Source organism: Lagenorhynchus albirostris, chromosome 14, assembly GCF_949774975.1.
Source record: "Lagenorhynchus albirostris chromosome 14, mLagAlb1.1, whole genome shotgun sequence".
NCBI classification, from domain to species: domain Eukaryota; kingdom Metazoa; phylum Chordata; class Mammalia; order Artiodactyla; family Delphinidae; genus Lagenorhynchus; species Lagenorhynchus albirostris.
Genome location: NC_083108.1, coordinates 29,469,994 through 29,614,172, shown reverse-complemented (window position 1 = coordinate 29,614,172; position 144,179 = coordinate 29,469,994).

Genomic DNA, 144,179 nt, shown 5'->3' with positions numbered 1-144,179 from the left:
ACAGCTGATCTTTCAGCTGAAACGTGGCGAGTCAGAAGGACATAATTTAAAGTGATGAAGGAGAAAAACCTACAGCCAAGATTACTGTAAACAGCAAGGATCTCATTCAGATTTGACAGAGAAATTGAAACTTTACAGACAAGCAAAAGCAAAGAGAATACAGCACCACCAAACCAGCTTTACAACAAATGCTAAAGGAACTTCTTTAGGCAGGAATCACAAGAGAAGGAAAAGACCTACAATAACAAACATAAAACAATTAAGAAAATGGGAATAGGAACATACATATCGATAATTACCTTGAATGTAAATGGATTAAATGCTCCAACCAAAAGACATAGACAGGCTGAATGGATACAAAAACAAGACCCATATATATGCCTTCTACAAGGGACACACTTCAGACCTAGGGATACATACAGACTGAAAGTGAGGGGATGCAAAAAGATATTCCATGCATGGTCTTCCCTGGTGGCACAGTGGTTGAGAGTCTGCCTGCCAATGAAGGGGACATGGGTTCGTGCCCCGGTCCAGGAAGATCCCGCATGCCGTGGAGCGGCTGGGCCCGTGATCCATGGCTGCTGAGCCTGTGCGTCCAGAGCCTGGGCTCCACAACGGGAGAGGCCACAGCAGTGAGAGGCCCGCGTACCGCAAAAAAAAAAAAAAGTTATTCCATGCAAATGGAAATCAATAGAAAGCTGGAGTAGCAATTCTCATATCAGAGAAAATAGACTTTAAAACAAAGACAGTTACAAGAGACAAAGAAGGACACTACATAATGATCAAGGGATCAATCTGAGAAGAAGATATAACAATTGCAAATATTTATACACCCAACATAGGAGCACCTCAATACATAAGGCAAATACTAAAAGCAATAGAAGGGGAAAACGAAAGTAACACAATTATAGTAGGGGACTTTAACACCTCACTTGCACCAATGAACAGATCATCGAAAATGAAAATAAATAAGGAAACACAACCTCTAAATGATACATTAAACAAGATGGACTTAATTGATATTTATAGGACATTCCAACCATAAACAACAAAATACACTTTCTTCTCAAGTGATCATGGAACATTCTCCATTATAGATCATATCTTGTGTCACAAATCAAACCCTGGTAAATTTAAGAAAATTGAAACTGTATCAAGTATCATTTCTGACCACAATGCTATGAGACTAGATATCAATTACAGGAAAAAATCTTTATAAAATACAAACACATGGAGGCTAAACAATATATAACTTAATAACCAAGAGATCATTGAAGGAATCAAAGAGGAAATTAAAAAAAAACCTGGAAACAAATGTCAATGAAAACACAACCGAAAACTGTGGGATGCAGCAAAAGCAGTTCTAAGAGGGAAGTTTAGAGCAATAAAATCCTACCTTAAAAAGGAAGAAACATCTCAAATAAACAACCAAACCTTACACCTAAAGCAATGAGAGAAAGAACAAAAAAACCCAAAGTTAGCAGAAGGAAAGAAATCATACAGATCAGATCAGAAATAAATGAAAAAGAAATGAAGGAAATCATAGCAAAGATCAATAAAACTAAAAGCCGGTTCTTTGAGAAGATAAACAAAATTGATAAACCATTAGCCAGACTCATCAAGAAAAGAAGGGAGAAGAATCAAATCAATAGAATTAGAATTGAAAAAGAAGAAGTAACAAGTGACACTTCAGAAATACAAAGGATCATGAGAGATCACTACAAGCAAGTATATGCCAATAAAATGGACAACCTGGAAGACATGGACAAATTTGTAGAAATTCACAACCTTCTGAGTCTGAACCAGGAAGAAAGAGAAAATATGAACAGACCAATCACAAGCACTGAAATGGAAACTGTGATTAAAAATTTCCAACAAACAAAAGCCCAGGACCAGATGGCTTTACAGGTGAATTCTATCAAACATTTAGAGAAGAGTTTACACCTATCCTTCTCAAACTCTTCCAAAATATAGCAGAGGGAGGAACACTCCCAAACTCATTCTCTGAGATCACCATCACCCTGATACCAAAATCAGACAAAGATGTCACAAAGAAATAAAACTACAGGCCAATATCACTGATGAACATAGATGGAAAAATCCTAAACAAAATACTAGCAAACAGAATCCAGCAGCACATTTGAAGGATCATACACCATGATCAAATGGGTTTTATCCCAGGAATGCAAGCATTCTTCAATATATGCAAATCAATCAATGTGATACACCATATTAATAAGTTGAAGGCGGAAAACCATATGATCATCTCAATTGATGCAGAGAAAGCTTTTGACAAAATTTAACACCCATTTATGATAAAAACCTTCCAGAAAGAAAGCATAGAGGGAAATTTCCTAAACATAATACAGGTTATATATGACAAATCACAGCCAACATTGTCCTCAATGGGGAAAAACTGAAACCATTTCTACTAAGATCAGGAAGAAGACAAGGTTGCTCACTCTCACCACTATTATATAACTGGAAAAGAAGAAATAAAGCTGTCACTGTTTGCAGATGATATGATACTATAAATAGAGAATCCTAAAGATGTCACCAGAAAACTACTAGAGCTAATGAATGAATTTGGTAAAGTAATAGGATACAAAATTAATGCACAGAAATCTCTGGCATTCCTATATACTAATGATGAAAAATCTGAGAATGAAATTTCAAAAACACTCCCAATTATCATTGCAACAAAAAGAATAAAATATCTAGGAATAAACCTACCTAAGGAGAGATAAAACCTTTAGACAGAAAATTATAAGAAACTAATTAAAGAAACTAAAAATGATACAAATCGATGGAGAGATATACCATGTTCTTGGATTGGAAGAATCAACATTGTGAAAATGACAATATTACCCAAAGCAATCTACAGATTCAATGCAATCCCTATCAAACTACTACTGGCATTTTTCACAGAAACTAGAGCAAAAAAATTCATAATTTGTATGGAAACACAAAAGACCCCGAATAGCCAAAGCAGTCTTGAGAAAGGAAAATGGAGATGGAGGAATCAGGTTCCCTGTCTGCAGACTATACTACAAAGCTACAGGAATCAAGACAGAATGGTACTGGCACAAAAACAGAAATATACATCAATGGAACAGGATAGAAAGCCCAGAGATAAACCCACACACATATGGTCACCTTATCTTTGATAAACAAGGCAAGGATATACAGTGGAGAAAAGACAGCATCTTCTATAAGTGGTGCTGGAAAACTGGACAGGTACATGTAAAATAATGAAATTAGAACACTCCCTAAGTCCATACACAAAAATAAACTCAAAGTGGATTAAAGACCTAAATGTAAGGTCAGACACTATCAAACTCTTAGAGCAAAACATAGGCAGAACACTCTATGACATAAATCACAGCAAGATCCTTTTTGACCCACCTCCTACAGAAATGGAAATAAAAATAAACTAATGGGACCTAATGAAACTTAAAAGCTTTTTCACAGCAAATGAAACCATAAACAAGGCGAAAAGACAGCCCTCAGAATGTGAGAAAATATTTGCAAATGAAGCAACAAACAAAGGATTAATCTCCAAAATTTACAAGTAGCTCATGCAGCTTAATATCAAAAAAACAAACAACCTATTCCAAAAATGGACAGAAGACCTAAATAGTCATTTTTCCAAAGAAGATATACAGATTGCCAACAAACACATGAAAGGATGCTCACCATCTTTAATCATTAGAGAAATGCAAATCAAAACTACAGTGAGATATCATCTCACACTGGTCAGAATGGCCATCATCAAAAAATATACAAACAGTAAATGTTGGAGAGGGTGTGGAGAAAAGGAAACACTCTTGCACTGTTGGTGGGAATGTAAATTGATACAGCCACTATGGAGAACAGTATGGAGGTTCCTTAAGAAAGTAAAAATAGAACTATCATATGACCCAGCAATCCCACTACTAGGCATATACCCTGAGAAAATCATAATTCAAAATTATCTTGTACCAAAATGTTCATTGCAGCTCTATTTACAATAACCAGGACATGGAAGTAACCTAAGTGTCCGTCAATAGACGAATGGATTAAGAAGATGTGGCCCATATACATAATGGAATATAACTTAGCCATAAAAAGGAATGAAATTGAGTTATTTGTAGTGAGGTGGATGGACCTATAGACTGTCATAGAGAGTGAAGTAAGCCAGAAAGAGATAAAAAAATACTGTACGCTAACACATGTATATGGAATCTAAAAAAAAAAAAAAATTCTCATGAATAACCTTGGGGCAAGACGGGAATAAATACCCACACCTACTGGAGAATGGACTTGAGGATATGGGGAGGGGGAAGCATAAGCTGGGACAAAGTGAGAGAGTGGCATGTACATATATACAGTACCAAATGTAAAATAGATAGCTATTGGGAAGCAGCTGCATAGCACAGGGAGGTCAGCTCAGTGCTTTGTGACCAGCTAGATGGGTGGGATAGGGAGGGTGAGAGGGAGGGAGATACAAGAGGGAAGAGATATGGGGACATATTTATATGTATAACTGATTCACTTTGTTTTAAAGCAGAAACTGACACACCATTGTAAAGCAATTAAACTCCAATAAAGATGTTTAAGAAAAACAAATAAAAATAGCAACTTAGATAAAATGAGTCTGCAGAGAGACAGATTCCAGATGAAGGAAAAAGATAAAACCCCAGAAGAAGAACTAACTGAAATGGAGATAGGCAAGCTACCTGAGAAAAAGTTCAAAGTAATGATCATAAAGATTATCAAAGATCTTGGGAGAAGAATGGATGCACAGAATATGTTAGAGGTTTTTAACAAAAGTTAGAAAACATAAGGAACAACCAAACAGAGATGAACAATATAATAACTGAAATTAAAAATACTCTAGAAGGAATCAACAGGAGACTAAGTCATATAGAGGAATGGATCAGTGAGCTGGAAAACTGAGTACTGGAAATCACTGTCACTAAAAATAAATAGGAAAAAAGAATGAGAAGAAAAGAGGACAGATTAAGAGACCTCTGGCACACATCAAACACAATAATAATCACATTATAGGGGTCCAAGAAGGAGAAGAGAGAGAGATAGAGTCTGAGAAAATATTTGAAGACATAATAGCTGAAAACTTCCCTAACCTGCGTAAGGAAAAGTGATCCAAGTCCTGGAAGGGGAGAGAGTTCCATACAGGATTAACCCAAAGAGGAACACACCAAGAAGTATTATAATAAAAATGACAAAATGTAAAGATAAAGAGAGAATACTAAAAGCAGCATGGGATAATTAACAAATAACATACAAGGAAACTCCCATAAATCTATCACTTGATTTTTCAGCAGAAACTCTGCAGGCCAGAAGTGTGTGGCATGATATATTTAAAGTGAAGAGAAAGGGAAAACCCTACAAACAAGAGTACTTTACCCAGCAAGGTTCTCCTTCAGATTTGATGGAGAAATCAAAAGATTTAATGACAAGCAAAAGCTAAAAGAGTTCGGTACCACCAAACCAGCTTTACAAAAATTGTTCAAGGAACTTCTCTAGGCAAAAAAAGAAAAGGCCACAAGTAGGAACAAGAAAAGTATAACATAATAAATCTCACTGGTAAAGACAAACATACAGTAAAGGTATGAAATCATTCACACACAGAGTTACTAGCGAAGTAATAGACAAAATTACTAAAATCATCAATATGCATAATAAGCAGTTAAGGGTTACACAAAACAATTATTTGTAAAATATCATATCAAAAAGAATAATCCTGAGAGGAGGAGAGTACAAATGCAGGGTTTTTAAAATGTATTTCAAAAGGCAAGCATACAGTAAAGGTAGGAAATCATCCACACACAAATTTGATATCAAAACCAGCAATCATGAGAAGAGGACAGAACAAATGTAGAAATGTATTTGACACTAAGAGAACAGCAATTTAAAACAGTCTTGCATATATATACACTGCTATATATAAATCTCATGATAACCACAAATCAAAAATCTGCAATAGATACACACACAAAAAATAAGAAGTAATCCAAACACAACACTAATGATAGTCATGAAATCACAAGAGAGAGAGAAAAAAAAAGTCAAGAAAAAAAAACCTACAAAAACAAAATAGCAATAAGAACATACATATCAATAATTACCTTAAATGTAAATGGATTAAATAATCCAATCAAAAGATATAGACTGGCTGAGTGGATATAAAAACAAGACACATGTATATGCTGTCTACAAAAGGCCCACTTCAGATCTAGGTACATATATCAACTGAAAGTGAGGAGATGGAAAAAGATATTCCAAGCAAATGAAAATTTAACAAAAAGTTGTAGTAGAAATACTTATATCAGACAAAATAGACTTTAAAATACTGTTACAAGAAATGAAGAAGGACACTACATAATGATCAAGGGATCAATCCAAGAAGAAGATATAACAATTAGAAATATATATGCACCCAACATAGGTGCACCTCAATACTAGCAGACATAAAAGGAGAAATCCACAGTAACACAATAATAGTAGGGGATTTTAACACCCCACTTTCATCAATGGACAGATCACCCAGACAGGAAATCAATAAGAAAGCAAAGGCCTTAAATGACACATTAGACCAAATGAACTTAATTGGTATATATAGAGTATTCCATCTAAAAGCAGTAGAATACACACTTTTTTCTCCAGGAACATTCTCCAGGATAGATCACATGCTAGACCAAAATACATGCCTCAGTAAATTTAAGAAAATTGAAATCATATCAAGCATTTTTTATGACAACCATTCTATGAGACTAGAAATGAACAACAAGAAAAAAAGCTGTAAAAAGTACAAACACACTAAATGTAAAATAGATAGCTAGTGGGAAGCAGCCACATAGCACAGGGAGATCAGCTCCGTGCTTTGTGACCACTTAGAGGGGTGGAATAGGGAGGGGGAGAGGGAGACACAAGAGAGAGGAGATATGGGGATATATGTATATGTATAGCTGATTCATTTTGTTATAAAGCAGAAACTAACACACCATTGTGAAACAATTATACTCCAATAAAGATGTTTAAAAAAAATGTACAAACACGTGGAGACTAAACAATATGCTACTAAACAGCCAATGGATCAATGAAGAAATTAAAGAGGAAATAAGAAGGTACCTATAGACAAATGAAAATGAAAACACAACATTCCAAAACTTATGGGATGTAACAAAAGCAGTTCTAAGAGGGTGGTTTATAGCAATACAAGCTTATCTCAAGAAACAAGAAAAATCTCAAACAACCTAACCTTGAAGGAACTAAAAAATGAAAAACAAACAAAACCCAAAGTTAGTAGAAGGAAAGAAATCATAAAGATAAGAGCAGAAATAAATGAAATAGAGACTAAAATAATAGAAAAAAATCAATGAAAATAAAATCTGGTTCTTTGAAAAGATAAACAAAATTGATAAAACTGTAGTCAGACTCAAAGAAAGAAAGGAAGAGGGCTCAAATAAATGAAATCAGAAATAAAGGTAAAGTGACATCCAACACCATAGAAATACAAAGAATCATAAGACACTACCTCAATTAACAATACACCAATAAAATGGACAACTAGAATAAATAGACAACTTCAAAGAAGGGTACAATCTCCCAAGAAGGAACAAGGAAGAAATATAAAATATAAACAGAAAAATTACCAGTAATGAAAATAAATCAGTAGTATAAAATCTCCCAACAAAGAAAAGTCAAGGATCAGGTGGCTTCACAGGTGAAGTCTACCAAATATTTAGAGAAGAGTTAATATCTATCCTTGTGAAACTATTCCAGAAGACTGCAGAGGAAGGAACACTTCCAAACTCATTCTATGAAACAAGAAGCACTCTAATACCAAAACCAGACAAAGATATAAAAAAGAAAAGTACTGGCCAATGTCATGATGAGCATAGATACAAAAATTCTCAACAAAATACTTGAACACTGAATCCAACAATACATTAAAAGGATCATACACCATGATCAAGTGGCATTTATCCCAGGGAGGCAAGGTTTTTTCAGTATCCATGAATCAATCAGTGTGATACACCACATTAACAAACTGAAGAATAAAAACCATATGATCATCTCAATAGATGCAGAAAAAGCTTTTGGTAAAATTTAACATCCATCTGATAAAAACTCTTCAGAAAGTGAGTATAGAGGAAACATACCTCAACATAATAAAGGGCATATATGACAAACCCACAGCTAACATCATATTCAATGATGAAAAGATGAAAGCATTCCCTAGGAGATCAGGAAGAAGACAAGGCTGTCCACTCTTGCCACTTTCATTCAACATAGTTTTGGAAGTCTTAGCCACAGCAATCAGAGAAGAAAAAGGAATAAAAGGAATCCAAATTGGAGAGGCAGAATTAAAAATGTCACTGTTTGCAGATGACATAATATTTTACATAGAAAATCCTTAAGAAGCCAACAGAAAACTACTAGAGTTCATCAATAAACTGGTAAATTGGCAGGATACAAAATTAATACATAGAAATCTCTTGCAGTTCTATACACTAACAATGAGATATCATAAAGAGAAATTAGAAAACAATCCCATTTATGATTCCATCAAAAAGAATAAAAAACCTAGGAATAAACCCATCTAAGGAGGCAAAAACCTGTACTACAAAAACTATAAGACACTGATGAAAGAAATGGAAGACAACACAAACAGATGGAAAGATATACCATGTTCTTGTATTGGAAGAATCAATGTTGTTAAAATGACCATACTACCCCAGGCATCTACAGATTCACTGCAATACCTATCAAAATACCAAAGGCTTTTTTATTCTCAGAACCAGAGCAAATAATTTTAAATGGGAACAAAAAAGTGACCCCACATATCCAAAACAATCTTGATAAAGAACAGATCTGGAGGGACTCATGCCCCCCTGACTTCAGACTATACTACAAAGCTACAGTAATCAAAACATTATGATGCTTGCACAAAAAGAGACACATAGATCAATGGAACAGGGTAGAAAGCCCAGAAATAAACACATGCACTTATGCTCCATTAATCTATGACAACGGAGGCAAGAATATACAATGGAGAAAATATAGTCTCTTCAATACTTTGTGCTGTGAAAACAAGACAGCTACATGTAAAAGAATGGAATTAGAATATTCTCTAACAGCATACACAAAAATAAACTCAAAATGGATTAAAGACTTAAATGTAAGACTGGATAGTATACAACTCCTAGTGGAAAACATAGGGAGAACACTCTTTGAAATAAATCATAGCAATATTTTTTTTGGGTCTGTCTCCTAAAATGAAGGAAATAAAAGCAAAAATAAACAAATGGAACCTAATTAAACTTAAAAGTTTTTGCACAGCAAAGGAAACCATTGACAAATTGAAAAGACAACCCTCTGAATGGGAGGAAATATTTGCAAGTAATATGACAAATAAGGGATAAATGTCCAACATATATAAACAGCTCATACAACTCAACATAAAAAAAAAAAAAAACTGGGCTTCCCTGGTGGCGCAGTGGTTGAGAGTCTGCCTGCCGATGTAGGGGACACGGTTTCATGCCCTGGTCTGGGAGGATCCCACGTGCCACAGAGTGGCTGGGCCTGTGGGCCATGGCCACTGGGCCTGCATGTCTGGCTGGAGCCTGTGCTTCACGGTGGGGGAGGCCACAGCACTGAGAGGCCCATGTACCACAAAAAAAAAAACACAAAAAAACAAAACAAAAAAAAACCCCAAAACCCAATTACAATATGGTCAGAAAAACCGTATAGACATTTTTCCAAAGAGGAAAGGCAGATGGCCAACAGGCACATGAAAATATGTTTCAGCATCAATAATCATCAGAGAATTGCAAGTCAAAACCACAATGAGATTGTGGTTTTATCACCTCACTCCTGCCAGAATGGCTATCATCAAAAAAGAACACAAATAACAAATATTGGTGAGGTTATGGAGAAAAGGGAACCCTTGTACACTGTTTTTGGGTATGTAGGTTAGTGCAGCCACTTTGGAAAATACTATAGAGGTTTCTCAAAATACTAAAAATAGAACTACTGTATGACCCAGCAATTCAATTCCCGGGTACCTATGTGAAAAAATACAAACACTAATTCAAAAAGATACATGCACCCAATGTTCATAGCAGCATTATTTACAATTGCCAAGATGTGCAACCTACGTGTCCATCAACAGATGAATGGATAAAGTAGATGCAGTACATATATACGATGGAATGCTACTTAACCATAGAAAAGAATGAGATTTTGCCATATTCAGTGACATGGATGGACTTGGAGGCTATTATGCTAAAGAAATAAGCAAACAGAAAAAGACAAATACTGTATGATATCACTTATACGTGGAGTCTAAAAAAAATACAACAAACTAGTGAATATAACAAAAAAAGAAATAGACACAGATATAGAGAACACACTAGTGGTTACCAGTGTTGTCGGGCAATATAGGAGTGGGGAAGTGGGAGACACAAACTATTACTGGATGTAAGATAGGCTCAAGTATGTATTGTACAACACAGGGAATATAGCCATTATTTTGTAATAACTGTAAAGGAAAAGTAAATTTTAAAAATTGCATAAAAAACTTAAAAATTAAAAATCTAATGGAGAGTGATCTGACTGACTTTTAGATGTCTCTGTAAGCAGTTTAAACAGATAACATCTCCAAGTAGTCACTTAGACAACTTGAAGTAACTCAAGTTCTGATTCTTCATTTTTATTATCACTGTGGTACCACTGTGGGTCACAGTCGTGAATTGTAGGTGAAGGGAGTTGGAACAATTTTGAACTCCTAAAAACATATTTAGAAACAAATGAATGTAACCAAATCTACTTGTTTTGAAGGCCACTGTTAAAGAGAGAATTAAAAAAAAATAAATTCCCCTTAATATTCAATATTAATTAAAGATAAGAAATAACAAATGGGCTAAATTAAAAGCTCATATATATTATTATAACTCAGTAACCACTGCACAAAGTTTAAACCTCAGAATAACAAATTATTTGGGGAGAAGAAGAGAATTTTGTTACTGAAAATGTTCTAATTTCTGGCTTATGATGATCAAAAAATGTAAAGTAATTACAGTCTTTTTCTTATTTCTAAAAGCAAAGCACCCCTATTTCCTGCACTGTTGGGGAATCTTCTCCCACCACCTTGACCTTTTTTTCTTTTCCTGACTGGATGTTATCCATTGGTGACAAAGTCATTTACTATTAAGACAAATGTGTCTCTTGGGATGTCCATTCCCAAGTGAAAGAATAGTTAAAAGAAAAATCCTGATCTGGGTAGGTGCATCACAGTAGTTGATAGTTTACATTCAGGAATAATGTACTAGACTTTCTATGTGTAAGGGATTTCTCTATGGTTCAAGTCTTCTGTCTTTGTGTTTAATTAACTCTTTGTGATTTTTTCCAAAATAAACATATACATCTTTTGTTGAATTTATACTTAGTTACCTTATATTGTTAATTGGAGTTTTTATCTGTAAAAAAGAAGATAATTTCTACACTCTAATAAGTCCATTCATGTCTCTGTGTTGGCTTTCAGTCCACAAATATGCTGACCTATTTTATTGTTTTTTATACTTCCTCTCGGATCATTAATATTGAATATATTAATATTGAATATATTAATGATCTCTCGGATCATTAATATTGAATATAAATTCAATGCATATTTCTTATTGAATTGATTAGAACAGCCAGTAGAGTGTGACTTAGAGGCAAAACTAATGGGCCTCCCTTTATTGTCCCAATTTAATGGAAATATTTAAAGAGTGTCACCATAAGTATAATGAATGCTATTGGTAAAGATTTTTAAAAATATTACAATATTTTCTCTCTATTCCCTGTTACTTGAGATGTTTTTAATCATAAATGGGTTATGAATTTTTCAAATGTTTTAAAATATCTCTTACAATGACCATGTTTCTTTCCTTCTTTTAATCTATGGAAAGTAAGATAAAAAATTTTTCTGTCAATGAATTCCTAAGATATATTACTTAACTATGATGTATTTTCCATTATACAAAAGCACATTCCTAGAATTTCCTTTAGGAATGTTACATCTATGTTAATAGGTAATATTTACCTATAGTTTTCTTTTATTACACAAACATTTTGTTTGTTTTACAATCAAGTTATACACTCGTGATAAATTATTTGGATGTATGTCCCTCCTTGTTTAACTCTCTGAGAGAGGGATTGTCTTTGCCTTGAAGTTGGGTTCAAACTCATTGACAAAACTATCTTTTCCAGTTGTAGTTTGCCTTCTTTTTAAAGGAAAATATCTTATTTTTACAGGTCCAACTACATAAATATCCATGGTTGTATTAAGAGTTTCTATTTCTACTCAAATCAATATTGGTAATTATTATTATTTTGTTAGACAATAAATTATCTCATGTAAGTTTTCAAATTCATCATAAAGATTTTATTTTACTATCATACTTTAAAAATATTCTATTCTTTTTGTTTTATATCTATTTATTAATTCTTAATACTGTTTATTTATACTTTTGACAAAAAGTACAAATGATTCATCCTGGTAGAAGTATATACATTTATTTTTTTTAATTTACAAAGAAACTGCTTGTAATTTTGGTGCTTCTTTGTATTATTTCTGGCTTTAAATTTCATGAATTCCTACATATCTTTAGTATTATATTTTTCATACCCAGTTTAATTATATCATGTCATTTTTCCAGCTTCTTGAAGTCAATGCATAGCTCATTTAAAGCTATGCATTTACTTTTAAATGACTTTAGCTGCATCCCAAGTACTTTCATTTTCATTTGTTTCTATTTATTTGGAATTTCCATTTTGATATGCTTTTTAACCCATAAGTTACTTAGTAATGTTTTTGTAAGTTTGTAAACCTCAATTGTCAGTTTCAATTTAATTGATTTACAGTAATGTGCTATATATGAGCTATCAATTATTTGATATAGCTTGAGACTTCCTTTGAAATCTATTATGTAATCAATTTATGTAAAGTGGCCACATGTAAACATATATTAAGTTGTTAATTGTGATAATCAATTCTTCTATTTCCTTGCTAAATTTTTGTATAAGCAAGAATTCATAGCTTACAATAAAAATGAATTTAAAAATATTTGAAGTTGATAATGGATTTACTAAACTATTGTAAAATAATCCTGAGAATTTTGCCTTATGTATTTGAAGGTTTCTTGTCAGCTTACATTATTTTCTTTGTACATTTTCTCATTCATTAATGTAATGATGATATATTTATTATAAGGAATTCTAATTTAAGTTATCTTTTGTATGTTATTAAAATTTTTGCATCAACATTCTTAGGTCAATGTTTCATAGATTAGTTTTCTGTCTCCCTTGATTTTCATCATTTTTATGTAGTTTTTTTCAAACTAAATCATTTGGGAGGGTTAAATAATTTCTTTACATTTACTGTTATTATTGATATATATTTAATTTATTTTTACTGGAGTATGATTTGTTTTTTATTTGTTTTCCTTTGCTTCAACTTTAAAAAATTTTTTTCTACTGTCCTATGTCTGCATGAAATTTTCATCATATTCTACTCTCTTAAGTCTCTTTTGGTTTAAGAATTATAGGTTATATTTCTAGTTAGTTAGGCAGGTCTCTTAATTATTTAGCACAAAATGTTTAACATATATTTTTAAATAATATACTTCTAAAAATTTAAATTCCTTGTCCTTGACCAGCACAAGGAGCTTAAACATGTTTCACCTAACCATCAAAAACCTCCCTCCTTACCTTTTTATTGCTAGCTGTAGCTTTAGTTTTACATTTCTTATGCATAGTTAATTATTATTAATTTTTAGAGTCACAGTTAAATGTCTACATAATTGATTTACTAATTCTTTGCTTTTGTTTTTTGTTTTGTCCCATAACATTCCAAAATTATTATTTTTTTTTTATTGAAGTGAATACTTCAGTAATTGTTTATGCAAAGGATGTGAGAATGGTAAGCTTTGTTTTCCCAATGTATCTGATTATGTCTTTATTTTCCCTCATTCTTTTTTTTTTTTTTTTTGCATCTTTACTGGACTATAATTGTTTTACAATGGTGTGTTAGTTTCTGATTTATAACAAAGTGAATCAGTTATACATATACATATGTTCCCATATCTCTTCTCTCTTGTGTCTCCCTCCCTCCGACCCTCCCTATCCCACCCATCTAGCTGGTCATCAAACACTGAGCTGATCTCCCTGTGTTATGCGGCTGCTTCCCACTAGCTATTTATTTTACATTTGGTAGTGTATGTATGTCCATGCCACTCTCTCATTTTGTCACAGCTTACCCTTCCCCCTCCCCATATCCTCAAGTCCATTGTCTAGCAGGTCTGTGTCTTTATTCCCGTCTTACCCCTAGGTTCTTCGTGACATTATTTTTTTTCTTAGATTCCATATATATGTGTTAGCATATGGTATTTGTCTTTCTCTGACTTACTTTACCCTGTATGACAGACTCTAGGTCCATCCAACTCACTACAGATAACTCAATTTCGTTTCTTTTTATGGCTGAGTAATATTCCATTGTATATATGTGCCACATCTTCTTTATCCATTCATCCGATGATGGACACTTAGGTTGTTTCCATCTCCTGGATATTGTAAATATGGCTGAAATGAACATTTTGGTACATGACTCTTTTTGAATTATGGTTTTCTCAGGGTATATGCCCAGTAGTGGGACTGCTGGGTCATATGGTAGTTATATTTGTAGTTTTTAAAGAACCTCCATACTGTTCTCCATAGTGGCTGTACCAATTTACATTCCCACCAGCAGTGCAAGAGTGTACCCTTTTCTCCACACCCTCTCCAGCATATATTGTTTCTAGACTTTTTGATGATGGCCACTCTGACCGGTGTGAGATGATATCTCAATGTAGTTTTGATTTGCATTCCTCTAATGATTAATGATGTTGAGCATTTTTTCATGTGTTTGTTGGCAATCTGTATATCTTCTTTGGAGAAATGTCTATTTAGGTCTTCTGCCCATTTTTGGATTGGGTTTTTTGGGTTTTTCTTATTGAGATGCATGAGCTAATTGTAAACTTTGGAGATTAATCCTTTGTCAGTTGCTTCATTTGCAAATATTTTCTGCCATTCTGAAGGTTGTCTTTTGGTCTTCTCTATGGTTTCCTTTGCTGTGAAAAAGCATTGAAGTTTCATTAGGTCCCATTTGTTTATTTTTGTTTTTATTTTCATTTCTCTAGGAGGTGGGTCAAAACGGATCTTGCTGTGATTTATGTCATAGAATGTTCTGCCTATGTTTTCCTCTAAGAGTTTGAAAGTTTCCAGCCTTACATTTAGGTCTTTAATCCATTTTGAGCTTATTTTTGTTTATGGTGTTAGGGAGTGTTATAATCTCATACTTTTACATATACCAGCCCTGTTTTCTCAGCACCACTTATTGAAGAGGCTGTCTTTTCTCCACTGTATATTCTTGCCTCCTTTATTAAATATAAGGTGACCCTATGTGCGTGGGTTTATCTCTGGGCTTTCTATCCTGTTCCATTGATATATATTCCAGTTTTTGTGCCAGTACAATACTCTCTTGATTACTGTAGCTTTGTAGTATAGTCTGAAGTCAGGGAGCCTGATTCCTCCAGCTCCGTTTTTCATTCTCAAGATTGCTTTGGCTATTCTGAGTCTTTTGTATTTCCATACAAATTGTGAAGTTTTTTGTTCTAGTTCTGTGAAAAATGCCAGTGGTAGTTTGGTAGGGATTGCATTGAATCTGTAGATTGCTTTGGGTGGTAGAGTCATTTTCACAATGTTGATTCTTCCAATCCAAGAACATGGTGTATCTCTCCATCTATATGTATCATTTTTAATTTCTTGCATCAGTGTCTTATAATTTTCTGCATACAGGTCTTTTGTCTCCTTAGGTAGGTTTATTCCTAGATATTTTATTCTTTTGTTGCAATCATATCATTATTCTGAATGCTTCTTCAGGTAGACTGCCTATTTACTCTTCATTTGTTAGGTCTGCTGGGTTTTTGTCTTGCTCCTTCATCTGCTGTGTATTTTTCTGTCTTCTCATTTTGCTTATCTTACTGTGTTTGGGGTCTCCTTTTTGCTGGCTGCAGGTTTGTAGTTACCATTGTTTTTAGTGTCTGTCCCCACTGGCTAAAGTTGGTTCAGTTGGTTGTGTAGGCTTGCTGGGGGAGGGGACTAGTGCCTGTGTTCTGGTGGGTGAGGCTGGATCTTGTCTTTCTGGTGGGCAGGTCCACGTCTCGTGGTGTGTTTTGGGGTGTCTGTGGACTTATTATGATTTTAGGCAGCCTCTCTGCTGATGGGTGTGGTTGTGTTCCTGTTTTGCTAGTTGTTTGGCATAAGGTGTCCAGAACTGTAGCTTGCTTGTCATTGAGTGAAGCTGGGTACTGGTGTTGAGATGGAGATCTCTGGGAAGTTTTCACCATTTGATATTACGTGGAGCTGGGAGGCGTCTTGTGGACCAGTGTCCTGGAGTTGGCTCTCTCACCTCAGAAGCACAGCACTGACTCCTAACTGCAGCACCAAGAGCCTTTCATCCACATAGCTCAGAATAAAAGGGAGAAAAAGTAGAAAGAAGAAAGAAAGGAAGAAAGAGGATAAAATAAAATAAAGTTATTAAAATAAAAAATAAGTATTAAAAAAATTTTTTTGTAAGTAAAAAAACACACAAACAAACAAATAAAACCGGATGGATAGAACCGAAGGCCAAATGGCAAAAGCAAAGCTATATAGACAAAATCTCACACAGAAGCATGCACATACACACTTACAAAAAGAGGAAAAGGGGAAAAAATAATCTTGCTCTCAAAATCCACCTTCTCAATTTGGGATGATTCGTTGTCTATTCATGTATTCCACAGATGCAGGGTACATCAAGTTGTTTGTGGAGATTTAATCCGCTGCTCCTGGGAAAGATTTCTCTTTCTCTTCTTTGTTCTCAGATCATCCGGGGCTCAGCTTTGGATTTCGCCCCACCTCCGTGTAGTACGCTATAGGGCGTCTGTTCTTTGCTCAGACAGGACGGGGTTAAAGGCACAGCTGACTCGGGGGCTCTGGCTCACTCAGGCCGGGGGTTGGGAGGGATGGGGTGCAGATGCGGGATAAGCCTGAGGTGGCAGTGGCTGGTGGGACGTTGCACCAGCCTGAGTTGCGCCATGCATTCTCCTGGTGAAATTTTCCCTGGATCCCAGGACCATGGCAGTGGCGGGCTGCACAGCCTCCCCGGAAGGGAGGTGTGGATAGTGACCTGTGCTCACACACATGCTTCTTGTTGGCTGCAGCAGCAGCCTTAGTGTCTCATGCCCGTCTCTGCAGTCCACGCTGTTAACCGTGGCTTGCACCCATCTCTGGAGCTCCTTTAAGCAGCGCTCTTAATCCCCTCTCCTCACACAAGAGAAGAAAATGTCTCTTGCCTCTTCGGCAGCTCCAGACTTTCCCCCGGACTCCCTCCCAGCTAGCCGTGGTGCACCAAACCCCTGCAGGCTGTGTTTACGCCGCCAATCCCAGTACTCTCCCTGAGCTCCTACCGAAGCCCAAGCCTCAGCTCCCAGCCCTGCCCTCCCCGGCGGGTGAGCAGACAAGCCTCTCAGGCTGGTGAGTGCAGGTTGGCACCTATCATCTGTGCGGGAATCTCTCCACTTTGACCTCCACACCCCTGTTGCTGTGCTCTCTTCTGCAGTTCCGAAGCTTCCCCCTCCGCCATCCACAGTCTCCGCCCACAAAGGGTCTTCCTAGTGTGTGGATACCTTTCCTCCTTCACAGCTCCGTCCCAGTGGTGCAGGTCCCATCCCTATTCTTTTGTTTCTGTTTTTTCTTTTTTCTTTTGCCCTACCCAGGTACGTGGGGAATTTCTTGCCTTTTGGGAGGTCTGAGGTCTTCTGCCAGCAGTCAGTAGGTGTTCTGTAGGATTTGTTCCCCGTGTCGATGTATTTCTGGTGTATCTGTGGGGAGCAAGGTGATCTCCGTGTCTTACTCTTCCACCATGTTTCCCCTCTCTTTCCCTCATTCTTAACTATGCACTCTAAAGAACATTCCTTCAGGTTATCTGATTCTGATTCTAGGGGTGGATTTGAGGCTTTTAAGCTTTTGAACTTTAAGTGAATTTAAAACTTCGTAAGTTGTGTATAAATGATAACCTTGCAAAATAACACTTGTCTGTGGACATAAAAACTCTGTCCAGTAGCGATTCAGTTGACTTTCTTTTCCTGCTGGAAGAAGATAGTTATGCCTCAATTTGCACATTACTTTCAATATTCCTGATGCATACATGTGTCTACTCTTTGTATTATCCTTTGAACTGCTTGTAACATCCTACTGGTTACCTGATTAACAATGAGTTAAATACACTGTTTAACAGGTGGTCATTTTGTATCTCTATGAAAGTCATTATTTTACTATATTTTGAAAATTATCCTTTAACACACATATTATTTGGAAGGAATAATCATGAAATTAGTTTGGGCATGCTAAGTTTTAAGTGTCTATCAGACTGAGAGAAGATGTTGAGTGGGCAATTGGATTTTTACTTAAGAAAGTTCTGGTTTGCAGCTATGTATTTGGGAACTATAAGCATATAGATGATATGTAAACTTGTGTGGATGAACTCACCACAGGATGATTGTAAGTAGATATGAGAACTAAGGCCTAAATTCTGACATCATTTCTGTGTCAATAGAATAATATCTTAAATATGTTTCAATTTAAACTGTTTAAAAACACCAAATGAAGTATGTTTATCTCATCAATTTGCCTTTAAAACTGTGTATTATGTGCAGCTATATGTCAACTACAAATTGGCACTTACCATTGGCACTTGGCATCTAACTCTATAAGGATTAAGTCATGAGCTGCTGCAGCCACTGACTTTCAACAACCCCTGAAAGGAGTTCAGGGTGGAGAGCAGAAATGAGGCACTCTGTACTCTGGGAAAAACTGTCAGAACAGGTCTTCAGATAGTTAAATATTTTCAGGAGATGATCTTATGAGGCCAATTCTTACATCTCATCGTGTCTAAAAAGGCATGAAAATCCTTCATGGTGACGTCTGCTCCTTGTGACTAGCAGTAACCTTCATGAGACTAGCAGAAACCTTCTGCAAAAAAAATATGTGTTTGATTGCATGTACTCCCCCTTCACCAAAATCACATATATACTGACCTTCTACCCTGCCTCTTTGGAGCAGTTTCTCAGAGCTATCTGAGATGCTGTCTCCTGGGTTATAGTCCTCATTTTGCCCAAAGTAAAACTTAACTCACAACTCTCATGTTGTTCATTTTTTTAAGTCAGAACATAGAAGACAATAAATATGCGTTGAGTGCATCTATTCATTCATTTCATGAACCATTTATTTTCTTATTCTATCAATATTTATTGAATTAAATACCATCTATCTCTGGTCCAAGTCTAATCATGGTCAACTCAAAAATTTATAATTGGTTAAGCTTACTGACACATATCAGTGTTCATTTCCTTCTAGGCTTTACTCTGGTATTTTTCAGATGATTGTAGGTTCACATGTTAGAAGTTTCACTCTTTCTCTTAGAAAACTGGTTCATATTACATTATCTTCTTCTGGCATGTGATTATCTCTAACACTCTGTATCAGGCTAATTCAACTCTATATCAATAAGTTATTATTCCAAGTGTCATCTTCTTTGATAATTGTATATATAGACTGTGCATACCTTATCAAGCTGGCTTTTTATCATCTTAGCCTTCTTGATCTGTTTTGTAGGGGCAAAATGATAGACAATTTACAAACATTCTTTTCTTTGCTAGGCTGACAACAAGGAGAAAAATTAAAAGGTCAAATTCATTTATGACTATAACTTTCTAAAATGGTGAAGAAAGTAATTTTCCTAGGCAATTTAATTTCATAAGTCACCAGACAAACAGCACTCCCCAAAAGCTCCAATCAGTCTTAGTGTTCTTTCACTGAAAACACTATTTGACTTTAAAGTACAGAGCCATTAAGAGTCTCCAGTGAAAAAGGCAATATCACAGATATTTTTTACATAAATTTGCAAAAATCAGATAATCAGTTTACACATTAGCATCTTGCATGCTTGAGTTGATAACATCTAACAGATCCAAAATTTAAGAACATTCTTGGTCACACTAGAAGAACCCAATAAAATTCCAAGTCAGGAGCCCATAAAAGAATCCACAAAAGACTCCTAATTGAAGAATATATCCAGAATACTAGGTAAGAATCTATTTGGCATTCAGGGATAGGAAACATTTTAGGTATAGAAATACATGTTTAAATATAAGATATGATTATTTATAATAGCAAAAAAGAGTATGTTGAGAAAATATAATTACAGATATGAAGTTCAAGAAACAGAGAATCCTTATTAATATTTAAATTAATTAAATTAATTAAATTAATATTTATTGTGGGTTTCATGCTGTCTTGTGTTGACAAAATAAACTTCTTGAAAGCAAAAATCCAATCTTTTTGATCAATTTCAGTTTCACATAGCTCTTTTATATAGGTCCTACAACATGTGAATTTTCAACTGCATTTCAATGACAGTTTTTACCATAATACCAAATGTCCTTCAGGGTGCATTTTAAGATTCAATTGCTTCTTGTCCTTAATAGATATAATCAAGTAAGTCATGCAACCCATTAAAAGAATAATGTAAATTTGGACACTTCTCCACCTATTGCTTCAGGCCACTGAGTCTTTTCTTGTGCTATGTCCTCTTCTTGAAATGTCCTTTCTTAAGTTATTTATCTAGGTGATACTCTTAATAATTCTTATTTGCTTTACCTGTTCCATACTACAGGTATTATTTCTTTACTACTTCAGTCTGATTCAATCATTCTTTTTTCTAACAGCAGTTTCTACACTGTTACAACTTTACCCAGGCCTTTGATTTTTTGTCCACCCAAGTGTAAACTGTAAACTCCCTGTAAACATGCACCATTCATTTTGACCGTTAGAAATCTGACAACATTCCCTGTTTGGGGAATTTCCTACCTTGTGAGGCTTCATGGGAGAAAATATATCCCCCTATGAAAGATAAAAATACTGGATTATCTGCTTTTCAAGTTCTCTCACATCTGTGGTCTGGGAAAGTGGACTGGATCCCATAAATCAGACACACAGTCAAGACTTTGACTGAAGAGCTCAAGAGGAACCTGATGGTAGCTCTTTTTCTATCTCTGGAAGTAAGAGAATCAGAGACTTAAACGTGGAACTCCTAGCTCATAAACACAGGGGGACATATTTCAGCATCTGGTTGTGGTCCTGGCTGTTTGAGCCTGGTTCTCCAGCCTTCCTAACAATTCTATGGGCTATCTAAAAAAAATTTCTAATAAACTCCTTTTCATCATAATCAGCTAAATCCTTTGGCTTCCCAGGAGTAAAGATTATGTTTTTGTTTTCCTCAGTGTTTCTATCAACTTTAATGATCTCTGACTAAGAATAATTTTCTTATTCTTAGAATATTTCTTAGAATATTTCTTATTCTTAGAATTCTAAGAATATTTCTTAGAATATTTCTTATTCTTAGAATATTTGGCATTCTAAACCACCTTCATTGGGCCCCTGTCTTTTAGGTAGTAGTAGACTTATATTGTGTACTTGCAAGACAATGATAGAGCTGTATTGGGAGGGAGAAGAGGAAAATAGAAGAGAGGAAGGGATACAGTACCAACTGGCAATTTGCCTTTCATAAGGTAATCCATAAGGTCCTTAGTACACCAATTCTTTTGTTGACAATTGCCACATTCACACTGACCTATAAATATGCAAATTTTACTTTATGGACCTCACTGTTCTCTGGCTGGAAAAATCAAAATGCCACAAACAGCACTTGTTCTCTGGAAATTGAGTACAAGAGATTCTTCTGTCTTCATCAAGGTGTTAATGAGCTAGGTCAGATGTTTTTAGATTTTCATCATATTAATCAGAAAAAAACCTTATAGTTAACTTGACTTCCTTTTTCCAAAGTATTAAAATATAACCTTTGGCAATAAACTGAAGCATTGCTTATCTGTTGTTGGGATACTATTTTCCTCCTCTAGTCAATAAAATACTTATGATAGAAAGAGAGAAAAATAATGTTTGGCCAAATGCCCATCTGGAAGGTATTCACTGTTACCAGAATATTAGCTTTCATAAGCTACTGCAGCATAGCAAAACTAAAAGGAAATATAGTCTGAAGAATTTCTTTTGCAATTGTGGAAAATTTTACCTAATGTCAAGAACTCAAACATTTAAGTTCATATAGAAAATTAATGGTAAAATATGGGCAGGTGTATTGTATCATATTTTCATTAATTTTGTTTATTTCCCTAAATAAAGGTTCCATTGTGGCTATTTGATTCACATTGTCCTTAGCAAAATATGTTTAATTTCTCACTCTACACCCTTGTGTGTAATTGTTCTTTCATGCTTGAAAATTATCTTTCTCTCTCTCTCTCTCTCTCTCTCTCTCTCTCTCTCTCTCTCTCTCTCTCTCTCTCTTTCAAAGCCATCAGTAACGAGAGTTCTAGAATGAGCCTAAAGAGGAGTTTAGGGCTATTATATTATGTCTGGAAAACTTGGTAGATCAGGATACTAGAAGCCTATGGAGAACAAACTCATATATCCCCATAAACAGATGGGCACTAAGGACTGAAAGAACCTACTCTCTCCCACCACCAGCTTACTGACTATAAAACATGACATTACTATTCTGTTTTCCTCATTAGCATAACAATATTATTCCAGGAAATTCTCCCTCATGTAAATTACCTGATTATTCATTACAAGAACTCCTCAAAAGACTCATCAACTTTTCAATAGAATTTTGCCTTTTTATTTTCATCAGTTCTCCCATGCTACCATAATCCTTATCTAATCTTTTTTGAAATAATTTTTTATTGGAATATACTTGATTTACAATGTTTTGTTATTTTCTGCTGTACAGCAAAGTGAATTTGTTATATATATACATATATCCACTCTTCTTTAGATTATTTTCCCATATAGGTCATTACACAGTATTGAGTAGAGTTCCCTGTTGTATACATTAGGTCCTTATTAGTTATCTATTTTATATATAATAGTGTGTATATGTCAATCTCAATCTCCCAACTTATCCTATCCCCTTTCCTACTTGGTAACCATAAGTGTTTTCTTTTTTTCTATATCTGTGACTCTATTTCTGTTTTGTAAATAAGTTCATTTGTACCAGTTTTTTTTTTTTTAGATTCCACATGTAAGTGATATCATATGATATTTGTCTTTCTCTGTCTGAGTAACTTCACTCAGAATGACAATCTCTAGATCCATCCATGTTGCTGCATGTGGCATTATTTCATTCTTTTATATGGCTGAGCAATAGGCCATTGTATATACGTATCACATCTTCGTTATCCATTCAACCATCAATGAACATTTAGGTTGCATCCATGTCCTGGTTATTGTTAAAAGTGTTATGATGAACATTGGGGTGCATGTATCTTTTCTACTATGGTTTTCTGCAGATATATGCCCAGGAGTGGGACTGTTGCCTGATATTGTAGCTCTATTTTTAGTTTTTTAAGGAACCTCCATACTGTTTTCCATAGCGTCTATACCAATTTACACTCCCACCAGCAGTGTAGGAGAGTTCCTTTTTCTCCATACCCTCTCCAGCATTTATTGTTTGTAGCCTTAGAGAAAGAAGAAGAAAAAAAAAACACTTAAAGTTAGTAGAAGAAAAGAAATCATTAAGACCAGAGCAGAAATAAATGAAATAGAGAGAAAGAAAACAATAGCAAAGCTCAATGAACTAAAAGCTGGTTCTTTGAGAAGATAAACTAAATGGATAAAACTTTAGCCAGACTCATCAAGAAAAAAAAGGAGAGGACTAAAATCAATAAAATTAGAAATGAAAAATTACAACTGACACTACAGAAATACAAAAGATAATCAGAGACTACTACAAGCAAACGTATGTCTATAAAACGGGCAACCTAGAAGAAATGGACAAATTCTTAGAAGTTACAACCTTTCAAGATTGAACCAGGAAAAAATAGAAAATATGAACAGACCAATCACAAGTACTGAAATTGAAGCTATGATTAAAAAACTGCCAAGAAACAAAAGTCCAGGACCAGATGGCTTCACAGGTTAATTCTATCAAACATTTAAAGAAGAGTTAACACCTATCTTTCTGAAACTCCTCCAAAAATTACAGAGGAGGGAACACTCCCAAGCTCATTGTATGAAGCCACAATCACCCTGATACCAAAACCAGAAAAATATATTACAAAAAAAGAAAATTACAGGCCAATATCACTGATGAACATAGATTCAAAAATCCTCAAGAAATTAGCAAACAGAATCCAACAACACATTAAAAGGATCAGACACTATGATCAAGTGGCTTTTATCCCAGGGATGCAAGGCTTCTTCAATATTTGCAAATCAATCAGTGTGATACACCACATTAACAAACTGAAGAACAAAAAACATATCATCATCTCAATGATGCAGAAAAAGTTTTCAACAAAATTCAACACTGATTTATGATAAAAACTTTCCAGAAAGTGGGCATAGAGGGAAGCTACATCAACATAATAAAGGCAATATATGACAAACCCACAGCTAACATCATTCTCGATGGTGAAAAACCGAAAGAACTTCTCTAAAATTAGGAACAAAACAAGGATGTCCACTCTTGTCACTATTATTCAAAATAGTTTTGGAAGTCCTAGCGACAGCAATCACAGAAGAAAAAGAAATAAAAGGAATACAAATTGGAAAAGAAGGAGTAAAACTGTCAGTTTGCAGATGACATGATACTATACATAGAAAATCCTAAAGATGCTACCAGAAAACTACTAGAGCTCATCAATGAATTTGGTAAAGTTGCAGGATACAACATTGATGTGCAGAAATCTCTTGCATTCCTACACATTAACAGCAAAATATCAGAAAGAGAAATTAAGGAAACAATCCCATTTACTATCAGATCAAAAAATAGAATACCTAGGAATAAACCCACCTAAGGAGGTAAAAGACCTGTACTCAGAAAACTATAAGATACTGATGAACAAAACAAAAGATGACACAAACAGATGGAGAGATACACCATGTTCTTGGATTAGAACAATCAATATTATCAAAATGACAATACTACCCAAAGTAATCTATAGATTCAATTAAATTCCTATCAAATTACCAATAGTTTTTTTCACAGAATTAAAACAAAATAGTTTTACAATTTGTATGGAAACATGAAAGACCCCAAATATCAAAAGCAATCTTGAGAAAGAAAAACAGAGCTGGCTGAATCAGGTTCCCTGACTTCAGACTGTACTACAAAGTGACAGTCATTAAAACAGTATGTTACTGGCACAAAAATAGAAATATAGATCAATGGAACAGGATACAAAATCCAGAGATAAACCCACACACCTAAGGTCAATCTGACAAAGGAGGCAATAATATAAAATGGTGAAAAGACAGTCTCTTCAATAAGTGGTTTTGGGAAAACTACATGTAAAAGAATAAAATTAGAATATTCTCTCTATCACAGTACACAAAAATAAACTCAAAATGCATTAAAGACCTAAATGTAAGACTGGTTACTGTAAAACTCTTAGAGGAAAACATAGAACACTCTCTGACAGAAATCACAGCAATATCTTTTTGGATCCATCTTCTAGAGTAATGAAAATAAAAACTTTTGCACAGCAAAGAAAACCATAAACAAAATGAAAAGACAACCCACAGAGTGGGAGAAATATTTGCAAATGAAGTGATTAACAAGGGATTAACAAGGGATTAATCTCCAAAATATACAGTTTATGTAGCTAAATATCAAAAAGCAAACAACCCAATCAAAATATGGGTAGAAGACCTAAATAGACATTTTCCCAAGGAAGACATACAGATGACCAAAAAGCACAAGAAAATATGCTCAAAATCACTAATTATTAGAGAATGTGAAGTAAAACTATAGTGTGGTATCACCTCATACCAGTCAGAATGGCCATCATCAAAAGGCCTTCTCGAATCCTAATCAAATTCCCACTTTGAAATATTTGTCTTAAACCAAACTTCACATTTTTAATAAATCCCTTCCTTGCTTTTTCCCTTTGGTGACATTCCAAAGGTCTGCCCAGGTAGGATTCTCATTTACTGTTGTAAGAGATAAATACCTATTTTATCAACGGGTTGTGTTGATGATATTGAGGGAGAGGGCATTTGATACTGCACAAAGACTGAAGAGTTTTCTGGGAGAAAATGTGTCCTCATGGAGGAAGGAGCCCAGAATCATGAACTTTAAGAAATCAAATGTGAGTCATTGAGATTGCAAATCTCCATATAGCAAAGTGCTTTTAACATATTTTGTCTTCTGGATTGGGCCAACATTAGAAGAATAACCAAAACTTAATTAGAAACCCTATAGCATATTGAGGTAAAAACAATGTTATTCTTGTTAGTCAAGGTTATCAGGAGACAAATGATTGAGTAACATATAGTGGGGAAAAGTAAAGATTGCTGGAAATTTCACCCAATTAAAAAAAATAATAATCTTAGCAAGTACAAAGAGCTGAGTGGTCCCTTGGTGACAGCAGCAGTCTGTAAGTATTCTATGGAGAACACAGTTATTGGTTGCAGCTCAGATCAAATCACTCTTAGATTCTGTCTCTTACATAACTTCTAGGCTTCCTGACTTCTGACAAATTCCCAGTATAAGTTAAACATCCACCTGTGAATGCTCTGAACCCAAGGGTAGTTGCATGTTATAGAGATATGGCTGCTGGAAGCTCATCTTGAGGAAAAAACTTTTTTTTCATGTGGGTTTCTCTGATTAATATTATTAATGAAGAAGTTGATTATTTTTAATATTTACCAAAAATTTGTGGTTCTGCTTTTATAATTTTCTCTTTTTTGTGTTTTACTTATTTTCTATGGATATGCCCTTTTTTAATCTTATTGCCTAGAGTAAGTTTTCTTCTATTAAAGGTATAAATTTTTGGTCAGGCATATGTGGAGAAAATATTTTTTCTTATTGAGTTTTTGTCTTTTAATGTAATTTATAGCGTTTTTGTCCTGTAGAAAAACATTTAATGTTTTGATGTCAAATCAGTAATTCTTTAATTTTTACAGTTTCTACCTTTGAAAATAAATAATAGGTCCTTCCTAATCCCAAGAAAATATTATTACTGATTTATATTTTGTTCTGGTAATTTTATAATTACCTTTACTCTTAAAATTTGAAATCTACTTTTAGATTGTTTTGGTGTGAGGTATAGATCTTCATTTATTACCTTCCTAAACAATGTTATTTGAACAGTTTTTTATGAATGATTCTCATTCATCCACTAATTACTCTCTGTATAATGAAACGTTTTTAGAATCTAAAATCAGACTAGGATTGACTGTTTACTCCTCAGATATATTTTGTTTCTCTGCTTATTTTACTGTTTGAATTACTGGTGCACTGCAAATATTTTAATGTTTAGTAGAGAATTGCTTCCTTACTATCCCTTTGTTCAAAATTATGGCCAATGGAAGGCCTTAATTATCTCAATAAACTATGGAATCATGCGTCAACCTCCAAAAATCACTCACTAGAAGTTTTAATTGGAATTACACTGATTTATAAATTGAATTGATGAAAAATTTTAAATGTGTGTGTAATACAAAAGCTTGTGTAACTGAATTACAATCTTCAGTTGGAACTTTGTTAGTAGAAAATATTTAAAACAGATAAAATTATACCATTTCAAAGTTGTATAAGAGAGGGTATTTTGGTTATTAGCAACTGAAACTGATTCTGATAAATAAACAACAGATGGCTTTACTGGAAAAATCAGTGTAGCTCCCAGAATCAAAGGAAGACCTGAGAATCTAAGGCTTAGGAAGGAAGAGCATCCAGAGATCTCTGGAAACCAAGAAAGAGGGACTTCTGACCCACGATCAGATGAGTCGTTTCCATTACCTTCTGATCTTTCCTCTATGGGTAATGTGTTTTGCTACAAAAGTTTTTGTTTGTTTTGCTTTATTTAAATCATAACATACATACCGACAATGTACAAAACACAAACGCAAAAGTTGAACACACAAAAACAAACAAAAAAACATACACACAAAAAAAATCCCTTAAATACATTGCTTAATTATTCATCACAAAGTGAACACTTGGATAATCACCACTGAAGTCAAGACAGTATTATCAGCACCTTCCAATCTCTAATTATAGCCTTTTCAATCTCTACTCCCCTTTTCCTCCAAAAGGTAATTATACTGACTTTTAACATAGGATCATTTTGCCTGTTTTATAGTTTAATATCAATCAAATTATATGTCACATATTATTTTCATCTAGCTTCTTGGACTCACTATTATGTTTCCTAACCATGTAGCTGTAGTTTTTTTCTTTTTCTCTACAGTGTAGGAGAATATTCCATTGTATGTAATTTATTTAACTTTCCCCTCCCACTCTTCATGAACATTCATCTCTTATGAGTAATTCTGCTAAGGACATTCTTGTGCATTTCTCTTGGTGCATATCCTCTAGAGAGCATATATCTGAAGAGTGGAGTCAGTAGGGTGTGGCACATGTTTTCTTCTCTGATTGCTGTGGCTACAACTTCCATAACTATGTTAAATAATAGTGACGAGAGTGGGCAACCTTGTCTTGGTCCTGATCTTAGAGGAAATGCTTTCAGTTTTTCACCATTGAGAACAATGTTGGCTGTAGGTTTGTCATACACGTCTCTTATTATGTTGAGGTAAGTTCCTTCTATGCCCACCTTATGGAGAGCTTTTATCATAAATGGGTGTTGAATTTTGTCCAAAGCTTTTTCTGCAACTATTGAGATGATCATATTGTTTTTATTCTTTACTTGTTAATATGTTGTATCACATTGATTTGGGTATATTGAAGAATCCTTGCATTACTGGGATAAACCCCACTTGATCATGGTGTATGATTCTTTAATATGCTGTTGGATTCTGTTTGCTAGTATATTGTTGAGGATTTTTGCATCTAAGTTCATCAGAGATATTGGACTGTAATTTTCTTCTTTTGTGATATCTTTGTCTGGTTTTAGTATCAGGGTGATGGTGGCCTTATAGAATGAGTTTGGGAGTGTTCCTACCTCTGCTCTATTTTAGAAGAGTTTGAGAAGGATAGGTGTTAACTCTTCTCTAAATGTTTGAGAGAATTTGTCTGTGAAACCAACTGTCCTTTGGCTTTTGTTTGTTGGAAGAATTTTAATCACAGTTTCAATTTCAGTGCTCATGATTGGCCTGTTTATATTCTCTATTTCTTCCTGGTTCAGTCTCAGAAAGTTGTGCTTTTCTAAGAATTTGTCTATTTCTGCCATGTTGTCCATTTTATTGGCATGTAGTTGCTTGTAGTAGTCTCTAATGATCCTTTGTATTTCTGCAAGGTCAATTTTTACTTCTCCTTTTTCATATCTAATTCTGTTGATTTGAGTCTTCTCCTTTTTTTCCCTGATGAGTCTGGCTAATGGTTTATATATATTGTTTATCTCCTCAGGGAACCAACCTTTAGGTTTATTAATCTTTGCTATTGTTCCCTTCATTTCTGTTTCATTTATTTCTGATCTGATCTTTATGATTCCTTTCCTTCTGCTAACTTTGGGTTTTTCTATTGTTGTTATTGTTCTTCTTCTGTTTCTAATTGCTTTATTTGTAAAGTTAGGTTGTTTATTTGAGATTTTTCTTGTTTCTTGAGGTAAGGTTGTATAGGTATATACTTCCCTCTTAGATCTGCTCTTGCTGCATCCCATAGGTTTTGGGTCATTGCGTTTTCATTGTCATTTGTTTCTAGGTATTCTTTTATTACCTCTTTGATTTCTTCAGTGACCTCTTGGTTGTTTAGTAGCATAACATTTAGCTTCCATGTGTTTGGGGTTTTTTACAGTTTTTATTTCCTGTAATTGATATCTAGTCTCATAGTGTTGTGTTCAGAAAAGATGTTTGATACGATTTCAATTTTCTTAAATTTATTGAGGTTTCATTTGTGACCCAAGGTGTGATCTATCCTGGAGAATGTTCCATGAGTACTTCAGAAGAAAGTGTACTCTGTTGTTTTTGGATGGAGTGCTCTATAAATATCAATTAAGTCCATCTGGCATAATGTGTCATTTAAAGCTTGTGTTTCCTTATTTATTTTCTGTTTGGATAATCTTTCCATTGGTGTAAGTTGGGTGTTAAAGTCAGCTAGTATTGTTGTGTTACTGTCAATTTTCCCTTTTATGGCTGTTAGCATTTGTCATATATTGAGGTGCTTCTATGTTGGGTGCAGAGATATTTAGAATTGTTATATCTTCTTCTAGGATTGATCACTTTATCATTAGGTAGTGTCATTCCTTGTCTCTTGTAAGAGTCTTTATTTTAAAATCTATTTTTTCTGATATGAGTATTGCTACTCTGCTTTCTTTTAATTTCCATTTGCATGGAATATTTTTTTCCCATCCCCTCATTTTCAGTCTGTATGCGTCCCTACATCTGTAGTGGGTCTCTTGTCGACAACATATACATAGGTCTTGTTTTTGTGTTGTCCATTCAGCCAGTCTGTGTGTTTTGGTTGGGGCATTTAATCCATTTACATTTAAGGTGATTATTGATATATATGTTCCTACTACCATTTTCTTAATTATCTTGGGTTTGTTTTTGTAGGTCTTTTTCTTCTCTTGTGTTTCCTGCCTAGAGAAGTTCCTTTAGCATTTGTTATAAAATGGTTTGGTGGTGCTAAATTCCCTTAACTTTTGCTTGTCTGTAAAACTTTTGATTTCTCCTTTGAACCTGAATGAGATCCTTGCTGGCTAGAGTAATCTTGGTTGTAGTTTTTTCCCTTTCATCACTTTAAATATATCTTGCCACTCTCTTCTGACCTGTAGAGTTTCTGCCAAAAGATCAGTTGTTAACCTTATGGGGATTCCCTTGTATGTTATTTCTTGCTTTTCCCTTGCTGCTTTTAATACTTTTTCTTTGTGTTTAATTTTTGTTAGTTTGATTAATATGTCTTTGTGTATTTCTCTTTGGATTTATACTGTATGAGACTCCCTATGCTTCCTGGACTTGATTGACTATTTTCTTTCCCATGTTGGGGAAGTTGTTGACTGTAATCTCTTCAAATATTTTCTCAGACCCTTTCTTTTTTTCTTCTTCTTCTGGACCACATACAATTCGAATGTTGGTGCACTTAATGTTGTCCCAGAGGTCTCTGAGACTCTCCTCCATTCTTTTCATTCTTTTTTCTTTATTCTGCTCTGTAGCAGTTATTTCCACCATTCTATCTTCCAGCTCACTTATCTGTTCTTCTGTCTCAGTTATTCTGCTATTGATTACTTCTAGTGTATTTTTAGTTTCAGTTATTGGTTTGTTAATTATTGTTTGTTTGGTCTTTACTTCTTCTAGGTCCTTGTTAAATGTTTCTTGTATTTTCTTTATTCTATTTCTGAGATTTTGGATAATCTTTAACTGTCATTATTCTGAATTCTTTTTCAGGTAAGTCTGTGAGCTTAGTATGATTTCAAGTACTTTGTTTGCTGATGGGTGGGTTTTGTGTTCCTGTGTTTGTTGTTTTGTGTGAGTCATACAATGCTGGGGGCTGCTGGAAATTGGTTGGGGCCAGGTCTTGAATTCAGATAGAGGTCTCTGTGAGAGCTCTTGGTGATTAATCTCCCATGGGGCCAGGAAATCTCTAGTGGTCTAGAATCATGGACTCGGTGCTCTCACCCAAGAGCCTCAGGCCCAGCTTCTGGTCGAGGGACCAATACACCACAAGTCACTCATTCTGGGTTTAAAGGGGATAAAAAAAAAAAAGACTAACAAAACCCCAGACAAATGGTTAAAAAGTAAAATCAAACAAACAGAAACAGAAACAAGGAAACACGCACACACACAAAAGAAACAACAGAAGCAAATAAATCAAAAAGTGTGAGAACAACCAGATAAACAAAAGAACCCAAGAACTAAATCAAACAATTAAAAAAAAAACTGACAAAACCACAAAACCAAAAAACAAACCAAAGCAGAGTGACAACTGAAGAATGAAGCAGGAGGTGGAATTTGGGAGCAGGATAGATTATTTTTTCCTCTTTTTGTGAGTGTGTGTGTGTATATGCTTCTGTGTGAGAATTTGTCTGTATTGATTTGCTTCCACCATTTGTCCTAGGGTTCTGTCCATCTTTTTTTTTTTTTTTTACTTTTTAAAATTTACTTCTTAATAATTATTTTTATTTTAATAAATTTATTTTATTTTATCTTATTTATTTTATTTTATCCCCATTCTTTCTTTCTTCTTTTTTCTCCCTTTTATTCTGAGCCAGGTGGAGGACAGTCTCTTGGTGTTCCAGCCAGGCATCAGGGCTGTTCCACTGGGATAGGAGAGCCAAATTCAGGACACTCATCAACAAGAGAACTCCCAGCTCCACATAATATCAAATGGCAAAAATCTCACAGAGATCTCCATCTCAACACCAACACCCAGCTTCACTCAATGACAAGCAAGAAACAGTGCTGAACACCCTATGCCAAACAACTAGCAGGAGAGGAACACAGCCCAAACCATTAGAAGAGAGGCTGCCTAAAATCATAATAAGGCCACAGACACCCCAAAACACACCTCCAGACGTGGACCTGCTCACCAGAAAGACAAGATCCAGACTCATCCACCAGAACACAGGCACTACTCCTCTCCACCAGGAAACCTACACAAGCCACTAAACCAAGCTCAGACAATGGGAACAGACACCAAAAACAATGGGACCTACAAACTTGCCACCTGCAGAAAGGAGACCACAAACACAGTAAGATGAGCGAAATGAAAAGACAGAAAGACACACAGCAGATGAAGGAACAAGGTAAAAACCCACCAGACCTAACGAAGATGAAATAGGCAGTCTACCTGAAAAGGAATTCAGAATAATGATAGTAAAGATGATCCAAATTTTGGAAATAGAATGGACAAAATGCAAGAAACATTTAACAAGGACCTAGAAGAACTAAAGAGAAAACAAGCAATGATGAACAACACAATAAATGAAATTAAAAATACTCTAGAAGGGATCAATAGCAGAATAACTGAGGCAGAAGAATGGATAAGTGACCTGGAAGATAAAATAGTGGAAATAACTACTGCAGAGAAGAATAAAGAAAAAAGAATGAAAAGAACTGAGGACAGTCTCAGAGACCTCTGGGACAACATCAAATGTGCCAACATTTGAATTATAGGCATCCCAGAAGAAGAAGAGAAAAAGAAACGGACTGAGAAAATAGTTGAAGAGATTATAGTTGAAAACTTCCCCAATATGGGAAAGGAAATAGTTAATCAAGTTCAGGAAGCACAGATAGTCCCATACCAGATAAATCCAAGGAGAAACATGCCAAGACACATATTAATCAAACTATCAAAAATTAAATACAAAAAAAAACATATTAAAAGCAACAAGGGCAAAACAACAAATAACACACAAGAGAATCCCCATAAGGTTAACAGCTGATCTCTCAGCAGAAACCCTACAAGCCAGAAGGGAGTGGCAGGACATACTGAAACTGATGAAGGAGAAAAACCTACAAGCAAGATTACTCTACCAAGCAAGGATCTCATTTGATGAGAGAAATTAAAATTTGATGATTTGATTTGATTTGATGGAGAAATTAAAAACTTTACAGACAAGCAAAGCCTGAGAGAGCTCAGCACCACCAAACCAGCTTTACAACAAATGCTAAAGGAACTTCTCTAGGCAAGAAACACAAGAGAAGGAAAGGACCTACAATATCAAACCCAAAGCAATTAAGAAAATGGGAATAGGAACATACATATTGATAATTACCTTAAATGTAAATGGATTAAATGCTCCTACCAAAAGACAAAGACTGACTGAATGGATACAAAAACAAGACCCATATATATGCTGTCTACAAGAGACCTACTTCAGACCTAGGGACACATACAGACTGAAAGTGAGGAGATGGAAAAAGGTATTCCATGCAAATGGAAATCAGAAGAAATCTGGTTTAAGCAATACTCATATCAGACAAAATAGATGTTAAAATAAAGACTACTACAAGAGACAAAGTAGGACATTACATAATGATCAAGGGATCCATCCAAGAAGAATATATAAAAATTTTAAATATTTATAGACCCAACATAAGAGCACCTCAATACATAAGGCAAGTATTGACAGCCATAAAAGGGGAAATCAACAGTAACTCAATCATAGTAGGGGACTTGAACACCCCACTTTCAACAATGGACAGATCATCCAAAATGAAAATAACGAAGGAAACACAAGCTTTACGTGATACATTCAACAACATGGTCTGAATTGATATTTATAGGACATTCCATCCAAAAACAACAGAATACACATTTTTCTCAACTGCTTATGGAACATTCCACACGATAGATCATATCTTGGGTCACAAATCAAGCCATAAATTTAAGAAAATTGAAATCGTATCAAGTATGTTTTCCAACCACAACACTATGAGACTAGATATCAATTACAGGAAAAGATCTGTAAAAAATACAAACACAGGGAGGCTAAACAATACACTGGTTAATAACGAAGTGATCACTGAAGAAATCAAAGAGCAAATCAAAAAATACTTAGAAACAAATGGCAATGGAGATACGACAACCCAAAACCTATGGGATACAGCAAAAGCACTTCTAAGAGGGAAGTTTATAGCAAAATAATCCTACCTTAAGAAACAGGAAACAACTCAAATAAACAACCTAACCTTGCAATTAGTGAAAGAAGAACAACCCCCCACAACTTAGCAAAAGGAAAGAAATCATAAAGATCAGATCAGAAATAAATGAAAAAGAAATGAAGGAAACATTAGCAAAGATCAATAAAACTAAAATCCAGTTCTTTGAGAAGGTAAACAAAATTGATAAACCATTAGCCAGACTCACCAAGAAAAAAAGGGAGAAAACTCAAATCAATATAATTAGAAATGAAAAGAGAGAAGTAACAACTGACACTGCAATAATACAAAGGATCGTGAGAGATTACTAAAAGCAACTCTATGCCCATAAAATGGACAACCTGGAAGAAATGGACAAATAGTTAGAAATGCACAACCTGCCGAGACTGAATCAGAAGAAATAGAAAATTTGAACAGACAACCACAAGCACTGAAATTGAAACTGTGATTAAAAATCTTCCAACAAAAAAAAGCCCATGACCAGATGACTTCACAGGCGAATTCTATCAAGCATTTAGAGAAGAGCTAACACCTATCCTTCTCAAACTCTTCCAAAATATAGCAGAGGGAGGAACACTCCTAAGCTCATTCTACAAGGCAGCCATCACCCAAATAGCAAAAACAGACAAAGATGTCACAAAGAATGAAAACTACAGTCCAATATCACTGTTGAACATAGATGCAAAAATCATCAACAAAATACTAGCAAACAGAATCCAACAGACATTAAAAGCGTCATGCACCATGACCAAAAGGAGTTTAATCCAGGAATGAAAGGATTCTTCAATATACACAAATCAATCAATGTGATAAAACATATTAACAAATTGAAGGAGAAAAACCGAATGATCATCTCAATAGATGCAGAGAAATCTTTCAACACCCATTTATGATAAAAACTCTGCAGAAAGTAGGCATAGAGGGAACTTCCCTCAAAAAAATAAAGGCCATATATGACAAACCCACAGCCAACATTGTCCTCAATGGTGGAAAACTGAAAGCATTTCCACTAAGATCAGGAGCACGACATGGTTGTCCACTCTCACCACTATTACTCAACACTGTTCTGGAACTTTTAGCCACAGCAATCAGAGAAGAAAAAGAAATAAAAGGAATCCAAATCAGAAAAGAAGTAATGCTGTCACTGTTTGTAGATGACACACTATACATAGAGAATCCTAAAGATGCTACCAGAAAACTACTAGAGCTAATCAATGAACTTGGTAAAGTTGCAGGATACAAAATTAATGCACAGAAATCTCTGGCATTCTTATACACTAGTGATGAAAAATCTGAAAATGAAATACAGAAAACCCTCCCATTTATCATTGCATCAAAAAGAATAAAATATCTAGGAATAAACCTACCTAAGGAGACAAAAGACCTGTATGCAGAAAGTTATAAGATACTGGTGAAAGAAATTAAAGATGATACAAATAGATGGAGAGATATACCATGTTCTTGGATTGTAAGAATCAACATTGTGAAAATGACTCTACTACCCAAGGCATTCTGCAGATCCAATGCAATCCCTATCAAAGTACCACTGGCATTTTCCACAGAACTAGAACAAAAAATTTCACAATTTGTAAGAAACACAAAAGATCTGGAATAGCCAAAGCAATATTGAGCACAAAAAATGGAGCTGGAGGGGCTTCCCTGGTGGCGCAGTGGTTGGGAGTCTGCCTGCCAATTCAGGGGACACGGGTTCGTGCCCCGGTCCGGGAGGATCCCACATGCCGCAGAGTGGCTGGGCCCGTGAGCCATGGCCGCTGGGCCTGCATGTCCGGAGTCTGTGCTCCGCAGCAGGAGAAGCCACAGCAGTGAGAGGCCCGCATACCACACACACAAAATAAAAATGGAGCTGGAGGATTCAGGCTCCCTGGCTTCAGACTATACTACAAAGCTACAGTAATCAAGACAGTATGGTACTGGCATAAAAACAGAAATATAGATCAATGGAACAGGATATAAAGCCCAGAGATAAACCCACCCACATATGGTCACCTTATCTTTGATAAAGGAGGCAAGAATATACAGTGGAGAAAAGACAGCCTCTTTAATAAGTGGTGCTGGGAAAACTGGACAGGTACATGCAAAAGTATGAAATTATAACACTCCCTAACACCATACACAAAAATAAACTCAGCATGGATTAAAGACCTAAATGTTAAGGTCAGACACTATCAAACTCTTAGAGGAAAACATAGGCAGAACACTCTATGACATAAATCACAGCAAGATCCTTTTTGACTCACCTCCTAGAGAAATGAAAATAAAAACAAAAATAAACAAACGGGACCAAATGAAATTTAAAAGCTTTTGCACAGCAAAGGAAACCATAAACAAGACCAAAAGACAGCCCTCAGAATGGCAGAAAATATTTGCAAATGAAGTAACTGAGAAAGGATTAATCTCCAAAATTTACATGCAGCTCAATAACAAAAAAGCAAACAACCCAATCCAAAAATGGGCAGAAGACCTAAATAGACATTACTCCAAGGAAGATATACAGATTGCCAACAAACACATGAAAGAATGCTCAACGTCATTAACCACTAGAGAAATGCAAATCAAAACTACATTGAGATATCATCTCACACTAGTCAGAATGGCCATCATCAAAAAATCTAGAAATAATAAATGTTGGAGAGGGTGTGGAGAAAAGGGAACACTCTTGCACTGTTGGTGGGAATGTAAATTGATACAGCCACTGTGGAGAACAGTATGGATTTTCCTTAAAATCTACAAATAGAATTATCATACGACCCAGGAATCCCACTCCTGGGCATATACCCTGAGAAAACCATAATTCAAAAAGAGTCATGTACCAAAATGTTCATTGCAGTTCTATTTACAATAGCCAGGACATGGAAGCAATCTAAGTGTCCATCAGAAGATGAATGGATAAAGAAGATGTGGCACAAATATATACAATGGAATATTACTTAGTCATAAAAATAAACGAAGTTGAGTTATTTGTAGTGAGGTGGATGGACCTAGAGTCTGTCATACAGAGTGAAGTAACTCAGAAAGAGAAAAACAAATACCATATGCTAACACATATATATGGAAACTAAGAAAAAGAAAAAAAAGAAAAGATCATGAAGAACCTAGGGGTAAGACAGGAATAAAGACAGAGACCTACTAGAGTATGGACTTGAGGATATGGGGAGGGGGAAGGGTAAGCTGTGACAAAGTGAGAGAATGTCATGGGCATATATACAATACCAAACGTAAAATAGATAGCTATTGAGAAGTAGCTGCATAGCACAGGAAGATCAGCTAGGTGGTTTGTGACCACCTAGAGGGGTGGGATAGGGTGGGTGGGAGGGAGGGAGACACAAGAGATATGGGAACATATGTATATGTATAACTGATCCACTTTGTTATAAAGCAGAAACTAACAGACCCTTGTAAAGCAATTATACTCCAATAAAGACATTAAAAAGAAAAAGAATGAAGCAAAGAAACAAATCAAACAGACAAAAACAATTAAAAAAGAAAAGAAAAAAAAGTGTGAGTCTTTTTGAATTTTCTATTTTCAAGAATGTCATGACCTCATGGTTTTAACTGCATTTTCTTATTATTAATATAGGTGAACCTATTTCATACGTTAACTGTCCATTTGTAAATTCTCATTTGGTTACCCCCTTTTAACGTTCCTTATTAGTGTCTTGCCTATCTTAACATTTTTTTGTTTGTAATTTTTCTTCCTAACTTGTATGGATATTTTATATCTTTCAGGTATAGGCTCTATGCCTGTTCTCTGTGTTGCAAATAATTCCTTTTTATAAGTTATTTGGCACTCTCTTAATAGTATCTTTTAGAGAAAAAAATTAATTTTAATATATTCAAATTTGCCAATACTTAGTAGTGGATTGTTTCCTTTGTCCTGTTTAAGAAACAGCTCACACCCCAAAATAATGAAGATATTATCTTATAGAAAATTTAATGTTTTGCCTGTCATGTATCAATTTTCAATACTCTTGGACTGGCTTTTTGTTAATTGTATGAGAAAAGTAATCAAGCATTTGTTTTTAACTCAGGTGTCTAATTAATAGGATAATCATTTGTCCTAACTCCTCATTACTTTGGTGGAATTATCAAATAATGTTCTTTCACTGAAAATTGTCATAATATGGAAAATAAAATATATGATCACCCTCCAACTGATCATCCTTTAAGTCATTGATCAACAGTTAGCTTTGTCTTAAATTCAGTTTCCACATATATATGGTTCTGTTCTTGGACTCTCTATTCTATTTAGAGGCATAATTGCCTATTTTTGTACAAATATTAAACTGTTTTAAATTGGCTGTATAGGAAGTCCTATCATGTAATATAATAAATCATTTTTTCCTCTCATTTTTTTCATCTTCAATACAGAGCTCTTCTTTTTCCTTTTCCTTTTCACATACAATTTGTTAATTTGTGTTAATTTTTTAAAAGTTCTGGTTTTAGTTGTTATTCATTGAATCTATAAATGAATTCACATATTCTAATTTGTAAGTAATGTTTATCCACTTATTTAAGTATCCGTCAATCTTTCTAAATAGTACTTTACAGCAAAAGCTTATACATGGTCGCTCCAGTTCCACTGAGACCAAGTCCCATTGTGTAATGCAACCAGCCTAGATGTTGGCTATAACCAGTGAGTTGTGCTGTAGCTGAGGAAACCAAGGTCAAATGCTCAGCATCATTTGTAGCAAACAACGAATAAGCCAGTTTTGTTTCTCCAAGGATTAACCAGTTGCATGATAATCATGTTGTGGTCATCTCAACATATTTCATTGTCTACGTGGCTATTAAGAGGACTCAGAGTCAGAGGATGGTTAGGGCTTGCACCAAAGATATGTAGGAGAGCTGGGCTCATGGAGGACTGCTTCTCTCAACCACTGAATTTTGTAAAAGGTCAATCTGACAATCTATCTCTTTTAGTAGAATATAGTTAGGTACATCTAATGTTACCAAAGATATAATTGAGTTTATATCTGCTATCTTAATTTGACACAACTTTTCACATTTACTACTTATTTCCTTCTCTCTTGTCTTTTTACAAATTAACCAAATTTGAATCTCCCTTTTCTCTATTGATCTTTTAATTATACATTTTAGAACTATTTACAGAAGTTATCCTGGAGATAAATCTTTGATTCATTTCAGTCAATTAAAAATTATTATTTTTGCCACTTCCTTGATGCTTCTAGATATTTAGAAATTCTTCTCTATTTGCCTCCTCCAAATAATCTTGTTATTGTTGCCATGCATTTTATTTTTTACTTTTTTTACTGAATTATAGTTGGTTTACAATATGATAATAGTTTCAGGTGGACAACATAGTGATTCAATATTTTTATAGATTATACTCCATTTAAAGTATTATAAAGCAATGCCTGTATTTCCCTGTGCTGTACAATATATTCTTTTTGCTTATTTATTCTATACATAGTAAATTGTGACCCTTAATCCCATACCCCTATCTCATGCCTCCGTCCTTCCCTCTTCCCATGGGTAATCAGTATTTTGTTCTCTGTATCTGTGAGTCTGTTTCTGTTTTGCAATACACATCTGTTTATTTTATTTTTTAGATTCCACATATAAGTGAGGCCATAAAAGATTTGTCTTTCTCTGAGTTATTTCACTGAGCAAAATACTCTCTAGGTGCATCCACATTGCTGCAAATGGTAGAATTTTATTCTTTTTATGGCTGAGTAATATTTCACTGCATAAATATACCACATCTTCTTTACCCATTCATCTGTTGATAGACACTTAGATTGCTTCCATATCTTGCCTATTGTAAATTTGTAAATAATGGTACTATGAACTTTGTGGTACATATATGTTTTCAAACTAGTATTTTCACTTTCTTTGAATATATAACCGGCAGTGGAATTGCTGGATCACATGGTCGTTCTATTTTTAGTTTTTTGAGGAACCTCCCTACTGTTTTCCATAGTGGCTGCACCAATTTACAATACCATCAATAGTGCACTAGTGTTCCTTTTTCTCCAGATCTTTGCCAACGTTTGTTATTTGTAGACATTTTGATGATAGCCATTTGACAGGTATAAGGTGATATCTCATTGTGGTTTTGTTTTGTATCTCTCTGATGATTAGCGATGTTGAGCATTTTTTCCTTGTCTGTTAGCCATCTGTATATTTTATTTATTTTGCATTCCATGCATTAGTTTGTATAATGAACAGTGCTATGTATTCGTTTATGTTTTAACACCCCTAACAAATTGTAGTTTTGTACTGTTAATGGTCATGTAATTTAAATTTTTTATTTAGGTGAAAGTCACATGACATAAAATAATCCTCTTTAAAGTAATCAACTCAGTAACAGTTACTGCATTCTAGTTCCCAAATATTTTCATCACCCCAAAGAAACCCTGTACCCATTGAACAATCACTTCTCCTTCTGCCCTCCTCCTTCCTGTGGCAAACACTACTAGGAAATTCTGCCTCTATGAATTTACATATTTTGAATATTTTATATGAGAAATAATATAATTTGTGGGGCATTATATCTGGCTTCTCCACTTAGCATAATGTTTTCAAGGTTCATCCACATTTTATCATGTGTCAGTACTTCATTCATTTTTATGGCTGAATAATATTCCATTGTATAGATATACCACATTTTATTTATTTATTCATCTGTTGATGGACATTTGGGTTGTTTTCATCTTTTGGCTGTTTGTTGCCACTATGGACATTTTTGTAATGTATTTGTTTTAGTATCTTCCTCAATTCTTTTGGGAATATATCTAGAACTGGACTTGCTGGGTCATATGACAATTCTCTTTTTAACCTTTTGAGAAGCTGCAAATTTTTTCCATACTGACTGAATCATTTTACAATCTCACAAGTATGGTTCCAATTTCTGTACGTCTTTGCCAACAAAGATGTGCATTTTCCATTTTTTTTAAATTATAGCCATTTTAGAGAGTGTGAAATAGGTCCTCACTCTAGTTTTGATTTGCATTTCCCTAATGACAATAATGTTCAGCATCTTTCCATATGCTTGTTGGCTATTTGCATATCTTCTTTGGAAAAATATCTATTCAAGAACTTTGCCTATTTTAAAATTATATTGTTTGTATTTTCATGTTTGAATTGATATTCACTTTAATTTACTCATTAATCTTTCTCTTATCCTTTATTTTTCGTTACATTTGCATATTTTTATCTGGAATTGCCTTACTCTTCGTCTGAGGAAGTTTCTTTAATATTTCTTTTTTTTTCTTTTTGTTCAACCAAGAGGCTTTTATTACCAGGCACCACTGGCTGGCCTGGGACACCTGGAGACAAATGAGCCTTGTTCCCTTCTCTCTGTTCATCAGAGCAAGGTATCTGTGATCCACTTTAAAGGTGAGAGAAGCAGTAGGAGAGATGAGAATGGACTTGTAGGAACAGAAGTGGGATCCATTTCTTTTTTTTTTTAATTCAGGATTTCTGATGGAAAATTTCCTCAATCATTTTATGAAAGAATCTTCTTGTTTTATTGAAATACAATCAATATACATTATTATGTTAGTTTTAGATTACTACATAGTGATTTACACACTTTACAAAATGATCACTATGATAAAGCTAGTAATCATCTGTCTTTGTATAATATACCAAGTTATCATAATATTATTGACCACATTTTTAGGCAGTGTGTTACATCCCCATGGCTTACTTATTTTATAACTGGAAGTTTGTACTTCTTAATCATCTTCATCTATTTCATCCAACATTCCACGCCCTCCCCTCTGGTAAGAACCCATTTGTTCTCTGTATCTATGAGACTCTTTTTTGATTTGCTTTGTTTGTTTTGTTTTTTTGAGTCCACGTATAAGCGAGGTCATACAGTTTTTGTCATTCTCTGACTTATTTCATTTAGCATGATACTCTCTAGATCCATCCATGTTGTCACAAATAGCAAATTTCATTTTTTTTATGGCTGAGTAATATTACATTATGGATATATACATACATGAAAAACAACTTCTTTATTTTTATTTTTTTAACATGTTTATTGGGGTATAATTGCTTTACAATGGTGTGTTAGTTTCTGCTTTATAACAAAGTGAATCAGTTATACATATACATATGTTCCCATATCTCTTCCGTCTTGTGTCTCCCTCCCTCCCACCCTCCCTATCAGACCCCTCCAGGTGGTCAAAAAGCACCGAGCCGATATCCCTGTGCCATGCGGCTGCTTCCCACTAGCTATTTACCTTACGTTTGTTAGTGTGTACATGTCCGTGACTCTCTCTCACCCTGTCACAGCTCACCCTTCCTCCTCCCCATATCCTCAAGTCCGTTCTCCAGTAGGTCTGTATCTTTATTCCTGTCTTACCCCTAGGTTCCTCATGACATTTTTTTTCTTCTTAAATTCCATATATATGTGTTGGCATATGGTATTTGTCTTTTTCTTTCTGACTTACTTCACTCTGTATGACAGACACTAGGGCTATCCACCTCATTACAAATAGCTCAATTTCGTTTCTTTTTATGGCTGAGTAATATTCCATTGTATATATGTGCCACATCTTCTTTATCCATTCATCCGATGATGGGCACTTAGGTTGTTTCCATCTCCGGGCTATTGTAAATAGAGCTGCAATGAACATTTTTGTACATGACTCTTTGAATTTTGGTTTTCTCAGTGTATATGCCCAGTAGTGGGATTCCTGGGTCATATGGTAGTTCTGTTTGTAGTTTTTAAGGAACCTCCATACTGTTCTCCATAGTGGCTGAAGCAGTTCACATTCCCACCAACAGTGCAAGAGTGTTCCATTTTCTCCACACCCTCTCCAGCATTTATTGTTTCCAGATTTTTTGATGATGGCCATTCCGACTGGTGTGAGATGATATCTCATTGTAGTTTTGATTTGCATTTCTCTAATGATTAATGATGTTGAGCATTCTTTCATGTGTTTGTTGGCACTCTGTATATCTTCTTTGGAGAAATGTCTATTTAGGTCTTCTGCCCATTTTTGGATTGGGTTCTTTGTTATTTTGTTATTGAGCTGCATGAGCTGCTTGTAAATTTTGGAGATTAATCTTTTGTCAGTTGCTTCATTTGAAAATATTTTCTCCCATTCTGAGGGTTGTCTTTTGATCTTGTTTATGGTTTCCTTTGCTGTGCAAAAGCTTTGAAGTTTCATTAGGTCCCATTTGTTTATTTTTGTTTTTATTTCCATTACTCTAGGAGGTGGGTCAGAAAGGACCTTGCTGTGATTTATGTCATAGAGTGTTCTGCCTATGTTTTCCTCTAAGAGTTAGATAGTTTCTGGCCTTACATTTAGGTCTTTAATCCATTTTGAGCTTATTTTTGTGTATGGTGTTAGGGAGTGATCTAATCTCACACTTTTACATGTATCTGTCCATTTTTTCCAGCACCACTTATTGAAGAGGCTGTCCTTTCTCCACTGTACATTCCAACCACCTTTATCAAAGATAAGGTGTCCATATGTGCGTGGGTTTATCTCTGGGCTTTCTATCCTGTTCCATTGACCTATCTTTCTGTTTTTGTGCCAGTACCATACTGTCTTGATTACTGTAGCTTTATAGTATAGTCTGAAGTCAGGGAGCCTGATTCCTCCAGCTCCGTTTTTCGTTCTCAAGATTGCTTTGGCTATTCGGGGTCTTTTGTGTTTCCATACAAGTTTTGAAATTTTTTGTTCTAGTTCTGTGAAAAATGGCAGTGGTAGTTTGATAGGGATTGCATTGAATATATAGATTGCTTTGGGTAGTAGAGTCATTTTCACGATGTTGATTCTTCCAATCCAAGAACACAGTATATCTCTCCATCTGTTTGTATCATCTTTGATTTCTTTCATCAGTGTCTTATAATTTTCTGCATACAGGTCTTTTGTCTCCTTAGGTAGGTTTATTCCTAGATATTTTATTCTTTTTTTGCAATGGTAAATGGGAGTGTTTTCTTGATTTCACTTTCAGATTTTTCATCATTAGTATATAGGAATACCAGAGATTTCTGTGCATTAATTTTGTATCCTGCTATTTTACCAAATTCATTGTTTAGGTCTAGTAGTTTTCTGGTAGCATCTTTAGGATTCTCTATGTATAGTATCATGTCATCTGCAAACAATGACAGCTTTATTTCTTCTTTTCTGATTTGGATTCCTTTTATTTCCTTTTCTTCTCTGATTGCTGTGGCTAAAACTTCCAAAACTATGTTGAATAAGAGTGGTGAGAGTGGGCAACCTTGTCTTGTTCCTGATCTTAGTGGAAATGCTTTCAGTTTTTCACCATTGAGGATGATGTTGGCTGTGGGCTTGTCATATATGGGCTTTATTATGTTGAGGAAATTTCCCTCTATGCCTACTTTCTGCAGGGTTTTTATCATAAATCGGTGTTGAATTTTGTCAAAAGCTTTCTCTGCATCTATTGAGATGATCATATGGTTTTTCTCCTTCAATTTGTTAATATGGTTTATCACATTGATAGATTTGCTTATATTGAAAAACCCTTGCATTCCTGGAATAAACCTCACTTGATCATGGTGTATGATCCTTTTAATGTGCTGTTGGATTCTGTTTGCTAGTATTTTGTTAAGGATTTTTGCATCTATGTTCATCAGTGATATTGGCCTGTAGTTTTCTTTCTTTGTGACATCCTTGTCTGGTTTTGGTATCAAGGTGATGGTGGCCTCGTAGAATGAATTTGGGAGTGTTCCTCCCTCTGCTATATTTTGGAAGAGTTTGAGAAGGATAGGTGTTAGCTATTCTCTAAATGTTTGATAGAATTTGCCTGTGAAGCCATCTGGTCCTGGGCTTTTGTTTGTTGGAAGATTTTTAATCACAGTTTCAATTTCAGTGCTTGTGATTGGTCTGTTCATATTTTCTATTTCTTCTTGATTTGGTCATGGCAGGTTGTGCCTTTCTAAGAATTTGTCCAATTATTCCAGGTTGTCCATTTTATTGGCATAGAGTTTCTTGTAGTAATCTCTCATGATTTTTATATTTCTGCAGTGTCAGTTTTTACTTCTCCTCTTTCATTACTAATTCTATTGATTTGAGTCTTTGCCCTTTTTTTCTTGATGCATCTGGCTACTTGTTTATCAATTTTGTTTGTCTTCTCAAAGAACCAGCTTCTAGTTTTATTGATCTTTGTTATTGTTTGCTTCATTTCTTTTTCATTTATTTCTGATCTGATTTTTATGATTTCTTTCCTTCTGCTAGCTTTGGGGTATTTTTGTTCTTCTTTCTCCAATTGCTTGAGGTGCAATGTTAGGTTGTTTATTTGAGATGTTTCCTGCTTCTTAAGGTGGGCTTGTATTGCTATAAACTTCCCCCTTAGAACTGCTTTTTCTGCATCCCATAGGCTTTGGGTCATTTTGTCTCCATTGTCATTTGGTTCTAGGTATTTTTTGATTTCCTCTTTGATTTCTTCAGTGATCACTTCATTATTAAGTAGTGTATTGTTGAGCCTCCATGTGTTTGTAGTTTTTACAGATCTTTTCCTTTAATTGATATCTAGTCTCATGGCATTGTGGTTGGAAAAGATACTTGATACAATTTCAATTTTCTTAAATTTACCAAGGCTTGATTTGTGACCCAAGATATGATCTATCCTGGAGAATGTTCCATGAGCACTTGAGAAAAATGTGTATTCTGTTGATTTTGGATGGAGTGTCCTATAAATATCAATTAAGTCCATCTTGTTTAATGTATCATTTAAAGGTTGGGTTTCCTTATTTATTTTCATTTTGAATGATCTGTCCATGGGTGAATGTGGTGTTTTAAAGTCCCCTACTATGAATGTGTTACTGTCAATTTCCCCTTTTATGGCTGTTAGTATTTGCCTTATGTATTGAGGTGCTCCTATGTTGGGTGCATAAATATTTACAATTGTTATATCTTCTTCTTGGATGAATCCCTTGATCATTATGTAGTGTCCTTCTTTGTCTCTTCTAATAGTCCTTATTTTAAAGTTATTTTGTCTGATATGAGAATTGCTACTTCAGCTTTCTTTTGGTTTCCATTTGCATGGAATATCTTTTTCCATCCCCTTACTTTCAGTCTGTATGTGTCTCTAGGTCTGAAGTGGGTCTCTTGTAGACAGTATGTATAAAGGTCTTGTTTTTGTATCCATTCAGCCAATCTGTGTCTTTTGGTGGGAGCATTTAGTCCATTTACATTTAAGGTAATTATTGATATGTATGTTCCTATTCCCATTTTCTAAATTGTTTTGCGTTCATTATTATAGGTCTTTTCCTTCTCTTGTGTTTCTTGTCTAGAGAAGTTCCTTTAGCATTTGTTGTAAAGCTGGTTTGGTGGTGCTGAGCTCTCTCAGGTTTTGCTTGTCTGTAAAGGTTTTAATTTCTCCATCAAATCTGAATGAGATCCTTGCTGGGTAGAGTAGTCTTGGTTGCAGGTTTTTCTCCTTCATCACTTTCTGTATGCCCTGCCACTCCCTTCTGGCTTGTAGGGTTTATGCTGAGAGATCAGCTGTTAACCTTATGGGGATTCTCTTGTGTATTATTTGTTGGTTTTCCCTTGCTGCTTTTAATATGCTTTCTTTGTATTTAATTTTTGACAGTTTGATTAATATGTGTCTTGGTGTATTTCTCCTTGGATTTATCCTGTATGGGACTTTCTGTGCTTCCTGGACTTGATTAACTATTTCCTTTCCCATATTAGGGAAGTTTTCAACTATAATCTCTTCAAATATTTTCTCAGTCCCTTTTTTTTTTCTCTTCTTCTTCTGGAACCCCTATAATTCGAATGTTGGGGCATTTAATGTTGTCCCAGAGGTGTCTGAGACTGTCCTCAGTTCTTTTCATTCTTTTTTCTTTATTCTGCTCTGCAGTAGTTATTTCCACTATTTTATCTTCCAGGTCTCTTATCCGTTCTTCTGCCTCAGTTATTCTCCTATTGATCCCATCTAGAGTACTTTTAATTTCATTTATTGTGTTGTTCATCATTGCTTGTTTCATCTTTATTTCTTCTAGGTCCTTGTTAACTGTTTCTTGCATTTTGTCCATTTTATTTCCAAGATTTTGGATCATCCTTACTATCATTATTCTGAATTCTTTTTCAGGTAGACTGCCAATTTCTTCTTCATTTTTGAGGTCTGGGGCATTTTTATATTGCTCCTTTTTCTGCTGTGTGTTTTTCTGTCTTCTCATTTTGCTTATCTTACTGTGTTTGGGGTCTCCTTTTTGCAGGCTGCAGGTTCATAGTTCCCGCTGATTTTGATGTCTGTCTCCAGTGGCTAAGGTTGGTTCAGTGGGTTGTGTAGGCTTCCTGGTGGAGGGGACTACTGTCTGTGTTGTGGTGGATGAGTCTGGATCTTGTCTCTCTAGTGGGCAGGTTCACGTCTGGTGGTGTGTTTTGGGGTGTCTGTGGCCTTATTATGATTTTAGGCAGCCTCTCGGCTAATGAGTGGGGTTGTGTTCCTGTTTTGCTAGTTGTTTGGCATAGGTTGTCCAGCACTGTAGCTTGCTGTTCGTTGAGTGAAGCTGGGTGCTGGTGTTAAGTTGGAGGTCTCTGGGAGATTTTCGCTGTTTGATATTATGTGGAGCTGGGAGATCTCTTGTTGACCAGTGTCCTGAAGTTGGCTCTCCTACCTCAGAGGCAGAGCCCTGACTCCTGGCTGGAGCACCAAGAGCCTTTCATCCCCACGGCTCAGAATAAAAGGGAGAAAAATTAGAGACCATTAGTAGAAGTATGAAGAAAGAAAGGAAGGAAGGAAGGAAGGAAGGAAGGAAGAAAGAAAGAAAGAAAGAAGCAAAGAAGGAAAGAAGGCAAGAAGGAAACAAATGAGGGAGGGAGGAAGGAAGGAAGGAGGGAAGGAAGGAAAAAAGACAGAAATAAAGAAGATACAGTGAAATAAAATAAAGTATAATAAAGTTATTGAATTAAAAAATTATTTAGAAAAAAAAAGGGACAGATAGAACCTTAGGACAAATGTTGGAAGCAAAGTTATACAGAGAAAATCTTACACAGAAGCATACACATACACCCTCACAAAAAGAGGTAAAGGGGAAAAAATCATAAATCTTGCTCTCAGAGACCACCTCCTCAATTTGGGATGATTCGTTGTCTAAAGGAGGGAAGGAAGGGAGGGAGGAAAGAAAGAAAGAAAGAAAGAAAGAAAGAAAGAAAGAAAGAAAGAAAGAAAGAAAGAAAGAAAGAAAGAAAGAAAGAAAGAAAGAAAGAAAGAAAGAAAGAAAGAAAAGTATAATAAAGTTATTAAAATTAATTATTAAGAAAAAAACCATGGACGGATAGAACCCTAGGACAAATGGTGGAAGGAAAACTATACAGACAAGATCTCACACAGAAGCATACACATACACATTCACAAAAAGAGGAAAAGGGGGAAAAATCATAGATATTGCTCTCGAAGCCCACCTCCTCAATTTGGGATGACTCATTGTCTATTCATGTATTCCACAGATGCAGGGTACATCAAGTTGATTGTGGAGCTTTAATCCGCTGTTTCTGAGGCTGCTGGGAGAGATTTCCCTTTCTCTTCTTTGTTCTCACAGCTCACAGGGGCTCAACTTTGGATCTGGCACTGCCTCTGTGTGTAGGTCGCTGGAGGGCGTCTGTTTTTTGCTCAGACAGGACGGGGTTAAAGGAGCCGTTGATTTGGGGACTCTGGCGCACTCAGTTGCGGGGGGAGGGAGGGACACTGCGTGTGGGGCGGGCCTGCAGCGGTAGAGGCCAGCGTGATGTTGCACCAGCCTGAGGTCCGCCATGCGTTCTCCCGGGGAAGTTGTCCTTGGATCCCGGGAACCTGGCAGTGGCGAGCTGCACAGTCTCCGCGGAAGAGGGGTGTGGATAGTGACCTGTGCTCGCAGACAGGCCCCTTGGTGGCGGCAGCAGCAGCCTTAGCATCTCCCGCCCGTCCCTGGGGTCCGTGCTTTTAGCCGTGGCTCGCGCCCGTCTCTGGGGTCCGCGCTTTTAGCCGCAGCTTGTGCCTGTCTCTGGGTTTCATGCTTTTAGCCGTGGCTCGCGCCCATCTCTGGAGTTCCTTTAAGCAGCGCTTTTAAACCCCTCTCCTCACGCACCAGGAAACAAAGAGGGAAGAAAAAGTCTCTTGCCTCTTCGGCAGGTGCAGACTTTTCTCCGGAATCCCTCCCGGCTAGCCCTGGTGCACTAACCCCTTCAGGCTATGTTCAAGCCGCCAGCAGTCCTCTCCCTGTGCTCCAACCGAAACCAAAACCCGAACCTCAGCTCACAGCCCCGCCCGCCCCGGCGGGTGAGCAGACAAGCCTGTCTGGCTGGTGAGTGCTGGTCGGCACCGATCCTCTGTGCGGGAATCTCCCCGCTTTGCCCACCACACCCCTGTTGCTGTGCACTCCTCCACGGCTCCGAAACTCCCCGCTCAGCCTCCCGCAGTCTCCGCCCACAAAGGGTCTTCCTAGTGTGTGGAAACTTTTCCTCCATCACAGCTCCCTCCCACTGGTGCAGGTGCCGTCCCTATTCTTTTGTCTCTGTTTTTTCTTTTTTTTTTTGCCCTACCCAGGTACGTGGGGAGTTTCTTGCCTTTTGGGAGGTCTGAGGTCTTCTGCCAGCCTTCAGTAAGTGTTCTGTAGTAGTTGTTCCACGTGTAGATGTATTTCTGGTGTATCTGTGGGAAGGAAGATGATCTCCGTGTCTTACTCTTCTGCCATCTTCTAGGTCCCCCCCTCCAACTTCTTTATTGATGGACAATTAGGTTGCTTCTCTGTCTTAGCTATTGTAAATAATACTGCAATAAACATTGGGGCACATATATCTTTCAAATTAGTGTTTTCATTTTTTTGGGTAAATACCCAGTAGTAAAATTGCTAGATTGTATAGTAGTTCATTTTTAGTTTTTCGAGGAAACTCCCTACTGTTTTCCATAGTGGCTACACCAATTTACAATTCCACTAACAATGCATGAGTTCTCTTTTCTCCACAACCTCTCCAACACTTGTTATTTGTTGTCTTTTTGATTATAGTCATTCTGAAAAGTGGGAGGTGATATCTCATTGTAGCATTTCACTTAAGATTAGTGATGTTGAACATCTTTGTATGTCCCTGTTGGCTATCTGTATGTGTTCTTTGGGAAAATATCTACTGAGGTTATGTGAACATGATTTTATTTCACCTTTGCTTTTTTTTTAACCAGGATATTTTTACTGGGATAGAAATCCAAGTTAGCTTTTTTTTTTCTTTCAAGCTTTTAAGGACTCTTTCATTCATTCTTTCTTTTTCTTTCCTTTTTGTCTCTTACAAAGTCAGTTGTCAGTCTTATTGTTGTCTTTTTATGCTAATGTGTTCTTTTCTCCCTAAGAAAACTTTTAAGATCGTCTCTTTGTCTTTTAGCCCTTTATGGCCTACTTAGGCGGTTTTCCCATGTAATTATCTTGCTTGGTTTTCATTGAGATTCTTAATTAAATCCATGGTTTGGTATTTTTAATCATTTTTGAAAAAAAATATTGGCCAATATCTTTTCAAATATTCTGCTCATTCTCTTTCTCCTCTCCTCCTGAGAAGCCAATTCTCATGTTAGAACATTTGAGTGCATTCCACAACGTTTCTGAATTTGTGTTATTTTCTTCCTCTCTTTGGATTGATTCACCTTTAGTATTTTCTATTTATCTGTCTAATTTTGTCTTCTGCTGTGTCAAAGTTTCTGTAAATCCATGTACTAAACTCATTAATATCTTATGATAGATTCCCATTTGCTGCTGAAATCTACCATCTTTTCATTTATTCTGACCATTTTATCCTCTACATATGAATAAATTAGTCATAGTAACTTTAATGCTAACTCTTATATCTGGATTATCTGTAAGTCTATATTTATTGCATATTTTTCCTGATTATTGGTAGTGTGGTTTTTGTATAACTAGTAATTTTTATTATATTCTGAATTATATATATGTGATATATATATATATATATATATCTCACCCTTTCTTCTGTTAGGTATATAGGGTGGGATACTGATCACCTAAATCCATTAGAATCTAAGCTTCTCAAGGACAGATTGCAATTTATTAATCCTTAATAAACCTTAATAAAGGTTATTTATCCTTAATAATCCTTAATAAACCTTTTATTTGCCCTCGTTCTAACTGCATTATTCTCAAGGCTTTCACTTGAATATCTGACACATCTTTTCTTCCTCAGTACTGAAAAAAATATGAGGGATTAAGACCTAAAGAGTTTTCTCCTAGCAACATTGAGCCTTTGACGAAAACAACTTGAAGGTTTGGCACAAATTTTGAGACTGACAATTATTTTGTATGTGTTTTCTTACATTCCAGTTTGTCCTGCCAGCCTTGATTAAATATCAAAACCTTTCCTGCTATCTCTGCCCCTAGCAACAGTCTTCTTCAAGGGCTAAAGCCCACATCCTTGACCTCTATAAGTGCCTAGAGTCAATTAATTTTCCCAGGTGAGAGGTGATTGTATATCCTCAATTTTAATTTATATCTTGCTCTACAAATTCATCTCTTTCATGTGTTGATTTCTGTGCTTCTCTACCTCGTTGATATTTTTGCTCAAAGCACTGTGAAACTGCATATCTCACTCTGCCTTTGAGATATTTTTAGACTGTTTTTTTAAATTGGGGTTTTTAATTGATATATATGTATACATGTACATATATCAACAGATATACATGGATGAGATATATATATATATATATATATATAATGTGTATATATACACACACACACTCCATAAGTGCACACCTCAGTGAAGTTTTACATATGTATATGCTTTTAAAATCACAAAATGGATCAATACTTAGAACATGTCCAAGACTCCAGAACTTATGTATTTTCTGATTTAATATTCTTAGAACACACATGAACTTAGATGTTTATGTCCCTTCCCATTAAATTCCCTCAGAACCCAAGATCCTAATTCACCTTTCCATTTTTTTTTAAATTTTTATTTATTTATTTTTATTTTTGGCTGTGTTGGGTCTTCATTTCTGTGCAAGGGCTTTCTCTCGTTGCGGCGAGCGGGGGCCACTCTTCATCGCAGTGCACGGGCCTTTCACTGTCGCGGCCTCTCTTGTTGCAGGGCACAGGCTCCAGACACGCAGGCTCAGTAGTTGTGGCTCATGGGCCTAGTTGCTCTGCGGCATGTAGGATCTTCCCAGACCAGGGTTCGAACCCTTGTCCCCTGCATTGGCAGGCAGACTCTCAACCACTGCGCCACCAGGGAAGCCCTCACCTTTCCATTTTATAAACCCATAGGCAATCACTATTTTGATATATATTTGTTTTGACTATTCTTAAAGTTAACATCAATAAAATAATATGTACACATTAATTTTTCATTTTATCAAGCTAATGTACATTTTATAAAATATAATGTATACAGTATAATATACTATATATCATATTGTATGAGTAGACATTAATTTATACTCCTTTTGACAGACATTAGGTTGTTTCTAATTTTATACTGTTATGAATAAAGTTTCTCTGACCATCCTTATATATGACATTAGTGGACATACGTTCTCGTTTCTCATGAGGATATACTTATGAGGGGAGTTTCTAGATCATAAGATAAGCATGTTTGGGTTTAGTATATACTGCAAAACAGTTTTTCAAAGTGGTTGCCCCAGTTTATATTCCCACCAGCAATTCCATGTATTTATATCCTCACCAATACTTGAGAGTTTTAATCTTTAAAAACGTTGGTCATTCCAACAGGTGTGTTGTCATATATCATGATGTCTAATGATGTTGAGTACCTTTTCAAATGCTTATTAGTCATTTTGGTTTTCTGTTTCTTCAGTGCTTAAGAATTGTGCCTATTTTAAAAAATTGGGTTGTATTTTACTGGCCAGGAGAAACTTTTAAAAATTTATTGTGGTAATAAATCCTTGGATATCTTCTCCCAGTAAGTGACTTGTCTTTTTAAAGTCATAATGGCATCATTTGATGGACATAGACGTTCTTAATTTCATAAAATTTTAATTTATCAATGTTTTCCTCTTATGGTTAATGTATTTATTTTTGTCCAATTTTAAAAAAAACACTTAAACATTCTTATAAATTCTTTGTTGTGTTTGTTTTGCCTTTCACATTCTTTTTTATAACCCATGTCATATAAGTATAATTATTTTGCCTACCGTCCAGCCTAATTATTCAGCTTTTTTTTTTTTTTTTTTTAGAAATCAGCTTATTTAAGGACTCATAAGTATCCAGTTTTGTCACTCTGAGCCTTTACAATCTCCCTTCCTCACTTTGATAATTTCCTCATTCTCCACCTGGACCAAGCCCTGACCCTTAGATCATGTCCAGAATTGGCAAATTCACAGAGGGAGGGGGAAAATTGCTTCTAATCATTAGGAAACATCTGGGTTGTTTTCCCTTCTCTGGAATTTCTACTGAACTTCAAAAAAAATAAAGATTACTATAAAATGGAGAAAATAAATATCATGTCTTCTGTTTCTAGCAAACCTTTAGACTAAGTATCATTAAAAAGTTTTTTTCTGAATTAATCACCAAGAAAACTGTTAATATTAGATAGATTATAAATAGACGAATAACTGAATAAATACATATATATTGAATTAAATTTGTGGTTGAGGTAGAAGGTAGAATGTAGGTGAAATCCTTTGGAACCAAAATTGCTTGAAGACATTAGATAGCAAACACCCCCCCCACACACACACACACACACATAAGGAGTAGGATAAAGTAAATAATTACATAACCATCCAAATTAATAATAAATTATGTATATTTTCTTAATGATACCAGATCACTAAGAGAGTTAAAAAGCAAACTGCCAAATTAGAGAAGATATAAGACAAAGGCTTCATATCCAGACTATATTAAAATATATAATAGAGTGAACCATTAATCCAAAGTTATTCTTTGAAAACAATAATCAATTTAATAACCTCCTGGGAAGATTGATCAATAAAAATAGAAAAGGCACATTACAACTATGCTAGAAGAAAATGAAATATATAGATATATCCTACTGACTATGAAAAAAGGTATGCACTGAATTTATAGCCAATACATTATAAAATTCAGGTGAAATATATAATTCTTGCAAAATTACAATTTCTGAACCCCAGACGACCTCTTAGACTTTCACCTGCTCCCAAATACCACAAAGCCCTTTGAAGACCTTAATCCTGATGATTCTACTTCCTCTCTTGTGAGTTATTAATATCCAGTTTTTTTAAAATTCTAACAGTTTCAAACTTTTCATTTTGGAATGATTTTACAAGAAAGTCTCCTGAGTGACTCAAAGAGCTTCTCAATCACAATTGTTAGAATTTTCATGTATTTACCCATTCTCCATTTTTGAAGCATTTGTGAGTGTGTTGCAGACATAATGCCTAATTATACCTTAGACATTCAGTGTGAATTCAATAAAAAAATAATCACAGTACAACCATCAAAATCCTAAAATTGAAATTAATGCAATAATGCCATATATACACACACTTTATTCATATTTATTATTGTTGCACTAATGCCCTTTATAGGTTCAATATTCAATGCTGAATCGCTTGCTTCATTCAGTAGTATTGTTTCTCCAGTCCCCCCAGTACAGAGAAATTGCTTGGTCTTTTTTTATCTTCATGACTGGAACATTTTTTAAAAGAACAGGCCAACTGCCTTGTCAAATGTCTCTCAGTTTGAATCTGATTTTTCCCTAAGTTTATGTAACATTGGAAAGTTGTGCAACTATGACAGGAGTACTACAGTGTATCCTATAAATAGGTACATGATGTCAATCCATACCATTAGTGGAGATGATAAATTTTACCACTAGATTAATTAGCGTCTGCCAGTTTTCTCCAATATAAATTTAATGAATAAGTATTTCAAATTTATTAATTAATATTATGCTATATCTTACTCTTTATTTATCCTCTGTTTAGCTGTATCTAATCTATGTAACCACTCTTTGAGATTTTATTTCAATTATATCTATCATCCCTAGAAGTCATATTTTTATTTATTCATTTATTTATTTGGCTGCAATGGGTCTTAGTTGAGGCATGTGGGATCTTTTGTTGTGGTACGCAGGCTTCTCTTTAGTTGTGGTGTGTGAGCTCCAGAGCATGCAGACTCAGTAGTTGTGGCATGTGGGCTCAAGAGCATGCGGGCTCAGGAGTTGTAACACACAGGCTCTCTAGTTGTGGTGTGTGGGCTCTAGGGCATGTGGGCTTAGGTGTCCCATGGCATGTGATATCTTAGTTTCCCGCCCAGGGATCAAATCCACTTCCCCTGCATTGGAAGGTTGTTTCTTAAACACTGGACCACCAGAGAAGTCCCAAGAAGTCATATTTTTAATGTCTTTTTAAGGATGTTTATTTTTTTCTTTATATTCTCTTGTCCTTTTTATGAATTCAAGACTTAATGTGGTTTAAAAATATTCAATGTAGGCACTTTATATACTGATATGATATTTCAATATTGAAGCATTTATCATTCTATTGTCTTTTTAGTGGTGTTCATTAATGATGACTTATTTTTGTGTGTTTTTATAATTTTGAAAGTAAATATTTTCTCTGGAAATTTGTCTTGGGAATGCTTTGTGTCCTGGGGTAAAGCTGCATTTTTCTAGAGAAAAAAGAGGGGATTTTTGTTTGTTTCTGTCAGTCCTCTCTTGGGCACTATCTTAAATCTTATAAATGAAATTCCCCTTTTTACATTTTAAAGATCCTCACAAGAAATAATATTACAGATTTAAACTTGTATAAATTCTATCTTATCATTAGAAATTCTCAGGGAAGATTATTTTTCTATCAACTCAGGATGAGTAATGAGACAAGCAAATTTATTCTTTATCCCATTCTTTGCAGTATATTTGTAATTCAACCCTTTGGGATTTCTGTTTCATGTTTGGGCTGCTATTGTATGTGCTGATCTGGTAGTACTCAAGGTTATATATACTTTTAGCCTTCTGAGAACACTAAAGCAAGGTGACAAGTTCTCCAGGGCTTGGCATAAACCTTCAAGTAAAGCCAGTATAGTGATTAATTATTTCTCAGGCTTGAAGCTTTATTTTGACCACTGAAGATGTCTTCCTTTCAAGGAATTCTGGAAATTCATTTAAACAGAAATACAGGTATTAGCATTTTGGTTGCTTTGAATGGGAGAGTTGTTTGTTATATTTAGTCTACCAATAGCTAATAAACAAAGACCATATTCAACTCAATGTTCTTTCTACTAATTTCATACAAACAGTTGACTAAAACATTTCTCCCCATGTTCTGTTTGTTCATATTCTTTTGTCTTGGAATTCAAGCTTATCTCTATTTTGTTCAGAAACTGTCTTCATAGTCTTATTCCCCTTTCATCCATCTTATATAACCTGCACCCCAGCAAGACAGCTATTGTGAGTTCCTACAAACCATTTCATGTCACACACCACAAAGTATATGGGCTGGAAAAGGGTTGAAGATGGTGGAGCAGGAAAACCCTTAGCTCAACTCCTCCCCAAAACACACCAAAACTCCAACTACATGTAGAACAACTCTCTCTGAGAATGACCTGAAGGCTGTCAGAACAACTCTTCTACAACTAAGATATAAAAATATACACACCAAGATGAATAGAAGGGGAAGAAAAGTGATATAATCAGGAACTACATATCAGCAGGCAAACCTAAATAGAAAGGGGATATCACAAGGAGTGAGGGTTTTGAGCCCCATATTTGGGACCCCAGCCCTGGAGTTAAGCACTGAGAAAACAAACCCACTTAATTGGTTTTGAAAACCAGTGGAGTTTACAACCAGAAGAACTGGAGGGCTGTAGAAAACCATGATTCCACTGTTAAGGGATAAGCACATAAATTTACTTGCTCCCAGTCCCAGCACAGAAACAGCAGGTTGAAAATCTCCTGGTGCTCTAGCCAGCTTATCCAGACCACCCAGAACAACCCTTAGCCCACACAGGGCTCAGCTCTGAACTGTCACCCACCTCACCAAGGCAGCAGAACTGGAGCAGCCCCAGCTAAAAACATCCCAGAAAAATCCCCAATCCATGCTCACTTCAACTTTAGCCCTCACTTCAAAGCCATTGGTCACATATAGACTGCATAGATATGCTCCTGAACAAGAACAAACTGTCAGGACTGGGATTAGTACCTGTTTTACCTAATTTCATAGAGACAAATAGAGAAAATCAAACAAAATTAGAATATAGAGGAATATGTTCCAAATGAAAGAATAAGATAAAACCCTAATGAAATGGAGATAAATAATTTAACTGATAAAGAGTTCAAAAAAACAGTCATAAAAAAGCTCATTGATCTCAGGAAAAGAATAGAGGAACACATTGAGAAATTCAACAAAGAATTAGAAAATATAAAAAAGAACCAGCCAATAAAGATGTTAAAAAATAAAAATAAAAAAATAAAATAAAATAGAAACCAAAAAGTAAACTACAGTTGGATTGGAGGGAACACACTGAACCTCTCACAGCATTTTTTGAACATCACTTTGTACAAAGTGCCAAATATTTAACTTTTTTAGGTCAGCAAAGATAGGCAGATAATATTGGCACCTAGTAATACAACAAAGAGAAAAACTCAGTGTACCTTGAGAGCAAATACCTCTATAATCCACTGTATCAAGAGCAGTAGTTGCCGCGTTTAAAGCATAAATCTCAGGTAGTCTTTTCCAAATTTAAAAGCAATAATGGCAAAAAAAAAAAAAAAGAACCAGCCAGAACTGGAAAATACAATAACTGAAATGAAAAATACACTGGAGAAAATCAACAGCAGATTAGGTGACACAGAAGAACACATAAACAACCTGGAAGAGAGAATAGTGGAAGTCACTCAATCAGAACAACAATTTGTGTGGTTTTTTTTAATTAAAAAAATGAAGATCGTTTAAGGGACCTCTTGGACAACATAAAGCATACTTAACAGTCACACTTATAAGAGTCTCAGAAAGAGAAGGGAGAGGAAAAGGGACAGAAAATACATTTGATGGAATAATTGCTAAAAACTTCCCTAACCTAGGAATGGAAACACATCCAGTTTGGGAAGCACAGAGAGTCCCAGAAAAGATGAACACAAAAAGATCCACACCAAGATATGTCTTAACTAAAATGGCAAAAGTTAAAGAGAGAATTTTAAAGGCAGCAAGAGAAAAAAATGTGTCATATATAAGGGAAACCCCCTAAGGCTATCAACTGATTTTTCAGCAGAAACTTTGCATATGAGAAGAGAGTGACATAATATAGTTAAAGCCCTGAAAGTAAAAAAAAAAAAAAAAAAAAAACCTACAACAAAGGATACTTTACCCAGCAAGGTTATCATTTAGAATTGGAGAGATAAAGAGTTTCTCAGACAAGAAAAATTAAGAGTTCATCACCACTAAGCCAGGCTTATAAGAAATGTTAAATGGTCTTCTTTAAGTGAGAAAGAAAAGACCATAACAAGAACTCATGGCAGACAAAGTAGACTTTAAAACAGTGTCTATAACAAAATGCAATAAAGAGATCAATCCAAGAAGAAGACGTAAGATTAATAAACACATATATGTCTACCATAGGAGCACATAAATATGTAAAGAAAATATTGACAGAGATAAAGGGAGAAATTGGCAATATTATAATAATGGTAAGGGAATTTAATACCCTACTTAGGATAATGAATAGACTGTCCATAAATAAAATCAATAAGGAAGCAGTCACTTTTAAATGACACATTAGGCCAGGTTCACTTAATAGATATTGGCAGAACATTCCACCTCAAATCAGCAGAATACACATTCTTTTCAAGTGCATATGGAACATCCTCAAGAATAGATCACATGATAGGCCACAGAAGAAGTCTCAATAAATTTAAGAAATTTGAAAATGTATCAAGCAACTTTTCCAATCATAACCATTGAAATTACAATCAATTACAGGAAGAAAACTGCAAGAATAAACAACACATGGAGACTAAACAACATATTACTTAAAAAGCAATGTGTCAATGGAAAAATTTAAAAATACCTTCAAACAAATAAAAATAAGAAAAACAACTTTTCTAAATGTATGGGACACAGCAAAACCTTTTTTTTTTTTTTTTTTTTTTGTACGTGGGCCTCTCCCGTTGTGGAGCACAGGCTACGGACGCGCAGGCTCAGCAGCCATGGCCCACGGGCCCAGCCGCTCCATGGCTTGTGGGATTCTCCCAGACCAGGGCACGAACCCACATCCCCTGCATCAGCAGGCGGACTCTCAACCACTGCGCCACCAGGGAAGCCCAGCAAAACCAATTTTAAGAGGAAAGTTTATAGTGATACAGGTCAATCACAAGAAACAAGAAAAATCCCAAATATACAACCTAACTTTCAACATAAAGGAATTAGAAAAAGAAGAAAAAACAACACCCAAAGTTAATAGAAGGAAGAAAATAGTAAATATCAGAGTAGAAATAAAAGAAGCAAAGACCAAAAAAAAAAAAAGTAAAGATCAATAAAACTAAGAGCTGGTCCTTTGAAAAGATAAACAAAATTGATAAACCTGCAGTCAGACTCATCAAGAAAAAAAAGAAAGAGGGCCCAAATAAAATTAGAAATGAAAGAGGAGACATTACAACAAATATCACAAAAATATAAACAATCATAACAGAATACTATGAACAATTACATGACAAAAAATTGGGCAACCTAGAAGAAATGGATAAGTTCCTATAAACATTACAGTATACAAATACTGAATAAGAAAGAAATAGAAAATCTGAACAAACTGATTAATAGTAATGAAACTAAATAATAATAATAATAACCTCTCAACAAACAAAAGTCCAGGACTAGATAGCTTTTGGGGGGAATTATACCAAACACTTAAAGAAGAGTTAATACCTCCCCTTCTAAGACTATTTCTTCAAAAAAATTGAAGAGGAGGGAACAGTTCCAAATTCATTCTATGAGGAGAGCATTACCTTGATGTCAAAACCAGACAAAAACACTACAAAAAAAAATTACTAGCCAAAACCCTGATGAACATAGATGCAAAAATTCTCAATAAAATATTAGCAAATTGAATTCAAAAATACATTTAAAAACTCATACATTATGATTGGACAGAGACTTATTCCAAGGATGCAAAGATGATTCAATATCCACAAATCAATCAATGTGATGTACAAAATTAACAAAGGATAAAATTAATACAATCATCTCAATAGATGAAAGAAATAATTTGGCAAAATTCAACACCATTCATGATAAAAATTCTCAAAAAATTTGGTAGGAGGGAATGTACCTCATATAATAGAGGACATTTAGGACAAACCCTCAGCTAATGTCATACTCAATGATAGAAAGCTAAGAGCTTTACTCTAAGATGAGGACCAAGACAAGGATGCCCACTCTTGCCACTTCTATTTAACATAGTAATGGAAGTCTTAATCACAGCAATCATATAAAAGGCATCCAAACTGGAAGGGAAAATGTTAAACTGTCACTATTTGCAAGCAACATGATAATATATGTAAAATACCTTAAAGTCTCAACCAAAAAACTATTAGAACTAATAAATGGATTCAGTAAAGTTGCAGAATACAAAATTAATACACAAATCTGTGTATTTCTAAATACTAATAATGAACTATCAGAAAGAAAAATAAAAAAACAGCCTCATTTACAATTAAAGGAAAAGGAATAAAATGCTTAGGAATAAATTTAACCAAGGAGATGAAAGACCTCTTCTCTGAAAACTATGAGACATCAATGAAAGAAACTGAAGATTATACAAATAAATGGAAAGATATTCTGTGGTCAGAGATTAGAATAATTAATATTGTTAAAATATACATACTACCAAAATCAACCTGCAGAATACATGCAATTTCTATCAAAATACCAATGGCATTTTTCACAGAATTTGAACAAATAATTTTAAAATTTGTATGGTAATAAAAAAGACTCCAAATAGCCAAAACAATCTTGAGAAAGAAGAACAAAGCTAGAGCTATCACACTGACTTCAAATTATAGGACAAAACTATAGTAATCAAAACAGTATTGTACTGGCACAAAAACAGACAACATAAATCAATAAAATAGAATAGAGAGCACAGAAATAAACCCACACTTATATGATCAATTAATCTATGACAAAGGAGGAAAGAATATGTGATGAGTATTAAATTCAGCCTCTTCAATAAATAAGGTTAGGAAAATTGGATAGCTACATGCAAAAGAATCAAACTGGACTACTTTTCCACACCACACACACACACAAAAGCTAAAAATGGATGAAAAACTTAAATGTAAGACTTGAAACCATAAAACTTCCAGAAAAAAAACTGGCAGGATGCTCTTTGACATTAGTCTTAGCAATACGTTTTGGATCTCTTTCCTCAGACAAGGTAAACATAAGCAAAAATAAATAAATGGGACTACATCAAACTAAAAATATTTTCACAGCAAAGGGAACTGTCAACAAAATGAAAAGTCCTACTACTGAATGGGAGAAGATATTTGCAAACAATATATCTGATAATGGGTTAATATCCAAAATATACAAAGAACTAATGTAAAACAACATCAGAAAATTGATTGTTGGTAAGAATGTGGAGAAAAGAGAATCCTTGTGCACTGCTGGTGGAAATGTTAATTGGTGAAGCTACAATGGAAAACACTATGGAGTTTCCTCAAAAAGTTAAAAATAAGGGAATTCCCTGGTGGTCCAGTGGTTAAGACTTAGTGCTTTCACTATTGTGGCCTGGGTTCAAGCCCTGGTGGGGAAACTAATGACCCTACAAGCTGCACAGTGCAGCCAAAAGAAGAAAAAAAATAAAGAAAAAGAAATACCATGCAATCCAGTAATTCCACTCTTGGCTATTTATCCAAAGAAAGTAAAAATACTAATTCAGAAAATCTATGCACCTCAATGTTCATAGCAGCTTTTTTTACAATAACCAACATACAGAAGCAACCTAAGGGTCCACCAATAGGTTAATGGATTAAAATATGGTATATATACTATGGAATATTACTCAGCCATAAGAATGAATGAAATCTTGCCATTTATGACAATATGGTTGGAGATGGAGGGTATTATGCTTAGGGAAATAAGTCATAAGTAGTAAGACAAATATGTATGTTTTCACTTATATGTGTAATCTAAAAATCAAGACAAACAAACAAATAAAACAGAAACAGGCTCACAGATATTGAGAATACACTAGTGCTTGCCAGAGGGTAGAGAGATTAGGGGAGGGGTGAAATAGGTGAAGGGGATTAAGAGGTATAAACTACCAGTATTAAGTAAATAAGTCACAGATATGTAATGCATAGAACAGGGAATATAGTCAATATCTTATAATAGCTTTGCATGGTACATAACATATAAAAATATCAAATTGCTATGTTGTACTCCTGAAATTAATATAATATTGTTGGTTAAAATACTTCAAAAAGAAAAAAGAAAACAAAAACTTGCTACATTGGATATCATCAAAATGTTGTTCTTTGAATGACTATTAAGAGAATGCAAAGTCAGTGTGCATTCTGGGAGAGGATATTTGTAAATCATGTATAATGAGGGACTTGTATCAATAATGCTTAAAAAGCTGTCAACTAAATAACAAAATAAGCAACCCAATTTTTATAATGAGCAAAATATTTGAAGAGACACTGCATCAAAGAAACTATGCAGATATCACCCTCGCCAACAAAAACAAACTAACAAAAAAAACAGAAAGAAATGCTCAATATTCTTAAGCATTAGAGAAATGCAAATCAAAGCCACAATGAGATCTCTAACTACACATCTATTATAAAGTTTAAAAGTAAAGACAAACCTAGCCAAATCAGGGCAAGTATATAGAACAACAGAAATCTCAGACACCAATAAGGTAAATGTAAATTCTTACAATCATTTTAGAAAATACCTTGGCAGTTTCAAAAAAACATAACCACATACTACCTACCATACAGCCCAGCTGCTACTATGTATTTACCCAGTAAATAAAAACATAGTTTACTGGAGGGCTTTTACAAGAAATGTTAATAACAGTTATATTGGTAATTGACAAAAAACGAAAACAAACAAAATTTCCACCAGCAGGTAAATGGATAAGTTTCTGTGTATCCATACAATGGAATACTATTTGTCATTTTAAAAAGAATGGATTCTTGGCATAACAAACAACCTGGTAAATTAAGGAAACTAGATATTTTTACTGAATGATTCAATTTACATAAAGCTCTAGAAATGCTAATGGAAAAAAAAAAAGCAGAACAGTGGCTGCTAGAGGATGGGAGTGGGGTGGGCAGGGACAAAAAGGAGGGATTACAATGGGGGAATTAGAAAAATTTTGAGGAAGGTAGATATCTTATCTTGATGGTATGATAATTTCATAAGTCAAAACATCAAATTGTACACTTTAAATATATACAATTTACAGTATGTCTATTTTCACAATAAAGAAGTTTAAAAAGCAAATATATATATATATTATATAAATATATATATTTGTACTGGTCATTTTAGTTTATAAAGAACTTTAAGGTACATTAATTATCTCAGTAGAATCTGTCTACACTTCTGTGAGTGCCAGCCTTATTGCCCCATTATGCAGAAGATGAAGCCCATTGTCAGAAATGATAAATGATGCAACTTAATTCATATAGCAAAATTGTATTGCATTTGGCAAGGTCATGTATTCCAAAATTTAACTCAGATACTACAAGTTATCTTCTAGCACTCATGCCATGTTAAGTTGTTCTATTGGACTTTAGGAGATATCTTCAGCTTGAACTTTTTTTTTTAACATCTTTATTGGAGTATAATTGCTTTACAATGGTGTGTTAGTTTCTGCTTTACAACAAAATGAATCAGCTATATATATACATATGTTCCCATATCTCTTCCCTCTTGAAAGGAACTTTTGTACAAAAGGGAAAAGGATCTATCAGTGTTTCAGATAAAGCCGTGTCTCATGACTGGAATAGTGAAATAAGGAACAGAATTCTCCTGTTATTTAATGAAAAAATAAAAGGTAGAAACTTGTCAAGACCTTCTTCTGTTCTTTATTACACAATATCTACAATCTTATTATTTGCTAACTCCTCTGGGAGGCATTAGAGGAGAACACTCATTTATCGTCAGGTATAAATTTGTATTTCTCATGAAAATAACATAAAACCCAGTAAAGACCTCATTAAGAAAAAAAAAGTCATTTCACTCTCTTTGACTTTAAGAATGATGGTTTTCTTTTTATTTTATGTATAAAGTAGGAAAACTTGTAATTAGTTTAATACACAGTATTGAGAAAAATTATATGATTCCTTAGGTGCAGGCTTAGCTCTTGTGAAGTGGGTAAATTTATCTTGGCTAGAGATAAATCCAACCATTCCCATTTTCCTGGTATCCTTCTTCCCATCATGCCACTCATCCTGTCTTTACCAGGGGCTTGCTTTCAGAATCTTGTTAAATACTTGATGAATTTTAGTAATAAAACGTCAGAGTGACTATCAAAATAAGGTCCACAATTATCTGCAGCATAAAATCTGTGGTGTCAGGTAACCTTGCCTATTCCTGGGCCACTGCCTTGCCCCACTAAATCAGGTACTGTGAATATGGACTTCCAAAATCTGTATTTCAGAATTTTCCCAAATGACTCTTATGTACCATAGAGTTTGAAAGCACTGGTTTAAACTCTTGTATTATTTGACCTATATCACTTTTCTATTTAACATGTCCCTATCCATCTAAATCACATACACAGATAAACTCACCAAGAAATTTGCAGTTCAATCAAGGACATAAAAGTACAAAATAAATGATAAAGTAAGGAATTTCTTGTGCTTTGTTCTCAGCTATTTGGGGACACTTAAGGAATATTTTTTGAACATAAGAAATACTCAGAGTTCATGAATTATATGATGATAATTGTCTATTCTGCCTATACATAAGATTGGCCTTGTGCCAAGATGATCTTATCTCTATACACTATAAGTGCAGGTGAATGTGCAGTATCACATTTTGATACTGTTGTATGCATAGGTTAGACGTACCATGTGGAAAAATTCAGTAGCTCTCTCTACTGGTTTGTAATCTTTCTGACATTGTCAGATCTCAGGAGTAGAGAGGGGTCCTAGGGAAAATAAGGATCAGCTATAACTTGAAGACCTTGATAGCAAGGGGTCAGAAAGATGTGACAGCAGAAATTTAAAAACAAACAAAACATAGATGTTAGAGGGCAGTATGGGGTATTTAGAGTTTCTGGATGCACAATGAGAACTTTATTGGAGTTTGTCAGAGAACTGGTATGATAAAGTAGAAAGAGGATGAACTTAGGTAAAATTTGGAAATGGCTCTCTTGAAGACCATTTCTTTCTCTTTATTGAGAAAATAAATTGTACAATTTATTTAATCCCAGATTCTTCATCCATAAAATCGGAATACTAGTATCTATTTTTCAATTGAGTCCATACATTTAAATTTTGTTATTCAAGCATAAAATAATATACATGATATAATAAAGTAACACATCCATGTAACCACCACACATACCAAGATATAGCACATTACCAACACAGAGGCTTCCCTTTTGCCCCTTCTGGTCATTATCTCTACCAAAGTTAGTCACTACTCTGATTTCAGTCAATATAGATTTTGTTTTGTTTGTTTTTAAATTTAATTTATGTAATGAATAAAATAATATATTATATGAACATTTGCAGTTGACTTCTTTTTACATATTGACTTCAAGATTTATTAATGTTCTTGCATACAACAGTAGTTTATTCTTTGAAACTGTATAGTCAGCATTTTATGAACATACCAGTATTTCTTTATACATTCTAGTATGGATGGATATTTGAGTTGTTTTCATTTATCTGCTGTTATGAATAATGTTACTAGGGATATCTTTGTATATGTCTTTGGTTTCTCATATTTATGTAGTCTGTATGGAATTTATGGGCCAAGGTAGGAATATTTTCACCTCTAAAGCCATTGTCAAAAATTTGTTCAGGGCTTCCCTGGTGGAGCAGTGGTTGAGAGACCGCCTGCCAATGCAGGGGACACTGGTTTGTGCCCCGGTCAGGAAAGATCCCACATGCTGTGGAGCAGCTAGCCCTGTGAGCCATGGCCACTGAGCCTGTGCTTCTGGAGCCTGTGCTCCACAATGGGAGAAGCCACAACAGTGAGAAGCCTGCGTACCACAAAAAAAAAAAAAAAAAAAAATTTGTTCAAAAATAAAATAACTTAATATTCTTATAAGCAGTGCTGAGAGTTGTAGTTGCTCCAAATCCTAATACTTTGAATCACAAAACTGTCATTGTTTTGTTTGCTTTGGTCTTCTAGTTATTCTGGTAAAGATGTAGTAATATATTAGTATGGTTTTAATTTGTATTTCCCTAATGAGTGATGATATAGAGTACCTTACCTTGTTTGAATATCCTTTTTTGTGAAATGCCCATTCAACACGTTTGCCTATATTTCTGTATTTTTGTATTGTTATTAGTTCTGTAGATTCAGCATATAATTCCAGAAGATATAATTATTATTTTAAATAGTAAATATATATTTAGGCTTATCTATATAAAAAGTTAACCTTTTACTTGTTTTTAATGTCTTTCTCTATTACTATTCTTCTCTCTGAAATCTTATTTTTTCTATATGAAAAAAGTCCCTTAGGTAAGATATTTATTTTTATGCAGATCTACTTTGGTAATTTGTTATTCCAGTGCTTCTCTATTTTATGTTCATTCTTGAAGCTTATTCTCACTAGGTATGGCATTCAAATGGGACCATTATTTTCCCTCTACCCTTTAAAACAGGCATTCCAGTATTTTATAGATTCCATTGTTTATGTTGAAAAGTCAGCAATAATGTTTTTGTTATAGCTTTGAAGGTAAATGCTTTCTTTTATCTGGCTGATTTCTTAAACTTTTAAATTTATCTTTGGGTTCTAGAAATTTTTTCTACAGTGCTTAAGTATATCATTCTCCCAGTTTACACTACTTGGTAATTGTATATCTTCTTCATTCTTTGGCTTTATGTCTTTCATCAGTTTTGGAAAATTCTTGGCAAATATATCTTTAGATATTTTACCAAGTATCTCCTTTATTTCTTGGATTGGAATTGCATACATATTAGATATCTCCATGATGTCCTATATGTTTTTATCCATTTAAGTGTAATTACTTTTTGTATTTACTATGCTTCAATGCTGATATTTTCTACCATTAAGCTCATGTATTGAATTCTTAGTTGTACTGATATTTTTAAATTCTAGGATTTTTATTTTTTGTTGTATAAATGCCAGCTATCTGCTATCTTTTAAAATGTGTTTATCAGATTTATTTTAAAGTTTATGCCTGAACACTAATATCTGGATCATTCATTAGCTTAAATTTGTTGACTTTTTCACTTGGATTTTGGTCATTTTTTCCTTTTTCCTAGTATGTCTGGCAAATTTTGTTTTTAGACTGTAAAATATATAAGAAAAACATATTGAGGCTCTAAATGTTGTTACATTATTTCAAGAGAGCTTTTACTTTTTTAATATGTTGTAGAGAAGGTATGGGCATGGCCTAATTGTAGTTTGTTATTAATACCTGTTCATATTTCTTCCAAGGTTGCAACTAAAACCTAGATTTTTTAAACAGAGATGGCTCTTGTTTCTTAATTACTCTAAACTCCAAATATATATATTGTTTTTTAGTCCCTTAAAAGTTGCTTTCTGTTTATTTTTGTTTGTTTTGTTTTGCTTTGTTTTGTTTTGATCTAACCATATTAATGTACAACTTAGAAGTTAGTGAATTGCTCAAAGGGGAGTTATGTGCAGAATGTTAAACTCACCTTAGAATGTATTTTTATCCACCCTGTCTGGTCAAGTTCTGCTCATTCAGCTGCTTTTTCATTCTTTCAAACAGTTGTTCATTGTTTTTTTTTTCTAGGTGGTTGCAACCATGCAGCATGTGAGATCTTTGTTCTCTGACCAGGGATTGAACCCATGCCCCCTGCAGTAGAAGCATGGCATCTTAGCCACTGGACCACCAGGGAAGTCCCATGTTCATTGCTTTTTATTCTCATCTCTTGCTAGGAGGTTTAATCTAATATCAGTTTCTTCTTCATAGGGAAAGTGGGACATTGGTGTATGAATATTTTAATTCATAACATCTGTTATATTCTTCAGAATAGTGACAACTATTTCCTATTACCAGAAATTTATAAGCTTTATCATATCCCAACTTACCTGTCACTATCTTGCGGTTTAACTGATGTTGTGATACCTAATTTTTGAAATTTTAACTTTTCTTCTTAGTGACAAGTTTCAACGTATTTTCATGTTCTTGATAGCTTTTGATTTTTTCTCCTCTGTAAATTTCTCATCTCAAAATAATCTTATATGCTTTGTTTTCAATCTCTGTTGTCTATTAGTCAAATACTTCATTTAAACTATGATTTTCTTTGACTTTATAAATGACTGATGATCTTTTTCCTTCTCCAAGTGGTAAATTCTTGTCTATTTTGAAAGATCCAACACCAACATCATCTTTAGTGAGAAGCCTTCTTTGACATCCAGGAAGAATATTTTTGTTGGGAAAAAGATTGGTAGAACATACATCTACTGTATTGGTTGTGACAGAATAGGCCCTATGATACTAATTGCCACAACAGCAGAGAAAAAGAGCAAAACAAATCCCCTCACAAAATTTCCAAGAAAAATCCCCACCGTTTCTTTTAAGAGCTTTAATTTATGTTGTCCCAGACACAAATGCTCAGTTTTACAGGAAGACACATACTATGCTTTTGATTATTATCTCCAGTGCTGGGGTAAAATAAGCACCTCCTTCAGGAGGGCTACATCCCTCACTGTAGTTAAAAAATTCCTTGGCTGAGGGCCCAGTTATTTTGAGGCTATCCCTGGTAATAGCTGCATTAAAAAAGTAGTTCACTGAAGCCCACTTAAGAGAATTGCTGTTAAAAGAATAAAAGGTTTAACAAAATCAATTATCTTGGCCCCAAACTGTTCAATAATAACTGTATCTGTTAAAGAAATCACTATTGCTAAGTGAATAAAACATTTTTAACAGGAATCTCTGAAAGGCCTTCAAATCCAGTCACACTACTGGAAATATTCCCCACCAGCCTCAGTTCTTGACACTTTGAAATCTCACATTAAGTTAAATTGTGGATGGAGCAGAGCAAAATGTTGGAAATACTGAAAGTGTTAGGCTACCTGTTAGGTAAATATTCTCTCATGAGAGAAACTAGAACTGTCATGGCAGCAAGAACAATATCTGATATATATTTTTGTATCTATAGGAAGAGAATTAGTAGGTGCCCAGCAAATTACTCAGAGTGAGAATATAATTGAATTGAACTATTACTTTAATATATTTTCTGAGAAATATTCCTGGATAGAGATCTACACAAAACACTTAAGATAGGCCCAGTCTACAAAGAACTGCAATTTAAATGGGCCAATAAATACATCCTTGAAAAAGTTGTGTCCAATATAAAGATCTATTTCCTAAGTAATAATACATTGCAAAAATTCAAATGTGGAATGACTGTACATTGGTTATTGACTTGGGTCAAGGAAGTTTTTGTGAAGGAAGTGGGGACTACAGTGGAAAACACTTTACCACTCACCTCACTCCTACCAATCTAACATTGTTCAGTAGCCTGATAAAAACATTAGTGTATAGTAGAAATCTTTCTAGTCTCCTAGGTACCTCATTCTAAGGCTTTTAAATTCCCATCAGACCCCACATGCTCTGTCAAGTTTATCATGTCCTTTCAAGGGCAGGGATGGTCAGTCTGGTAAATGTGAACTTTTGATTCAGATATTCTTGAATTTGAGGTCCATCTCTAATAGTTACTTTATATCCTCAGACTGATTATTTAACACAATTTGTGCTCAGTTGTCTAATTTCTCAACTTGGAATAGCAATGTAGAAGTAATTGCTCATTAAATGCTATTGATCTTGATTATCATTTTCATATAATATTATATCCTAACACTAACCATAATTCTCAATCAATAGATGAGCCTAAATAACTGTGTCATACATGAATTAATGTGTGAACGGACACAGGTTTGACAGCAGATAATAGAGTCACACTGAGGACAAGAAGGATATAAACCAGGGGATTAGTATCACTCTATAAGTTCCTGGAAATCAAAAATAGCATCTTATTCACCTTAATTTTCCACACTTGTCTCAGCATATTTAGATAAACTATGTAGGTAAGTATATAAATTTAAAGTAATAAGCAAAGAAAAATCTATTTTAAAAATAGCTCATAATTAATAAATATGTAATGAATGATAAAATTATCTTCCATTGATTAAGTACCTGATATAGGCCTCAGACTTCTGCTAAATTCTTTACAAATATCCTCAGTGTAACTTTTTGAAGAAACTTTTTGAAGAAACTGCAGTTTCTTTTGAAGAAACTGCACTAAAATGTATATTCTAGGGAATGATTATAACAAAGAAGTCTATGTAGAACTGCAGTCCATGAAACACCAAAGCTGGTACATGCTAGGTAGTTTCATAGGCTGGTGATTTAAGAGTTAGATCTTTAGGTAGAAAAATTCAAATATAAATCCCAGTCAAATTAGAATTAAACAAGTTCAAATTCAGCAAATACTAAAATATCCTTGAATGCCTTAAACCATACTGGGATCACAACCACCTATAAACATGTCCCCCTGATATGGTCCTGCCCAACAGAGGGACAAAAACCAGATGCACCAACAAGAGGGAAGGCACCAGTCCTTCCCACCAGGCAGCCTGCACAAGACTCAGAGCCAAACTCACCCACCAGAGGGAAGAAACCAGAAGCAGGAGGAACTATGACCCTCCAGTCAGCAGAAAGGAGAGCACAACACAGAAACTTAGACAAAATGAGATGGCAGAGTAATATGTTTCAGATAAAGGAGCAAGATAAAAGCCCATAAGAACAAGTAAATGAAGAGAAGATAGGCAACTTACCTGAAAAATAATTTAGAGTAATTATAGTAAAAAAGATCTCAGAAAAAGAATGGAGACACAGACTAAGAAGTTACGAGAGATGTTTAACAAAGAGATAGAAGATTTAAAGAACAATCAGAGATGAACAATACAATAACTGGAATGAAAAATACACTAGAAGGAATCAATAGCAGAATAACTGCCAGAATGAATATAACTGCTAGATAGAAGAATGAATAAGTGAGTTGGAAGTCAGAATGGTGGAAATCACTGCCATGGAACAGAATAAATAAAAAAGAATGAAAAGAAATAAGGACAGTCTCAGAGACCTCTGAAACAATATTAAACACACTGACATTCACAATATAGGGGTCCCAGAAGGAGAAGAGAGAGAGAAAGAGCCTGAAATATTTGAAGAGACTACAGCTGAAAAATTCCCTAACATGAGAAAGGAAACACTCACTCTAGTACAGAAAGCACAGAGAATCCCATACAAGATAAATCCAAGGGGGAACACAATGAGACACATTAATCACACTGACAAAAATTAAAGACCAAGAAAAAATATTTTAAAAAACAAGGGAAAAGCAACAAATAACATACAAGGGAACCCCCATAAGGTTATCAGCTGATTTTTCAGCAGAAACTCTGCAGGCCAGAAGGGACTGGCATGATATAAAGTGAGAAAAGCGAAAAACCTACAACCAAGATTATTCTACCCATCAAGGCTTTCATTCAGATTTGAAGGAGAAATCAAAACTTTTACAGATCAGCAAAAGCTAAGAGAATTCAGCACCACAAAACCAGCATTGCAACAAATTCTAAAGGAATTTCTCTAGGCAGAAAAGTAAAGACCAAAAATAGAATCAAGAAAATTACAAATGGGGAAGCTTACTGGTACAGGCAAATATAAAGTAAAGGTAAGAATTCATCCACACACAGATACGACATCAAAACAAGCAATCATGGAAAGAGGAGAGTTCAAATGCAGGATATTGGAAATGCATTGGAAACTAAGAGACAAGCAACTTAAAATGATCTGATACATATAAAGACTGCTGTATTGGGGCTTCCCTGGTGGTGCAGTGGTTGAGAGTCTGCCTGCCAATGCAGGGGACACGGGTTCGTGCCCCGGTCTGGGAGGATCCCACATGCCACGGAGCGGCTGGGCCCGTGAGCCATGGCCGCTGAGCCTGCGCGTCCAGAGCCTGTGCTCCGCAATGGGAGAGGCCACAACAGTGAGAGGCCCGCGTGCCGCAAAAAAAAAAAAAAAAAAGACTGCTGTATTAAAACCTCATGGGAAATGCAAACACAAATCTACAATAGATACACACACAAAAAAGAAAAAACAACCCAAACACATCACGAAAAATAGACATCAAATCACAAGAGAAGAGACCAAAAGAGGAAGGGAAGAAAAAAGACCTACAAGAACAAATCCAAAACAATTAAGAAAATGGCAATAAGTACATTCATATTGATAATTACTTTAAATGTAAAAGGATTAAGTGCTCCAACCAAAAGACATAGATTGGCTGAATGGATACAGAAATAAGACCTATCTATATGCTGTCTACAAGAGACCTACTTCAGATCTAGGGACACACGCAGACTGAAAGTGAGGGGATGGAAAAAGTTATTCCATGCAAATGGAAATCTAAAGAAAGCTGGAGTAGCAATACTCATATCAGACAAAATGATTTTAAAAGAAAGATTGTTTCAAGAGACAGGGAAGGACACTACATAGTGATCAAGGGATCAATCTAGGAAGAAGATATAACAATTGTAACTACATATGAATCCAACAGATGTTCTCCTCAATATATAAGGCAAATGCTAACAACCATAAAAAGAGAAATTCACAATAATACGGTAATAGTGGGAGACTTTAATACTGCATTCTCATCAATGGACATGTCATCCAGACAGATCAGTAAGCAAACACAGGCCTTAAATGATATATACAGAACATTCCATTGACACACAGGCAAATACACTTTCTTCTCAAGTGCACATGGAACATTCTCCAGGATAAATCATATCTTGGGCCACAAATCAAGCCTCAGTAAATATAAGAAAACTGAAATCATACCAAGCATCTTTTCTGACCACAACACTATGGGATTAGAAATAAATTACAGGAAAAAAAGAACTATAAAAATCACAAACACATAGATGCTAAACAATATGTTACTAAACAACCAATGGATTACTGAAGAAATCAAAGAGGAAATAAAAAAATACCTAGAACAAATGACAACAAAAACACTGTAGTCCAAAACCTTTGGGATGCTGCAAAAGCAGTTCTAAGAGGGAATTTAATAGCAATATAACCTTAATTGAGGAAACAAGGAAAATCTCAAATAAACAACTTAACCTTACACCTAAAGCAACTAGATAAAGAAGAACAAACAAAACCTAAAGTTAGTAAAAGGAAATAAACCATAAATGTCAGAACAGAAACAAATAGAGACAAAGAAAACAATAGCAAAGGTCAATGAAACTAAAAGCTGGTTCTTTGAGAAGATAAACAAAATTGATAAACCTTTAGCCAGATCCATCAAGAAAAAAAGGAAGAGGACTCAAATCAGTAAAATTAGAAATGATAAAGGAGAAGTTACAACTGACACCACAGAAATATAAAGGATCATAAGAAACTACTACAAGCAAATGTATGCCAATAAAATGGACACCCTAGAAGACATGGACAAATTCTTAAAAATGTACAATCTGCCAAGACTGAACCAGGAAGAAATAGAAAATATGATTAGAGCAATCACAAGTACTAAAATTGAAACTGTGATTTAAAAACTTCTAAGAAACAAAAGTTCAGGACCAGATGGCTTCATAGGTGAATTCTATCAAACTCTTAGAGAAGACTTAACACCTATCCTTCTGAAACTCTTCCAAAAACTTGAAGAGGTAGGAACACTCCCAAGCTCATTCTATGAGGCCAATATATCCCTGATTCCAAAAACACAAAGATACCATCAAAAAAGAAAATTACAGGCCAGTATCACTGACGAACATAGACACAAAAATCCTCAAGACAATACTAGTGAACTGAATCCAACAATACATTAAAAGGACCATACACCATGACCAAATGGGATTTATCTCAAAGATGCAAGGATTTTTCAATATCCACAAATCAGTCACTGTGATATACCACATTAACAAATTGAAGAATAAAAACCATATGATTATCTCAGTAGATGCAGAAAAAGCTTTTGTCAAAATTCAAGAACTATTTATGATAAAAACTCTCCAGAATGTGGGAAAGAGGGAACTTACCTAAACATAATAAAGGCAATATATGACAAACCCACAGCTAACATCATTCTCCTTGGTGAAAAGATGAAAGCATTGTCTCTAAAATCAGGAACAAGGTGAGGATGCCCATTGTCACCACTTTTATTCAACACAGTTTTGGAAGTTCTAGCCATGCAATCAGAGATGAAAAGGAAATAAAAGGAATCCAAATTGGAAAAGAAGAAGTAATACTGTCACTGTTTGCAGATGACATGATACTCTACATAGAAAATCCTAAAGATGTCACAAGAAAATTACTAGAGCTCATCAATGATTTTGGTAAAGTTTCAGGATACAAAATTAATATACAAAATCTGTTGCATTTCTAGACACTTACAATGAAGTATAGGAAAGAAAAATTAAGGAAAAAATCCCATTTACCATTGCATCAAAAAGAATAAAATACCTAGGAATAATCCTACCCAAGGAGACAAAAGACTTCTATTCTGAAACCTATAAGATGCTGGTGAAAGAAATCAAGATAACACAAACAGATAGAAGGATATACCTTTGTTTGGAAGAATCAATATTGTCAAAGTGACTATATTACCCAAGATAATCTACAGATTCAATGCTATCCCTATCAAACTACCAATGGCCTTTTTCACAGAACTAGAGCAAAATATTTTTAAATTTATATGGAAAGACAAAAGACCCTGAATAGCAAAAGCAATCTTTTTTATGTGCATTATTTATTTATCTTTTAATAAATAAATTCCTAGAAATAGAACAATTCAGTCAAAAGATAGGACTATTTTTGATGCAAAGGCCTTTTGATGCATATTACCAAATTATCTTCTGGAAAAGGTATATAAATCACTGTCAAGATAGGCTGTAAAAGGTATCTTGTTTGTGTCTAGTGTGTTTCTTAAATTACCTACAAGTGAATTGGGAAATTTCATTGGGGGTTTTAAATTTAAGAGGTGATCTAGAGGAGAGTGCAGTATGGCTATTAAGAGAAGAAAAAAGAAGAGAGAGAATGGAAGAACAAACAACAAGATCTCAAGTTTTACCCTTTTCAAAAGGTGTGTAGGCTCTGATGCACTGATTTGCAGACTGTGTCCTGGGCACTCCTAGGACTCTGCTGCAGGAGGTGGAGGCCTGAGAACAGCTTGGCTTCTTTTTATGTATTTTTAATGTTTATACTTTTGGGTAAGATTTCTTTCAAATTAATGGTTCAAAACGTAAAAAGTTTGAAAGCTACAGATTAGTAGACCTCTAAGTTCACTAGTACTATTTTCAGACAAGTGATTCAAAATGAATCTTGTTCCTGCCTCTGCTTTTTTATTTGAGAAGTAAGTGTCCTGATTCACTGCTGCTTTCTTAAAAGAACCATCTTGCTAGCCTAAATGAGAGAATGAGTAACCTCCTGAGTTAGGGTCCCTCCTGCGCTTCACGGCTCTCCCGATTCCTGGTTGACATCTGTGTGGTTAAGGCCATGTGGCGTCAGATCACTTTCTGGTTCCAGCTCCAGAGGAGGAGCTGGTAAATAGCTGTTTTAGGCAAGGAAGAGGTTGAGGCACCTTAAGGTCAATGACTTCTTATCTTGCTTTTATTAGCAGTGGTGTCAACATGCACTAAAATGTTTAGCAAAAGCAATCTTGAGAAAGAAAAATGGAGCTGGAGGAATCAGACTCCATGACTTCAAACTATACTACAAAGTTACAGTAATTAAAACAGTATGGTACTGGCACAAATACAGAAACATAGATCAATAGAATTGGATAGAAAGCCCAGAAATAAACTCACACATCTATTGTCAATTAATCTATGACAAGAGAGGCAAGAATATAAAATAGAGAAAAGACAGTCTCTTCAATAAGTGGTGCTGGGAAAACTGGTCAGCTACATGTAAAAGAATGGAATTAGAACATTCTCTAACACCATACACAAAAATAAACTCAAAATGGATCAAAGATCTAAATGCAATGCTAGACATTAAAAATCTCTAAGAGGAAAACATAGGTAAAACACATAAATCACAGCAAGATATTTTTTGATGCACCTCCTAGAGTAATGAAAATAAAAATAAACAAATGGGACCTAATTAAACTTTAATACTTCTGCACAACAAAGGAAACCATCAACAAAATGAAAAGGCAACCCACAGAATGGGAGATGATATTTTCAAATGATGTGGCTGACAAGAGATTAACCCCCCAAATATACAAACAGCTCATGCAGTTCCATGTCAAGAAACAAACAACCCGATGAAAAAATGGGCAGAAGATCTAAATAGACAGTTTTTCAAAGACATACAGATGGCCAAAAAGCACATGAAAAGATGATCAACATCAATACTTATCAGAGAAATGTCAATCAAAACCACAATGATGTGTCACCTGGCACTATTCAGAATGGCTATCATCATCATCAAAAATTCTACAAACAATAACTGCTGGAAAGTTTGTGTAGAAAAGGGAACCCTCTACACTCTTGGTGGGAATGTAAATTGGTACAGTCACTATGGAGAACAGTATGAAGGTTCCTTAAAAAACTTAAAATAGAACTACCATGTGATCCAGCAATCCAACTCCTAGACATATATCCAGAGAAAGCCATGGTTCAAAAGGATATATACACCCCAATATTCATTGCAACACTATTTACAATAGCTTAGACATGGAAAAAATATAAATATTCATCGATAGAAGAATGGATAAAGAAGATGTTGTACATATATATATATAATGGAATATTACTCAGCCATAAAAAAGAATGAAATAATGCCATTTGCAGCAACATGGATGGACCTAGATATTATCGTACTAAGTCAAGTAAGAAAGACAAATATCATATGATATCACTCATATGTGGAATCTAATTTAAAAAAAGATACAAATGAACTTATTTACAAAACAGAAGCAAACATAGATATTGAAAACAAACTTATGGTTATCAAAGGGTAAATGTTGGGGGAGGGACAAATCAGGAGTTTGGGATGAACACATGCACACTACTATATATAAGAAAGATAACCAACAAGGACCTACTGTATAGCCCAGGGAACTCTACCCAATATTCTCTGATAACCTATATGAGAAAAGAATTTTAAAAAGAATGAATATATATATGACTGAATCACTTTGATGTACACCTGAAACTAACACAACATTGTAAATCAACTATATGCCAATAAAATTAAAATATTTTTTAAAACTAATAAATAAATAAGAAGATTTAAAATGTCCTTGACCATATATCCAAAGAGAAGTGTGCAGGTGATGAAAGTTACAAGGATAAATTTGTGGAAGTAACATCATTGATCTGTGGTCTGGCTGGAGATACAGATAATCCAAGTGTGGGAGGCTTGTGGTCAGGGTCTTGGGATCTACTTCCTAGGACAATGAAACTATCAGTCAAAACAAAAGTCAGTGTGAGGAACTTGGTTTCTTTAGATTTGCAATAGGTCCTCAGTTACCAAAAATTGATTCTCAAAGCCACTTCCTGGAGAAATTAAATAGAGGGCATAGATAAAGTTACTGGAAACCTAGGTGAATAGTTTAAACCAAAATGAACAGCTGGACCAACTGAATGAAGAGAGGAAGATTTGCACTTTCACTCCTCTTGGCCTAGACAGGGAGATGAAGCAGGTCCCACGAAATAGCCTGAGACCCCCAGAAATAAGGACCAAAAAGATTTTATAGCACATATGGAAACCTTCCAGTTATAATTTTACCACCTAAGTTTTCATCTAAGTTTTGTTACTTCTGACCATAGGACATTTATGCTACCAAACTAAATAAGTAAAGGACACACTTATTGTAATATTTAATTTTGTTATGAATTCTCATCACTTAACAGACCTGCCAATCTCACCTTTCCATTAATATTTCTCAAAATTCTCAATATTATCGACTGTAGACAAAGAAAGAACAAAATATACAAAAATCAAGCTCAAACAGAGAAATAAAAGAAGCAGATGACAAAACAAGATTTATTGTGCAAGGATTTTCTTGGGGATGCCTCTATGATGGAAATTAGGGAAAGACCCAGGAAAGGCTGCAAGTGCTGTAAAACTATGATACAAATCAGATGCCAAGTGAAGTATAGAGGAAGGAAATATTGGGTGGAAATATGTTAGACTGTTATGTCAATCTTTCTTTGCCACAAAGAAGTTGTGGCAAAAGCATCAGGGAATTCCCAAGCCAAAGCCAGTTATCAGGAGGGTCCCAAGTTTCCAAGGAACAGGTCAGCCTCAGTATAGTCCTTTTGAGGTGCGGTCTTTTAGCAACTGCAGACATAGATTCCAGAATGAAACAGCTGCGGCTCTTGGTCAGTTATACTCCATAGAGTTGGAAGTCAGTGAAGGAGAGTGAATTCTCAGGGCTCCCACATAATGGTTTATTTATATATAAGTTTCCCTGTGCAAAGTTTTCAGACTTTAAAGGATCCTTTTTGAGATCATAGGGAAGTCAGAGGTTCTTCATCACTAAATTCCATCTTCAACAAAGGAAAGAACTAGGGTTGAAAGATGTTACTTAATTTTCTCAACAGCACACCATGAGCTAGTTTTAAACCTAGGACATGAACCTCATGCCTGGCTTCCCATGTTGCCTCATTTCCATGCCAGCTGCCTCACTTTATACCTGACACATGAAATTCTGATTTCTGGATTAAAACGTATACACCCGTCACTCCTACTCTTTAGCAGAGTAATCAAGCTGGACATCATTAACCATTAACCTTTTCTGTTTGCCTGGTAGAGCAGGTGAGAGAGGGTAGCAGGCAATGAGCTCCTAGGATGCTGGATAGGTGCCAATACAATTATGCTCCTCTGGCTCTCTGAACTGGCAGCTGTGTCTGAGGTTGACAAGAAGTGTGGGTGAGGCATCCCTGGGCACCAAGCTGCATGAAGACTTCACTCATCTCCTGGTTAGCCGGGGCTGGCAACCTGACAATCAGCACAGTGAGTTCAGCCTGTTATCCTTTTGTGTAGAGGACAGACTTATTGGGAAGCCCCAGTCAGATGAGAGCTACCTTCCTGAATCCTACATTTGGAGTGTTGTCCTCCAGCTGTCTCTCTTCTTATTATTGTGAGGAGTATTGTGGGGATGATTAAATAGTGATTCAAGGCTGCCACTTCCATAATCACATCTTCTGACCTCTTGATGAGACGGCAATGATTGCAAATAGATTCCCACAAACACAAACAATGTGATAAGATATTTTTAAATGTGATATTGTCTTTCATGAATATATAGATTAATCATATTATTTTTTCTATTATATAAATTTTAGCTGAAAATTAGAATAACTTGCCTATTCTACTATTCTATTTCCACATACTGAAATAAATATCTCTGTACTAAATGCAGTCTTGTGATAGACTCAAATCCACACAAATAACGATATGCTGAGAGTTCTGACCTGTTCTAGGAGCAGGTTGGTTTTAATGTACCATATATTTGTCTGCACTTAACATGTATAAAACCTAACTGAGATGTTACAGCACAAATGATAGGAAAAAATGAAGTAGAATATCATAAAGTATTAAACTAAATATACAGATCCAAAATATATAGTAATAACCACTAAGATAATGTTATAATAATAGCATTATTTGTCATATGTATAATGCTTAGGAATGTCATGGCCATTTCACATAATTTTCTTCACTAAAGCTTTTGGAAATGAATAGAGCAAGAATTATTATTTTTACACTAAAGATAAATTAACCTGCTCTTAATACAGGTTAAGAGATAAATAATTTTGTGAAATTTCATATAACTACAACATAAGAGACTTTGGACAAGAACTTTGATTCCTATTCTAATAATATATTTCATGGTCAATCATACAGTTACTACTGGATGGAGTTTTCAGAATTTTTCATGTCAATGTTAGGAGTTGAGAAAGTAAAATCAATCAAAAAATATTACAGAACACTTTTACTCTGGGTCATTTCTGTACAAAGAACACTGCAAAACACAAGAGAAAGAGAACATAGAGAGGAGCTCCATTGGCTGTCACTGAGGTGGCTTCCCATAGAAAGCACACCTAAGAGTCATTTTCCTAGAGGTAGTAGGTTATTATTTGCCCTAACTTCCTAATAGGCTTGTTCACAATGCTATTTCTTGACAATTCCACAAGCTCCTGATAGGATATTTTAAAGGTATAAAAATCTGAGTTTCCTAGAATTCTAGTGAGACTCTAACTAAATTCCATAAAATAATTAGAAAAAAAAGGAGAAAACATGGTTTATTCTTAAATCTTAAGTTTGTAGTCAGGAATGTGGAGCTATGGAAATCTAGATAATCCATTGTTTTGTATTCAATAAATGCCTCATAAGAGATGTGATGTCGATTTAACCTTAAACAATAGGTAAAATTTAGACAGGGAGGAAAAAAAAGGTATTCATGAGAGAAAGCTGTGTTCATGAGATGTGTTTGGTACCTGGTGTGTGCTGGGTTTAGGAGATTATTTAAGTTAGAAAATTTTAGAGAAAGTCATCTTCTGAGGGGGGAACATCAATTCTTACTACTAATCTTAGAAATACAACTTTTTCTTCCTTTAAAATATTCTATTGAAAGCTTGGGCAATTGTCAAAGAATATCTCTGTGGTTGGCCTATCAGAAAATTAGGACCAATAATCAACTCACCACCTCTAGGAGAATGACCTAAATGTATATGCTCTGCCTGTGTGGGGAGTTACCTCAGCAAAGGCCAATTGAGAGAGAAAACCTCAATACTAAGAGCATTCCTCTTTCATATTTCTGTACATGATTATTTTTTCCAAAATAAAGGAGAAAAAACAAAAAAGGGAAGGATAGAGTACTAGCCCCATTAGTTAATACTAAATATAATAATTGTGTAATAGCTATATGTTTGATTCAAAAGCATCCCACTTGCACTGGTCACTAACTTACCACTCTAGACTAGATGCCTAATGTGTTCTACATAGCCCTTCTCCCAACTGCAGAAGTCATGGTCTCCTTTTATATCTTGTAAAGAATCTGATAAACAAATTACTCCATAGATAGCTCTGTAAGGTTGTGGGAAAAAGTTACTGGAGTTAAAAATCAAAGGTATAAGATCCAGTATTACTAACTACTTATAAGATTGTGAAAGAAGAACAAAGAGCATTGCTCATCACTCAGTTCTGCAAGGGTTAAGTCACTACCCACTGACAGTACACCTTGAGAGGAATTCAGAATGAAAAACAAGATGAAGCACTTTGTGCTTTGGATAAATGGACCCCTAGGTAATTAAATGCATATCTCAGGAAGAATTTTAATGACTCCAGATTGTTGCATCTTCCCATACATAGAAAAGCACTAAAATAATTAAATTAAGATGTCGGTTCATTGTGATTAGCAGTAATCTTTTACCAAGATGTATGTTAGACTACATGTATTTCCCAGCCAAAAAAAAAAAAATATACATAAACTCTCCCTTATCTCTTCAGAGCAGCTCTTTGGGGCTGAGTGCCTGTTTCCCAATCTATAGTCCTCCATAAGAGCCTGAATAAAACTTAAATTCACAACCCTTATATTGTGTGTTTTTCTTTAAGTCAACAGGATTTTAGCTAAACTAAGATCTCTTTGGATCTTAGTAAATTCAGGTGTTGGAGAAATGATCTCTAAGTAATTTTCCAACTCTAATATTTTATGATATTTACTTAGAGATGTAAGTTCCAAATGAGTGAATAAATATAGAAGTGCTCTGAATAGTAAACTGTATTCAATAAATTAATATTATGAAAATTATCCCATGAAGTGTACTTGCTATATTCTGAGAGGAACAGAACCCTGGGAAAAGAATGGTCAGATATTTTGTTGCTTGTTGGCATCGTTTGCTCTTTGGTTTTTTGCATTCCACCTGCCCAGCCGTGCATATTTCTTATTTCACCCATTTCTGCCTTCTGAACTTGGGGTGTTAATCCCCATGTTAAGGTCTCATGTGGCCACAGAGCTCTACCTCCAAAGAGACTAAAGCAGGAGTTTTTGACAAACTACCACCAGCCATGGAGATTATAGAGCAATCCTCAGACTGATTTGCTTTTCAATACAAAAATGGAAATTCAAGCATCATGTTACAAGCACTATGTCTCCACACAACCACATACACTACCTCCTTCCTTGTTATCTGTCTCTGTCTTGCCTGTTACTTCCATCATAATTAATCAAGGTTAACAATGCAGGCATAGTGCCAGCTCTCATCACTGTCAGGTGTCCTAATGGGCTTGGATGTATGCACATATTGAGGGGATATTTAAATGATGTTTGTGTGCTGCACAGTCAGAATAAACATTTCTGCACTGGCTTCTTTGGTCTCCTAAAAGCCAGCTATCACAGTACAAGAATATTTTTTAAGTGGATATAAATAAATCCAGGTGGTTCCACCCTATCCCACAAGGCCTCATGTGTCTCAATGGCTCATCTCAGTTTGTCTTTCAACAGATTTTAGTGGGCACAGTTATCACATTTCAAATAAGCTTGGGTTCCAACCACAGAATTGAAAACAAAAATTAAACCCTTTCTAAAAGTATTGTAAGGGGTTATTGCTAGAGTTGGGGAAAAAGAAAGAAAGGAGAATCAGTTTCTCCCATCAGAAAAATCAAGGAGAGATTTCTGTGTCATGCATTATTAGCAACTTTAGGGTAAAACAATAGATCTTCTTGACTTTAGTTTGAACCTGGTGCCAGTGTTAAAATGCAGATAGAACAAGTTGTAAATACTTGCAAATTGCCAAATTTATTTGAAGCAAATTGGAAGTGGGGGTAATTCAGAAGGGAGTTAGAATTAGAAAAGACTTCTCAAACAAGGCATTTGACATGGAGGAAAAGAACATTTTAACATAGGAGAATCCATATAAGAAAAGGAAAGCAAACAAATCCACAACATATTCTGGGAATTGTGAAAAGATAATATGCTGGAGCACATATTGCATGAGGTGGGGGTGAATAAAGAAGAGGTAAAAGAAACTAGTAGGAATATATGGAGTCAGACTGAGAAATGATGAGGACCTTCAATAAAGATGTCCTTGAGAATGTAGATGACAGAAGAGTAAATCATTTGATATTTCTGTGAGGAGTAGGATCAGTGGAACCCAAGTTACAAATAAATATAAAAACTCTAGCTGGAGTTATTGCATGAAAGATAAGATCAAAATTACAAAAGAAAGTGATTTGATGAAAAGTTAAGTTTCATGTATACTGCATCATATATACCCATAAGACATAGATATGGAATATCTAAGCAGTTGTTGGAAATACAGGCCTGGATGTGAGGAGAGAGAAAGGAGGTGAAAATTTGGTGACAAGAGAAATACAAGGATTGGAATTTAAAATTTTTATAGTTTGGAAAGTGTTGGGAAGTCCCAAGTATAGATTAGGAAAGTGATCAGTGTGGTAGGAAATAAGTCAGAAATAAGTAAAAACCAGAGTGTGTAGGGCTTGAAACCTAAGACAAGAGTTCATGTTGTGTACTGGACATTGCAAAAGTCAAAAGGATTACAGTATGAGAAATAAAGAGGATTGTTGGAGTCGGCAATTAAGTACAAGTGTAAGTAATTTCAGAAGAGAAGGAAAAGCAAAATCCCAGAGGGAGAGTAGACGAAAGGTTAACTATGGATTTAGAGTGTAACTAATCGAAAAAAAAAAGTTTCATAGTAAAGAGGACAGCAGTAGGATGATAATTCTGTGGTTTGAGAAGATTACAGGTGAGGGTAAGTGAAAGGTAAAATTGAAGTATATCACAAATGTCAGTTCCAACCATCAAGTCTGATCACCTCTATGCCGATATTTTGGAAGAGAAGGTGTCTCAAGGGTTCTAGGTTATCACCTGGCTCCCATTTATCAATTGGCCCTTTTAGCAGTTAGAAACTACCTAGAACTCTTGAGCACATTTCCCCTCTATATTATGCTGCAACTTTGGCCCAACACTTAAGGGGGGAATGATGCAATTTTTCTACATGACCAGAGGCTAAATGGGTGAACCAGTCTCCATTAAGATGTTGGAGTAACAAAAACAAAAAGCAAAAACCAAAAAACCGCCACTAAAAACAGGGAAACAAGGAGGGAAATCAGAATCTCAGCTGATGGGAGCAAGTAACATGACTGCTAAGAAAATTAATGTTACATCTGAGTTGCCACGGTGTACTCAATAAAAACAGAATGGAAGAGAAGAAGAGAAGATATATAGAATGTAGGGTTTGGGATTGAATTAGGATCCTAGAGCCAGAGAGAGGATTAAAAACCAAGATGTCTGGCAAAGAGAGAGACAGACAGGCAAGACTGGAACAAGCAGGTAGAAGACTGATTTTGAATCAAACAAGTGGATTTATTAGGAAAGGGTACAAAATCTCTATGGGTACCAACCCAAATGAGGAAATAAGTAGCAATTAACACAGGTATTCAATACATTTTCTTCTGTAGAACTGTGGTTGGTCAAAACATCAAGAAATCATTTAAAGTTGCAATCATGGAGTCTCTAATTATAACTCTAGAAGCAAGTCCAATATACCCAAAGTAAGTTAGGAAAAGCTGGTAGTGGAGACAAATACAGGCAAGATGGGAATTAAGATGGATGAACTTTGAATACAAATACTTCTGTGCTTTTCAAGAGTGGTGACACAGACATGACCAATGGTGGGGTTTTTGTAATAAAATCACCTTTAATTTGTACACATTTTATTTAGTTAAGCTTTCCTCTCAATTGATCCACACAACAACGTTAGCAAAAGCAAGGTTAGAAATAAGAATCACCACTTGTAGATAAGAAGCATATTAAAGTAATTATCTCAAGGTCTTGAAATTACTGGCAAAGTCAAACCGAGAACTGGTGAGTCTTAGTCCAGTATCTTTGTGTGTGTGTGTGTGTGTGTGTGTGTGTGCCCTATTTCTTTATAAATTCCAATAATTTTTTTAATTTCAGATTAAAACAAAATGATTAAGGAGGCTGATGATAATTCTAATAATTCTTTTAATTCCTTTTTTCTTGGCTCCTTTCTTTCTCAGGTTCAAGACGTGAATGTGAGAGATAATTCTACATTTTGAAAAAAGTGAAAAACAATTTCCTTTCTTTTGCTATCTAAGCTTCTTAATGAAGGCCTATGGGATCAGGATATAGTTGAAAAACTGAAACAAACCTCATGAGAGTAAGATTTGACTGCTTTTCTCCCTGAACACTCTCTCCTTGATCTACAAACATTCCACACACAAGGACAGCAACTAAGTCACATTTCTCCCTTGTTCAGCCTCACTCCCTCCTTATTTTTTTAGAGTCTTTTGTCATTTAGGAAATTAGACTAAAATAATGAAGCATTCCTTTGTGAATAATCTTGTAAAGCTGTTGGTCTAGTTGCTTAGGGTAATAGCTCTTCATCTCTGTGGAAAAAATAAAGAGTGAGTTGAACAGGTGTTGAGGAGACAATGAAAGTGACCAGTTAAATCTCAGAATTTTTTTCCATTACCAAAAAGAAAAGAAAAAAATAAGATTAACTGTTCTCTGGATGGTGGAGCTTTCCAGGAGACCAAGTAAGTCTTCTATAGACTGTTTTATCTTCCTGACTGTGATTTACCAGACAGACACCAAATTTGTTCTGAGCACCATTGATGCCTCAGACACAATGGTGGATGACAGTCCACATAACCTCTCTTTCAGCTTTCATCTCATATATTCCATTTGAAGTTGAGTCCTGACAAGAGAAAGGCATGGAATTAATATTACCTTGTATCAGCTCAGTCTCCAGGGGGAACAGCAAGGTTTTTCTGGAAACAATAAACCCTTTAAATATGACAGGGGAAATGGAACCTTAGGAGGTCTCTAAAAGTATCCATTATTAAAGAAAAGGGAGAAAAAGTCCTCATGGTGACTTTGATTCTTTTCTTCTTTTCAACAAAAACAGTGAACTAGTGCCAGTTTTACATACAAATTTAAAGATGTGGGATGATTTATGTTAAAAATCTCTCTTTCCCCTCCCCTATAGCACATGCAGTGGAAAGAAAGAATTCATTATGCCTGTATTTCTTATGACATTGATATTCCTTTCTTTTTTAAACTTTACCAAATAAAATTAAAATAAAACTGATGACAACTTTGAAAAATAAAGTCCAGAGGAAAAACATTATATCTGATCACATATATAAAGGTCAGATTTAATAGCCCAAATATGCAGGCAAGAACATATGTGTCCATCTCAAGCACTAGAAAAATTGTTAAATGAAACTTAAATGTGTGGATTTCCACAAGATTTAAACAGGGAAAAAGAAATTACATACATGCACACACAATTGCATATGTGTATGTACATATGTGTATATTAATACAATATCTTACTGTAATAATTTATTACAATTAAAAATACATATGTGAACTGTATCTCACTAAATTTTTTTAAAAAATGAAAGTACTTAAAAATAAGAACATTCCATCTGTATGCAGCAGAATACACATTCTTCTAATGTACACATGGAATATTTTCCAGAATAGATCACATGCTATGCCATCAAAGAAGTCTCAATAAATTTAAGAAGATTGAAATCATAGCAGACAACTTTTCCAAACACAAGGCTATGAGCTAGAAATCAACTACAAGTACAAAACTGAAAGAAACCACAAATATGTGTGAGGCTAAAGAGTATTCTGTAAACAAATCAAAGAGTAAATTTAAAAATACCTGGAGACAAATGAAAACAAGAACACAATGATCCAAAACCTGTGGAATGTGGAAAAAGCAATTTTAAGAGGGAAATTTATGGTGGTGTACGGCTACCTCAGGAAACAAAAATATCTCAAATAAGCAACTTAAACTTACACCTAAAGGAACTAGGAAAAGTAGAACAAAGCCCAAAATTAGTAGAAGGAAGTACTGTAAATAATAAAGATCAGAGCAGAGACAAAAGATATGGAGACTATAAAAACAGTAGAAAATATTATTGAAACTAAGAGCTGGTTCTTTGACAAGATAAACAAAATTGATAAATCTTCAGCCAGACTCATCAAGTGAAAAAAAGGGAGAGGTCTAAAATCAATAAAATCAGAAATTAAATAGAAATTACAGCCAACAAACAAAAATACAAATTTAATAAGAAATTACTATGGTAATTTTATGCCAATAAAATGGACAACCTAGAAGAAATGAACAAATTCCTAGAAATATGCCCTCTCCCAAGACTGAATCAGGAAGAAATAGAAAATAGGAACAGGCCAATTACCAATAATAAAACTAAATTTGTAATAAATAAATTTCCAACAAACAAAATTTGAGGACCTGATACCTTCACAGGTGAATTCACCAAACATTTAAAGAGTAAACACCCATCTTTCTCAAACTGTGCCAAAAAAATTAAGGAGGAGGGAACACACCCAAACTCATTCTACAAGGCCAGAATCACCCTGATAATAAAATCTAATACATTACAAAATGAAAATCACAGGCCAATATTACTGATGAACATACATGCAAAACTTCTCAACAAAATATTGGCAAACAAAATTCAAGAATACATTAAAAGGATCTTACACCATGATTAGGTGGGATTTATCCCAAGAATGAAGGGATGTTTCAATATCCACAAAGCAATCAATGTGATACACCACATTAAAAAACTGAATAATAAAAATCATGCAAACATATCAACAGATGCAGACAAAGATTTTGACAAGATTCAACATCCATTTATGATAAAAACTCTCAACAAAGTGGGTATAGAGGAAACATACTTCAACAAAATAAAGGTCATATATGACAAGCCCACAGCTAACATCATACTCAATGGTAAAAAGCTGAAAGCATTTCTTTTGAGATCAGGAACAAGGCAAGGATGCCATATCATTCCACTTTTATTTAACATAGTATTGGAAGTCCTAGCCACAGCCATCAGACAAGAAAAATAAATAAAAATGATCCAGGTTGGAAAGGAAGAAGTCAAACTGTCACAGTTTGCAGATGATGTGATACTATACACAGAAAATCCTAAAGATATCACCCAAAAACTATTAGAAATTATCAATGAATTCAGTAAAACTGCAGGATACAAAATGTACAGAAATCTGGTGCATTTCTATACACTAACAATGAACTCTCAGAAAAAGAAATTTAAAAAAAGTCTCATTTACAATCACATCAATATAATAAAATATCTAGAAATAAATCTAACTATGGAGGTATACAACCTATACTTGGAAAACTATAAGACACTGATGAAAGAAATTAAGGACAACACTCAAAAATGGAAAGATATACTGTACTCATGGATTAGAACAATTAATATTGTTAAAATGACCATACTACCCAAGGCAACCTACAGATTCAGTGCAATCCCTATCACAATCCAATGGCATTTTTCACACAAGTAGAACAAATAATTTTAAAATTTGTATGGAAACACAAAAAAACCCCAAATAGCCAAAATGATCTTGACAAAGAACAAAGCTGGATGTATCACACTTCCTGATTTCAAACTATACTACAAAGCTACAGTAATCAAAGCTATATGGTTCTGGCACAAAAGCAGACATGTAGATCAATCAAACAGAAGAGATCCCAGAAATAAATCCACACTTATATGGTCAATTACTCTATGTCAAAGGAGGAAAGACTATACAATGGGAAAAAAAAGATAGCCTCTTCAATATGTCGTGTTGGGAAAACTGGACAGCTACATGCAAAAAAATAAAACTGGGTTACTTTTTTACACCATGTAGAAAAAATTAACATGAAATGGATTAAAGACTTAAATATAAAATTTGAAACCATAAAACTTCTAGAAGAAAACATAGGCAGTATGCTCATTGACATTAGTCTAGCAATGTGTTTTTTGTATCTGTTTCCTCAGGCAAAGTAAACAAAAGCAAAAATAAATGACATAGATACATCAAATTAAAAATCTTTTACACAGCAAAGGATACTATTGGGTTAGCCAAAAATTTTGTTCAGGGGCGTCTCTTGTGGTGCAGTGGTTGAGAATCTGCCTGCTAATGCAGGGGACATGGGTTCGAGCCCTGGTCTGGGAGGATCCCACATGCCACGGAGCAACTAGGCCCGTGAGCCACAACTACTGAGCCTGCACGTCTGGAGCCTGTGCTCCGCAACAAGAGAGGTCGCAATAGTGAGAGGCCTGTGCACCGCAATGAAGTGTGGCCCCTGCTTACCACAACTAGAGAAAGCCCTTGCACAGAAACAAAGACCCAACACAGCAAAAATTAATTAATTAATTAATAAACTCCTACCCCAACATCTTAAAAAAAATTCGTTCAGGTATTTCCATAAGATGTTACAAAAAATGAACTTTTTGGCCAACCCAATGTCAACAAAATGAAAAGTTTACCTACTGAATGGAAGAATATATTTGCAAATGATATATCTGATAAGGAGTTGATATCCAAAATATATAGAAAATTCATACAATTTAACATCAAAACAAACAACTTGATTAAAAAATGGACAGAGGAGCTTAATAGGTATTTTTCCAAAGAAGACATACAGATGGCCAACAGGCACACAGAAAGATGCTCAAGATCACTAATCATCAGGGAAATGCAAATCAAAACCACAATGAACTCTCATCTCACACAAGACTGAACTCTCATCTCACACCTGTCAGAATGGCAATTATCAAAAAGTCAACAAATAAAAAGTGCTGGCCAAGATGTGGAGAAAAGGGAACCCTCATGCAATGTTGGTGAAAATGTAAATTGATGCAGTCTCTATGGCATAAATTGATGCAGCCACTATGAAAACAATATGGAGGTTCCTCAAAAACATTAAAAATAGTACTACCATGCAGTCTATCCAAAGAAAACAAAAACACTAATTCCAAAGGATACATGTATTACTATGTTCATTGCAGCATTATTTACAGTAAGCAAGATATGGAAGCAATCTAAGTGTCTATTAATAGATGAATGGATAAAGAAGATGTAATATATACATGTAAAACCCTTCCAAAGTCCATACAACACAGGTAGACCTTGGAAGAATTATGCTAAGTGAAATAAGTCTGAAAAAGAAAGACAAATACTGTATGATTTCACTTGTATGTTGAATCTAAAAAACAAAAGAAATGAGCAAATATAACAAAACAAAAACTGAGTCATAGCTGAGTCATACAGAGAATAAACAGACGGTTGTCAGAGGGGAGGAGGGATAGAAGAGGAGAGAAATAAGTGAGGGAGATTAAGAGGTATAAACTTCCAGTTACAAAATAAATGAGTCATGGTTATGAAGTGTACAGTGTGGAAATATAGTCAATAATTATGCAATATCTTTTTATGGTGACAGATGGTAACTAGGTTTATCTTGGCTATCATTTTAAAATATATCAAAATATTTAATCGCTATGTTGTGTACCAGGAACTAACATAGTGCTATAGGTGAACTATACTTCAAAAACAAACAAACAAGCAAACAGAGAAAGAGATCAGATTTGTGGTTATCAGAGCCAGAGTGTTGGGGAGAGCGAGAACCAGATAAAGGTAGTCAAAATGTACAAACTTCTCTTTATAAGATAAATAAATACTAGGAATGTAATGTATAACATGATAAATATAATTAACACTGTTGTATGTTACATATGAAAGTTAAGAGAGTAAATCCTAAGAGTTTCCATCACAAGGAAAAAATAATATTTTTATATTTCTTTAATCTATATGAGATGATTGATGTTCACTAAACTTATTGTGGTAATCATTTCATGATATATGTAAGTCAAGTTATCATGCTGTACACTTTAAATTATACATTGCTTTATGTCAATTATATCTCAATAAAACAGGAAAAAAGAAAAAAAAGTACATTTACTCACTTGGCATTTAGCAAAGATGGTCTGATATTTTTCAAATCTCTTTTTGTTGAGTAACTTGTAATATCTTCTCTAACTAGATATTGAAGAAAATAAATCTGAGGCAACACTGTATGTTGAATCTGGAGTCCAAAATACTAAACTTCCTACTTGTAAAAGTAGCTTATTTTTTCTGTGTGATAAAACCATTATCTGTAAAATGGGTATAATAATATTTATCTCACAACATTCTTTGGAGGGCCAATCAAGTGGAATCATTTACATGAGTAGTTATAAATAACTAAATATCCCTTCTGGGAATGCTGAGAAGCACTGGGACTCCAGTTTAGGATGTTTACAGAATAAGGCTGAGCATGGGATTGACTAGGACTAAAAGAGAGAACAAGTAAGTCTTGAATTCCAGGTTCATTGGTGCTCATCTAGGATTGTAAGGATGAGGGCCAGCATTGGTGTCCCACTGGAATTAGGGAGACTGTTTTAATTATCTATTGTAGTATCACAATTTACCTCAAAATTCTTTGGCTTACTATCTCACAATTTTTGTGGGTCAGGAATCCAAGCAGTATGTTGCTGGGAGCCTCTAACTCAGGATCTCTCATAGTCTGTAATCAAGGTAATGGCCTGGGCTGAAGTCATCTCAAGGCTGGGATGGGAAGGATATGTTTCTAAGCTCTTTCATTTGGATGGCGGCAGGCCTCAGAAGATTCTCTTCCAAGTTCATTCAGGTGACTGTTGACCTGCTTCAGGAGCGCTGCAAACAAGAAACATCTGTTCCTAGCTACATGGGGCTCTCCATAGGGCTGCATAACATGGTAGCTTGTTTACGAAGAGCAATGGCTCAGAGAAGAAGCCAGTCTTTTTGTAACTTAATCTCCAAATTGACATCCATAACTTCTTATGTATTCTATTTCACAGAAGGGAATCACTAGGTCCAGCCTATACCCAAGAGAAAGGAGTTACCCAGGGCCATAAATACCAGGGACAGGGATCTATGGGGTCCACTTTAGAGGCTGCCTGCCAAACTGGGAGAAAGATCTGGAAAGATCTGTAAGAACCTGATGGAAAGCACCCTAGAAACCCCAGGAAAGGTCTACTCAGAAAAGAAATGGAAAGGAAAGCACATAGGTTCAGAAGTTAGGGCTTGGGAAATCCCCTGTCACCATGGTACACAAAGGAAGAAGGGTGTTTTGAGCCCCTGGAACTCAGAAGGACATATTAACAATTTTACATTTCCAGGGTCCCTCGCTCTAACTAGAAGACTTGATGTTTGGGGATCTTTTAAAATTTGATATTTAAGTTAAGTCATGGAGATATGTATTCCCTAATTGAAAGCTGAGGAGAGAGTCTCTGAGTTATCCAAACACTGGCATACGGCCCTGGTCAGTGGTTAAACCAGGTCTGGAATGAAGTGTTATGATTTCCAACCTGTATTCTTCTGAGGTTGCCACATTCTCCTTGGTGTAAAAGACACATGACAGTACAGAGCAGAATATTCCATGGCACGTGTGTCTGTGCTGATGATTGGTGTTTATTCATCAAGCAAAGGGGATCATAGCAAAGATGCTTTTAAGATCTCACGTATCTCGTTTTCCCCATGGGACAGGTAATTTAATACAAAGAGTTGCTCCAAGAAAAGCATTGCAATTTACCTTCACTTACCAGGTGCAAGGAAACTGCAATGAACAGGAACACAGCTGAACTCAATTAAGCACTCTTTTCTCCCCCCCCCACCGCCAACCACCACCACCACCAGAATGTTCCTTTAAGAGGGAAGAGGCGAGCTACGGTAAGTGACCTAATGTTTGTTAGCAATTTCTCTAAAAATGCCACTTCCTAAGTATGTCCTGGGTCAAAACACACTAATCTGAAATTTTTATACATTGTTAATTGATGTCCCTGAGGGATCACAAACTTATTTATTCGAGGAAGATTCAGTGATATTCATCAGACAGGAATTAATGAGGTAAGCACATAGAACCACACATTAAGAAAATTTTCCACAGCCAAATGGGATTAAAAGTAACTGGGATCTGGGGGTAGATCTTTGTGTCCCAGAATAAAGTGAAATAAAATAACCGGAGACTACTATAACAAATGGCGTGTATGTAAAAGTTTGATCTCTTAAATATATTTAATAGTTTAATTTCTATAGGTTAAAAGTGATATCACTAAGAATTAAAAATTTAGTTAAATTAAATTAATGACTTTTTTTTAAAACCACACCTTCCATTTTATAAAACATTTTCACACACATTATCTCCAGCTAACTTCAATCATTTGTATTTGCTCATTGCAAAAAACTGCCCCAGGAGAAAAGCTTTATCTAGATTTCCCTTTCTCAATACTATATGTTGTTGTTGTTGTCAACAACAATACTAATGTTTTTACTACCTAACAACATTCCTCCCAACACATCAATAAGCACACTTCACCTGACCAACTCCTCCTTATCTCCTCCTTTGATCTCAATTTAACCTTCACTTCCTCTAGGGTCATTCCCATCCTAGACTGAACTTTATAATCCATTGAAGGCCATACCCACACCAATTACTTCAAGATCACTTGAGACAGGGCCAAGCATCCATATAGTTTTAAAGCACTCCAGGTGATTCAAATGTAATCATGAATTTGAGAAAATAAACCAGAGTTAAAAGGTTTTGCATGGGAACAGTGTTGGTTTTAGTCAGACCCAGGCAAACAAGAATTCAAATATACTCTATCTTGTGACAAGTATCCAGAGTCATTTATCTGGACTGTGAATAGCGAGAAGATAAGGATTTACTGTAAGCCTTTTTGTTTTTAATATCCCTATAGCATGTAGCTCCTACATAGCTATGCAGTGAGCAATAGTAGACCTTAACAAAACTATCTGTACATCAGAATCTCTAGGGAAGTTTATGAAATGTGGAAATTCTTAGGTCTGACTCCACACCTATAGAATCAAAGTTTGTGGATTTACATAATTCTGATACCATAGATTGAGGAGACATTAGTCTAAAGTGAAGGGACCTTGGAATTCATTTTCTTTGAAAATATACCCAAGAGCAGTAATCGCAAGTAAAACCTCACGACAGATGCTTGAACATTTCTAGTGACACGATGTTCGCTATTTCTCCTTCAAGTCCACTTCACTGTTAGACCACTATGGTATTAGCCCATTCTTGCTGATCGATATCTTTCAAAGTCTTTTTCTTTATAATGAATATTTGTTAGTCCTTGCTGTCTCTTTCAAAAATGTTAAGGAGTATGAGGTTATAGTAGTAAACATAATAAATTGCCTGGCCATAGAAACTGAGGGGTATAAACAAGTAAAAATAAATTAAGATAGTATGTTAAGTACTACCAAAGGAGTTCCAAACAGGATGATGACCTGAACTTGTACAACAGGCATATAAGTCAGTCTTGCGGGAGTCCAGGAAGGTTTCCTAGAAAAAATGTGGACTAAGATGAGGCCTGGAAAGTTAGTAGGGATTATCTAGGGGAAATGTGTGACTAGAAGGGGAAGGGCAGAACACTATATAAGAGTATTGTAGAGCAGTATTCTAGGCAAATACTTTTTCCAGGGATTAAGGTGACCAACTATCCTGGTTTGTCCAGGACTTTCCTAGTTTTAGCACTGAACGTTTCATGTTTTGGTAAACCTATTAGTCTCAGGTTAGTAACCACAGGGGTTTAATGGACATTGCTGTGGTGAGATGGCCAAAATGATTTCATTTAAAAGAAGATGGTTAATAAAGTTTATCACTGATGCTCAGTCTCCAGTGTGCATGCAGAGTTTAAGGAAGGACTTCAGAAAGTATGGAAAAGATTATTAAAGAGATTATAGAATGATAATAAAGACACATAACCAATTTTACAATTTTTCTTGCATTATCCTGTTCATATTTTCAAAATGACTCTGTGTGTCATCTCTAATACATGTGTGATAGATACAGACCTGACTCCTATGCTAGATAGTTATGTCAGGCCTTAGTCTTTGGACAGATCTTAGAGAAATACTCATCATATAGGAACTTATCAAGTCCAGAAATTGGTTTCACCAATATCAACTGATAAGAAAAGAGTTTTTTAAATTGCTTGGTCAATTTGAAGATTTAAGAGAAAAGATTACCAGGAAAAGAATACTCTGATCTCAGACTTAGAAAGAAGGCAGATATGATGTAAGAAAGAAGACAGATATGAAATGATGTCCTAGAATTTCTTGGAACAGAGTTTAAGGCAAAGTTCTCTTTTAAGTGAACATGCTAGTGGAATTTTTTAAGTTAACTAGTTGACAAGACTACTTAGCATATTAGAACATTGTATACTCCAAAGTTAAAAGATTAAAAATAATTTTTTCTCCTACTGTCTCACAATCAATTGCTTTCTGCAGCTTGCCTGAAACAGCTGTTTCCTTATTCTTTCTTAATGAGGCTTGACCACTGGCATGTAATATTCAATGCCAGTTTTCAAATGTGATTCGTGGAAAATTAAAAATCCCATTTTCTATATTTTTTTTCTGGTTTGCATGAGGAATTTGGAGATATTAGTCCAAGAGGAAACATTAGGAACTCACACTTACCTGGGAGCTCCATGCCCTAAGAGAAAATGAGAATCTCTTTGTACAGCTTAGCATTAAAGCAAGAGGGACTTATTCTTTTATTCCTTAAATGGATATTTGCATTTTAAATGAGACTTACAGACTTCAACAGTGTTTAATCTAAAGGAATTGTTTTCATACTCTAGCAAGTTGGGAAGCGCTGAAGAAACTATTTCAGGTGTGGGGGCTACATTATGTCATAACAATATGGTATGACTAAAGAAGAGGTAAACTTAGAGTCCATTGTATTTATGATCTTTGCTGTTACTAATGTATAATAATAATAATTGCTATTATCACTAACACTCAGCATTGGATATGAGCCAAGCACTATTCAAGGTACTAAGGATGCAACAGGAACAAAGTCCATGCACTCATGAAACTTTTAATCTAACAGATAGCTAATGAATGAACAAACCAATACTCAAACAAGAAAAATGCCAGTTGATGATAAATGTTAGTGATGGAGAGGGACTGGAATACTACTATTTTATTTATCGCCATAATTTTGTTGCCATAATCATAATTATGTTTACTCAGGATATCTGAAATCAGATAAACTGAGAATAAAGGAATACATTATCTCAACAAATATTTGTAGAGCTTTTTCCATATTGCAGGTAATGTATTAGATGCTAGAAACAACACTTTCTATTGAACTGTGCATCAATGATTCAGGTCCTCACCTCCTTTTGGGAACCAATTATTCTGGCAACATATGGAGGTGGTATGAGACTCTCCCTTACACTATCTCATGCTTGTTCCCTATATCCTTATTTTCTCTTTCTTTTTTTTTTTCTTTAACATCTTTATTGGGGTATAATTGCTTTACAATGGTGTGTTAGTTTCTGCTTTATAACAAAGTGAATCAGTTATACATATACATATGTTCCCATATCTCTTCCCTCTTGCGTCTCCCTCCCTCCCACTCTCCCTATCCGACCACCCCAGGCTTTCACAAAGCACCGAGCCTATATCCCTGTGCCATGCGGCTGCTTCCCACTAGCTATCTACATTATGTTTGTTAGTGTGTACATGTCCGTGACTCTCTCTCACCCTGTCACAGCTCACTCTTCCCCCTCCCCATATCCTCAAGTCCGTTCTCCAGTAGGTCTGTGTCTTTATTCCTGTCTTACCCCTAGGTTCCTCATGAAATTTTTTTTCTTCTTAAATTCCATATATATGTGTTAGCATACGGTATTTGTCTTTTTCTTTCTGACTTACTTCACTCTGTATGACAGACTCTAGGTTTATCCACCTCATTACAAATAGCTCAATTTCATTTCTTTTTATGGCTGAGTAATATTCCATTGTATATATGTGCCACATCTTCTTTATCCATTCATCCGATGATGGGCACTTAGGTTGTTTCCATCTCTGGGCTATTGTAAATAGAGCTGCAATGAACATTTTGGTACATGACTCTTTTTGAATTTCGGTTTTCTCAGGGTATATGTCCAGTAGTGGGATTGCTGGGTCATATGGTAGTTCTATTTGTAGTTTTTTAAGGAACCTCCATACTGTTCTGCATAGTGGCTGTATCAATTCACATTCCCACCAGCAGTGCAAGAGTGTTCCCTTTTCTCCACACCCTCTCCAGCATTTATTGTTTCTAGATTTTTTCATGATGGCCATTCTGACTGGTGTGACATGATATCTCATTGTAGTTTTGATTTGCATTTCTCTAATGATTAATGATGTTGAGCATTCTTTCATGTGTTTGTTGGCAGTCTGTATATCTTCTTTGGAGAAATGTCTATTTAGGTCTTCTGCCCATTTTTGGATTGGGTTGTTTGTTTTTTTGTTATTGAGCTGCATGAGCTGCTTGTAAATTTTGGAGATTAATCCTTTGTCAGTTGCTTCATATGCAAATATTTTCTCCCATTCTGATGTCTGTCTTTTGGTCTTGTTTATGGTTTCCTTTGCTGTGCAAAAGCTTTGAAGTTTCATTAGGTCCCATTTGTTTATTTTTGTTTTTATTTCCATTACTCTAGGAGGTGGGTCAGAAAGGATCTTGCTGTGATTTATGTCATAGAGTGTTCTGCCTATGTTTTCCTCTAAGAGTTTGATAGTTTCAGGTCTTACATTTAGGTCTTTAATCCATTTTGAGCTTATTTTTGTGTATGGTGTTAGGGAGTGATCTAATCTCACACTTTTACATGTATCTGTCCATTTTTCCCAGCACCACTTATTGAAGAGGCAGTCCTTTCTCCACTGTACATTCCTGCCACCTTGATCAAAGATAAGGTGACCATATGTGCATGGGTTTATCTCTGGGCTTTCTATCCTGTTCCATTTATCTATCTGTCTGTTTTTGTGCCAGTACCATACTCTCTTGATTACTGTAGCTTTGTAGTATATTCTGAAGTCAGGAAGCCTCATTCCTTCAGCTCCATTTTTTGTTCTCAAGATTGTTTTTGATATTCGGGGTCTTTTGTGTTTCCATACAAATTGCGAATTTTTTTGTTCTAGTTCTGTGAAACATGGCAGTGGTAGTTTGATAGGGATTGCATTGAATATATAGATTGCTTTGGGTAGTAGAGTCATTTTCACAATGTTGATTCTTCCAATCCAAGAACATGGTATATCTCTCCATCTATTTGTATCATCTTTAATTTCTTTCATCAGTGTCTTATAATTTTCTGCATACAGGTCTTTTGTCTCCTTAGGTAGGTTTATTCCTAGATATTTTATTCTTTTTGTTGCAATGGTAAATGGGAGTGTTTTCTTGATTTCACTTTCAGATTTTTCATCATTAGTGTATAGGAATGCAAGAGATTTCTGTGCATTAATTTTGTATCCTGCCACTTTACCAAATTCATTGATTAGCTCTAGTAGTTTTCTGGTAGCATCTTTAGGATTCTTTATGTATAGTATCATGTCATCTGCAAACAATGACAGCTTTTCTTCTTTTCTGATTTGGATTCCTTTTATTTCCTTTTCTTCTCTGATTGCTGTGGCTAAAACTTCCAAAACTATGTTGAATAAGAGTGGTGAGAGTGGGCAACCTTGTCTTGTTCCTGATCTTAGTAGAAATGCTTTCAATTTTTCACCATTGAGGATGATGTTGGCTGTGGGCTTGTCATATATGGGCTTTATTAAGTTGAGGAAAGTTCCCTCTATGCCTACTTTCTGCAGGGTTTTTATCATAAATGGGTGTTGAATTTTGTCAAAAGCTTTCTCTGTATCTCTTGAGATGATCATATGGTTTTTCTCCTTCAATTTGTTATTATGGTGTATCACGTTGATTGATTTGCGTATATTGAAGAATCCTTGCATTCCTGGAATAAACCCCACTTGATCATGGTGTATGATCCTTTTAATGTGCTGTTGGATTCTGTTTGCTAGTATTTTGTTGAGGATTTTTGCATCTATGTTCATCAGCGATATTGGCCTGTAGTATTGTTTCTTTGTGACATCCTTGTCTGGTTTTGGTATCAAGGTAATGGTGGCCATGTAGAATGAATTTGGGAGTGTTCCTCCCTCTGCTATATTTTGGAAGAGTTTGAGAAGGATAGGTGTTAGCTCTTCTCTAAATGTTTGATAGAATTCGCCTGTGAAGCCATCTGGTCCTGGGCTTTTGTTTGTTGGAAGATTTTTAATCACAGTTTCAATTTCAGTGCTTGTGATTGGTCTGTTCATATTTTCTATTTCTTCCTGATTCAGTCTTGGCAGGCTGTGCATTTCTAAGAATTTGTCCATTACTTCCAGATTGTCCATTTTATTGGCATAGAGTTGCTTGTAGTAATCTCTCATGATCTTTTGTATTTCTGCAGTGTCAGTTGTTACTTCTCCTTTTTCATTTTTAATTCTATTGATTTGAGTCTTCTCCCTTTTTTCCTCATGAGTCTGGCTAGTGGTTTATCTATTTTGTTTTTCTTCTCAAAGAACCAGCTTTTAGTTTTATTGATCTTTGCTATTGTTTCCTTCATTTCTTTTTCATTTATTTCTGATCTGATTTTTATGATTTCTTTCCTTCTGCTAGCTTTGGTTTTTTTTTGTTGTTGTTGTTGTTCTTCTTTCTCTAATTGCTTGAGGTGCAAGGTTAGGTTGTTTATTCAAGGTGTTTCCTGCTTCTTAAGGTGTGCTTGCATTGCTATAAACTTCCCCCTTAGAACTCCTTTTGCTGCATCCCATAGGTTTTGGGCCATTGTGTCTCCATTGTCATTTGTTTCTAGGTATTTTTTGATTTCCTCTTTGATTTCTTCAGTGATCACTTCATTATTAAGTAGTGTATTGTTTAGCCTCCATGTGTTTGTATTTTTTACAGATCTTTTCCTGTAATTGATATCTAGTCTCATGGCATTGTGGTTGGAAAAGATACTTGATACAATTTCAATTTTCTTAAATTTACCAAGGCTTGATTTGTGACCCAAGATATGATCTATCCTGGAGAATGTTCTATGAGCACTTGAGAAAAATGTGTATTCTGTTGATTTTGGATGGAGTGTCCTATAAATATCAATTAAGTCCATCTTGTTTAATGTATCATTTAAAGGTTGGGTTTCCTTATTTATTTTCATTTTGAATGATCTGTCCATGGGTGAATGTGGTGTTTTAAAGTCCCCTACTATGAATGTGTTACTGTCAATTTCCCCTTTTATGGCTGTTAGTATTTGCCTTATGTATTGAGGTGCTCCTATGTTGGGTGCATAAATATTTACAATTGTTACATCTTCTTCTTGGATGAATCCCTTGATCATTATGTAGTGTCCTTCTTTGTCTCTTCTACTAGTCCTTATTTTAAAGTCTATTTTTTCTGATATGAGAATTGCTACTCCAGCTTTCTCTTGGTTTCCATTTGCATGGAATATCTTTTTCCATCCCCTTACTTTCAGTCTGTATGTGTCTCTAGGTCTGAAGTGGGTCTCTTGTAGAGAGCATATATAAGGGTCTTGTTTTTGTATCCATTCAGCCAATCTGTGTCTTTTGGTGGGAGCATTTAGTCCATTTACATTTAAGGTAATTATCGATATGTATGTTCCTATTCCCATTTTCTAAATTGTTTTGGGTCATTATTATAGGTCTTTTCCTTCGCTTGTGTTCCTTGTCTAGAGAAGTTCCTTTAGCATTTGTTGTAAAGCTGGTTTGGTGGTGCTGAGCTCTCTCAGGTTTTGCTTGTCTGTAAAGGTTTTAATTCCTCCATCAAATCTGAATGAGATCCTTGCTGGGTAGAGTAGTCTTGGTTGCAGGTTTTTCTCCTTCATCACTTTCAGTATGTCCTGCGACTCCCTTCTGGCTTGTAGGGTTTCTGCTGAGAGATCAGCTGTTAACCTTATGGGGATTCCCTTGTGTATTATTTGTTGTTTTTCCCTTGCTGCTTTTAATATGTTTTCTTTGTATTTAATTTTTGACAGTTTGATTAATATGTGTCTTGGCATATTTCTCCTTGGATTTATCCTGTATGGGACTCTGTGTGCTTCCCGAACTTGATTAACTATTTCCTTTCCCATATTAGGGAAGTTTTCAACTATAATCTCTTCAAATATTTTCTCAGTCCCTTTCTTTTTCTCTTCTTCTTCTGGAACCCCTATAATTAAAATGTTGGTGTGTTTAATGTTGTCCCAGAGGTCTCTGAGACTGTCCTCAGTTCTTTTCATTCTTTTTTCTTTATTCTGCTCTGCAGTAGTTATTTCCACTATTTTATCTTCCAGGTCTCTTATCCATTCTTCTCCCTCAGTTATTCTGCTATTGATCCCATCTAGAGTACTTTTAATTTCATTTATTGTGTTATTCATCATTGCTTGTTTCATCTTTATTTCTTCTAGGTCCTTGTTAACTTTTTCTTGTATTTTGTCCATTCTATTTCCAAGATTTTGGATCATCCTTACTATCATTATTCTGAATTCTTTTTCAGGTAGACTGCCTGTTTCCTCTTCATTTGTTAGGTCTGGTGCATTTTTATCTTGCTCCTTTATCTGCTGTGTGTTTTTCTGTCTTCTCATTTTGCTTATCTTACTGTGTTTGGGGTCTCCTTTTTGCAGGCTGCAGGTTCGTAGTTCCCACTGTTTTTGATGTCCGTCTCCAGTGGCTAAGGTTTGTTCTGTGGGTTGTGTAGGCTTCCTGGTGGAGGGGACTAGTGCCTGTGGTGTGGTGGATGAGTCTGGATCTTGTCTCTCTAGTGGGCAGGTTCATGTCTGGTGGTGTGTTTTGGGGTGTCTGTGGCCTTATTATGATTTTAGGCAGCCTCTCTGCTAATGGGTGGGGTTGTGTTCCTGTTTTGCTAGTTGTTTGGCATAGATTGTCCAGCACTGTAGCTTGCTGGTCGTTGAGTGAAGCTGGGTGCTGGTGTTAAGTTGGAGGTCTCTGGGAGATTTTCACCATTTGATATTATGTGGAGCTGGGAGGTCTCTTGTTGACCAGTATCCTGAAGTTGGCTCTCCTACCTCAGAGGCAGAGCCCTGACTCCTGGCTGGAGCACCAAGAGCCTTTCATCCCCATGGCTCAGAATAAAAGGGAGAAAAAGTAGAGAGAATTAGTTGAAGTATGAAGATAGAAAGAAGGAAAGGAGGGAAGGAAGAAAGAAAGAAAGAAGCAAAGAAGGAAAGAAAGGAGGGAGGGAGGAAGGAAGGAAGGAGGGAAAGAAGGAAAAATGACAGAAAGGAAGAAGATACTGTAAAATAAAATAAAGTATAATGAAGTTATTGAATTAAAAAGTAGTTATTTAGAAAAAAAATAAAAAGGGACGGATAGAACCTTAGGACAAATGTTGGAAGCAAAGCTATACAGAAAAAATCTTACACAGAAGCATACACATACACCCTCACAAAAAGAGGTAAAGGGGAAAAAATCATAAATCTTGCTCTCAGAGACCACCTCCTCAATTTGGGATGATTCGTTGTCTAAAGGAGGGAAGGAAGGAAGGAAGGAAGGAAGGAAAGAAAGAAAGAAAGAAAGAAAGAAAGAAAGAAAGAAAGAAAGAAGGTAAAGTATGATAAAGTTATTAAAATTAAAATTAATTATTAAGAAAAAAAATTAAAAAAAAACCATGGATGGATAGAACCCTAGGACAAATGGTGGAAGGAAAACTATACAGACAAGATCTCACACAGAAGCATACACATACACATTCACAAAAAGAGGAAAAGGGGAAAAAATCATAGATCTTGCTCTCGAAGCCCACCTCCTCAATTTGGGATGACTCATTGTCTATTCATGTATTCCACAGATGCAGGGTACATCAAGTTGATTGTGGAGCTTTAATCCGCTGTTTCTGAGGCTGCTGGGAGAGATTTCCCTTTCTCTTCTTTGTTCTCACAGCTCACAGGGGCTCAACTTTGGATCTGGCACTGCCTCTGTGTGTAGGTCGCTGGAGGGCGTCTGTTTTTTGCTCAGACAGGACGGGGTTAAAGGAGCCGTTGATTTGGGGACTCTGGCGCACTCAGTTGCGGGGGGAGGGAGGGACACTGCGTGCGGGGCGGGCCTGCAGCGGTAGAGGCCAGCGTGATGTTGCACCAGCCTGAGGTCCGCCATGCGTTCTCCCGGGGAAGTTGTCCTTGGATCCCGGGAACCTGGCAGTGGCGAGCTGCACAGTCTCCGCGGAAGAGGGGTGTGGATAGTGACCTGTGCTCGCAAACAGGCCCCTTGGTGGCAGCAGCAGCAGCCTTAGCGTCTCCCGCCCATCCCTGGGGTCCGTGCTTTTAGCCACGGCTTGCACCTCTCTCTGGGGTTCGCGCTTTTAGGCGCGGCTCGTGCCCGTCTCTGGTGTTCCTTTAAGCAGCGCTCTTAAACCCCTCTCCTCGCGCAGCAAGAAACAAAGAGGGAAGAAAAAGTCTCTTGCCTCTTCGGCAGGTGCAGACTTTTCCCCGTCCTACCTCCCGGCTAGCCGTGGTGCACTAACCCCTTCAGGCTTTGTTCAAGCCGCCAACCCCAGTCCTCTCCCTGCACTCTGACTGAAACCGAAACCCGAGCCTCAGCTCACAGCCCCGCCCGCCCCGGCGGGTGAGCAGACAAGCCTCTCGGGCTGGTGAGTGCTGGTCGGCACCGATCCTCTGTGCGGGAATCTCCCTTCTTTGCCCTCCGCACCCATTGCTGTGCACTCCTCCGCGGCTCCGAAGCTCCCCCCTCCGCCTCCTACAGTCTCCACCCACAAAGGGTCTTCCTAGTGTGTGGAAACTTTTCCTCCTTCACAGCTCCCTCCCACTGGTGCAGGTGCCGTCCCTATTCTTTTGTCTCTGTTTTTTCTTTTTTCTTTTTCCCTACCCATGTACGTGGGGAGTTTCTTGCCTTTTGGGAGGTCTGAGGTCTTCTGCCAGCCTTCAGTAGGTGTTCTGTAGGAGTTGTTCCACGTGTAGACGTATTTCTGGTGTATCTGTGGGGAGGAAGGTGATCTCCGCATCTTACTCTTCCGCCATCTTCAAGGTCCCCCCTATTTTCTCTTTCTTTTGGTTACTTTTTCCACAATCTCTAGGCCATAATCTTGGCTAAAGGTTTTGGCTAAAGGTTTTATATTTTGACTTTCTTTACATATGTCTCTACTTCCTCTAAAATTTTAATTACTCAGAAGGACAGTGTTCTTCCCATAATTAGAGGGAGTATCTTAACTGAAAATATCCTTCTAATCGTCTGTTCCATAATATGACCCCAAACTGGCCAGTTGCTCTGCCTGAGTTCTCAGAAGATGGTCAGTATCCTTGTTTAGTGACAGTTATTTTCATACTCTGGTTTGGGAAATATATATTTTCTAGTGATGAGAGTTCATGCAGATGCCTCGAACCATAAAATGTTTTCTTGACCATAGTTTTATGAAAACAAAAATCATAAAGGATTTATTCATGAAGGATTTATTCCTCCACCAAATACTTACGGTGTTGACTATATGCTAGAAACTGATCAAGGCACTTGGGATAAAACAATAAAACTAACCAAACAACCAACCAAGTCCCTGCCCTCATGGAGTTTACTGGTCTGCCAGTGAAATCTATATGGATAAAATATTTTTCTTAGTTTTAAAAGTGTTTGTAAAATTTATTTGCTTGCTTGTTTATTTTTTTTTAAGATTCCCAGAGAAATCTGAGAGCACTTTGTAACAAAAAGGACATTTCCCATAGTTTTGGTCAAAACCTGCTTCTTATTTTAATGCTAAAGGAACAAAACTGCAATATTTATGATGATATTAAAAGAAAGTTTCATTCAGTCCTCTTTCTAGACAAATGGTGGAGTTAAAAGAACTGGTGACTTCTTGTCTATGCATTAGACTATCTGTGTATGTATATACAAGCTTGTATTAGTATGCGTGTGTGTGTACAGATGTGCATATGTGTTTGTCTTCAACTGTCCCTTATTAAGTGTCCAGCCATTATACTATAGTCTTCTGAAAGCTAAAAGGAAACTCTCAAACTTACATGATTGTCTCCCAAACTCAGTTAACATAATCTCAGGACTAGAGTCTTGCAAGTGTTGTTAGTATTCCTGCTATGAGATGTGGTTTTATATATATTTCCAATGGTTGGTTTTTCAACACATATTTATTCTATATTTCAAGTACATTTATTCAGTTACAAAACTAAGGTACCTATGTACTATTTTACCATAAAGTAATTAAGTTGATGTAGCTGTTAAACAAGGAAATTCTTTTTCATGTGTGAGATATCTTTGATTAGAAATTTGGCATCTAGGATATCTCCTTATTTTTATCACCTGGGCACCATTGTTTCAGTATTATCTGGTTACATTCATTTGGAAGAGTGAGTATAACAGAGGAATATAAAGCTGATCTATGATTGCCTGTTGCCAAGAACATATATTCAATTGCTAATTCATTGACGGTCAACAATCTGCTACTTATATTACCTTTATAGGTCCCTCAGTTTTAAAGCATTTACCTTAGTTTCCTCAGACAGAGTCAGTCTGATACTTATATAGAGTAAGAAGTTCCCTGAGGGAGAAGTTTTGAAAGCACTACATAAGGGCTCATCACCTTCTGGTGCATGAATGATGACTACAATTATTTTTAATAAAAATACAGTCTCTCTTTTCACCATTAGAAGTGAGTCTAAAATGAGTTCTTCCATGAGGGATAATGGAGTGACTCACATTCATTTTGAGGCACCAGGGCCCACATACCAGGTCTTTTCTTGACAGTGTATTTTTGTGTTTGAGAAGGCAGCAATAGTAAGATGAATACATATTTCCAAAACACCAAAATTTGAAAAAATATTCCTTAAAAGAGCAGAATTAGAGCATATGTGACTTCTTTACTAGTGTTTTATTGATATCTGGTTGATTGCCCAGACTCTTGTGTGTGGCCTTAATGAGTAGGACAGAGACACAGAGAACTTGGCTGGAATTGGGGGTGGTTGGAGGACTATGAGGGAACCACTGTACTCACCAGTAAGGAAAAAGAAAAATGAGTGACTTCTGCCAGGTGACATTAGACTGTCAGTGGGATTTCTTAAATGTATAATGTCACACTTTCAATGATTTATTTATAAAAATAAACTGTTCCTTCACCTTCTGTTCATGACATGGACAGATTGACTCAGATATCATACACTCAGTGCTTTTAAAATGTAGGTCAATTAGGTTTTCTTTAGATTAATATACAAATAGCTGTTCATTTTAGAAAATCATTTAAAAATGGAAATAATAAAGAAAAATTAAACAAAATAAGTGGCTTTCTCTGGAGCCCAAGAACCTAAATATATACTGTGTCTACCCACCTGCCTAGAAGTAGATATAAATGTAAGCGAGAGAGCTGGGTCAGAATGGGGGAGTACTGAGAAGGGGCCCAACTGTCTATTTCCCAAGCCTTAAGAAGTCCTGGAGGTAGTGTTTAGTGGAAACAATAGAGGAAGTGTGGGAGTAGAATAAAAGAGACCTAGAATACTCTTCCCTGATGTAGTGTTGGGAGATAGCAAATCTTGAGAGTTTCAGAAGCTATTCACAGTGAGGACCAGTAAACTAGGTGTGGCTATCGCTGGGCTGTCTTTTATTTTAGACTGGATTATTGGTCCCAGTTTGTTTCTCTCCTATAATACTATTTTATGTTTACATGATTCCCATGGTCTCATGGAGGTTGGAATATACTGAATTTGACCTTGGCTGTGAAAATTGCTTTTTCCAATGAGATGTTAGCAACTACAACCTGAACAAATGCTTGAAAATGAAACTTCTGGTTGAACATATCCTCTTACCGTGCTTCCTTTTGCTATGAGAAGAAAATTCCTTGGGTAGATGCACAGAGATTCTCTGTACTCTGAAGCTAAACCCAGCCTCATCTGAATTCATTAAACCTCAGTGGACTCCCACACACATGCAAGAAATAAATGCTCATCATTGTAAGCCACTGAGCTTTGCGGTGGTTTGTTGTACAGCACTGTTGCAAAACTGACAAGTACAAATGTCCAGTCAGTTGAGCTGAAATCATCTCCAAGTTCTCTAGCCACTAGTGAGGTGAGGGAAGAACCACCCATATGTTTCCCTATAGCCAAGAAAGATAAATATGAGGAACAGGGGAATAAGGTTTATAATAAGAAAACAATGTAAGTCACTTTTTTGTGTGTGTGAACTGAGAAACCTAAAGGCTTCTTAACAACAAAATAATTACAGATTTGAATTAGTGCTCTAAAACAAATATAAAATTTGATATAATAGAAAAAGTTGGGGCAGACCAATTATATAAAATTAGGGTATACTAACCTTCAAAGTAAGCTGGTCCTCACATTTTCTGTCTTTGGAGTGTGAGAGTGTAGGAACCACTTTACTCCTATATTAATGCAATTCAGTCAATGCAGCAAACTGGAGCTAAAATTATGGCAAGCTGAGAGCCCTGATGAAGGTCAAAGTTGTGATGGAGCAAAAATAGTGAGTTGGCAGAGATAGTTGGTTAGAAGGTATTTGAACACAGAAAAAAATCAGAGATGAAAAGAGGAAGAGATTTAATTATTAATCTGTACACCTACTTGGGTCCCTGTTAGTTTCATGTTATTTTTCTGAATCTTTTGATATTTATTCTGTCTATAAAAATCTCCATTACTTAAGTGAAGTTCACTGGTTCCTCATTATTAGAAACAACAACAAAAAAGTCTATTATTATGTAAGCACCTGAAACTTTAAAATAAGGCTAAAAACAATAACTTACACATTTCTATACTCAATAAGCTTTGATTATAAAACAAAACATTATATTACATAAGTGTTCTGCTCTGGGTAGCTGAGGGAACTCTTTATCTCATTATAAATGGCACCAATTTGTTCCAAGTGTCTCTCTTCATGAGTGGGTCTGTGTGAGTTTCTCCAAATTCCAATCTAACTCAGAATTGCAGTAATTTTATTTGGGCCTCATCCAAGGACTGTGTATCATTTCTAGGAGAAATGGCAAACCCATTTCTAGGAGATACTATGCTTAGAAAATTATCCTTAATTCAGTTCATGTTTTCCCACTCAGCAGACTGGAAATGCCCAAATCTATTTGCTAGTACCATTCACTCCTTAATCATGGGAGGCCTAATTGCCACTCCTCTGTGATATAACAGGCTTCTAAGTTCCCATTTCTAAGCCCAAAATGGGAACTTGACTGTGTAACTGAACTCATTTAATTGGAGTGGAATAGAAGGGGGGAAAAAGAGAGAGATTGCACAGACTGCCTATAGAATATAAGCAAGTCAGATTAATTTACATATGTAAATTTAGCCAATTTTAGGCTTCTAATAAGCTCTCTTCCTTCCTTTAAATCAGCACTTTAGGGGAGACCATCAATATGGCAGAAGAGTAAGATGTGGAGATCACCTTCCTCCTCACAAATACATCAGAAAGACATCTACCTGTGGGACAACTCCTACAGAACACCTACTGAACACTGACAGAAGATCTCAGACTTCCCAAAAGGCAAGAAATTCCCCATTTACCTGGGTAGGGCAAAAGAAAAAAGAAAACAGAGACAAAAGAATACAGATGGGACGTGCATCATTTGGAGGGAGCTGTGAAGGAGGAAAAGTTTCCACACATTAGGAAGCCCCTTCACTAGTGGAGATGGTGTGTGGCAGTGGGGAAGCTTCAGAGCCATGGAGGAGAGTGCAGCAATAATTGTGCAGAGGGCAAAGCGGAGAGATTCCCGCACAGAGGATTGGTGCCGACCAGCACTCACAAGTCCAAGAGGCTTGTCTAATCACCCGCCGGGGCGGGTGGGGGCTGAGAGCTGAGGCTGGGTCTTCAGAGGTCAGATCCCAGGGAGAGGACTGGGGTTGGCTGCGTGAACACAGCCTGAAGGGGGCTAGTGCACCACAGCTAGCCATGAGGGAGTCCAGGAGAAACTCTGGACCTGCCTAAGAGGCAAGAGACAATTGTTTTGGGGTGTGTGAAAAGAGGGGATTCAGAGCACCACTTAAATGAGCTCCAGAGATGGGCGCAAGCCACAGTTATCAGCACAATGAGACAGACATGAAATGCTAAGGCTGTTGCTGCAACCACCAAGAAGCCTGTTTGCAAGCACAGGTCACTAACCACACTTCCCCTCCTTGGAGCCTGTGCAGCCCACCAATGCCAGCGTCCTGTGAACCAGGGACAACTTCCGTGGGAGAACACACGGTGAGCCTCAGGCTGGTGCAATGTCATGCAGGTCTCTGTCACAGCAGGATCTCCCGGTATTCCATACCCCTCCCTCCCCCAGGCCTGAGTGAGCCAGAGCTCCCTAATTAGCTGCTCCTTTAGCCCCGTCCTGTCTGAGCGAAGAACAGATGGCCTCAGGAGACCTACACGCAGAGGCGGGACCATATCCAAAGCTGAACCTCAGGAGCTGTGCTAACAAAGAAGAGAAAGGGAAATTTCTCCCAGCAGCCTCAGAAACAGTGGCTTAAATCTCCACAATCAACTTGATGTATACTGAATCTGTGGAATTACTGAATAGACAAAGAATCATCCCAAAATTGAGGTGGTGGACATTGGGAGCAATGATATAAATATTTTTGTGAGTGTGTATGTGTAGGCTTCTGTGTGTGATTTTGTCTGTATAGTTTTGCTTTTGCCATTTGTCCTAGGATTCTATCTTTCTTTTTAATTACTTTTTAATTTTTATTTTTAAAAATTAATTTTTATTTTTCATTTTAATAACTTTATTTTATATTTTCTTTCTTTCTTTCTTTCTTTCTTTCTTTCTTTCTTTCTTTCTTTCTTTCTTTCTTTCTTTCTTTCTTTCTTTCTTCCTTCCTTCCTTCCTTCCTTCCTTCCTTCCTTCCTTCCTTTCTCCCTTTTATTCTGAGCCATGTCGGTGACAGGATCCAGGTGCTCAGGCCAGGTGTCAAGCCTGTGCCTCTGAGGTGGGAGAGCCAAGTTCAGGACATTGGTCTACCAGAGACCTCCCAGCTCCACATAATATCAAACGGCAAAGCTTTCCCAGGGATCTCCATCTCAACGCTAAGACCCAGGTCCACTCAATGGGAGCAAGCTACAGTGCTGGACACCCTATGCCAAAAAACTAGCAAGACAAGAACACAACCTCACCCATTAGCAGAGAGGCTGCCTAAAATCATAATAAGCTCACAGAGAACCCAAAATGTATCACCGGACATAGACCAGTGTACGAGAAAAACAAGATCCAGACTCATCCACCAGAACACAGACACTAGTCCCCTCCATCAGGAAACCTACACAACCCACTGAACCAACCTTGGCCACTGGGGGCAGACACTAAAAACATTGGAACTGTGAACTGCAAACTGCAAAAAGGAGACCCCAAAAACAGTAGGGTAAGCAAAATGAGAAGACAGAAACACGCAGCAGATCAAGGAGCAAGGTAAAAACCCACCAGACCTAACAAATGAAGTGGAAATAGGCAGTATACCTGAAAAAGAATTCACAGTAATGATAGTAAAGATGATCCAAAATATTGGAAATAGAATGGAGAAAATACAAGAAATGTTTAACAATGACCTAGAAGAACTAAAGAGCAAACAAACAATGATGAAAAACACAATAAATGCAATTGAAAATTCTCTAGAAGGAATCAATATCAGAATAACTGAGACAGAAGAATGGATGTGACCTGGAAGATAAAATAGTGGAAATAACTACTGTAGAGCAGAATAAAGAAAAAAGAATGAAAAGACTTGAGGACCTCTGGGACAACATTAAAAACAACATTCAAATTATAGGGGTGCCAGAGAAGAAGAGAAAAAGAAAGGGACTGAGAAAATATTTGAAGAGATTAGAGTTGAAAACTTCCCTATTATAGGAAAGGAAATAGTTAATGAAGTCCAGGAAGCACAGAGAGTCCCATACAGGAAAAATCCAAGGAGAAACACATCAAGACACATATTAATCAAACTATCAAATATTAAGTACAAAGAAAAAAATATTAAAAGCAGCAAGGGAAAAACAACAAATAACATACAAGGGAACCCCCATAAGGTTAACCACCAATCTTTCAGCAGAAACTCTGCAAGCCAGATGGGATTGGCAGGACATATTTAAAGTGATGAAAGGGAAAAACCTACAACCAAGATTCGTCCAACCAGCAAGGATCTCATTCAGATTTGATGGAGAAATTAAAACCTTTACAGATAAGCAAAAGCTAAGAGAATTCAGCATCACCAAACCAGCTTTATAACAAATTCTAAAGGAACTTCTCTAGGTAGGAAACACAAGAGAAGGAAAAGATCTACAATAACAAACCCAAAACAATTAAGAAAATGGTAATAGGAGGATACATATTGATAATTACCTTAAATGTAAATGGATTAAATACTCCAACCAAAAGACATAGACTGGCTGAATGGATACAAAAACAAGACCTATATACATGTTGTCTACAAGAGACCCACTTCAGACCTAGGGACATATACAGACTGAAATTGAGGGGATGGAAAAAGATATTCCATGCAAATGGAAGTCAAAAGAAAGCTGGGGTAGCAATTCTCATATCAGACAAAATAGAGTTTAAAAAAGAGTATTTCAAGAGACAAAAAAGGACATTACATAATGATGAAGGGATCAATCCAAGAAGAAGATATAACAATTGTAAATATATATGCACCCAACATAGGAGCACCTCAATACATAAAGCAAATGCTAACAGCCAGAAAAGGGGAAATCGACAGTAACAAGATAATCGTAGGGGACTTTAATACCCTACTTTCACCAATGGACAGATCATCCAAAATGAAAATAAATAAGGAAACACAAGCTTTAAAGGATACATTAAACAAGATGGACTTAATTGATATTTATGAGACATTTCATCCAAAAACAACAGAATACACTTTCTTCTCAAGTGCTCAGGGAATATTCTCCAGGATAGATCATATCTTGGCTCACAAATCAAGCCTTGGTAAATTTAAGAAAATTGAAATCATATCAAGTATCTTTCTGACCACAATGCTATGAGACTAAATATCAATTACAGGAAAATATCTGTAAAAAATACAAACACATTGAGGCTAAACAATAGACTACTTAATAACCAAGAAATCACTGAAGAAATCAAAGAGGAAATTTAAAAAATACCTAGATACAGCCACTATGGAGAAGAGTATGGAGGTTCCTTAAAAAACTAAAAATAGAACTACAATAAGACCTAGCAATCCCACTACTGGGTATATACCCTGAGAAAACCATAAATCAGAAAAGAGTCATGTACCACAATGTTCATTGCAGCACTATTTACAACAGCCAAGACATGGAAACACCCTAAGTGTCCATTGACAGATGAATGGATAACTGAGATATGGCACATACATACAATGGAATATTATTCAGCCATGAAAAGAAATGAAATTGAGTTATTTGTAGTGAGGTGGATGGACCTAGAGCCTGTCATACAGAGTGAGGTAAGTCAGAAAGAGAAAAACAAATACCATATGCTAACACATATATATCGAATCTAAAAGGAAAAAAAAAAGGGTTCTGAAGAACCAAGGGGCACGAAAGGAATAAAGACACAGATGTAGAGAATGGACTTGAGGACGGGAGAGGGGGAAGGGTAAGCTGGGACAAAGTGAGAGAGTGACATGGACATATATACACTACCAAATGTAAAATCGATAGCTAGTGGGAAGCAGCCGCATAGAACAGGGAGATCAGCTCGGTGCTTTGTGACCACCTAGAGGGGTGAGATAGGAAGGGTTGGAGGCAGGGAGATGCTGAGGGAAGAGATATGGGGATATATGTATATGTATAGCTGTTTCAGTTTGTTATAAAGCAGAAACTAACACACCATTGTAGAGCAATTATACTCCAATAAAGACGATAAAAAATATTAAAATTAAAAAAAAGATAAATAAAAAAAAATCAGCACTTTAAAGGGATTTGCAAAGAGGTTCCCTGAAGTAAAATTGAACTTGAGAGTAAACAGTGAAATATGCTTATGTTTTCTCACTTGAATATTCTGAAGACATTTAGCATATACTTTTAATCTATAAAGTACACTTAATGATATTTTATTAGTTACATGAATTAATACAAGATTTTGAAATTAAATACTATTAGCCTCCAAGAATTATAGACACCATAAAGATTTATATCACTGGCATACAGGATATGGCTACGGCAGATAATTCAGATAAATTATGCCTTAAATCCTTCATATTCATATACTTAATGATATGAATATTTCAGTCAAAATGGCCTGTATTAGAACATCATGGGCATAATTCTTTTTTTTTTGTTAGTGTTTTTGGTTTTTGTTTTTGTTTTTTTTGTGGTACATGGGCCTCTCATTGTTGTGGCCTCTCACGTTGCGGAGCACAGGCTCCAGACACACAGGCACAGCGGCCATGGCTCACGGGCCCAGCCGCTCCATGGCATATGGGATCTTCCTGGACCGGGGCACGAACCCGTGTCCCCTGCATCGGCAGGCAGACTGTCAACAACTGCACCACCAGGAAAGCCCAGGGACATAATTCTTGAAAGAAAAAATTGACAAGCTTAAATGCATTAAAATTAAAAATGTCTGCTTTGTGAAAGACACTGCCAGGAGAATAAAAAGACAAATCACTGCCAGGAGAATAAAAAGACAAATCACATTTGGATATCAAATATCCAAACATCCAAAGAAGTTTTAGAATTCAACAGTAACAAGACAGACAACCTGATTTTAAAAATGGGCCAAAGACCTTAACAGACATCTCACCATAGGGCCACAGATGTCAAATAAACATATGAAGAGATGCACCACATCATATGTCACCAGGAAAATGCAAATTTTTAAATGAGATACCACTACATACTTATTAATATCACTAAAATGTAAAATACTGACAACACCCAAGTCTGGTGAGGATGTAGAAAAATAGGAACTCTAATTTGTTGCTAGCAGAAATGTGAATTGTATATCCACTTTGGAAAACCGTTTGGTGATTTCTTAGAAAACTAAGCATACTCTTCCCTTATGATCCAGCAATTGTGCTCCTTGGTATTTAGACAAATGAGTTGAAACTCCTTTAGTTTCAGACAGACTTATGAACTTCACACAAAAGTCTCATGGATGCTTATAGCACATATCTGTAAACACACAGTTGTTTATAGCAGATTTATTCATAATTGCCAAAACTCAGAAACATCCAAGATGGCCCTCAGTAGATGAACAGATAGGTAAGTTGTGGCACATCCAGACAGTGGGACATTATTCAGTTCTAAAAAGACATGAATTATCAAGTCACAGAAAGACATGGAAGAAACTTAGATATTTATTTCTAAGTGAAAGGAGCCAATCTGAAAAGACTACAAACTGCATGATTCCAACTGTATGATATTTTGAAAAAGACAAAATTATGGAGACAGTCAAAAGATAATTCGTTTCCAGGGAATAGAGACTGAGGAGGGGGGAAGGATGAATAGATGGAGGACAGAGGAATTTTAAGGCAACTAGATTTGTCTGTCTGATACTATAATTGTGGAGACATGCCATTATACATTTGTCCAAACTCATAGAATGTACAGCACCAGTAGTGAACTCTAATGTAAACTATGGACTTTTGAGTTATGATGCATCAATGTTGGTTCATCAATTGTAACACAGGTTATCATGCTGCTCATGGATGTTGATAATGGGAGAAGCTATGCATATATGGTAATAAGGGGTAGGTGGGAAATATCTGATCCTTCCTCTCAGTTTTGCTGTGAATCTAAATCTTCTCGAACAATTAAAGTTTATTTTTTTAAAAATAGTGTGGATTAAGAAGGCACAAATTTATTTTTCAATTATGTATATATTTGACCAATATAAGTAGAATGCCTAAATATGTTTTGATTGTTGCTTATCTCTTCAGTTCACTGTTTGAGTGAATAGGCAGCTCATTCAAACATCATGAGTAGTCCGATCTTTGGAGAGAAAAGGCCAATGCAGAGAAGTCCTGTAAGTGGGAAGTTATCTGTTTAAATATTCTCTCATCATTATTATTCTTTTAATGAAGTGGAACTGGGGTGAATTTATTGCATGTAATAAACTCACCCACTCCCAGACTCCGTCCTTTGAGAGCATCTAAAGGCATTCCCTCCACAAAGTCATGAGAAGTGAACTGCTGAGAGGAGTCCTAACATCTTTGAAAGGTATTGTATTCATTCTCTGTAGGCTACAGATGAAAGTAAAAGAGGCTGCCATTGAGATAGGTTTCCTGATTGTGGGGCAGATGATGAAACTCCTAGGAGGTAGAAGGCAGTAGCACTTAGCTGCCAGAGACAAGGGTGGTAATCAGAATGTTTTGACACAAAGAAATCTTTGATGTTGTCTCATTGATCATGAGGTCCCTAGAAGAAAATCCTACTTAATATGATCAGAGTCATTCCTCCTCAACCAATTCTCCTCCACCAATATCTGTACCTGAAACAGTAAAGACCAGTTTCTCTTATGCTGGAGAGGCTTAAGGAAGACCCTTGCAATAATTTCCTGAGTACGTGCTCAAATTTTCCTCTGTGGTCCTCTCCAAAGTAATTGCTATTACATGGTGCATGTTACAGGCATAATGAGATGGCTATAGACTGGGGAAAGAGAAATACCCAGAATTTTTTGAAATAATTGAATCCTGAATCTGAGATACTGCTAATCTTTGGGGACCTGGAAAGCCCTAGTAGTCCACTGGTCAGAGTGAGAATTTATGGGGTTAGGTGGTAAAATAGAATTTTGTCTCAAATTCACTTCAAAGTAAAATTACCACACGGTTATTCCCCAGTCCTTATGTATATGGTTAGACCAGATATACACAGAAAGTTGCAGAATTCTTATATTGATTCTCTGACCCATTAGATTTAATCTTTGAAAAAGGCCAAGTTAAGAAACAAAATAAAACAAAACAAAAAACAAAAAAAACCCAGGAGTTCCCCTGATCTTTTGAAAAAGAGTAATACTTCATTGTACTTTCTTGGAAATTAGTGCCATAACCATTTAAAAGATATGGGTGGGCTTCCCTGGTGGCGCAGTGGTTGAGTCCACCTGCCGATGATGCAGGGGACAACGGGTTCGTGCCCCAGTCTGGGAAGACCCACATGCCGCGGAGGGGCTGGGCCCCTGAGCCATGGCTGCTGAGCCTGCGCATCCGGAGCCTGTGCTCCGCAGCGGGAGAGGCCACAACAGTGAAAGGCTGGCGTACTGCAATAAATAAATAAAAGATATGGAGAGGTTATCCTTATCACATCCCTTTTTAGCTTGCTAATCTGGACTGTGCAGAAAATAGATGGATATTGAAGAATGAGAAGGATTATCATAAATTTAGTCAGTTAGTGACATCAATTGCTGTTGAATCACATTGAGTGAGTTGAGTGAGTAATCTCCTCACCAGAGCAAACCAGCATGCTCAGAGAAATCTGATATTAAGCTATGGATATTTTGTGTGCATTTTCCTCTATATAAATAGGCATAATTTAGCACTCACCTGACTTCATTCTCTCATATCAGGGTTATATTAACTCTGTACTATAATTAGTCTGCAGGAAATTTGATTCTCTCACATCCCTCAGGACACATTGTTCTACTACATTGATTTTCTGATGCTGATAGGACCTTGTAAGCAGAATGTAGCAAGAAGTATCATGTCTTGATAATTTGCATTTTTTACATCCAGAGGTCAGAAAATAAACCCCATAAAAATTCAGGGGTCTGGACAATAAAAATCTGGTGAAAATTTTAGAAATCATTCAACTTTTAGATATTCCCCTTAAAAGGAAAGAACAATTGTATCATCTTGCAACCACAACTTCTAACAGTGTAAATTTTCTGGAAAGGATCTTAGAATTTTAGAGGCCACTTATAGAATATTAGGTTGTTCTACTCCTAGCTATTTATTTATTTATTTATTTTTAAACATCTTTATTGGAGTATAATTGCTTTACAATGGTGTGTTAGTTTCTGCTTTATAACAAAGTGAATCAGCTATATATATACATACATCCCCATATTTCCCTCCCTCCCACCCTCCCTATTCCACCCCTCTAGGTGGACACAAAGAACTGAGCTGACTTCCCTGTGCTATGGGGCTGCTTCCCAAATCTATCTTTTTTACATTTCAAAGTGTATATATGTCCATGCCACTCTCTCACTTTGTCCCAGCTTACCCTTCCCCCTCCTCAAGTCTTCAAGTTCATTCTCTAGTAGGTCTGTGTCTTTATTCCTGTCCTGCCCCTAGGTTCTTCATTACCTTTATTTTTTATTATTTTAGATTCCATATATATGTGTTAACGTACTGTATTTGTATTGCTCTTTCTGACTTACTTCACTCTGTATGACAAACTCTAGGTACATCCAACTGACTACAAATAACTCAATTTTGTTTCTTTTTATGGCTGAGTAGTAGTTCATTGTATATATGTGCCACATATTCTTTATCCATTCATCCAATGATGGACACATAGGTTGCTTCCATGTCCTGGCTATTGTAAATAGAGCTGCAATGAACATTGTGGTACATGACTATTTTTTGAATTATGGTTTTCTCAGGGTATATACCCAGTAGTGGGATTGCTGGGTCATATGGTAATTCTATTTTTAGTTTTTTAAGGAAGCTCCATAATGTTCTGCATAGTGGCTATATCATTTTACATTCCCACCAGTAGTGCAAGAGTGTTCCCTTTTCTCCACACCCTCTCCAGCATTTATTCCTTTTTTTTTGCACATCTTTATTGGGGTATAATTGCTTTACAATGGTGTGTTAGTTTCTAATTTATAACAAAGTAAATCAGTTATACATACACATATGTTTCCATATCTCTTCCCTCTTGCGTCTCCCTCCCGCCCTCCCTAGCCCACCCCTCCAGGCGGTCACAAAGCACAGAGCTAATATCCCTGTGCTATGTGGCTGCTTCCCACTAGCAATCTACCTTACATTTGGTAGTGTATATATGTGCATGCCTCTCTCTTGCTTTGTCACAGCTCACACTTCCCCCTCCCCATATCCTCAAGTCCGTTCTCTAATAGGTCTGTGTCTTTATTCCTGTCTTACCCCTAGGTTCATCATGACATTTTTTCCCCTTAAATTCCATATATATGTGTTAGCATACAGTATTTGGCTTTTTCTTTCTGACTTACTTCACTCTGTATGACAGACTCTAGGTCTATCCACCTCATTACAAATAGCTCAATTTCATTTCTTTTTATGGCTGAGTAATATTCCATTGTATATATGTGCCATATCTTCTTTATCCATTCATCCAATGATGGGCACTTAGGTTGTTTCCATCTCTGGGCTATTGTAAATAGAGCTGCAATGAACATTTTTGTACATGACTCTTTTTGAATTTTGGTTTTCTCAGGGTATATGCCCAGTAGTGGGATTGCTGGGACATGTGGTAGTTCTATTTGTAGTTTTTTTTTTTTTTTTTTTTTTTTTTTTTTTTTTTTTTTTACCTTTCTCCATTTATTTAAGTCTTCTGTAATGGCTTTCAATTGAGTTTTTTTTTTTTTAACATCTTTATTGGGGTATAATTTCTTTACAATGGTGTGTTAGTTTCTGCTTTATAACAAAGTGAATCAGTTATACATATACATATGTTCCCATATCTCTTCCCTCCTGCATCTCACTCCCTCCCACCCTCCCCATCCCACCCCTCCAGGCTGTCACAAAGCACCGAGCCAATATCCCTGTGCCATGCGGCTGCTTCCCACTAGCTATCTACCTTACTATGTTTGTTAGTGTGTATATGTCCATGACTCTCTCTCGCCCTGTCACAGCTCACCCTTCCCCCTCCCCATAACCTCAAGTCCGTTCTCTAGTAGTTTTTTAAGGAACCTCCATACTGTTCTCTATAGTGGCTGAACCAATTCACATTCCAATCAGCAGTGTAAAAGTGTTCCCTTTTCTCCACACCTTCTCCAGAATTTATTGTTTCTAGACCTTTTGATGATGCCATTCTGACTTGTGTGAGATGATATCACATTGTAGTTTTTATTTGCATTTCTCTAATGATTAATATGTTGAGCATTCTTTCATGTGTTTGTTGGCAGTCTTTATCTCTTCTTTGGAGAAATGTGTATTTAAGTCTTCTGCCCATTTTTGGATTGGGTTCTTTGTTTTTTTTGTTACTGAGCTGCATGAGCTGCTTGTAAATTTTGGAAATTAATCCTTTCCCAGTTGCTTCATTTGCAAATATTTTCTCCCATTCTGAGGGTTTTCTTTTGGTCTTCTTTATGGTTTCCTCTGCTGTGTAAAAGCTTTGAAGTTTCATTAGGTCTCATTTGTTTATATTTGTTTTTATTTCCATTTCTCTAGGAGGTGGGTCAAAAAGGATCTTGCTGTGATTTATGTCATAGAGTGTTCTGCCTATGTTTTACTCTAAGAGTTTGATAGTTTCTGGCCTTACATTTAGGTCTTTAATCCATTTTGAGCTTAGTTTTGTGTATGGTGTTAGGGAGTGATCTAATCTCATACTTTTACATGTACCTGTCCAGTTTTCCCAGCACCACTTATTGAAGATGCTGACCTTTCTCCACTGTACATTCCTGCCACCTTTATCAAAGATAAGGTGACCATATGTGCATGGCTTTATCTCTGGGCTTTCTATCCTGTTCCATTGATCTATATTTCTGTTTTTGTGCCAGTACCATACTCTCTTGATTACTGTAGATTTGTAGTATAGTCTGAAGTCAGGGAGCCTGATTCCACCAGCTCCATTTTTCGTTCTCAGGATTGCTTTGGCTATTCGGGGTCTTTTGTGATTCCATACAAATTGTGAAATTTTTTGTTCTAGTTCTCTGAAAAATGCCAGTGGTAGTTTGATAGGGATTGCATTGAATCTGTAGATTGCTTTGGGTAGAAGAGTCATTTTCACAATGTTGATTCTTCCAATCCAAGAACATGGTATATCTCTCCATCTATTTGTATCATCTTTAATTTCTTTCATCAGTGTTTTATAATTTTCTGCATACATATCTTTTGTCTCCTTAGGTAGGTTTATTCCTAGATATTTTATTCTTTCTGTTACAATGGTAAATGGGAGTGTTTTCTTGATTTCACTTTCAGATTTTTCATCATTAGTGTATAGGAATGCAAGAGACTTCTGTGCATTAATTTTGTATCCTGCAACTTTACCAAATTCATTGATTATCTTTAGTAGTTTTCTGGTAGCATCTTTAGGATTCCATATGCATAGTATCATGTCATCTGCAAACAGTGACAGCTTTACTTCTTTTCCGATTTGGATTCCTTTTATATCCTTTTCTTCTCTGATTGCTGTGGCTAAAACTTCCAAAACTATATTGAATAAGAGTAGTGAGGGTGGGCAACCTTGTCTTTTTCCTGATCTTAATGGAAGTGCTTTCAGTTTTTCACCATTGAGGATGATGTTGGCTGTGGGTTTTTCATATATGGTCTTTATTATGTTGAGGAAAGATCCCTCTATGTCTACTTTCTGCAGGGTTTTTTTCATAAATGGGTGTTGAATTTTGTCCAAAGCTTTCTCTGCATCTATTGAGACGATCATATGGTTTTTCTCCTTCAATTTGTTAATATGGTTTATCACATTGATTGATTTGCTTATATTGAAGAACCCTTGCATTCCTGGGATAAACCCCACTTGATCATGGTGTATGATCCTTTTAATGTGCTGTTGGATTCTGTTTGCTAGTATTTTGTTGAGGATTTTTGCATCTATGTTCATCAGGGATATTGGCCTGTAGTATTGTTTCTTTGTGACATCCTTGTCTGGTTTTGGAATCAAGGTGATGGTGGCCTTGTAGAATGAATTTGGGAGTGTTCCTCCCTCTGCTATATTTTGGAAGAGTTTGAGAAGGATAGGTGTTAGCTCTTCTCTAAATGTTTGATAGAATTCACCTGTGAGGCCATCTGGTCCTGGGCTTTTGTTTGTTGGAAGATTTTTAATTACAGTTTCAATTTCAGTGCTTGTGATTCGTCTGTTCATATTTTCTATTTCTTCCTGGTTCAGTCTTGGCAGGTTGTGCATTTTTAAGAATTTGTCCATTACTTCCAGGTTGTCCATTTTTTTGGCATAGAGTTGCTTGTAGTAATCTCTCATGATCTTTTGTATTTCTGCAGTGTCAGTTGTTACTTCTCCTTTTTCATTTCTAATTCTATTGATTTGATTCTTCTCTCTTTTTTTCTTGATGAGTCTGGCTAATGGTTTATCTATTTTGTTTATCTTCTCAAAGAACAAGCTGTTAGTTTTATTGATCTTTGCTATTGTTTCCTTCATTTCTTTTCCATTTATTTCTCATCTGATTTTTATGATTTCTTTCCTTCTGCTAACTTTGGGGTTTTTTTTGTTCTTCTTTATCTAATTGCTTTAGGTTTAAGGTTAGGTTGTTTATTCGAGATGTTTCCTGTTTCTTAAGGTGGGCTTGTATTGCTATAAACTTCCCTCTTAGAACTGCTTTTGCTGCATCCCATAGGCTTTGGGTCGCCGTGTCTCCATTGTCATTTATTTCTAGGTATTTTTTTTATTTCCGCTTTGATTTCCTCAGTGATCACTTCATTATTCAGTAGTGTATTGTTTAGCCTCCATGTGTTTGTAGTTTTTACAGATCTTTTCCTGTAATTGATATCTAGTCTCATGGTGCTGTGGTTGGAAAAGATACTTGGTACAATTTCAATTTGCTTATATTTACCAGGGCTTGATTTGTGACCCAAGATATGATCTATCCTGGAGAATGTTGCATGAGCAGTTGAGAAAAATGTATTCTGTTGTATTTGGATGGAGTGTCCTATAAATATCAATTAAGTCCATCTTGTTTAATGTATCATTTAAAGCTTTTGTTTCCTTATCTATTTTCATTTTGGATGATCTGTCCATTGGTAAATGTGGGGTGTTAAAGTCCCCTACTAAGAATGTGTTACTGTCGATTTCCCCTTTTATGGCTGTTAGTATTTGCCTTATGTATTGAGGTACTCCTATGTTGGGTGCATAAATATTTACAATTATTATATCTTCTTCTTGGATCGATCCCTTGATCATTATGTAGTGTCCTTCTTTGTCTCTTCTACTAGTCTTTATTTTAAAGTCTATTTTTTCTGATATGAGAATTGCTACTCCAGCTTTCTTTTTGTTTCCATTTGCATGGAATATCATTTTCCATCCCCTTACTTTCAGTCTGTATGTGTCTCTAGGTCTGAAGTGGGTCTCTTGTAGACAGCATATATATGGGTCTTATTTTTGTATCCATTAAGCCAATCTGTGTCTTTTGGTGGAAGCATTTAGTCCATTTACATTTAAGGTAATTATCGATATGTATGTTCCTATTCCCATTTTCTAAATTGCTTTGGGTTCTTTATTATAGGTCTTTTCCTTCTCTTGTGTTTCTTTCCTAGAGAAGTTCCTTTAGCAGTTGTTGTAAAGCTGGTTTGGTGGTGCTGAACTCTCTCAGCTTTTGCCTGTCTGTAAACTTTTTAATTTCTCCATCAAATCTGAATGAGATCCTTGCTGGGTAGAGTAATCTTGATTGCAGGTTTTTCTCCTTCATCACTTTCAGTATGTCCTTCCACTACCTTCTGGCTTGCAGAGGTTCTGCTGAGAGATCAGCTCTTAACCATATGGGGATTCCCTTGTGTGTTATTTTTCCCTTCCTGCTTTTAATATGCTTTCTTTGTGTTTAATTTTTGACACTTTGATAAATATGGGTATTGGTGTGTTTCTCCTTGGAATTATCCTGTATGGGACTCTCTGTGCTTCCTGGACTTGATTAAGTATTTCCTTTCCCATATTTGGGAAGTTTTAATCTATAATCTCTTCAAATATTTTCTCAGTCCCTTTCTTTTTCTCTTCTTCTTCTGAGACTCCTGTAATTCAAATGTTGGTGTGTTTAATGTTGTCCCAGAGGTCTCTGAGACTGTCCTCAGTTCTTTTCATTCTTTTTTCTTTATTCTGCTCTGCAGTAGTTATTTCCACTATTTTATCTTCCACATCACTTATCCGTTCTTCTGCCTCAGTTATTCTGCTATTGATCCCATCTAGAGTCTTTTTCATTTCATTTATTGTGTTGTTAATCATTGTTTGTTTCATCTTTAGTTCTTCTAGGTCCTTGTTAAATGTTTCTTGCATTTTGTCTATTCCATTTCCAAGATTTTGGATCATCCTTACTATCATTATTCTGAATTCTTTTTCAGGTAGACTGCCTATTTCCTCTTCATTTGTTAGGTCTGCTGGGTTTTTATCTTGCTCCTTTATCTGCTGTGTGTTTTTCTGTCTTCTCATTTTGCTTATCTTACTGTGTTTGGGGTCTCCTTTTTGCAGGCTGCAGGTTCGTAGTTCCCACTGTTTTGATGTCTGTCCCCAGTGGCTAAGGTTGGTTCAGTGGGTTGTGTAGCCTTCCTGGTAGAGGGGACTAGTGCCTGTGTTCTGGTGGATGAGCCTGGATGTTGTCTGTCTGCTGGGCAGGTCCACATCTGGTGGTGTGTTTTGGGGTGTCTGTGGCCTTATTATGATTTTAGGCAGCCTCTCTGCTAATGGGTGGGGTTGTGTTCCTGTTTTGCTAGTTGTTTGGCATAGGTTGTCCAGCACTGTAGCTTGCTGGTCGTTGAGTGAAGCTTGGTGCTGGTGTTGAGATGGAGATCTCTGGGAGATTTTTGCCATTTGATATTATGTGGAGCTGGGAGGTCTCTTGTTGACCAGTGTCCTGAATTTGGCTCTCCCACCTCAGAGGCACAGCACTGACTCCTGGCTGCAGCACCAAGAGCCTTTCATCCACACGGCTCAGAATAAAAGGGAGAAAAAGTAGAGAGAAAAATTAGTAGAAGTAGGAAGAAAGATAGAAGGAAAGAAAGAAAGGAGGAAAGGAAAGAATGAATGAAGGAAGGAAGCAAAGAAGGACAGAATGAAGAAAGAGAGGAAGAAAAGAAGGAAAGAAGGAATGTGAGAAAAGAGGGAGGGAGGGAGGAAGGAAGGAATGAAGGAGGGAAGGATGTAAAAAAGATAGAAAGAAAGAAGATACAGTAAAATAAAATAAAGTAAAATATAATAAAGTTATTAAATTAAAAAATAATTATTAAGAAAAAAAAACCAGATGGATAGAACCTTAGGACAAATGGTGGAAGAAAAGCTATACAGACAAAATCTCACACAGAAGCATACACATACACCCTCACAAAAAGAGGAAAAGGGGAAAAAATAATAAATCTTGCTCTCAAAGTCCACCTCCTCAATTTGGGATGATATGTTGTCTAAAGGAGGGAAGGAAAGAAAGAAAGAAAGAAAGAAAGAAAGAAAGAAAGAAAGAAAGAAAGAAAGAAAGAAAGAAAGAAAGAAAGAAAGAAAGAAAGAAAGAAAGAAAGAAAGAAAGAAAGAAAGAAAGTTGGAAGGAAGGAAGGAAAGAAAGGAAGGAAGGAAGGATGGAAGGAAGGAAGGAAAGAAAGGAAGGAAGGAAGGAAGGAAGGAAGAAAGAAAGAAAGAATGAATGAATGAATGAAAGAAAGAAGGAAAGAAAGAAAGAAGATAAAGTAAAATAAAGTTATTAAAATTAATTATTAAGAAAAAAAATGGACGGATAGAACCCTAGGACAAATGGTGGAAGCAAAGCTATACAAAGTCTCACACAGAAGTATATACATACACACTCACAAAAAAAGGAAAAGGGGAGAAAATGATAAATCTTGCTCTCAAAGTCCACCTCCTCAATTTGGGATGATTTGCTGTCTATTCATGTATTCCACAGATGCAGGGTACATCAAGTTGATTGTGGAGCTTTAATCCGCTGCTTCTGAGGCTGCTGGTAGAGATTTCCCTTTCTCTTCTTTGTTCTCACAGCTCACAGGGGCTCAGCTTTGGATTTGGCACTGCCTCTGCGTGTAGGTTGCTGGAGTGCGTCTGTTTTTTGCTCAGACAGGACGGGGTTAAAAGAGCTGCTGATTCGGGGTCTCTGGCTCACTGAGGCTGGGGGGAGGGAGAGGCGCGGAGTGCGGGGTGAGCCTGCAGCGGTAGAAGCCAGCGTGGTGTTGCACCAGCCTGAGGCCCGCCGTGCGTTCTCCCGGGGAAGTTGTCCCTGGATCCTGGGAACCTGGCAGTGGTGGGCTGTGCAGGCTTCCCAGAAAAGGGGTGTGGATAGTGCCCTGTGCTCGCACACAGGTCCCTTTGTGGCGGCGGCAGCAGCCTTAGTGTCTCCTGCCCATTTTTGGGGTCCGCGCTTTTAGCTGCGGTTGACGCCCATCTCTGGGGTCTGCACTTTTAGCTGTGGCTCGTGTCCATCTCTGGGGTCTGCACTTTTAGCCGCAGCTCATGCCTGTCTCTGGAGTTCCTTTAAGCAGCACTCTTAATCCCCTCTCCTCGAGCACCAGGAAACAAAGCGGGAAGAAAAAGTCTCTCGCATCTTCAGCAGCTCCAGACCTTTTCCTGGACTCCCTCTCAGCTAGCCCTGGTGCACTAACCTCTTCAGGCTATGTTCACGCAGCCAACCCCAGTCCTCTCCCTGCGCTCCACCAAAGCCCGAGCCTCAGCTCGCAGCCCCGCCCACCCTGGTGGGTGAGCAGACAAGCCTCTCGGGCTGGTGAGTGCCGGTCGGCACCGATCCTCTGTCCGGGAATCTCCCCGCTTTGCCCTCCGCACCCCTGTTGCTGTGCTCTCCTCCGTGGCTCTGAAGCTCCTCCCTCCACCTCCCGCAGTCTCTGCCCGCGAAGGGGCTTCCTAGTGTGTGGAATCCTTTCTTCCTTCACAGCTCCCTCCCACTGCTGCAGGTCCCATCCCTATTCTTTGGTCTCTGTTTTTTCTTTTTTTCTTTTGCCCTACCCAGGTACGACGTGGGGAGTTTCTTGCATTTGGGAGGTCTGAGATCTTTTGCCAGCATTCAGTAGGTGTTCTGTAGGAGTTGTTCCACGTGTAGATGTATTTCCGGTGTATCTGTGGGGAGAAAGGTGATCTCTGCATCTTACTCTTCTGCCATCGTCCCCCAAGGTCTCCAGCATTTATTCTTTGTACATTTTTTGATGACGGCCATTCTGACCAGTGTGAGATGATATCTCATTGTAGTTTTGATTTGCATTTCTCTAATGATTAATGATGTTGAGCATTCTTTCATGTGTTTGTTGGCAATCTGTATATCTTCTTTGGAGAAATGTCTATTTAGGTTTCTGCCCATTTTGGATTGGGTCATTTGTTTTTGTGATATTGAGGTGCATGAGGTGCTTGTAAATTTTGGACATTAATCCTTTGTCAGTTGCTTCATTTGCAAATATTTTCTCCCATTCTGTGGGTCGGCTTTTTGTCTTTTTTATCATTTCCTTTGCTGTGCAAAAGCTTTTAAGTTTCATTAGGTCGCATTTGTTTATTATTCTTTTTATTTCCATTTCTCTAGGAGGTGGGTCAAAAAGGATCCTGCTGTTATTTATGTCATAGAGTGCTCTGCCTATGTTTTCCACTAAGAGTTTGATAGTGTCTGGCCTTACATTTAGGTCTTTAATCCATTTTGAGTTTATTTTTGTGTATGGTGATAAGGAGTGTTTTAATTTCATTCTTTTACATGTAGCTGTCCAATTTTCCCAGCACCACTTATTGAAGAGGCTGTCTTTTCTCCACTGTATATTCTTGATTCTGTATCAAGAATAAGGTGACCATTTGTGCATGGGTTTACTTCTGGGCTTTCTATCCTTTTCCATTGATCTATATTTCTGTTTTTGTGCCAGTACCATACTGTCTTTATTACTGTAGCTTTGTAGTATAGTCTGAAGTCAGGGAGCCTGACTCTGTTTTTGTTTCTCAAGATTTCTTTCACTATTCAGGGTCTTCTGTGTTTCCATACAAATTTGGAAATTTTTTGTTCTCTTTCTGTGAAAAATGCTAGTGGTAGTTTGATAGGGATTGCATTGAATGTGTAGATTGCTTTGGGTAGTATAGTCGTTTTCACAATGTTGAATCTTCTAATCCAAAAACATGGTATATCACTCCATCTGTTTGTATCATCTTTATTTTCTTTCATCAGTGTCATATAGTTTTTGGCATACACGTCTTTTTTCTCCTTAGGTACGTTTATTCTGAGGTATTTTATTCTTTTTATTGCAATGGTGAATGGGAGTGCTTCCTTAATTTCACTCTCAGATTTTTCATCAGTACTGTATAGGAATGCAAGAGATTTCTGTGCATTAATTTTGTATTCCACTACTTTACCAAATTCATTGATTAGCTCTCGTAGTTTTCTGGTAGCATCTTTAGGATTCTGTATGTGTAGTATCATGTCATCTGTAAACAGTGACAGTTTTACTTCTTCTTTTCTGATTTTGATTCCTTTTATTTCTTTTTCTTCTGATTGCTATGGTTTAAACATCAAAAACAATATTGAATAATAGTGGTGAGAGTGGTCAACCTTGTCTTGTTCCTGATCTTAGTGGGAATGGTTTTAGTTTTTCACCATTGAGGACGATATTGGCTTTGGGTATGTCATATATGACCTTTATTATAAGTTCCCTCTCTGCCTACTTTCTGGAGAGTTTTTAACATAAATCAGTGTTGAATTTTCTCAAAAGCTTATTCTGCCTCTATTGAGAGGATCATATGGTTTTTATTTTTCAATTTGTTTATATGGTGTATCACAGTGATTGATTTGCTTATATTGAAGAATCCTTGCATTTCTGAGGTAAACCCCACTTGATCATGGTGTATGGTCCTTTTAATGTGCTGTTGGATTCTGTTTGCTAGTATTTTTTGAGGATTTTTGCATCTATGTTCATCAGTGATATTGGCCTGTAGTTTTTATTCTTGGTGACATCTTTGTCTGGTTTTGGTATCAGGGTGATGGTGGCCTCATAGAATGAGTTTAGGAGTGTTCCTCCCTCTGCTATATTTCGGAAGAATTTGAGAAGGACAGGTGTTAGCTCTTCTCTAAATGTTTGATAGAATTCACCTGTGAAGCCATCTTGTTTAGGCTTTTGTGTGCTGGAAGCTTTTTAATCACAGTTTCAATTTCAGTGCTTGTGAATGGACTATTTATATTTTCTGTTTCTTCCTGGTTCAGTCTTGATAGGTAGTACTTTTCTAAGAATTTGTCCATTTCTTCCATGTTGTCCATTTTATTGGCATATAGTTGCTTTTTGTAATCTCTCATGTTCCTTTGTATTTCTGCATTGTCAGTTGTTACTACTTTTTCATTTCTAATTCTATTCATTTGAATATTCTCCCTTTTTTTCTTGATGATTCTGGGTAATGATTTATCAATTTTGTTTCTCTTGTCAAAGACCATCTTTTAATTTTATTGATCTTTGTTATTTTTTCCTTCATTTCTTTTTCATTTATTTCTGAACTGATCCCTATGATTTCTTTCCTTCTGCTAACTTTGTGGTTTTTTTGTTCTTCTTTCTCTGATTGCTTTAGGTGTAATGTTAGGTTGTTTATTTGAGATGTGTCTTGTTTCTTAAGGTAGGATTTTATTGCTATAAACTTCCCTCTTAGAACTGCTTTTGCTGCATCCCATAGGTTTAGGGTCGTCGTGCTTTCATTTTCATTTGTTTGTAGGTATTTTTTGATTTCCTCTTTGATTTCTTCAGTGATCTCTTGGTTATTAAGTAGTCTATTGTTTAGTCTCCATGTATTTGTATGTTTTGCAGATTTTTTCCTGTAATCGATATCTAGTCTCATAGCATTGTGGTTGGAAAAGATACTTGATACGATTTCAATTTTCTTAAATTTACCAAGGCTTGTTTTGTGACCCAAGATATGATCTATCCTGGAGAATGTTCCATGAGTACTTGAGAAGAAAGTGTATTTGGTTGTTTTTAGGTGGAGTGTCCTATAAATATCAATTAAGTCCATCTTGTTTAATGTATCATTTAAAGCTTGTGTTTCCTTATTTATTTTCATTGTGGATGATCTTTCCATTGGTGAAAGTTGGGCGTTAATATTCTTTGCTATGATTGTGTTACTGTCAATTTCCCCTTTTATGGCTGTTAGTATTTGCCTTATGTATTGAGGTGCTCCTATGTTGGGTGCATAAATATTTACAATTGTTATATCTTCTTCTTGGTTTGATCCCTTGATCATTATGTAGTGTCCTTCTTTGTCTTTTGTAATAGCCTTCATTTTATAGTCTATATTTTCTGATATGAGAATTGCTAATCCAGCATTCTTTTGATTTCCATTTGATGGAATATCTTTTTCCATCCCCTCACTTTCAGTCTGTATGTGTCCCTGGGTCTGAAGTGTGTCTCTTGTAGAAAACATCTATATAGGTCTTGTTTTTGTATCCATTCAGCCAGTCTATATCTTTTGGTTGGAATATTTAATCCATTTACATTTAAGGTAATTATCAATATGTATCCTCCTATTACCATTTTCTTAATTGTTTTGGGTTTGTTATTGAAGGTCTTTTCCTTCTCTTTTGTTTCCTGCCTATAGAAGTTCCTTTAGCATTTGTTGTAAAGCTAGTTTTGTGCTGCTGAACTCTCTTAACTTTTGCTTGTCTGTATAGGTTTTAATTTCTCTGTCAAATCTGAATGAGATCCTGGCTTGGTAGATGAATCTTTGTTGTAGGTTTTTCCCTTTCATCACTTTAATAAGTCCTGCCACTCCCGTCTGGCTTGCAGAGTTTCTGCTGAAAGATCAGCTTTTAACCTTATGGGCATTCCCTTCTATGTTATTTATTGTTTTCCCTTGATGTTTTTAATATTTTTCTTTGTAATTTAATTTTTGATCAATTGATTAGTATTTGTCTTAGTATGTTTCTCCTTGGATTTTTCCTGTATTGGACTCTCTGTGCTTCCTGGACTTCATTTACTATTTCCTTTCCCATAATAGGGAAGTTTTCACCTATCATCTCTTCAAATATTTTCTCAGTCCATTTTAATTTCTCTTCTTTTTGGATCCCTATAATTCGAATGTTGCTGCATTTAACATTGTCCCAGAGATCTCTGACACTGTCCTCAAATCTTTTCATTCTTTTCTCTTTATTCTGCTCTGCAGTAGTTATTTCCACTATTTTATCTTCCCTGTCTCTTATCTGTTCTTCTGCCTTAGTTATTCTGCTATTGATTCATTCTAGAGAATTTGTAGTTGCATTTATTGTGTTGTTCATCATTGTTTGTTTGCTCTTTAGTTCTTCTAGGTCACTGTTAAACATTTCTTGTATTTTCTCCATTCTTTTTCCAAGATTTTGGATCATCTTTACTATCATTACTGTGAATTCTTTTTCAGGTATACTGCCTATTTCCACATCATTTTTTATGTCTGGTGGGTTTTTACCTTGCTCCTTCATCTGCTCTGTGTTTCTGTTTTCTCATTTTGCTTACCTTACTGTGTTTGGGGTCTCCTTTTCACAGGCTGCTCATTCGTAGTACTTGTTGTTATTGGTGTCTGCCCCCAGTGGCTAAGGTTGGTTCAGTGGGTTTTGTAGGCTTCCTAGTGGAAAGGACTAGTGCATGTATTGTGGTGGATGAAGCAGGATCTTGTCTTTCTGGAGGGCAGGTCAACGTCTGGTGGTGTGTTTTGGGGTGTCTGTGGCCTTATTATGATTTTAGGCAGCCTCTCTGCTAATGGATCAGGCTGTGTTCCTGTCTTGCTAGTTGTTTGGCATAGTGTATCCAGCACTGTAGCTTGCTGGCTGTTGAATGGAGCTGGGACTTGGTGTTGAGATGGAGATCTCTGGGAAATTTTCACCATTTGATATTACATGGAGCTGGGATGTCTCTTGTGGAGCAATGTTCTGAACTTGGTTCTCCCTCCACAGGCACAGCCCTAATGCCTGGCTCGAGCACCAAGACCCTGTCATCCACATGGTTCAGAATAAAAGGGAGAAGAAAAGAAAGAAGGAAAGAAAAAATGAAATAAAATAAAGTTATTAAAATAAAAAATTATTATTAAAATTTAAAAAGAGAGCAACGCAACCAAAAAGCAAATCTACCAAAGATAAGAAGCTCTAAAAACTATACATAAAAAAAAAGGACAGACAGAACCCTAGGAAAAATGGTAAAAGCAAAACTACAGAGACAAATTTACACAAAGAAGCATACACATGCACACTCACAAAATAAGAAAAAGGAAAAAAATATATATATCTTTCATCCCAAAATCCACCACCTCAATTTGGGATGATTCATTGTCTATTCAGTTATTCCACAGTTGCATGGTATATCTAGTTGATTTTGGAGATTTAATCCACTGCTCCTGAACCTGCTGGGAGAGATTTCCCATTCTCTTCTTTGTTCGCACAACTCCTGGGGTTTAGCTTTTGATTGGCCCCCGCCTCTGCGTGTAGGTCGCCTGAGGGCAACTTTCCCCCCCCCTCTCAGACAGGATGAGGTTAAAGGAGCAGATGCTTCCGGGGTTCTGGCTCACTCAGGCCAGGGGGAGGGAGGGGTACAGTATGTGGGTCAAGCCTGTGGCAGCAGAGGGCCGCATAATATTGTAACAGCCTGACGTGCCGTGTGTTCTCCTGGGGACGTTGTCCCTGGATCATGGGACCCTGGCAGCGGCAGGCTGCACAGGCTCCCTGGAAGGGAGGCATGGACAGTGACCTGTGCCTGCACACAGTCCTCCTGGTGGCTGCATCTTATGCAGCCCTAGCAGCCCTAGCATCTCATGCTCGTCTCTGGGGTCTGTGCTGACAGCCGTGGCCCACCCCCATCTCTAGAGCTCATTCAAATGGCACTCCTAAGACCCTCTCCTCTTACACCACAAAAGAGGGAGGCAAGAAAATGTCTCTTGCCTCTTTGGCAGCTCCAGACATTTTCCCGGACTCCCTCCCGGCTAGCTGTGGCTCACTAGCCCCCTTCAGGCTGTATTCACGTAGCCAACCCCAGTCCTTTCCCTGGGATCCGACGTCCGAAGCCGGAACCTCAGCTCCTAGCCACACCCGTCCTGACTGGTGAGCAGACAAGCCTCTCGGGCTGGTGAGTGCTGGTCGGCCCCAATCCTCTGTGCGGGAATCTCTCTGCTTTGCCCTCTGCATCCCTGTTGCTGCACTCTCCTCCTTGACTCCAAAGCTTCCCCACTTCGCCACCCACAGTCTCTGCCCATGAAGGGGCTTCCTAGTGTGTGGAAACTTTTCCTCCTTCACAGCTCCCTCCCATTCGTGCAGGTCCTGTCCCTATTCTTTTGTCTCTGTTTTTTTTTTTCTTCTGCCCTACCCACCCATGTACGTGAGGAGTTTCTTGCCTTTTGGGAGGTCTGAGGTCTTCTGCCAGTGCTCAGTAGGTGTTTTGTAGGGGTTGTTCCACATGTAGATGTATTTCTGATGTATTTGTGGGGCAGAAAGTGATCTCCATGTCTTACTCTTCTGCCATCTTGAAGCTCCTCCTAGCTATTTATTTTTAAAGTCACAGTCCCTAAACCAGCAACTTTGAGTATGATCCAGGGGAAAAATAAGCCTTTTCACCTGGTCCAAGATGCAATTCAAGCAGCTCTGCCGTTTGTCTCTTATGATGCCATGGAGATTAGAATGCTGTAAGCAGGCTCTGAAAAATCCTGGCAGGAGGATCACACTGTGGCCTCCTAGAGGTTTGGAGAAAGTTGTGTTGTCCTCAGTGGATAACCAGTGTTCTTTAGAGAGGCTGATCTCAAACTTTTACGTCTCAGGAGTCGTTTATGTTCTTAAAATTTTTTGAAAACCCCAAAGAGTTTTTGTTTCTGTAGATTGTATCTTCTGATACTTACTGTATTAGAAACTGAAGTTGCGAAAAAATTAAAATATTTATCTAATAATTTATTTAAAATAACAATAAACCCATTATATGATAACAAAAATGATGTATTTTTATGAACTGTTCACTGTTTTCTCAATAACATGATAAACAAGGTAACCCTTTCAGCCTTTATAGGAAAAACATTTCCTCCTGTGTGTTTCTTCTTTCCTGTCACCATACTACTACCCTCACAACACTTCTGACACCAGATGTGAGGGATTTTTTCCCCCACATCAAATAATTTTCTGTGATATCATCTGGGTGTCCTACAATTCAATTTAATTCTGACATAAGAAGAGTTAGTGCAGATTTTACAGATTAAGGGCTCAGTACCATGAGACTGTCCCCCACTTCAGAAGCCAATTGCAAGTAGCACATTCCCAGGTTCTAAAACTTCTGTCCGACTTGGCTACAAATCAGAGATTCCCATGATCTGCCTCTTGAATTTGTGTGTTTGCCAGAACAGAACTCAGGGAAACACTTACTTGCATTAACCAGTTTATTACATAATAAAGGATATGGTTTAAGATACACATGAATAGCCAGATGCAGAGGTACATAGGGGAAGATCTTGGGAGTGTAGCAGCTTCTGTGCCCATGAAGTTAGGGTGCATCCTCTAGTACATGGATGTATCAACCTACCTGGAAGTTTCCCAAGCCCCATACTATTGGGATTTTTATGGAGGCTTAACTAGGTAAACATGATAGATTATTAACTTTATTTCCAGCCCCTCTCCCTTTTCTGGAGAATTGGGGGGTGGGGCTGAAAATTCCAAGCTTTATTCATGGTTTGATATTTGGTGACCAGCCCCCATCCTGGAGCCATCGAGGATCTCACCCAGAGTCATCTCATTAGAATAAAAGACACTCTTATTACCCAGGAAATTTCAAGGAATTTTAGGAGCTCTGTGTCAGGAACTGGAGTCAAAGAACAAATATTAGAAAAAAAGATGCTTTTAGTGCTCTTATCACTTAGGAAATTGCAATAGTTTTAGGAGCTCTGTGTTGGGAACTGGTCAAAGACTAAATGTTAGAAAACAAAAAAAAAACTATTCTCTTATTTACATGGGTTTAGGAGCCCTATTTCAAGAAACAGGGATATCTATCTATCTATCTATCATCTGCCAATTTTATTATTTCACTTCTGTGCTGGTTCATTTGGCTCCTGAAAAAGAGATAAATTGTTTGTGTGTTCAAAAACAAGTATGATCCTTAACAAGGTCAATCTTGATACTACTACTGAATACTCAATCTATCAACATATCTGGGGAGATCACCCAGTCATCTGTTGCCAGAACAGTTGTATTGGAAACCATCCATTATGGATTGGACAATGGTTTGTCCTCTTTTGGACTTTGCTTATATTGGATATGGATTTGAATTAACTTTCAAAGACATATCTGCCAGCAATAATATCTATGAACTGCCAGAATGCTTTATTCGCCACTGTAATATCTCAGACTACGTTGCTTCTGATTAAAAAAATACTTATTTGGCAGCAAAAATGTGTAACAATGAGCTTATGTTGAAGACATTCACTGGCTTTACATCACTCAGAAAAAAATTGTACTAATACACAGTGGACTGAACTTTTGAAGAATCAGTTACAAAGCCAACTAGGAATTGATTTCCAATATACAATGCTCCTTTCCCATAACAAAAGTACAATGATAGAGAAACATAGGATGGAAATGTGATGTGCTCCTCTAAATATTAATACATAATGAACTATTCATGAAAAGCATGTTTACTAATAATTTGACTTTAGGCACTTCAGGCTTAGAGGTTTTGTACCCAAGAAAGAAGACGATACAATACTTCATTTTAAGTGGAAGTTTGGATTGCCACTTAGCTATTTTTGGCTCCTCATGATATTGAACAATCCAACATAAAAAGGACAACTCTTCTGTGCACTCTATGTTTGTTAGGGCACTCAATATTGACTATTAAACAGAAATTGATGTACTGGTACATATGGAAATAAGGAAGAATGGGTATGGAACACATGGGATACTCTAAAGTTTCTCCTAGTTACAGCCATGTCCATCAAAAAGATTCAATGGAGTAATGTAGAAACCCACGTATACAGAGGGCAACCAAATGTCCGGGTTTGCCTGAGACTGTCTTCGTTTATACACCTTATACTAGCATAATTATTAATAACCCTCTCATACTCAAAACGGCCTCAGATTAAAATGCAAAGTATTTTAGTATCTATATCTATCTATCTATCTATCTATCTATCTATCTATCTATCTATCTATCCATCTATCTATCTATCATCGATCATCTCTCTGGTGATTTTAATCACATTGTGAACCATCAGAGACTTAGATTATTCAGGGTTTATGACATGAATTGTCCCTCCAGTAGAATATTCCTGACAAACTAGATGCTGGTTAAGGGCAAGAGGAATATTGAAAGAGCAGTGGAGAAAATAAGTTAAATATAATAACCTAGCTTTGTGGCCAGCTGTGAAAATGAGAACTCTAGAACCTACTCATTTTCTTGCCTTGCTCTCTATTATCTGTATGTATGTATCTATCTATCAATCATCTATCTATCTAGATATATATCTATAGATACATATCTCCATCTATACCTATATATAGAGTGTGAGATATATACATATAATATCTAGATTTTATATATATATATAATTTAAATATACAGATCTAGATATATAGATAAATCTAAATAATATCTATTTATCTAATATATATCTGTGTATAATTTATTTTTTCTTACCATTTTTATAGGGTAATAGTGATTATGATTAACTATAAATTAATGCAGATTTTATTGGCTTATAAAGATAAGCTTGAAGTTAATTCTAATTCCTAGAAAGAATAATAGATTTGACTTGGGTCATTTCATTTTTAGGAGAAGTTAAGTACCTTTTCATTTGTTTGAGGAAGATTTATGCTCTGTAAAAAAGCAGGTTCTTGCTGCTAATGTTCATTATCGAAAATAATGTATGGGAGAAGTGTGGGGGAAATTCTTAAACATGTAGATCCCTTGGTACACTTTCATACTGGATTCAGTAGGTCCCTCAGTAGGACCTGAGATTTTGGATATTTAACAATCTCTGCAAAAGATTGGAAAATAGGCAGTTCCCAGGTTACAAATTGAGGAACCCTATGTTAGAAGGAGAAAGCAAAGTTAAGCAAAATTTGTCAAGGTTAGGATTCCTGATTCAGTGGAAAGCCAAATTTACAGGAGGGTTTTAGGATTCTCCCAACAGTGCTGAGAGTATAATAGGTATGTATCCTGGTGTCTACAAACCACTTCTCTTTCCTTCTGTGACATCTGATTTCCTGGGCTGAGATGTCATCTGCACAGAGGCTTTGATGACCCATCACGGAGGTATACTCAGTGCTTGGGGCTATACAGAACTCAGACTATACATTTTTCTCCCAGCAAAAGTTATCCTTTCTCATTGGGGGCAGCCCCATCAAGATTTTAAGTTTTTGCTACAAGAGTAGACCAGATCAAACCAGCTATGTGTCACCACTTAGGCTGTTTTTAATTCAAGCCTGGAGCATAATTGAGGCTCCAGGAAATAGTAGATCCATTTAATTTAGTTTTGCTCCTCTTTACTGCCTGCTGGAACAGAACCTTTGGTGAGAAAAAGATAAAGGAATCATAGGAAAAGAAAAAGTAATTCCTATATATGTAGCTGAATGAAGCTGTCATTTTGACTCTTCAGCAACCTGTTGAAACATTTAAGGACAGACTATTTATTGCGTAACCACTATTACCATTTCATATGTTGGCTTTGCTAGTTGAAATGCACTAGGGTTGGGAAGGAAGAGACAAAAAAGAGGAGCCTCTGATTGATTTGGATTACTTTGGCTAACTTCTTGCTTGTCACTGAGGTTTTTTGTAATTTATTTGGTTAAATTTTTTCATCCTATTTTATTGACCTATAATTGACACGTAACACTGTATAAGTTTAATCAGCATAATTATTTGACTTAAATACATCATGAAATGATTACCACAACTTTAGTGAACATCCATCATCTCATATAGACACAAAATAAAAGAAAAAAAATCTATTTTTCCTTGTGGTGAGAACTCTTAGGATTTACTCTTTTTATTAAATAAACATTATTTTTACAGTTTTATTAAGATATAATTGGTACATAATATTGTATTGATTTGATTTGATATATGTGTGTATTGCAAAATGATCAGAACAATAAGTTTAGTTAACATTCACCATCTCACATAGTTACAATTTTTTTCTTATAATGAGAAGGTTTAAGTTCTACTTTCTTAGAAACTTTTAAATATACAACACAGTATTTTAACTTTAGTCTCCATGCTGAACATTACATCTCCATAACTTATTTATCTTATAACTAGAAATTGGTGCCTTTTGACCACTGCCATCCACTTCTCCTACCCCCCACAAAATCATTGAGTTTAATGATTGCACTAAGTGGTTCAAGGTTAAAAAAAAATCTCAGTAATCAAAACTAAGCAGACTTTGTAACAACAGGTGGTAAATTTTTCATCCAAAGTCCTTCTTTGATCATATAACAAGGACTTCAGTAAGGGAATGAGGGGTAACAATTATTTTTGCTCTTAGTTTCTCCCCCAATAAGCTAGACAATGTAGAATTGTAGAATCATAGTGCCCTATTTTCAGAACTAAGAGAGATATTTGAGAACATTTGCTCCAGGTTTTATTTCATTGGTGGGAAAATGAGGCCTAGAGTAAAAGACATCATTTGTCCAAAGTAAAATAGCTAGTTAGAATAAAGTAAAATGAGAAAAAACTATGATAACTACTGATAATCTTGGTATTTCAATCATATTTTAAAGAATTCTTTTTCAGAAAGATATCATGTGTTAGTTTAAGTGAAAGTTCTTTGCTTTAACAAAAATAGTAATTCCATAGAAACTTTACTAGCATTGAAGCTTTGGGAAGATATGAAATATGTATATATGGAAATAGAAACATGTGATCTTTTCTTCTCTCACAGTTACTTATAAACCAAATGAACTAAACAGAATTAACTAAAACAAAGATAATTATTATTAATGGCATACAGTTTTTATTCATCTTAACAAAGAATTTGCTAGTTCTCTTTTATTCTGTGGTAAGGCACATAAAAATGTGCATAAAAGATATCATAAAAACTATGATGGATAAGGGAAGGAGTAAAAAAAGGAGACATACAAGTAACAATTTTTCTCTAATGGCTGAAGTTTCCACAAAAGAATTCAACTTCCATTATGGATTTAAAGTAATATAGAGCTGGATATGGACTTAAAAGCAAATGTAACGTCCTGTGTGATTCCAGTCACACTTAAGGTAAGCCCCAAAATGCTCCATTAGAATGTAATGTCTTTATTATTTATTGCTCTATGGAGTGAGGGATGAAACATAAAGAGTACTGTATCACTACAAACTTAGCTGGACATAGCTAAGGGGAAAGAAACTTGGTTTGAACGTTGATATCAGAACTCAACTGGACTAAAATGAGATGCTGGGTAGGGTAGCATTCTGGTGAGTGCTGAAAGTAGAAGGCAGAGTATAGAGCTTAGAATTCTGAAACAAAAAACAGCAACTCTGAATTATACTTATGATTAGATAATAATATATTTTCCATAAAATCCAAAGAGTTAATATTATACAGAGTAGTTCTCTTGAGAAAGCAAAATTAAATGTTAAATTAATAAGAAGGGGATATCTGAAAAGTCCCCAAACATTTGGGGAAAAAACCCAAAATATTCCTAAATATACACTGGGTCAAAGACGACACTAACAAAAAAATATTCCAAAATATTTTCAACTGAATTACAGTGGAAAATTTCCTTTTATTTTTATAATTCTTATTTTTGATAAAGAATGCTTATTTTATTTAAACTATCTTGCATTTACATATAAAATGTCAGAATGAATGATGAAGGCTTTTTTGCTCACAGAAAATGCTCCAAATAAAAATGTATTTAACAAATACATTTTTGCATACAGATGCACTTATAAATATGATATCATTGGTTTTGACCAATAGGCTCTATAACAAAGAGACACTGGGAATCTGTACCTGTAATTACTGTAAAAATATTGAGAACAAGGGCCACTACATCTATACCATCTTTGAGAAGCTCCATATGACACTCTTTTTTTTAATATTCTTTTTGTTTATTTTTTTAACAGCTTTACTATGGTATAATTGATCAATAATGTGTTAGATGAGACCCAGAGCAGCATTTCATGTTGGGTTAATTACTTTCCACTATTGATGCAAGGTCTTTCTGGGTTTTCTACCCAATGCCCTGTGAAGCATGAAAATTTCCAGAATAAGTTGTGGAAACAGGTATTATTTCCCCACCTATGTCAGTGCCAACCAGTCTTATATCCCTGGGCTTGGATAGTTTTCTCACGCAATTCACTGAGCAGCTCTTTACTGAACACTTTAAGGAAGGCCCTTGCAGATCTCCAGAGTTTTCCCTTTGAGTTCTGTTTTCTTTGGTGTGCTGTGAACTTTATCCACCTTGGTCTCCCTGGACACTCAACTCTGTCTCTTCAACCCAAGGAATCCACTGGGTTTGGCCTGAGTTTCACTTCCTTGTGCTGTGTCCCAAAAACTCTCTTTAGTCAGTCAGGTAGGACAATCATAGGGTTTAGCTCATTTATTTTCTATTTCACAGGAATCATTGACCTTCATTGCTGATGTGTAGTGTTCTAAAATCTATATTTAATATATTTAGTCCTTAGGATGGGGGCAGGTGCAGTTGTTTCAGTTGGTAAGATAAACACAGTCCCTGTTATATTACTTTAAGTTGGTCAGATGCAAAAGTCCACCTTCCATTAGTTTTAACTAAATAAAAAATGAATTGCTAACTACACATTCTGTATTATGTGCTTCTGATTCAAAAAAATATTTAAGATACATTTGAGGAGATTACTCTCTTGTAGGGAATGTAAAACATGAAGGTTAATCATTGCAATAAAAATGCAGAAAAGGATAAGCACCTAGTCAGTGGATAAAGGGCTGTGAAAGTCTGGATTTAAGGGCAGTGATAGCTTGCTCTCAGCTCACGATATTAAGGTAAGTTTAATAGAAGAAAAGACTTTTGAGTTGGATGGGAACTGTAGAATAACTGGGAGAGGTAGAATAGTACAAAGTGAAGGTAGAGTGGTATAAAGCCAGGAAGAATGTTGGTCTCTAGACAAAAGAGCAGTAAATTCTATCAAACATTTATAAAAGAAGTAAAAATGTCTTTAAAAAACTCTTTTAGAAAATACAGGAGGAGGGAACCCTACCCAACTCATTTTTTATAAGTTGATCATAACTCTGATACCAAAACCTGACAGAGATATTGAAGGAAAAAAATAATATTACAAATCAATATATGTCATGGATAGTGATGCAAAGATCCTCAAAAGAATATTAGCAACTGAATCCAGTAACGTGTAAAAAGAATATTACTTGGTCAGAAATGCAAGACTTGTTAAATCTTTGAAAATCAATGAATATAATTCACTGCATTAATATAACATAAAGGAAAGTTTTATTAGTATCTTGACAGATCCAGAAAAAGCAGTTGAGAAAATTCAACACATATTCATGATGAAAATCCTCAGCAAACTGTAAAAATACCTCAATCTAATAAATGGCATCTAAAACTCCTTTAGCATACAACATTCTAAGGAATATAAAACTGAACTCTTTACCCATATGAAGAGAAACAAGGAAAACATGAATGGTCATTAAACACATATAAATGTGTTCACTATTAATTGTTATCTGGGAAATCTAAATTAAAATCGCATTGAGGTACCATTACACATCTGCCAGCATAGCTAAAATTATAAAGAAACACAAACCCAAATTTATTGAAGATATGATGAAATAGGCACTCTACCTGTGATAGAGTTGAAACTCTATCAGTGGCAAAACCACTTTGAAAAAGAGTTTGCTAGTGTTGACTTTAAACAAATAGACTGCCAGTTATTTCTCCAGCAAAGATAGGTTTCCTCAGGATCAGCAAAGAATTGCAATTTGGGGTTGGACAACCAAGGTGAGCCAGGTGCAAGTTCCTATGCCACAAAGAGTGAACTCTTTATGGAGGAGAAAGGGAAATTGGGAGAGCTATAGTAAACAAAGAGTGCATTGGAGGAAGTGAAAGTTCAAAGTAAAGTGGCTTTCATTGACTGAGTTGTGACAGTCTCTCATTAGCTGAATCCCTGCCAAGAAAGGAATGGAATTCTTTCTTCTTCCTGTTGGGCTCTGCTATCATCATTGGGCATGGGAGGTCTCAGTTCTGGCCTCCCAACTCTATTTTAAGTGAAGTTTCTGTTTATTATATTTTACACTAGTTTCTTAAAAAGTTACACATACTATATGATTCAGCAATTTCATTCTCATGTATTTACCTATGAGAATTAAAAATGTTTGTTTATACAAAGATTTAATCACAGATGTTCACAGCAGCTTTATTTATAACAGACAGAAACTGAAAACAACTCAAATGTCCATCAATAGGGGAATGGATAAACAAGTTACAGTATATTCATACAAGGGAATAATATTCAGCAATAAAAATAAATAACTTACTGATAACTGAAACACCAAGCTGAGTAAAAGCAGTTGGACACAAAAGGGTACATACTTTAGTAACCCTTCTGTATGAAGTTTAGAACAAGCAAAACTAATGTATGGTGACAGAATTCAGAGGAGTGGGGATCCTGGGAGGGGAATATAGGAACTTTCTGAGGTGATGGAAATGTTATCTTATTAGTGGTGTAGATTACACAGGTGTATGTATTTATCAAAATGCATTGAATTATACAGTTAAAACCTATGTATCTCATTTTGTAAACTGTATCTCAATTAAAAAAAAATAACTAACGGAAAGAATGACACAAACTTTTTCATGACAGCAGTAATAAATATGATATTCCCAAGAAAGTAAGGAAGAAGTTCTATATTCAGCAGGAGTCTGTGACAGTACTTTCAGAAATAAGAACTGGAGGAATGGCACATTTTGTTGATAGAAATCCTTGAGAACCAAGCAGAAGATGTATATTATGATGCTTCATCAAAATAAGACCCACATATATGTGTAACTGATTCACTTTGTTGTAAAGCAGAAACTAACACACCATTGTAAAGCAATTATACTCCAATAAAGATGTTAAAAAAATAAGACCCACAGATGCTTTTTGAACAGCAAGTATCATGTTAAAGCAGTGTTTTTTTTAGATAAGTATGTGCAAGGATGTGTGTAGAGACTAGAATTAGGTTGTTGTGGTAGAAAGAGCTCCCTGCTTTATAAAACCAAGCACATGATTGTCTCTAAAGGAAACCAGGCTGTTGGACCATCACAAGCTGCAAAGGGAAGGGAACAGGCCAAGGGAACAGTGCAGTGTATAAGCATAAACAAGTCCAAAGACATTCTTTCAGTGAATGAAGGACTCTAATTCATTATTGGAATCTGGGAACAAGATGGATAATGGACTAAAGCCAGGAAGTATTCACATAGAAGCAGCCAGTCTATATCTTAACAGCATAAGCATTGAATTAGCCAGAAGGCACAGAGTCAACACCCAATTACTGAGGAAAGTGCAAAGAGAAGAGACATTGCAATGCATTGAATTTAAGTGCCTAACAAATAGAGATCCACTTGCCTTTCCTAAAGATGCAATTAAGGACCTTCAGTTCCAATAACCACATGATCTGGAATTAAAATGTTGCTTGGTATTTTTTCTGCAGATGGTAGATGTTCCAATACAAGTTTCAACACAAGTTTCATTCTAGTACATGGTAAAAAGATTCAGTTCACCGTTCATTCTATGTGTATACAGGAATAAGAGTGGTGATTAAAAAGGAAACTACTCAACGTTGTTTCTCCCTTAAAATACAGAGTTTATTTTTAGTTCAGGTGGCAACTAATACAATAATGTGTTTTTTTAAAACAAACCAGAACTTACATATCCAAATGAATTTGTCCTTCTAACAATCTCTTGCTGTGTATCTGTTTTATTATTGGCCCTTTATTGAACACTATTAATCATTGTGTTCAGAACCTATTATGTATGATTTTACTATGAATCCTAAAGAATGATAAATCTTTTCTCTTTGAAGGTGTATTCATTTTTTTTTAAGTTGAAAATTTCTTTGAAATATATGTTTCAAATAGAGGGTGGGAATACAAGGTAATTCCACTATGGTTTAAAAAAAAAAAAGGAAAAAGAAGGTGTTGACAGAAACCAGTTTCTTTGTATGAAATATGCTCTGGCTCTGAAGAGAAATCTATTTAAAAAAATAGGAACTGTGCTATTAAATGTCTGGATATTTCCAAATACCCAGCTGTTTAGTATTATGCAGCTCCTTTATCCAGTTGATTGAACAGTGAATGTTTCACTTTACATCTGCCTGTTTGCTGCTGCATAAATACTATTAACTTTATCATCACTGCTGCAATCTGACCATGTAAAGCCTCTCTTATACAGTTCATTAATGTTTTATACTTTTCCAAGGATTACTTATCTTCTGGGTCCTACATTCTTATTAGGTAAGTATGTCAGGTATGACTTGACCCACTTTCCAAATGAGACACAGTCAGTGCCTTGATCTCACTCACTGGCAAGTTGTGCAGATTAGGAAAGAGGGCAACAGGGTTGATTTCTGTGCTGTGAGGAAGGAGGACCGCCTGTCTGCTAATTTTTGTATTTTTCCCTAGGACTCTCTGAGTGTGTCCTTTTCTGCACTTGTGCTCCAGGTATTGTTCTCCATCTCTTTAAGTTTCATTCCACTCATTTCAAGAACTAATTTTTCCCTTTGTGTGAGAGAGAATTAGATAAAGAATATTCTCACCTCTATCTCCTATAGGCAGATGAACCATGGACTTTTTCATATTCTGATATCTTTTAAAATCCCTTCCTGTCTTTTTGACATAGGTATCTTTTTCTTTTCAACACAAGAATCTAAGTAAACTGACATCCAGTTTATTG